Source organism: Vanessa tameamea, chromosome 26 (genome assembly GCF_037043105.1).
Source record: "Vanessa tameamea isolate UH-Manoa-2023 chromosome 26, ilVanTame1 primary haplotype, whole genome shotgun sequence".
Taxonomy (NCBI): Eukaryota; Metazoa; Arthropoda; class Insecta; order Lepidoptera; family Nymphalidae; genus Vanessa; species Vanessa tameamea.
Window position 1 is genome coordinate 7,310,692 of NC_087334.1, and position 144,179 is coordinate 7,454,870.

Here is a 144,179-nt window from a genome sequence, read left to right on the forward strand (position 1 = left end):
TTTTGTAAACGGCGCTGCAGAACATCAAATTCTTTACCCCCCAATCCCCAATATAGTAAATATATAGTAATTATATAATACGGAACAACCAATGCGGATTTTCTATATATATAATTTATATATTCAACTAATATAATAACTAGAAACGGTTAAGATCTAGAAAATAAAATCATAGGTAAGATTATGTTTTTCGTATTACTTTTTTTTTATGATATCGGTAGGTGGACGAACAAATAGGTCACCTGATCGTAAGTGGTCACTACCGCCCATAGACAATGGCGCTGTAAGAAATATTAACCATTCCTTACATCACCAATGCGCCACCAACCTCAGGAACTAAGATCTTATCTCCCTTGTGCCTGTAATTACACTGGCTCACTCACCCTTCAAACCGGAACACAACAACACTGCGTACTGCTGTTTGCCGGAAGAATATCTGATGAGTGGGTGGTACCTACCCAGACGGGCTTGCACAAAGCCCTACCACCAAGTAATGACACTAAATAATGAAAAAAAATTAAGAAACGGTTCGTTCTTCTTACGGATCAAAAGTACTATGATACTTCGTCATTGTTAATCAAATCAAATCAAAGGTATTTTATTCAACTAAACTTCACAATGAATCGTTTTTGTATACAAAATATTTAAACACTACCAAAGGATACATACTAAATAAAGTAAGGGACCGTTAGTAATATTATCAATTAGACAATTTTACTGGTCGTAACTAAAACGAGTAGTATTGAATATGGTAACCGGATATTAGTAATACATCATCTTTCGTTCAACGTGATTACTTAGACGGAAGCATCGCCATCGCGACACGCTGACGACAATGGCCTAGAAAATTAAAAGTTAACTAATAATAGTAGCAATATATTTAGGTAACCGACATCATTTTGATAATTTCATTAATCTGCGGTTATTTTGTTTACAATCCTTATTTAACAGATACATTGCATTATTACTGGACTAATAGTGATGTGTAATTTCGATGAGGATTTAGTTATTCGGTTGTTTCTGTATGTTATTGTACAATTTTGTAAACTATATAAGTAGATGTGTATTATCTTTGTATAGTAAGTGTTTCTGTGTGTCTATTTCTTTTTGATATTGAATATATGTAAATAATCAAAAATTGACAAAAAATACCAGCTGAGTTCCATTCGCCGGTTCTTCTCAGGTCAGGGTATTAGCTTTTCCGAACCGGTGGTAGTGTTAAATTTGACAATCAATAATTATGTGAAATGCTTCTGTATTGATTAGAGGGATTTGATTTGATTTAAATTGATTTGTAAGGACTGAAAGTCAATTTATTTATGTTATACTAAAGGCTGGTGTATTTTTATATTTCCTTAAAAAAATTATCGATGTTTTTTAACAAAGCAAAGTTCATCACTATCTTTGAACTTGACGTCAACGTATTCGCACGACGCGGCAACATAAATTTCAAACGTAAATATACAAAATCGTAAACTATTCAAACTCATTGTAAAGTAAAGCGTTTGCTTGGTATCGTGTCCGGTGTTTTGGTATTAATTAACGATATACATATACAAATATACATATAATATGTTATGTCCCTTGGGTCTGTAGTTACACTGATTCAGACACCCTTAAAATCGGTAAACTCGCATTGGTATGGCAAACAGCTTAGTATTGTTACTAAGTATTGTTGTTCGGCGGTAGAATATATTTTGTGTGGGTGGTACCAACCTAGACAAGCTTGCATAAAATATTGTAATTGTCCGTATTATATACTTTATATAAGGACTTGCACACAACCCTAACAAGCAGTAAGTAAGTCTGCCTTCGTGTGTGTAATATCTCTTTGTAAAAAAAAAAAAATAGGTATAATTTTGAAGTTCGTTCTCTTATTGCAATAAAAGAAATAGGACGGAGATAGATTGAGTGACAGTTAATGTCATTGTGTCGTTATGTTTGTATATACAAGCATCATAAATTAAATTGTTACATTTTATGTATATCGGCAGCTTCGTTTTATGTTTTAAAAAACGATATTTATCCTCAATTTGTAGACCAGGGTGGTCCAAAGCATAGGGCTTATCTGTCTGTGCGGCCCGCAAAAAAAGACATTATTTTATTTTCGCGGAAGACGGTCAAATGCACATGTTAATTTGAACCGGGGAGGATAGTGACTGGTGAGTCGCGCTGAGCGTCGTTTGCTTAAAGTGCAATATGTATATTTTTGCGTCATGCTATGTGTGTCTCCACAGAGTATTTATTTTAAATAACTTGCTGTATGAAACAATAGCATGGACTGCTGCTTAGACGTATAGGACATGTTAAAAAGTCAGACTGGTAGCATGAACCAGGATTATTCAAAGACTTAGTTTTCGGCTGGTACATATTATTTTTTTGAAAATGTATTATTTACGCTTATAACACTTCCTGAAGGGTTGTCGTTGAAAATGTTTCAATGTCAATAGGGCTATGATTACAAATTACAGTAATACAGGATAATTTGATTACGTTATGAGGGTTGAAAATTATGGGAGGCTTTGTTGACAAAATGTTATAAAAAACCGAAAGGTGTTATGAGACAACCGTTCGGAACGAAGTTGCTTTGGCATATATTATATATTGAAAAACTTACGTATAACATAATAAATCGACAACAATTTATGTATAATAATTTTAAATTAAATTACAATGATAAAATTGTTATTAAAAATACGGCATGAATTAAACAATAATGAAGATATAAGTTTAAATAATGTTTTGTATAACATACTCTGTAGTTTCTGAGTACAATAACATATATCCTACCCGGAAATCATTCGGTGGTAGGGCTTTGTGACTCATCAGATATTCTACCCCCAAGCAGCAATACTCGGTATTGTTATACAAGATTATTAATGATACGTATTAATATAAAATATTAAAAGAAGTACTGTGTATAGAAAGTTTACAATATTACGTTTATCAATCAGACGATAAAACCTTAACATTCGACCATCATTGTTAACGTCATTGCATTTTGGAACAGTAAAACAGACAGACACTGTTTACCGTTGAAGATTTATCTAACAGCGCCTAACTGACTCACTCAAACTCGGCTCCGGAAAAGGTACCACGGACCCGAAACTCATATTTTACACGTTGGTCAACTCGAAACGAGATTGTATTTAAAAATAACGTATTTACATTAAATTATACATTGATAGTTGATCAACTTCTTAGTGAGTCTTAATCGAATTGTATCAATTGCATGCTTAATTTGTGTTTATGAACATCTATTCTAATATCATAAAGAGATAAATTTGTTTGTATGTATGTAGAGGTTTTTTTTAACACAAGAAAAAAATAATCGATTAAAAATCTCGTATTGAAACAAAACAAAAAATAAGTTTTAATAATGTTATACAAAACCATATATATTAGAAAGAGTTAGATAGAAAAAGAAAGAGAGAGAATGAGCGTATGGAGGGGGCTTAATATATAATAACGCTTTCTTTCACCCCCATCACATCTACATCAACCCCACCGACTACGTTCTGAGCCGACCAGGAGATCTATCTCATAGGAGACACCCTCAGGACGAACGTCAATCCCGAGCCCGAAAGGGCTCAAACCTCAGGGCTGAGTCTAGTACTCGCCCGAACGCCCGGTGACGCTGTAAAGGCAAGTAGGGCCAAAACCACTACATCACTCAGTAAAAAAAAAAATTGCTCCATCGCTAAACTCTTCTGTAAGACGCTTATAAGAACTTCATTCCAAAAAAATACTGGTTGAAAACTACATTATTCTTGAGTGCTATAGGGTGTAAATTATACTTATAACTTTTTTTTTGTTTATTTATAAATAGAACCCGTCCGAAGGCGGGTAAATAAAACTGCTCGATTTAGGTTAATTTCTGTGGCAACTACAAATGCCTCAGGTATTTTACATGGAAATATGTTTATACTTATTTAAAAATTATCAGGACCAAATAAAAAAATAAAGGAATGCTAAGGTACTCACGATCATTGAGAGGTAAAAGTTACTAAGTTAAGTAGTTTAAGAACTTAGTATACAAAAAGATTATTTATCGAATATGCATGTTATTCCTTAAAAAATCTTCTCCATTTTTTTCTTCCGGAATATCCAGGCTAAGTAGTACAGTCATACAAAATCTATAGTTATTTTTCATTCTTACTAATTTCAAAAAATATTTAGAGGCTTTGCAATCGTCTGAGTAGGTATAACCTGGCTTGCATCTCATTAGGTATTCTACCTTCAAACAATAATACTTAGTATTGTTGTGTTTCGGTTTGAAGGGTGATGGAGCCAGTGTAACTTCAGGCACGAGGAACATAACATCAAAGTCCCAAGGTGTGTTTCGGTGTGATGTAAGGAATGGTTAACATTTCTTACAATGCCATGTCCGCCTACATTTTACATAAATATGTACATATATATCTATATTTTTATTTTTACTCTATATTTATATATATTGATAAAATTTCTCTATAAATTATTCTGGGAACCATCAACTGCGATATCAGGTGACGGGTTAATTTTTACTTTTTTTCCACAAATTTTTGATTATGGATTTCTGAATATGACTCTACTATTACAAATACTATACACGCGAAAGTATGATCATTAAAAATCATTCTTATTTTAGGAATTGTTATATTTTTGGATCAATTTGGAGCAAATGATCACCATCAAGTAAATAACATATAGTTTATTCCAATCAAAGAATAACTTCGATAGAATTAGATTTACGCACACCACGCTATTTTCTAATAGCTCTGATATGTTGTGCACTACTAACAGTTCTTAGCTAAGATATATTTATTCATAATAAAATACTATTCCTTACTTGTATCCACTTTAATTATACTTCCAAAGTTCCGAAAACAGTTTCGTCGACGATCAAAACGCCGTCCTTTCGCGAATCCATAATGATGATAGATTATTCAAGCTCTTGACTAATGGTGTCGCGTCAATTCGGTGATAAATGTTATTTATTTTATATGAATCTACACCACCTGATGGTAAGTGGTAGGAGAATCCAAACGCGAAGACGGCAAGTACAAATAGAGAACGAAATGCAATAGCCTGCTTGGTTATGCCGGCCCGCAAGATGCTTCTTCAAGCCTCGTTTGAAAGAACCCAGGTTATAATATAGGAGACGAACACGTGTGCTGGTAGAGAATTCCATTTCTGGCTTTTGTCCTCATGTGGCAGAAAAAGATTACAGAATATTATCTGACCCGGTTCTTTTAAATCACGTGTGATCGCGAGCCGCGCACGGATTTGCCTATATTTATAGTGTTTTGGTATAAACGAATCGAATCCAATGTCAAGTCTATTTGATGTGAAAACTATCTCGTAATTCTGTAACGTCTGTATATAATCGAGTTTTTATGGTAGCATTACTCGTGTGCGATACATCAGGGTGTATTTTCAGTGATATTGCAAGTACGCGCGATCTACGTAAACGCCGCTGAGTCTGCCAGTAGTGCGCGTGGCTTTGCATGTGTGGGCTGCCAATGAATCGTAAAAAAGAGATGTGGCAAATTATACAGTTGTACAATGTGTAGGTATAATTAATAGCAGAAAAATGTTGACCGGCAAATGTTTTTGTACGAAAGTCGAAGCGTCATGCAACGTTTTCACGTGTTATAATTGAGCTGGAACGATAATGACGATAATTTTTTTTTTCTTCATGGTAGAAGTTCACCCACCTGTTGATAAACGAACTTTTCTTTCGCGGAATGCCGAAAGGTTATTAATATTCTTTTAGAGATTTTTAATTTAATTGTTTTATGTTTTATAATTTAAATATTATTTTTAATATAAAAATAATATGATTAGAGAAATAAATTAATAAAGGAATTGAAGTGAAGGATTAATATCAAATTTGTATATTATGAAAAAAGTCGCCTCTTTTGTTTACTATAATTCACCACAGTGTGTATAAACATGCACAGGAAAATTCTACTTCTATATTGAGTATATTCTATGATTGTGCTCACGTTAGAGTTCTGCGCATGTGTGCGTGACGCCATAACCCGCGGATTCTAACCTAAATTCGAATTTCGAGCTTCGCTTTCCGCGGACGCGCGTGCCCGGCCAGCGCTTCTTAATTTAAAAATAAAACAATTTTTTTTCGGCAAGCGCTCCATTTTGAAGTTTCGCGTTATACAGCCTGTGTTTGTTACATATTTTTTAATATTTTGTATACAATTCAAATTTTGAAAATAACATGTTAAGGAATAATGTTTAAAAATAGTGTTTTCGGAGTAAGGAGAGGCAGTGCAGACGGAAAGCTCGTATTTCGGTGACATATCGTATCGACCTCGAGACGTCTTGACAATTGTTTTCGCGGTTTTTTTGATAGTGAATTATGTTATCATCTGTGTTAATCTGTGAACTGGATTGTGTGTTATAAGAGGTTTGTATTTATTTTTATATTGTGTTCTTTAGTTTGACACAGATAATATCTGTTATCGTTTGTTTTTTAATTCATTGACCATAGAATAAATACAATGTATTAAGTATGCTCCTGTCAATATATTAAAATGCCAATGATACCGTGTTATTATATTAAAAAAAAACACTTTAAAAAAACATTAAAAAATTTAAACCTATTTTTTATTTCATACATAAACATAAAACAATAAAAAAAATCTTAGAAGGCAATATATTGTTTTTTTTTTAAAAGTAATAATAAATGTCGAACCATTGCTAAGCGTTCGAATTTTAAAAAATAGTAGCTTTACATAATTATATATGAATCAGATCCAAATAGTAGAACACAAGGTGGTATGTTACGTGGGCGTTATTTGTATCTAAATGAGAATTATTTGTAACTGTTTAGTGTTTAATTATAAACGAAAGTATTTGTAATTCGTCTTAAAGAACAGCAAATTCTTTGTATCTGAGTATTTAATCTATACTAATATTATAAATTCGAAACTAATTCTGTATGTCTGTCTGTTAGAGGGACATATCACAGTTCCTAGGGTTAATGACGCATTGGTGGTGTAAGATATGTTTCTTACATTGCCAATGGTGGTTACCACCTACCATCAAGTGGTCCATTTGCCAATCTATCCACTTTAAATTATTCAATGAATGTAAAGCTTATTAAATTTATTTATTTTTATTTATTAAGGACCATCAGCAGACACTTATTAAATTTAAATGAAATAAGAAATAAAAATAGACTTATAATAACAAAGTGTGTGACTCCTTAAGACGACCACAACATGAATTTTAAGTAACAATATTTTTATTACTAAAATAATATTATATAATACTAAAACACTAGAGATTAACTACACTTCACCTCAAAAATAAAGCAATGACTATTATTGTTAACAAGGGCACGAATACAATCAATCGCATTAATAAAATAAAAAGTAAATAAATTAAAAAAATAAATTGACTAATAGTTTAGATTATAATATTCATTACGTATTTTTTGTTGTTTCGACAGTTAAACTAGCTTTAGAGACAGGTTTTGTTCACGTTAGTTAATTTATTTTCGTTCGAGTTAGTATAATGATTGTCTGAAGTGAACGTTTACTAGATATAAACGAACCATACAACATACAAACTATCACATTTATAATATTAGTAAAAGATAGCAAAAATTTATATAGGGTAGGTCGTGTCGGTATGTTCACTGTATATTAATAGGGGGTGGCTTTGGAGGGTGAGCCGTTATAACCTCGATCGCTAGTATCTGGATGATTTATTTGAAACACTACATTAATCTATGGAAAACTGTGTTTTATTTGATACGGATAATAAATGAACTATAAAAGGTTTTATTTATGACTAGCGACCCACCCTGGCTTCGCACGGTTTATATTTATTAATAAAGAAATTAGTATGGTATCAATATAGTTTATACTCTACTTTTTTCGCACGCTGCTTGGCCCTTTTGTTAGGGGAGGGGGATTTTAAGTTTAAAAAAATGTAGTCTATGCCCTTCCTTGGGGTTCAAGGTTACTTTATACCAAATTTGTATTGTAGGTACAGCTGTTTAGCCGTTAAAGCGTAACAGGCAGATATACTTTCGAATTTATAATACTAGTATGGAAGTATTCAAGAATAACATAGGTATCTATCAGTGAAAACAAATTTAGAATTGGATCATCAGTTAAGGAGATCATCCGCTACATGCAAACAAACAAATTTTATCTCTTTATAATATTGATGTAGATGACTTCATCAGGTTTTTTCTGCGATAAAATATGTACATTAGTATGTTGAGTCATAATCAAACTCTTCAAAAAGCAACCAAATGAAGCCATAGAGTAAATTAAAAACAGAGAACTGTATTCGGGAATGAAATTAATTAAACTAAAATAATACACAATTCTTCAAAGTAATAGACTTATATTTTTTGTTCAACTTATTTAACAATTCATTATAAGTACGTTACGGAACAAACTAGATACAGATAACGGAAAAAGAAAACTGAATATAAAAGACATGCTTATTGTTCGAAGAATCTTCTTTTAGAACAGTCCATGAAGGAAAATAATTTAGACAAATTTATAAGTGGATATTCAACTAGTGAGTTCATTGTTGAACGCACATCTTGAGAATGAAATGATCGCCTCCTGGCTATTCCTTTTTGATATTAAATATATGTAAATAATCAAAAATTGTCAAAAACAAAACCGCTGAGTTTCTTTCGCTGATTCTTCTCAGGTCAGGATATTTTCCTTTCCAAACCGGTGATAGTTTCATTTGACAATCAAAAAGTAAGTGTAATGCATTATTGAATAAAGGAATTTGATTTGACTTGCACGAAGTATTATAATACTTTGGAATTTAGTAGATCATATTCTAATAGATAAAAATAATACCTTGTCAAACTAACAAATCCTATATATCAAAACACGTCAACAGTTCTGTAACTTTTCTCTGTTTTCAAACGATAACCCTATTTATATAAAAAAAATGCGTAAATTTTCAATAACGAAAGAATTTCGAATACTAAGCTAACTCAAGAGCCGAGATGGCCCAGTGGTTAGAACGCGTGCATCTTAACCGATGATTTCGGGTTCAAACCCAGGCATGCACCACTGAATTTTTATGTGCTTAATTTGTGTTCATAATTCATCTCGTGCTCGGCGGTGAAGGAAAACATCGTGAGGAAACCTGCATGTGTCTAATTTCAACGAAATTCTGCCACCTGTGTATTCCGCCAACCCGCATTGGAGCAGCGTGGTGAAATATGCTTCAAACCTTCTACTCAAAGGGAGAGAAAATTTACACACTGCTAATGCTAAAAAAAAAAAGCTAACTCATGTAGTTGTATATGAACGGACGTTGCAACCATTTTTCTGCCAAATCAAGATTATATGTAAATAATTATTGTTTAAGTTCAGTCAATAAAACTAACCACAGGCGCAATGGACGTAACAACTTAGTTCCCAAGGTTGGTGGAGCAATGGACATCACCATAAGAAATGGTTAAAACTTATAACGGCGCCAATGTTTATTGGCAGAGGTGACCAGTACCATCAAATAGTACATTTGCAAGCTGATCTACTTATTTTATGAAAAAAAAAAATCTAGTTTATGGTTTTGTTTACGATTTGCTCTTGTAATATAATCATAACAAATACTGAAAATTTTATAAAATAAATGTTATTTTAGTGTTAGGCTAGAGTTCGTTGTTTTATTATAATATATTAAAATGAAAATATCTTGAAGTATAATATTGGACAGATCAGATGTTTACGTATCAGTAGTTAACAATTAGCTATTTTGAAAATATAGTGATACAAAATAATGTTTTTATAGGAGGTTCATTTGCGTACATTGGTGACAAGAATGTGTCATTAAATATGCCTCAATGTTCAAATGTCCATGCCCAGTAGTGGGCTGGGCTGTCTCCTTTCCTCTCGAAGAACAATGGAGCTTATTTTAGCACGCTCACTTTTTTCCCCTAACGTCGTTTTTGTTGTGGTGCCTTCACCAGATCAGGAACGCAAAGGCTAGAAACACATATGCCCCTCGGAGCTTCCTGCTCGTTGGATCCTTATGTCATAAAAAAGGAAATGAATTAGAGTAAGTCAAGTTCATGAAATCTGGATTTCAATGTCACGTTAATATTAGCATAATTGTCGTTGTTACCCAAGTAGCTTGACAAATCAAAATGACTTGATTTGTAAAGAGTCTACTTAAATAAAGTATCTATTTAATTTAAAAAGTATATATATATTTATTTATTTATTGTCGGGAAACATACAGCATAGTATAATACACAAACATTTGATATCAATATAAGTCTCACATAAGCCAAATGAGCAAAAAATACGCTGTAACTGAGAATTTTATATTTAGTTCGCAATGTTTTTCACTGAAAGTTTGTCTGATAGACATCTTTACGATAAGTCGGTCTTTTGAAACATTATTTTTTCAAATTTCATATTCCTATACTAGTCCAATAATATTTACGACATTTTTGTCTAAATCAATATAAAAAAAACAAAATACTCTTTTTTCAATGAAGCTCGTAAAATCTTCATGTTACGCTATACTGAATTAAAAATAAAAAACACCAGTTCGGAATGTCTATTCTGTTGAGAAGAACCGCCAAGTAATTCAGTTGTTACTCTTCTTCACCAATTTACATAGTTAATTAATTAATATTAAATTAAATTTATCCTGCATAAAAATCAACAAATACTAACTCTAAGGATTTTTATAAAATATATAATAAACTAGATGAAAACTCGGCTTCTTTTGCGTGAAATAAATAAAACTAAGCAAATACAGTTTTTCATTTAGTTTTCATATATTTTTTTATAGACGTAGTGATTATCAAACATCTATATTTTATATTTGGGTGGTAAAAACCAACAATAAAATTATCCTTTACACAGTTTTCTGAACGCATCCGTAAACGTCAAACATGGCCGCCCGTTAAACTGTCATGTCATTGAATCTCAGGGATTGTTGTCGACTAAAAATCGTTATTTTTTAACGATCTATAATTGTGGTACGTTTCAATTATTTCCATCATAGACCTGCTCGAAATTATTAATATAGATGTAATACCATTGGTCGCCCGCAACTTCGCTCGCGTTTTATCAGTTAGTCGTTAAGCTATAAGCATAAAAACTAGATTGCTTCTTACCAAATGTCATCAAATTCGATTCAGTGGTTTGGCCGTGAAAGAGCAACGGACTGACAGAAAATATATCTATTTTATTGATTAAAAATCTTTGTGTCAATGTTTTCGACATGAGATTTAAATTATTTTATTGGATTTGATTCACCAACTTTTCAAGGAGTATTTATCGCACGTGACGTTGACGAAATAATCTGTGCCTTTTTAGCATAAAAAATAAAACGTATATTTACGTGTCGATTTTAAACCTAATTTAAAAAAGAAAGAGGATATAAATTCGCTCGTATTTTTATGTTTATTACATCAGAACACTTTTGACTTTTCTGTAGGGTTTTGTGCAGGCCCGCCTTTTTTTTTCTCGCTGGAAAAACGCGTTACGCGCTTCCCCCATATGATGGAAGTGGGGGGTATGTGGGACTGGGGGTATTCTGCGACATTACGTTTTCGCAGAAGGAGCGCATCTCCGACCAGCACGTTTCGCTACCATGCTCGGCAGCGAGAGGTCTCTGCCCATAAATGCCGCCAGGGTGTGCCTCTGGGGCCCCCACGCAGCACGCTCACTCAGGGTGTGGTGCGCCGTGTCGAGTGGCTCACCACACTCGTGGCAGTAGGGTGACACCTCCCGCCGCGCTATCCCGTGCAGGTGCTTACCGAAGCATCCGTGCCCGGTAAGTACCTGCGTCATCCTAAAGGTGAGTGTGCCTTTTTTCTTTCGACCCAGCGACCTGCGATCCTGGACGGTCGCCGCGGTTCCTCGCCTCCACCCGGAACCGGTACACCTCCGCGAGCACCTCCGCCTAGAGCTTTCAGGCCCGCGAGAAGTGTCGCCGCTGTCCACGACACCGTACGGTACCCTCTGATGTCGCTCATCGCTATGACCCTCTGCGGCTTTCGCAGCAGGGCCTGATTGTCAGCAGTGAGGGCGTCTACCTAGATCGGGGCACCGTACAGCGCCATCGACCTCACTACATCGGAATAGAGACGCCGGCATAGCTACCCCGGCCCCCCCACATTCGGAAGAAGGCGACCGAGAACGGCGGCGGCGTTAATGAGGCTCTGCTTGCTGTTGCTGATGATGAATGAAAAAATGAAATGCTGCTGGAAGCTCCATCGTCCGTCCAGGATTAGGCCCAGATACTTCATCTGGGCCTGCACCTTGATCACGTTCACATATCACGGTGATACTCGTCCCTCATGGGGGTCCTTTCCATGGACCATGGAAGAGGAGGGCCTCCGTTTTGGATATGGAGACCTTCAAGCCCAGCATTTCCATGCGGTTCACGGTGAGAGCCGTTCTGACTTCGGCGAGGCGAGCCACCTCCCGAAAGTCCCGCTCAGTCGCCGTGACGAGGGTGTCGTCAGCGTAACACAACACCCCCATCCCGACGTTCCACAGAATTGGGCCGAGAACCGACCCCTGTGGAACGTGTGCAGGCACGCCTGGGCCTGGGCCAACCACCCACACATCAGATATCCGCCAAACACTATTACTTATTGCTGTGTTTCGGTTTGAAAGATGTTACTACAGGGACAGGGTACATAACATTTTAGTTTGCAAAGTTGGTGGCGCACTGGTGTTTTTGATTAATATTTCAAACGGTCTCAATGTCTATACCACAATGGTTTTATCGGGGTCTAGTGATGTAGAAAGTCACGAGATCGAATCTGACCCTTTGAGCTATTGTTGTCCCCAGTCCTAACGCTATATTTAAGTTTAATATTAATAATTCCTAAAAAAGAGTGTTGCTACTATTTAAAAACAAAAATCCTGGATATACTTCCTTTTTGATCCTATGCAAATTAGAAGTGAGTGTTTTATTTCTTGAATTTTTTTGAGCTCAGCTTTAATAGAGGCGCTATGAATACTATTTAATACAATGTTATGATAAAGTTTTATCTGGCAACATTACCCGGCGTTGCTTATCTTATCAGCTGAGCATTACCGTAATTGGACTCTGTATCGATCGTAGCTCAGTTTTCAAAGCAGAACCTGAACTTGGTATTTAATTGACACAAGAGTATACTGTTAAACCAAAAGATATATTGTTTTTTTATATACTACAAAAATATTTTTCTAAAAAAATATCTAAATCAAAATCATTATTTACTCTTTATTTACATTCAATTAAAAAATATTACTACTTACTACTCAGTATAAAAGGCATGTTTTTCTCATTAAACATATGTATATGTTACTGTAAAAGCTCGAACTAAGGTAAATCTTAAGATTTTCCAGTAAAACCTCTAAGATTTACCGACATGAGTTGGTAAATGTAAGTATTTATTATAAACGGACGACTTTTTCGGACGTTTACCATTCCAACCTAACCTAACCTAACATGTAAATCCTAAGATTTACCAAGTGAATGATGATAAAAGTTCGAATCCCAAAGTTTTATGGACATTTACCATTCATAATCGGTAAATCTTAGGTTTTAGTGGAAAATCTTAAGATTTACCGTAGTTCGAGCTTTTACAGTAACATATGTATATCTTCTAGCACACATAAAAAGAAAAATAGAAATATAATGATTATTTTCAATTGTAACGTGAACTAAATATAGGATTTATGAACACTAAGTCCTTAACTATATACAAATATGAATTAAAAATAGTTACTGTATATATCTTGATCGCGTGGAATGGTGGCAAGAATGCTAACAGCATTTATCTGGGCAAAAAACGAACCAGCCCTCCTGTCATCACGAAAACATTATGTTATAGTAATAATAATAATAATTATTTATTTATACGCAATGAATTTTTTCGATAGGTTTTATGGTATGTAAATAATGATCTTATAATTTTGTTCATTATAGGCAAGCATAGCATAAAAATTTATTTTAACATTAATTTTAATATTGCAGTTCACACATTAAAAAGTTACAGTATAAATAATGCTTAATTTAACTTTAATGAAGTACTTATTTATTGTTTACAAAGAAAATGAATTAATACTAAAATAACGATCAATATTACCAGCCTGTAAATTTCCCACTGCTGGGCTAAGGCCTCCTCTCCCTTTGAGGAGAAGGTTTGAGCATGTTCCACCACGCTGCTCAAATGCGGGTTGATTGGATATATACATAAAAGATTAATATTTACGTGTTTATAATTAAGAAAAGATAAAGTTCTTTGTAAAATGGAAACGCAGCATTAATACCTACTTGAATTCGCTCCATTGAATCCGATATCATGTTACGAAATCTTATCGGAGATTCAAAGTGATCCGAGGAAAGGATGTTGAGTTAATTAAAAGAAAACTCTTAAGTAACTGTTTTTATACTTTATCAATAAACTTGCTTATGACTCGACTTTTGCGCTAATTGCCTGTCTGACTTTTAAATTGCTTTTTCAATCAAAACTTTTCAGGTGGTATAGGTTTATATACAAGTAATAGGGTTATATTAGTTACCAGCGACCCGCCCCGGCTTCGCAAGGGTGCAATGCTGATACTAAATGTACTACAGAATATTTTTATATACAATGTTCACAGCTTTTTTGTCATTAGACAATATAAAACGCTATGTCCCTGCATTTTAAATCTGTAATATCTTCGAAAATATTCATTTGAATTATAAGATGTAAAGGGCCATAACCATCTATATTAAATGCACAATGTATTTAAGGTACTGAATTGGATAAGGATTATTGTATCGCTTAAAATCGCTTCGTAAATAAGTAATTATTTCACGTAAAAAGTACAGGATAAAACATGGTTATTGTGGGCTTTCCCTAAGAGAATAGAATATTTCGTATAAATATTTTTTTGATTTGATTTGATTTGATTCATTATAATCATGTTCAGTCGATAGGAATTCCTTCTGCCAACCGGATCCTCATTGGAGCAGCGTTGTCGAATAATCTCTCAACCTTCCACCCAAGAGAAAGGACGAATGTTCCCCTTTAGTCAGCAGAAGATCGTATGTAGCTATTACTTTTTGCTGGAAGCTTGGTATATACATTTTTAGAAAAAAATTAGACTTCTTGCCAAAAGTTTGCCAGATGTTGGACGATGTGTAGCAGTTCCGCTCAATAGGGTCGTAGCGTATTATATAGTCTATAAAAAAATCCAATAAACTGACTATTAAACGCACCTGTAGTGGCTAGCTTATCAGGTCACACATATAAACTTTATAATAGAAATTAAACGAGTTACACGAGGCAAATGTTTGTAAGTTTATCTTCCATTCATTGCTAAACCATTTGTCCGCTTATGATAAACCTTGTTTAGTTATTTTGCGTACATTGCAACAGTACCAGGTCCAAAATGACGAAAGCATTGTACTTTTAACAGTAATTATGTTGCCCTTCAATATAATCGTTCCATGAAGCCGCGCCTTCGCCGTTGCCTTATACCCGTGTGACGGGACGAGTAGTGTCAAATAAAATGTCAATGATTTGATATAACTTTATTAAATATACTCATGCAGAATAAAAATGTGGTTGTTACGTCATGTGCAATATCATACATCATTCGGAATTCGGTCATATTTTGTATTCTGATTAAGGATTGAGAGATTCTGGTCTTTTGGAAATATACCATGAAAATATTTTAATAGAGTATGCTTATAATTATTGGGATTTAATAAAATAAGTATTGTACCTTTTTAAAGAAACGATAACGGAGTTTTTACTAAATGTAACTTTGCATAATATAAAGCAGTCTCGATTTCAAATTCATTTCTTAAACCATTCATACTTTAAGTGGTGAGAGTTTATACCCCCTTGTCACTCCAAATGCGTGTTAGTGAGTACCCACGTGGCGGAACTCATAGTGTTTTCTTCTCTGCTGACGATGAGATTAACTAGAAGCACATAAACAAATAAATCACAAGAAAACCCAATCTTTTCCAGGATTGAAAAGATTGATATTGATGTGTTCTAGGCAAACTCTACTCTGGTCTACTCGGCTCTTCTTCTGTTAGAAAACCTATTCCAAAATATTAAATACACACATAATATTTATTTCGTGTAACCACTTACGGCAAAAATAAGGAATACAAAATAATTATAATATCAAATTTAAAAAAAGGTAATATTATGCCGTCTTTCCGACTCAACTTCGTACAGGTACAATTTGCACCCCTCCCATTTCCTTCACTAAAAGTTGGAATTTCCAAAAAATATTTCTTAGTAAGCGTCCACGTTGCGAAAGGAGTAAGCTATCAAGTCGATCGGACCGATAGTTCAGGAGATCTCGTGATAAGCAGTAGTATGCTTATATTATATATTGGCAATAGTGGTCTTGGAGGGTGATGGACCGTATATTTCTGGTAGTGCCGAAAAAACGTTACTCACAGAACGCTGGTTTTAGTAATACATCACTGTCTTTTCATGATGGACTGTCATGCAGCATAGAATAATAAGACGATAATAGACTCATATTATGTAAAAATATGAAAAAAAGGTCTAAATGAATCACCCCTTATAAAAAGATACTTGAACAATCAGAATGATATGTCATCGTCATGATCATCATTTGCAGCCAAATTTCACTCACTACTGGATATAGACCTCCTCTGTGGCACTTTTCACTGAACTAGTCTTAACCTGGTTCAGCCTGTGACTTTTGCAACGTCGATCTATATATTTTGCTGCTGGACGCTCCGAAAGAAACGACTTCAATATCCATTCAAATAAATATGATTATATTAAGATATTTATGTATGAGATTGTATATATGATAACAATGGATAATATTTTGAAGGTATTGACTAGTTATATAATTCATAGAATTTTGCATATTTTTTTAAGAGTAACATATTTTTTTCTGATCTATCCGAAATGTTTTGCCATTTCATTAGTGACAAAATCTGATCGTGTCACCAGTAAACTTACGTGCGACATAGCCTCTCCATAAAGTAGGTCATCGACCTTTGGAAATGTCAACAGGGAAAAACGTTTGCCTGTCTATAGTTTTTCTTGACAATTCCTATAGTGCACTATTGACCTGATTAACGAGTTTACGATTGTTTTCATTCGTATTCATTTTAGTTTTAATATGAACAAATTATAATTAGTAACAATGAGAAACTACTGAGTTCCTTAACGGTTATCCCAGACAAAATATGTGTATAACTCTTTAAATAGCTTGACGAAAAAGTTTTGTTACCTTATATCCAAAGCAAAGTATTATTTTTGTATAAATTCAAATATGCATTATGCGAATGCGAATGCATAAATCGTAGGACAAATATAGTGCACAAGTATGTGGGATCTCTTTCCTCTCTCACAATCCGATAAGACGGCAAATCTATCACGACCAGAAAACGCTTAGAGTGCATAACCAATGGCTTTACGCCGTTTCCCAGGCAAGAGAGTATACACCTCTATCTTTTTTTTTATGTTGTGGGTAGGTTGACCGGCAAATGGGCCACTTGATGTTAAGTGACCACCGCCCATAGACCTTGGGGCTGTTAGAAATATTAATAATTATGTCCCTTGTGCCTGTAGTTACACTGGCTCACTCACCTTTCAAACCGGAACACAACAACACCAAGTATTGCTGCTTGGCGGCAGAATATCTGATGAGTGGGTGGTACCTACTCGACGGGTAGACGGATTTGCACAAAGCCCTATCACCAAGTATCTAACTATAACTATCTGACTTCGGGCTGTTACTTAGAATTTGGACAGAAAACCTAATATTTTTTATCAGGCCGACCTTATATCTAGCCACTAAACCAACTAGGCCGTCGAGAAGTTAGAGGTTATTTATTATATTAGTACAGGAAATTCCAATAAGGAAACAGTTCATACATTAGGCCCAATCGAAGCAATGGTAACTTCAAAACGAACCAAAAATAACCAGGCCTGTTTTACTATAAGAGGAATGCAATAAATCTATAAATACAGCCCCCGTGACCCCGATTCTTCTGTTTATGACACTCCAATTCCATACCAAATTAGTTTTAACGATCGGCCGTATCATTATAAGACGTTTATTTTAATTTAAGCGTTACGAAGAAGAACATTATGTACTTAGGGTATGAAATAACTGTTTTGTTGTACATTCGTTCCATTTTTTTTATTTCTATAGACTTAATACAGTCTCAGATTGTAAAACAATTGGCAGATGGAGCACGCAGAACATAATATTGAAGCAACAAAAGCGAATACACAATCAAAAGCGATATCCCGGTGGTGTGAAGCGACGCGTCTTTTTGTGAATACGTCAAAAGTGCGATATCCGCTTTTGTTACTGTGGTATAATGTTTCGCGGCAATGGAGTGCCATTGGCTATTGTTTTTATAATCTGAGATGACAGTTTCTTTTAATATAGTGACGTCACTTAAGTCGCAGTCTGAAAAAATCTTACTCTTACTCAGAGCCGTCTCAAGCTAAGCTGGGGCCCTTGGGCACCCATGAATTTGGGGCCCTTTTGCTAGATATTTTTTGGTTTAATTTGGTAAATTGTTGATTCTTCGGGGCCCTCTCAGGATGGGGGCCCTGGGCACGTGCCCCATGTGCCCTATGATAAAGACGGTAATGCTCTTACTTGTGAATTTAAAAAACGATTTTTCTATTATACGTTTTTAAAGTTTTAACTATTTTTATTTATAACCGTAAACCTTTTACAGTACTTCAGATAAAATATTGTACATCGGCACACATTGTATATATATCACCGTAGAATTGTAATCTACCTCGCGAGATTGTAAACTGCCGAAATATTGTGAACGGTGATTTATCTCGAAATAAAACGTCAAAAATTTCGATAGTTTAATTAGCTATGGTAGATTATAATCCACCGAAAGATAATCCGTTAAATTGTAAGCAGTATGTCACGGTTCACAATCTTTCGACAGTTGACAATCACGCGAGATAGATTATAATCTAACGGAATTTACAATTTTACCTTGACATATTAGTACAAACAGGACTGACCGCATCGAGGCGGAATACAATATAGAGTTGTTCCTATCAAAATGTCATGATTCCTTTTTTTGAAATTCGATTGCAAAAAGAAACTAATAAAATTAAATATGAAAAAATACACGCGATGAGGTTATACCGCAGTATGATTTCCTAAAAACAAAATCCTATTCGTAAATGACTTATATATTTGCAGCCCAGTATGTATGTATGTGTGCGTCATGTATGCCCAAAACCAGTGACACTTTATTACCACTAAATTAAAAAGTTTTTTTTTTTTATTTATCTCAAATAAGTAGGCAGGCATATTTAGAATGGCTTATTTGCCATAGTGCAGGTGGTAGGTGGTCATCATTGTCCAACGACATTGTAATTAATTCAGCCATATGTATTGCGAACTAAGCTATGTCTATGTCTTTTTATAATATTCTACAATTTAGCAATTTAGTATAATTTTTATAATGTTAACTATTACAAAACTATTTTTTAATTATATAACTTAAAATTAAAAAAAAAAAAATAGGTTTAAATACGTATTTATTTTCTTCCAATAATTCTATTTCCTATTTTATTTACTTCAGTTTTATTGATAATACTGTTAAAGTGATAATCGTTTTCCATTAACCTAAGAGCTGAAGTTATCGCTAACCGCTTCGAGTTATGGCGCTAACATTTAAACCATAGATACAATACACCATTCATCCATAAATTCTCGTTAAACTTCAAATTTATATAACGTAATATGTAATTTTTTTATTTAATTGTAATTTTAATAGAAAGTTAAAATCCCAAAAAGGCAAAGACGCCATGTCTTATGAAATAGAAATCATAATACAATATATATATTTCCTAGACCTAAATATTTGACTAATAGTTTCTGGAAGCGTGACAAAAATAATGATACGGTTTAATGTTTATACCGCCCTAATGGTCATTTTGTCAGGTTATTGACTAATAAAGTACACTAACAGCGTGCCAACAAGCCCAACACTCCTGGCGCAGGCCTCAGCTTTGATAATAATCGAGATATTATTATTTGAGAAAAATCCATCAGTAGATCCTAAAGCTGACAGGTCAGTGGGAAGATTAACGCTCCTAAGTTATTTATAGTATGTTGAATAATAATTTAGATTCCAATTTTAAATTCTCTTGGTACACTAGTAATGAAACTTAAGGTCAATGTGTCAGACATTATAAAAGTACACTAACATTGTGTCAACAAGCCAACAACAATGGCTTGGCTTGGCTTGTGGCAGATGTCTTCTAACACGTGTATACTCTATTCCAATCATAAAAGGAGAAAAGCCAAATAAATAACATTTGACAGCAAATTGGCGCGTTATCATTGGTCGGGAGCTCTATTAATCTATGATATTCAGTATGGATTTGCAAAAAACCGGCGTTTTGAACGTCGACGAAACTGTTATCGGAATTTTGGAAGTAAAATTAAAGTGGAAATATGTAGTTAAGTGTAATAGTGTTTGTATTATAAATAAAGTTAGTAGTGCCCAATATAACAAAGTTATTAGCAAATCGCATGAAATATAATAATACTAAGGTTAATTTATCTTTTTTCCTACTTTAATTGGAATAGTCTATAAGCTTCCACATGACCCTAGTCCTCGCACGTGATGGATAAACACTTATTAAGCACGTGAAAATATTATCTTCTGTTAAAATTCCTTTATTAAGACACTGACATTTCAGCTCCTGTCTGATATGAGCCTTAAGGTAATTATAATTCGTTCTATCGGGAATCGAAGGTTGAAATCTTTAACCTTCAAATGTCAGTGACCGCTATCGACAAATATTAAGTAAGTTAGACATGGATAGAATGGAAGGAGCGTCCTTTGTCCAGGTCTGAACAAATTGCTGAAATATGTAAATTAGATAAAATGAAACAAGGCCAGTAAGAAAATAATGAGGAGAAAAAAGTTTTTACATATATTTAAACTAAAAAAAATATATGTACATAACATGATATCTGTTACCAATAGTTTATTATCAGAAGAAAAGCCCCTCAGCTTGTGAACTCGCGAGAATCGAAATGACAATGGTCATTGCTGAATTTCAGTGAACGCCTTAGAGGGTATCCTACGAACAATAGGGTCAGCTATAAATATAATAAGAATACATTATAAATATTACAAAGAAAATTACGGTATAAAACATGTTTCATGTAAAAAAAACACAACCAGTCAGACAACTTATTATTTTGGAAAGAATTAAAGAATTAATTTCTTTATTTCATTCCAATATTTTGGAATACTATAATAATTATTAATTAATTAAATTTTCAAGTCTGCTTAAACAGGTATATATTTCTTTTCCTAGTAGCACGCACCTCTAACTTATATGGCTGTATCTCAGCTGTAAACTAGTGATATTGCACAAGGGACACAATTATATCTCTCCAGAAGTCTTTAGGGTGCATTTTCATTTTAAGGTTTGGGCTTAATTTCCGAAGAACAAGATACACTTTTTCTTGTATAATTTAAGTAGGCGGACTGGCTAATAGGCCATCCTATGGTAACCACAGAGCATAGATTGTTCTGTAAGAAATTTTAATCATTCCTCATATCACAACGCGCCACCTTATGTCTTGCCTGTAATTCTATATTTTATTTTTATATTTTCTTGAGAACCTTCAAGAAAAGATCGTACTAATTCCTTAAAGGCCGGCAACGCACCTGCAAGCCCCCCAGTGTTGTAGATGTCCATGGGCGGTGGTAATCACTTTCCATCAGGTAAGCCTCCTACCTGTATAACATATATAAGATAAAAAAAATTATATATTCTGAATTAAGACCCTTCAGATTGGAACGCAATAATACTAGGTATTGCTTTTTGGTGACAGAAATTCTTTTTTTTTTTTTTTTTATGTTAGAGGTGGCAAACGAGCAGGAGGCTCACCTGATGGAAAGTGACTACCACCGCCCATTTCTTCATTATGATGTGTGGGTGGTACATACCCTAGAACACAGTCTCACAGTCATTCAGTTCCTTGTTCTTTGAATTAAGATGATTGTGTATTAATAAAAATTTGAGAATCTGACCGTTAGTTCAATAGCATTAGTGCAATACATGATGATACAGACATGCGATACGATTAACCGGGTAACGAAACCACTCCTGGGATATTAATTTGGTTTTGATTATATTGACAACTTGAAATCCTTGTTTTATATTCACTCGTTGAAATACTTAAATTATGATGATGGTGATGATGAATGTCCTATGTCCCCTAGATGGGGCATAGGGCGTCCACAAATGTCCTCCATCGCGATCGGTCTTGAGCTTCACGCTTCACCTCGCTCCACGTCATGTCGATGCTCACCGTCTCTGTCTCTTAAATCATATAAACATAAAATTGAAGAAAATTTTATTTTGAAAATTTTTATTTGAGGATACATTTTTGAGCTTATTTCACAACGATTTTCAAAAGTTATCAGTATATTTTTGTCATTTTTTTTCATCACCATGGGAGCAGGAGATAAATTACGAGTCGAAGTCATACACATGACTCTTAGTATTTGTTTGGATTTAATCGTACAATCTTTGGTTCAGATCCAAGCGCTATCCGCTTTTCCATCCTGGCCCTAAATTATGAATTTAAGATGACGATGACGACCTTCTGACTGATTTTGGCCAGCAGCGATTCTCGATGGAGACTAGCCAACTCGACAGAAGGTATTATAGTGCACAAGTCTGTGTGCAAGCACAAGTACACATTTCTTTTTCAGTTCATTTTTATAGGTGGACGTGCAAATGGGTCACTTGATTGTAAGTGGCTCACAGACTTTGGCACTGTAAGAAATATAAACCATTCCTTACATTGTCAATTCACCACAGACCTTTGGAGTTAAGCAAGTCAATGTCAATGTTTACAACTTTCAAACTCCGGGCTATTCGGAAATTTTTTACTGAATAATTCATAAACTATTAAATATTTCTTTATGTTTGTTTATAAGAACTCCATCATTTATGAATAGTTTGGTCCCATTTAAATTTGAAGAAAAAATCCCCATCATATAAGGGTGTAAAAATACGAGATGACGTTTTATATGGGCTCCAATTTTATTTATAATTAATTTTGTCGCAGTGTACTACTGGCATATTTTTGTTAAAATTTCATTTAGTATTGGTTCAAATCGAGACTCTACCCTAACCATTACACCAGAGAGCAGTACCCAGCAGTATCAAAAATCAAAAATATAACGCTCCCTTGAAATTAACATAGGAAAGAATTGAACCCGTGCAAGAAGTTATTATTAAGCCATTGAGTAATGTGATGAGTTATTATTTTAATATCAATAAAAGATACCGTCTGGGAATGCGTCTTCACATTGGTATTCCAAATATAATCGCTTATAACAGGTCAATGTCCGAATGGGTGTATCATATCAGTCATTATACCGCTACAGCACCATGTGTATCTCTGGTTAAAATGGTAATCGAGACTTTTTTTGACAAAAGGCTATCAGTAGATCCTAAAGCTGACAGCTCAGTAACGCTTCTAAGTAATTTAAAGTAAGCTGAAGCAAAAAAAAGATCTAAATATTCGTGTCTCATGTCAAATTACTTTTTTGTCCCATTTGCTGTCGAAACACTTGGCCCTTGGAGTAATGGTGCAAAAAGCTTCATCAAAAGTATAACACCTCGCCTTATTGCCTCCACTGGTGATAGGAGGGCTGGTTCGTTTTTAGCCCAGAGGATCGGAATTGCGCTTCAACGGGGAAATGCTGCTAGCATTCTTGCCACCATTCCACGCGGTCAAGATTTATACAGTAACTATTTTTAAATCATATTTGTATATATTTAAGCACTTAATGTTATCAATTCTTATGTTAATAAAAGTTTGTGGATTCAATATTAATTAATTATTAATATTAATTTGAATATTAATTTAGATTCCAATTTGCAATTCTCTTGATACTTTAGTAATGAAACTCAAGGTCAGTGTGTCAGGTATAACAAAAGTACACTAACAGCGTGCCAACAAGCCAACAACAATACTGCTGGAGTATGCCTCCTGTTCTGTTGAGGTAAAGGCTTGGCTTGTGGCAGATGTCATCAAACACGTGTATACTTTTTTCCAACCGTAAAAGGAGAAAAGCCAAATAAATAACATTTGACAGCAAATTGACGCGATATCTTTAGTCGAGAGCCTTAATTCAATAATATTAATTTTTTCTCATATTATTTACTCCAATCACTCCCAAAGGTTCTTCAACAAATTCTGATTTGATGACTTCTAACAGCGTCTTGTAATAATCTGTCTCTTAGTAATCTTCTTAGTTTCAAGAAATCGAACGACAGAACTCTTCCTCTAAATTAACAGCCTGTAATTATCCCACAGCTGGGATAAGGCTTCCTCTCCCTTTGAGGTTTGGAACTTATTTCAAGCTGTTCCAATGCGGAATTGTAAATACACGTGTGACAGAATTTCATTGAAAAAATACAAATGCAGGTTGTTTTCCTTCACCGTCGAGCATGAGATGAATTACTTGGTGCTTTCCTAGGTTTGAACCCGTGATAATCGGTTAAGATGCTTTGGCACACTCTAATCACTGGGCCATCTCATCTCTACTGTTATGCTCTCTACATGGATAATTTAATGTAATATGAGTTACTTATCTAAATGATGGGTCAATAAATACAGAACCATCTTAATTAAACATTTGAATCAATGCAAGTAGCTTTGAGCTTTCGATAGCTGAAGTGTTTACACTTCATATCTTCAGTGGCCGGCATCCATTAAAGCTCATAGATATAAAGATATATTAGATACACTATTAATACATAATTGGTACTACAATCATTCGAGCTTTCTTCTTTTTCGTCTTGCAAAAATCGTATATGTCAGTGCTTTTGAAATATTTATTTTTTGAAGTATATATTTCTTTTGGCACGTTATGAACAAGATATGAGAGTATGTTTTTATGGTGGTCGCGCAGAGGGTGATATTACAACTACGTGATGAAGTTCCTCGCTATGCCGCCAACTTCCCACCTTGTCTTATTGAAAATGTGATATTTGTGATTGACTGTTACATTAGTGGCGAACAGAGGAGAAATTACATTAATCATATTTTTTATTATTGTTTAAATGACGTAAGACGTAAAACTTACGCGCGTACATTAGTATACGCTTCTTTATTTGTTATTTATTTAACATGTTAAATGCTTTATATATTAAAGTGATATCTTCTAGCACACTCAAATAGAAAATAAAAACAATATACACTGATTATTAAAAGGTAGACGCGTAAAATCTTACTAAATTGAAATAATGATGTACCATTAAATTCAAATAGTATTCTCAGTACAAGGCCGGAAGCTCATGGGCAACAATGGGTCTTTTATTCAGCTCCAAATACATTAAAAAAAAAAACAATCGAGCGTTTGAATAATAAAATCTTTTAACACCTTTTAAATATATAATTTATTAAATAAAATATGTATACTTTTAATAGATATATGTAGAGAATGCTTGTATTTTAATATATCTTTATTAATACTACTTTAAATATGTTTACTCGGAGTTGGGTCACTTTCTGTATTAGAAATTTTTATTGTGTAGGACATATATACAATATATACATACATACATACCAACATCTTCGATGTTGACTGCCAATGTTGGTGGCGTATTGGTTATATAAGGAATGGTTAATGTTTCTTGCAACACCAACGTCTATGGGTCGTGTGTTGTAGGTGACCTGCATTATATAATATATATAGGTATTGTGTTGTGATTAGAAATATTTAGTAAAAAATACTAAGTACCTTGTATATATTATATATGTATATTAAAAGAGAGAAAAGCTATTCCTTTTTTTAACAGAAGGAGATAGACAGCTATATTGATTTCCATAGTTTTGTTGCATTTATATGAAAGCAGTAGAAATATAAGCCAGTGCATTTGTTCCCAAACGAATCAATTGTGGCTTTATTTGTGCCAAGACGGCTCAGATTATTTCGCCAATGTCACGTGCGATGGAGAAGACACGATGGAGATTGAACGGTACGGTCGAGAATGCAGGCTCTATTTAATTTTGATCGCGTAATGGTAGACTCTTTGTAAAACCGTAACCTAAAACAACACAATAATAAATAATTACATAAATATACGCATATAAGTATTATAATAATAAAATATCTATGCATTAAAATTAAAAAATAAAAACAAATAAATCACAATGTATTCCACGAGTCGGGAAAGTTTGCAATGACATTTAAATTAGGTTAGTTTAGTTGGATTACCGTAGAAGACTTAGTTTGTAAACTTTATACAGGGTGATTTTAAATTGAAAAAAAAAAAAGTATAGTATTAAAAAGTCTGTTATTTTATTCTAGCTATTAGCGTGATAATTTGTTAGCAATACGCAAAGCAATTAATCACCAAATAAACCATGTGATTATTGGTAAACATAATAAACATTTATCATCAGTTAATGAAAGGGGGGGCGGAAGCTGGATTTTGATATCGTATATAAAACGCGGAACCGTTATGATGTTCATTGTGGTTTTAACGAGGACAACGCTATTCTTTAGTCGGTTTGCAATAGCTCTGTCATATAAAACTATTCCTGATTAATATATATTATAGTACAACACTATTTCCAATAAAAACTTCGCCTTCCTCAAAAATTCCGTTTTTAATAATAAAAAAACGTTATTTCTGAACTAGCCCATATAGCGTTAGAAAGACAATGTTTTCTTAAAAATAGTATTAGTACAATTACAAAATGGATATTGAGAGGGAACGTAGAGCGCTGGCAGTTCGTTGTAATGTGTTGGCGCACAGGTTTGCACGTTGTAGCGTCGATGTTAAAACGACGCTTTTTAAAGCTTATTGACAAGTGTTCTACACATGCAGCCTTTGGATTAAAACACTCAGCGAGCTCTCGGCGCCCTGCGGATCCAATATAATAATGGATTTAGGATGTTGATGGGGCTGCCGCGGTTATGCGGTGCGTCAGGTATGTTCACGACGGCTAATGTTTCTGACTTCTATGCATATCAGACATAAATCTGCCTCGATGCTCTGCAGAGTACGGGCCAGCTCCAACTCCATCCTAAAGACAGCAGCTGAGAGATATGATTGTCCAATTGTGCGTCATATTGTTCGTTTATGTATAACCGGCAACGAACTTGTGACGAAATATTAATTAATAATAAATATTTCACTAACATAGACTGTAAGCTATTAATTATTATTTTTACTAACCCAGTACGGATGCTACTTATCTGAAATAAAGTGTATTATTATTATTATAATAATATCGTTTATTAAGTTTTGTTTGAGAACATTTTCAATTCGACTGCGACTTCACGGGCCAGCATTAGAGCACTTATCTATTAGAGTGAGACTACAATTTGATGAATTTGCAAATTTGTTTATTAACGTGACAGATTTTGGAAGTATAATTAAGATTAATTCTTTATTAAGAATAATCAGCCCGTCTTAAACATAAGGCTGGGCTGCAGGCAGTTTGCGGTCGATCTTCCACAAAATACACAATCGTTTTCAACTGTTACCCTTAACTGTCCTAATTAATAGTTAATAGCTTTGAAAGGGGCCATTTTATGGCGTCCCTTTATTAAGTGCTGACAACAAACACCATAAAGAGATTAACTCTATTGGTACGTGTATATTATTAAACACAGTATATTTATTATTACACAGTGAATGCCTGAGATGCACGACTTTGCCTGTATTTTTGGTTTTATTAAAAAAAATAAAACGTTTCTTCAAATATCTAAATTAATAAAAATATCATTGAACCTTCTTGCTAATATTATAAATGCGAAAGTATGTTTGATTATTATTTGTTTATTTCTTATGTTTCGCGATTTAACTACTCAACAGATCACTATGAAATTTTTCATAAACATTATTAAAGGTACAGAAGATATAAGTACTACCATTTTTTTTATGGCATTGGTTGGCGGACGAGCATATGGGCCACCTGATGGTAAGTGGTCACCACCGCCCATAGACAAAGGCGCTGTAAGAAATATTAACCATTCCTTACATCACCTATGCGCCACCAATGATGAGATGTTATGTCCCTTGGGCCTGTGATTACACTGGCTTACTCACCCTTCTAACCGGAACACAACAATACAGAGTACTGTTATTTGGCGGTAGAATATCTGATGAGTGGGTGGTACCTACCCAGACGGGCTTGCACAAAGCCCTACCACCAAGTAAAGCCATTGCAAACTCTCCCAATCAAATGCGGGTAGAAGTTGCATTTGAAAAACAAACATGATTTATTACACATAGTAAAAATAATACAGTGAAATAAATTTTACAGACGTATATAAAAATGCATCATTGGCCTTATAGACGACCTTCAGGGGGGAAATTAAATCAATGAAATATACAAGTGTCTACATAAATTATTAAAACTTTGAAGTTTTGTTACTTTTCTTCAGTAATAAATAGTCGAAGCAATTTTTTTTTATTTAAGATAACGCTCTTGTACCAAGTAAATACTGATGAAGCCCAGATAACTTTTGATTCTAATAACGGTTTTAATTAATTAAAAACATGGATACGCTATAAACATCCCACTCTTGATTTCCTGTTAAACAGGAAAAGGAAACGTGGAACTAATTACAAAACGCTGCTCGATTACGTGTTGATAGACATTAATGTACTGATTTTTTCCACACAGTCAATACATACTTAGCTTTTTTTTTTATATTTTCCATTAACATAAACTTCAAAACGATTTTTTGACACAAATTAAAATTATTTTTCTAAGTGAATACTTAATTTAAATCGTCTTATTACAGGATTAATGCTAATTTAATTTAATTCTCATAACAAAGAAACGTTGATAAATAAATAATAAATAAATATTGGACAACATCACATACATTACTCTGATCCCAATGTAAGTAGCTAAAGCACTTGTGTTATGGAAAATCAGAAGTAACGACGGTACCACATACACCCAGACCCAAGACAACATAGAAAACTAATGAACTTTTTCTACATCGACTCGGCCGGGAATCCAACTCGGGACCTCGGAGTGGCGTACCCATGAAAACCAGTGTACAACTACTCGATCACAGAGGTCGTCGAAGGCTAAATACAAGAATATACTAATGATAAAAGCGTGGATTATTCTTTGTTGATTTTTGAATGGTGGAAATGAGTAAATACTGAGTTTCGTGTCGGTTTTTCCCGGTAGAATTAGTTCCGAACCGATGGTAGAAGAAATTAAATTCAACATGATGATTCCAAATTGCTTTTATGAGCCTATTTGAATAAAGAATATTTTGACTTTGATTTAGATTTTTTTAGAACACCTGCAATAGTCAAATACGATGTATTTCTATCACACGTTCAGTTAAGAACTAAGTGGTATCAAAATTATAGGTAATATCAACATTCAAGTGAAACGAGCAACAATCAAATCAAAGCAAAACCTTAAGTTACGTTGTAGTTCTTACAACTAAATAAAGAAAGGAAAATATATAAACAAATTAAGTTACAGAATAAATAATTTACGTACTTACAACCGTTGATGAACGCTTCATTTCACCTTTGAATTAAAATCAACATCGCTTCGATATACAGATTATAGCGAGAAAAACAAAATGAAATGACCGATGGCATAAAAAAATGAGACCTATAATCCGTATCATTGTTTTCCCACCGGATATGATAATCTCTCGGATTTGAAACCCACCCGAACACGACAACCATCAAGGAAAAGCAAGACAGGACACACCACTGGGTCAACAAGACCCTGAGCCACTGGGTCAAAACTCAATGACACGGTAGCTAAGAGCTACCGTTGAGGACATGCCCGGGCAAGGAGGCATGCCTCGAGGCCCGTACCCCGATTGGCCTAGGCCAAGCGGAAAGAATCCTCTCTCTCTATCATTGTTTTCTTAACTTAATTTAATTTATTGATAGCACAAGTTAAACAATAAATATACGTAATAACTTCTTGATTCGAAATTCAAACCGCAACCGTTTAAAAACCTATCGCTGTGGGTCTTCTAATGTTATAGATATATTAAAATATGTAGCTATATTAAAGACGTTAAAAAGTATTCATTTTTATTATGAAAAAATAAAAAATCAGTAACCACGATAGGCTTTTAAACCTGACGCAATTTCATCCCCCGTTGGGTGAGCTACTTAAACAGCAGGACGCCGTGTGATATACTAGGCTAATTCAACATAACTATAAAACAAAAAATACAATATATTTTTCATAGTAAGTATACGAGGTATTATTTTATAATTTATTGTATGCTGGTCATCTAATGTAAAATTCAGGCTGCCTCGTTGGTCGAGTGTCTAGATAAAAAGAGAATTTCTAAAGCGGTTCATAAATGACGAAGTTATGAGGTAACATACAAAAGATATATTGAAAAAAATCTATGAAACTTCAAAGTCGTTGTACTTTTGTACATATAAATCTGTATATAAATAGAAATGAATGCTTGTGTTTGTTCTCTTTGCGTTCTTAAACCTTTCATCTTGCTTGCTTGTGATGAAACTTAATTGAGTTGTTTTGTTTACGTCCATGGTGGTCTAAAATAACCTAAAATTTTACTTTTTATACTTGTCTGTCAATACGTTTTAAGTACCTTTTTCTATCCATCCAAAGTTGAGACGGATTTGATTTGATTTGAATCCGGGAGATCCGTATCTGTAGCCTTTTACAGTAGTCACTAGACTATCGAAGTAGCACTTCTAAATTCGACATGCATATTTCCATATTTTTTTATATCCCACTGAACAAGGTATTAATCAAACAGTCACAAAATCTACCCGCGCGAAAAGGGGGCCCCGCATATTTAAACCCATTCATCTTTGCCTGAGCGTAATTCATTACATAATTTGTGTAGTATCATCAGTTTTCAATTGTTAGTTTTTTATCAATTCTTTTTTTATGATATCGGTAGGTGGACGAGCAAATGGGCCACCAGATGGTACTTACCATCGCCCCTAGGACAATGGCGCTGTAACAAATATTAACCATTCCTTACATCACCAATGCGCCAACAACCTCGGGAACTAAGATGTTATGTCCCTTGTGCCTGTAGTTACACTGGCTCACTTACCCTTCAAACCGGAACACAACAATAAACATACTACTAATACTGATTGATGGTAGAATATCTTATGAGATGCAAGTCCTATACCTACCCAGACGGGTTTGCACAAAGCCCACCAATTTTTCCAAATTTCCAGGCAATCTCATCTGACTTTTTGTACTTGTCAGAGCCTAGCAAGGCATATAATAATCAACTGGACTATTAACTACCCAAAACTATTAACCCACAAAAAATTACCCAATAGGTGGCAAATAATTTTAACATTGAATTTTTTTGGCCCCGTTTGCTTAATTCGGCCCTGCCCTCAGATACGATTAAGTTAAGGTTTATTTATGTAACATATCATAACCATAATAAGTTAGTACAGTTGATCCCAAAGTTCAACCACACCAAAGGAAGACGCTCCACGATAGTCAGTGTGTTTATATAGTTGTAGTAATCATTTCAATGTAAAGAGTTTCACTAAACACACGTCACGATTTATGAAAATCCTTGCCTTTTATATGTAGAATTAGAAAACTCAGTATATGTCGTTGTAAATAAGTCTTTGGATAATCGTACAAATCGGATTGTTGCGAATATCCCAGGATGATTGCGAAGGTCCGGCTAATTGGAATCTCAGGAAGGTTTTCACAGTCGTCCGAGCTATTTTTAGAATCATTCGCAATGATTTGATTCGGTCACATTCCTACGACGTTTATATTGGTACCAATTTTCCAAGCGTTTGATTGGATGTTAGTTCTACAGCGCTATTTAGTGGCGATTTATAAAAAAGGGATTAGTATAAAAAAACATTGCCATAAAATAAACATTATGATCCTAATTTACTCGCATTTTTTATGTCGTTAATAGAAATAAAATTTAAAATTAGTTACGAAATTAAACATCATTAACTTTTTGGTTTTTTTTTTTTTGAAACTCTGTAAATTAATTTAATATAATCTGTTATTGCATGATTTTTTTATTATTTACTATTTTTATTTTTTATTTGTTTTTAATTTATCATTTAAGTTGTTACTGTTGTAACAAGTTGTGTTTTACTTATTTTTATTTTATCTTAATTGCCTGTTTTATACTGTTTGTCTTTCTTTATTTAATAAAAAAATAATTTGTTAATAAACCCAGGCAGGCACCACTGAATTTTCATGTGCTTAATTTGTGTTTATAATTCATCTCGTGCTCGGCGGTGAAGAAAAACATCGTGAGGAAACCTGCATGTGTCTAATTTCAACGAAATTCTGCCACATGTGTATTCCACCAACCCGCATTGGAGCAGCGTGGTGGAATATGCTCCATACCTTCTCCTCAAACGGGAGAGGAGGCCTTAACCCAGCAGTGGGAAATTTACAGACTGATTATGTTATGTAAATAAATAAGCTTTTACGATGATCGATCATACGAAGCCTTTTAATTTCAAACAGATATATTTCCATTTTTATATATAATAAAGAATTTCATATGCAGATATTCAGTTTCATATAAATACATAGAACGTACAATATTATTTTTGTCATTTAAATTAATTTAACTCTTGATTTATGTTTGCCTTTAATTTAAAAAAAAATCTAGCTTTTATATGTGTGTAATATGCATGAAAATATACTTGTATTTATGTGTGCGTGGAACACATCCTCTGGACAAGAAAAATATTTTTTTTTATATTACTTAATTAAACAATATTTTTATAAAGTCGCTGCTTATAGGGGAATAATTCAAATTTCAAATGATAAGGTAATCACTTTTATCTTCTCTAATACATCCATCATGTCCATTGAAATAGTTCGTATGTAAATATTATTGTTAACGAAACACACCTACACATATTACAAAGGTTCATTGCGCTACACACACACACACATACAAGGTCATCAATCACTTCGTAAGATTTCGCGTGTCATTCAAAATATACTACGATATCTTACGTTTAAGATTTAACCGACTGCCAAGTTCAGAGAAGAGTATGTGTTTGATGTCCTGTGTCAATGTCAGTTGTACCACTGGCGGAATTTAGATTTTAAATACAATAGTTAATGTTCTCATCTAATTAAATTACAAATTTAGCGGTTGATTAAATACGATTGAATTTATATGTATATATAGAAGCCGAGATGGCCCAGTGGTTAGAACGCGTGCATCTTAATCGATGATTGCGGGTTCCAACTCAGGCAAGCACCACTGAATTTTCATGTGCTTAATTTGAGTTCATAATTCATCTCGTGCTCGGCGGTGAAGGAAAACATCGTGAGGAAACCTGCATGTGTATAATTTCAACGAAATTCTGCCACATGTGGATCCACCAACCCGCATTGTAGCAGCGTAGTGGAATATGCTCCTAACCTTCTCTTCAAAGGGAGAGGAGGCCTTAGCCCAGCAGTGGGAAATTTACAGGCTGTGAATGTATGTAATGTAATATACAGGGTTATTGGTAATTCGACGTATTCCCGGGAAGAATTTGTTTTTTTTGGACGTGGTATCATTTGAGCGTCCTTCCAAAGATGTGCTTGGCATCACACTAAAGAGCGTCGCCTATTATTTTGATATAATTACAACAGTATGTTTTAGTTAGTCCTACATAAAAATCGATAAAATTCATATAAAATGGCAAGTTTCGATCACAGGTATTAATAATAAAAACAGTATAAAACAAACTGCAAGACGTCGGAACAACATAAATTATTCAAATACATCATCACTGAAATGGAATAAAATCTTAAGCGCTAAAATGATACTTAAAGGAAATGAGGATTAAATGTGTTATTTTAAATATCATTTTCCATTAGTACCATTTTGGCGCTACAGCGTCTTTTCCTTTCAACTGCCGATATAAATATCGCTTATATCTGAATTCATAATAAGAATCTTTATCGTTTCGGAGATCGTAAACTTACAAATCTTATTATTTCTGAAACATTTACGTGTTGGTTTATAATTTAACGACATGTTTATGTCACTTACGTTTAAACGTGAAGGTTTTTCTATTATTATATATATCAAGGAATTTATACAAGACTTTAGTACTAGGGCTACGTGCATTTAATTATAGTACCCAGACAGGGTTACCACGAATCACTAATATATTAAAACACTTACCATTGTTGACACAGTAAAACTAATCATTAAAGCATTGTAGGAACTTCAATCAGAGCTCATGTTTATGGTCAAAGGTATAGCATTGGATGTATTTTTAGCCTGATTGTCTCTCAACTAAAAGCAAAATTACAGCCTGTAGATGTATTACGTAGCTAAAGCTTTCTCCCCCTTTAAGAAAGTTTCGAGCAAATTCCACCACGTGGCAACATTGCGGTTTGGTGGATACTTGTATAATCTGCCTCATTTCATCCGACACATAGTTTCCTTAGGATGAGGATAACTTTGTGCTGGTAGTGCAGGCCGGGCTGAGTAGGTACCACCCACTATTCTATTGTCAAGCAACAATATTTAGTATTGTTGTATTCCAGTTAGGGTTAGTTAACCAGTGTAACTAAGGGCACAGGGGACATAGCATCTCAGTTCCCAAGACTGGTGGTGCATTAGCCATAAAAGTTATGATAAATGAATCGCCAAGGACAACTTACCATCAGATAGTCAATTTTTCCGTCCGTCTACCTAAGCTACAACAATAAGTTTCAAAGATCAATTACAACACAAATTAAGCACAACACTAGTGACGCACGGCCGGGTTTCGAATAAATTTTTTTTTTGTTGAAGTCCATGTATACTAACTATTGAACCATTTTAACTTAGCTAAAACATTATAAATCATGATCACGTGGAACGATAGCAAGAATAGCAGCATTTAATTAATGCATTAGAAATTAATGTAGGAATTGGCTCATCAATTGCCAGAAATCTCAATCGAATTGGATAATATAATTAAATTATCGACATATTGAATTATAGGTAGGTATACGCATTCATAGGTTCAACAAAACCGGACCTCACGTCCGGTCTGTATATATGTCACCGTAAAAGTGTAAAAACCGTTAATTTATAATAAGTCTAGACTAAATTGTAAACGGAGCATTCGATCCTTAAAATTTTAAATTATTGTGAAGAAATATGTTCTGAGCAAAATTGGCAAAGTTGCCTCTGAAACCGGGAAATGGACGGGATTTTTGGATTACATGAATCATTTACAGTACAGTACAGTCTGTCGGATCAGCTTATAAACTAGCTAACCGTCTCGGCTTCATGCGGGTATTCTTGTTTTTTTTTTCCGGCTAGGATAGTTGAAATTCTCGGCTTTACCTTGATGAAAATCGCTTTTAAATCCTAATACAGACGGCAGGCAGCGACTTTGTTTTATTTTACTCTTATGTAGATATTTTAAAAGGATTTTGTATTATAAACCTACACTACACTACATTCCTATTTCACGAGTTTATTATTATTTTTTAGGTAAAAATGGCAGATCAAACACAAACAGCGGCGGCAACGACACCTGAAACCGAAGCGCCAGATACAGGACAACCAGCTGCTCAACCACAGCCTCGTAAGCAAGCGAGGCCAAGAGGAAAGCCTCAGCCTGAGAAACCAAAGCGGAGTTTATTGTGTCTGGGCCTGAAAAACCCTTTACGAAAGCTGTGTTACGATATTGTAGAATGGAAGTATCCTTTTAAAATTCAATGTATTTACCTAATAATGTCGTAAATATGAATAATTGTGTTGTTACTATTTTAATAGACCTGGATCTTTGGGCAAACCGGGTATGTGCGAGGTATCAATTTAAAATGGTACATTATAGTATTTTTAAAAGAAAAACTTATTATAACTTAACCTTTTTTAATTAAGGTTGTACATTTTGGTGAATTTATGAAACATTTCAATTGAATCTTTTGAATAAAGCTTGTCTCAACTAAGTACCTTAAAGTAAAATAAATAAAAAAAGTCAATTTATAAAAAAAAACAATAAAAAAGTTTAATCTATAAAAGAATAAATAACTTTTAATTAATATAAAAAAAAGATAATTGCATTACGGATGAACAATAATGATATCTTTCTAAATATTATTGAATATATTTTTTTAGTAGGTAATTCTATCGCAGACAGATCGTGATACCTTTTCATTTGAATAAAGAATCCTGGGAAAGCATACTTAATTTTTTAAATGAAACTCCACGAACGAAAAATTATTTAAATTTTATGTATCAAAGTTGTATGTTTAAATTATTTTCCTATATTGTACGATCAGACCGTTCGAGTATATGATATTGACGACGATCTTCGCAAACTGTATCGCGCTAGCCGTGTTCACCCCCTATCCCTCGGGGGATACAAACAATACTAATCAAATATTGGTAAGAAATATCTCGTATCGATGTAACACAATTCCCTTGTACCCTAAGTGCTTGGTACTAAGTAAGACTATTTAAAAAACAAATACTGTTATCAAATTACGAGTCTCTCAAGATATACTTCTTTTGGTACGTTATGAAAAAATATGAGATTTTTTTATGATGAACGCGCTCAAGGTGACGTGGAAACTACACGATGAAGTTACTCGCTAAGCCGCCAATTAAATAGACAACTTCACGCCTAATCTTATTTTACAATGTTTATTGTTTTATTGTAATTAATTATTTGGATGCGGTTAATAAATATTTTTAATGAGTGTAGTGTACTTTTCAAGCCCGAACGTAAGTACACACACCTGATCGATAGTGGTCACTCATAGCCATTGGTATTGTAAAAAAAAAACATTATCCAACCCTTACATCATCAATTTGAGAACTAATATGTTATGTCCTTTGTGTCTGTTATTATACTTATTACACTGGCTCACTCAATCTTCAAACAGGCTTCAAAACACAGCATTACTAAGTATCGCTCCTTGGTGGTAAGTAAATCTAACAGTAAATTATCAACTCAGACGAAACAATGAGGTTATTATATTTTTCTATATATATGTTCTATAAATGTTAAAAGATAATAAAATCGTCTGTAAGGCGTAATTCAAAAGCGTTCCAAAAAGGATTTAATCCGATAAATACATATTTGTTTATTATACACGATGTCTCCCTGCACCGACGGATACCTTAGAATTTAGGTAGGCTTTTGATAACTAACTTCATTTATATAATTTGTAACAAAATCAGAAGTTCAATCATATTATAAAAAAATCAAAATAATTCCACGTGTGCTTCAATACGGTAATAAAAAAATAATTAGGAAACCAGATGTCTCCTGTGAACTTTTCCTGTCTGATATTTATACATATAAAATTTCTGTACTGTGTGTTTGTTACTTCTCCTAAACGGTTGGATTTCGATGAATTTTTTTTTGTATTTCTTTGGGTCAGTGGAAATCTTAGATTGGAACAGTTAGGTGGCTCTGGGATCGGGAAGTAAATAAAAAACCTATTTCATCAAGGTCTAGACGAGCAGCTAGCTTTATTTTAAAATATCAACGATGTAAAAAGCAATCTAAAATCCTTCATTAAATGATACTCTAAGTTAAGACACACCAATAAGAAATAAAGACAGTATGGGCCAGTGATCAGGACACGAAGTTCTTAACCGAAGATCACGGGTTCAAATATAGCATCCTTCCTGTTTTTATAATACGTTTTGTGTTCCACTGTGAAAGAAAATATCACGAGGAAACCTGCGTGGGTCTGATTTATCTGGTACGCCCATATTCGCTATTCTTTAATGGCGTTTCCATTTGTGGAAGCAGCAGGGAGCTGTTCCTTTAAGAAGGCATTTAATTGAAAATTGGTAATTTATTTTTATTTTAGGAAAAAGTTGAATGGATTTTCATGGCTATATTTACGGGGGAGTGTGTTATGAAGATCATCGCTTACGGGTTCCTGTTTCATCCCGGCGCTTATTTGAGGAACACGTGGAACAGTCTCGATTTTACAATCGTTACTATTGGGTGAGTGTACATGTTTATATTCGATCTGAGAATTAAATATATACGGTTAGATCTTTTTGTTCAGAATATTTATCTTATTCAAAATAGGTATACAACGATATTTATATTGCTAGCTAAACGACACAGCTTGGTATGGGTAAATAAGTGTGGGCATAAAACGTTTATATTGATAGAGAATGAGAAATTCTAGTTTTTTTTTTAGTAGATTTACTCTCCCCAGGAATACACAGAATAATTCTCAAATTTTTGTCACAATCGAATCAATGGCTTAGAAACTTTTAGAGGAAAAACAAACATTAATTAATTTTTACTTACCTATATATATTTGTTTTATTGCTAAAAAGATTCATTCTTTTTCTTTAAATGGGTCGATTGGATTAATGGAGAGATTGAGAGCGCGGTATGTCCCACTTAAAAGGGCTATAAAAACTATTTATAATGTTTTTTATAATAATATTCATTTTTAAACTAACTAAACCCACTTTTGTATCTCTTTTCTTCCTTCCTCGCTTTCTCTCTTTCACCAAACACGCATTCAGTTTAGCTTCAGTATAGTAGTTCCTCTTCGCAACTTCGATAGTATCCTGATCTTGCGTAAGCAATGTCGTTCCACCGTCCGCACTGTGGCTGACTTCCTTACTCATTACTATCCGACTCGAAGGATCATGTAGAACATTAATACTATCTTCAATTTTTGATTGGTTTTATTTATTTAAATTTGTTGTTAAGATATTTCATAATACAAATGCCATCTATTATTTAACTAGGCAATTGTATTTTCTTCATTATTCGGCAAGCGAATGAAGGACTGGATGCACCACTCGTTCAATTAGACCCTGATCCACTGGGTCAAAACTCATTGACACGGTAGCTGAAAGCTACCGTTGAGGAAAAGCCCGTGCAAAAAGAAATACATACCTCGAGGCCTGTACCCAGCTTGACCAAAGGCTAAGCAGGATGAACCCACTCTCTCTATATTAAGTTTACCAAATGTGTCTAATTTAACCTACTCAGCACCTCCAACCAAAATATTTCTGTTAAAAATCGCGTCCAAAAATAACACACGATCACTTAATATATTTTAATATTTTTTAAATAATAAAACCCGTTCGTCTTTACAGAATAGCAAGTCAAATTCTTCAATATATATCAAAAGATCTCTTCGATGTGAAAGCTTTAAGAGCGTTCAGAGTTCTTCGACCTCTGCGATTGGTTTCCGGAGTACCAAGTTTGTATAATTTACAATTTCTGATACTAACCTAATTATCAAGAAGAGAATGACACAAGTAAAATATATGTATATCTCTCGGTAAAAGAACAAAATTCTCCTCCTCTGGAAGAATGTTTGCGGTTAAACAATGACTGTTAGTGAATACAATCGTAGTAAAATTTAACCATATGCAGGTTTCCTCAGGATGTTCTACTTCGAACACGAACGCATGCAACTAGTGATCGTTATTTAAAATTCACATCACATTCACATTTGACCATACAGGAGATTGCTCAGAATGGCATTATCAAAAATTAATTAGTGTCTTAAAACTTATTACGTTTGAATTGTTTTCAGGTCTTCAAATCGTATTGAACTCTATCCTCAAAGCTATGGTGCCTTTGTTCCACATTGCATTCCTTGTGTTATTTGTTATCATTATTTACGCCATCATTGGGTTGGAGCTCTTCTCTGGCGTCCTTCACGATACTTGTTTTTTTAAGGGTACCAGTAAGTATTTTAACGTATTTTTTAATTATAACCCAATTTAGAACCTTAAATAGAGCCTCTTTCAGAAATTTTACAAATAGTTGTGTTGGCCTGTACTTCGTGATGTATTTTGTGTACTTCGTGCGTTATTTTAACTGCAGATCGTTAATAAATGCTTACGTTATCTTGCATATTTGTTTAGATGAGTTAGTTGTTTGCTATTACCGAAATTTAGTCAAAATCTAATTAAATTATCAGTCAATTGTTATTTTATTGTTTTCTTTCTCTTTCACTCGTTCTTCGTCACTTCTAATATTTTGACGAAATGCTTAAATTACAAATCTCCTGTGGAGACGCTCTAGGGAAGCAGGCTAGATAAATAATGCTTTGTATTGTTTTATTTTATTAAAAGTAAAATAAATTATCCAAATGTTGATTTATTTAGATATAACGGTCGACAGCCCAACTGCTTGCTCACGTTATGAAGATATCGGCTATCAGTGTCCGGATGATCAGATTTGCCAGGGTTACTGGGAAGGACCGAACTCGGGGATTACAAACTTCGACAACATTGGTTACTCCATGCTGACTGTGTTCCAATGTATCACCTTAGAGGGTTGGACAGACATTATGTATGCTGTAAGTATTTCCTTTAATATTTATATTTCTTCACGAACAAATAGGACTTCGTTGAAATTACTGTTTGTAATAATTTCGCCTTTTATTCTCTAGTTCCATTAATATTAATAATCATCTAGATAAATAACTGCTATATATGGAGTAAGGGAAAAATTGCCATTAATACCTCTATCTAAATTTTATTTGTTTAAATGAATATACAAAATTTTGATTTTTATTGGCAATAGATAGCATTGTCGAGAGAGTTAACAGTCTATACAACCTCACTTTACGACTCACGTGCAAAGACTAGTGAAACCGCAAGGATCAGTTAGTATTTAGATATTTGTGAACAAATAGTACAACTTGGTTGGTCGGTTGTCAGATGTTAGGTATAAAAAAGTATAGACCTTTCTTGATGCTCACGCTTGTTTCATACGAAATTTCATCAAATTAGGTTCAGTCGTTTGGCTGTGAAAGAGCAACTGACACAGACAGAGTTACTTTCGCATTTATAATATCAGTACATATTAGTTTGGCTAAATATTTTTTGTTTTCAATTTTAGATAGCAAATGTAAAAGGCAACACTTGGGTGTGGATATATTTTGTGTCCTTGGTAATTTTTGGTAATTTCTTCGTTATGAACCTCATTCTCGGTGTGTTATCTGGGTAAGTAAATATCACAATACTTATCTATATTATTATCTTTAAGTTCAACAAATTGTTCTAGAGTATAAATTTAAATATTTCAGAGAATTTTCCAAAGAAAGAGAAAAGGCCAAAAATCGAGGTGACTTTCAGAAATCGAGGGAAAGACAACAGTTCGAAGAAGATTTAAAAGGTTATCTCAATTGGATAACTGTGGCCGAAGAGTTAGATCTAGAAAATGATCAAGGAAAGAAGGAAGATGATCATGATTCCCAAGGTAAAAATACTTTTAGTATCGGTTCCTAATTTCAAGGAATTAATTTTATTCTTATTTTCAACTTTAATCCCCTCTTTAGAGATACCAAAATTCTAAGTAGTCTAAAACCAAAAACGACCACGTACCGTTGATAAAAAAAATATTCTTTTTCTAAATATGGTTTAATAACATTTTAGGAAATAAAAAGGAACGCAGAAGCAACGACGGTTCCCAGAGCAATATTAATGCAAACGGTGATGCTATTCAAAGCACAACTTGTAAAGTATATTACAGAAGATTTGACAAAGTAAGTAAAATATTGTTTCAAAAGCGTTCCTTTATATTCTTACTATCAAAACTTAAATATAAACAGAGAATCATAAATGTATCTTTCTATGCTTAGCGTAGTGATTAATGATTTAAAATATCACTTAAACCAACTTAAGGGGATTTGGCTGTTATGATTGGTTTGAATAAATATAAAAATATCTATTATCGACACATATTCTAAATTTAAAATAGACTTTTTTGTAAGCAATGTTCAACGCAAATAATGTAATAAAATCGAAAAAGGAATTCAATCGTGATTGTTTTTCAAAATATTTTTTCAGGTAAACCGTCGCATGCGCAGAGCCTGTAGAAAAGCTGTCAAATCCCAAACATTTTATTGGGCCATTATCGTATTGGTTTTTCTGAACACTTTAGTTCTAGCAACAGAACATCACCGGTAAGTTTGAATGTGAACATTGGGATGTTAATATCAGATTTTTACATGAACTTTAATTACAACATATTTTTACAGGCAACCCATTTGGCTTGACTACTTTCAGAATTATGCAAATTATCTTTTCGTGGTCTTATTCACACTAGAAATGCTAGTGAAGATGTACGCATTAGGCTTTCAAGTAAGTTGAAATCTTATAAATTCATTTTCATATTTGCTCAATGCAGGAAAATAGACAATGTAATGTAAAGTCAAAAGCAACAGCCAGGGAATGTAGTAAGAATCTTTTTTTGATATCAGTGACAGAATTTTATTCAACGTTTGCACATTTCCTTACGACGTTTTTCCGGCAAAACTCAGTAGTGTTTGTTATATTGAGTAAATAGAAAAAAAGCCTCAAATGCCTATTAATAATGTGGTTATTATTTCGTTCGTCAGGGCTACTTCGTGTCTCTTTTCAATCGGTTCGATTGCTTTGTCATGGTATGTTCGATCGTGGAGCTGGCGCTCACCGCTCAGGGTGCCATCCCACAACTCGGCATATCTGTGTTGCGATGTGTTCGTCTTCTGCGAGTGTTCAAGGTCACTAAGTGAGTATTGTCAGTAATTATAAAATAGCGTTGCTATTATTATTAATCAAGCATCGGATTTATTACTTACTTGAGCTGTTCTAACAGTTGTTAACTTCACTTTTATCTTAACAGTTCATGTAGGATTCATGAAGGTATTCTGTAAAAAAAAAACTCGAAACCCATCGCAGAACACGAACGTGAAATATCGGCATGTGATATGCGACAATGACTATAATAATTATAAAAGTTATAGGATACACGTATCAAAATGGCGTATCACTATTATCAACAGTTTACAAGACAGTTACAGAATAAATTTATAAAGTATCTAAGAAATTTTTGGTTTGATGATTACTGAAAGAAGTTATAATTTTTTTAAGAAATATCGTACAAATATTTATAAATATTTTTGTTATTTTTTTCAGATATTGGCGCTCTCTCTCTAACCTAGTGGGGTCTCTTCTCAACTCCATACAGTCCATCTTCTCACTTCTGCTATTGCTGTTTCTTTTCATCATGATCTTCGCACTCCTGGGAATGCAAGTTTTTGGAGGACGCTTTGATTACGCCCCCGAGGCTGAAAAGGAGAGGCATAACTTTGATTCGTTCTGGCAGGCTGTTCTGACTATGTTTCAAGTAAGTATTCATGATAGCTGTACATTACTTGTTCACTCCGATCTGCTATTTATTTTATTTTATTTTGTTATCCAGATTCTAACCGGTGAGGATTGGAACGTCGTGATGTATCACGGAATTAATGCGTATGGTGGTGTTGGTACTCCTGGCATGCTTGCGTCTTTGTACTTCATCGTTATATTCATATGTGGTAACTGTATCCTTTGAAAGAAATTGAAAAGTCGTTGAGTTTTCAAAAAATAAACGACTTATTTATTTATGTATAATTAATTAATTTGGAATTAAATAAAACAATAAATATATATGTTTAGAAAATCACGATAATGTTATGGTGGACATTGGTATGGTATAAAGTATCTATGTGATGTATTTACGGATGTCCTTTGAGTCTTGTACATTGGCAAAAGAACTCTCAAACTTTTAAGCACAGCGATATGGAACATTTTTCGTTTATTTCATATTGGAATAAATTCAGAGTGTATAATTATTCCCTAATAATTGTGTCTACTGACTGTCACTCCTTATAAATCTATTCACTCACGAGGGCGCACCGATTCGTTAAATAACAAATATGATATAATTTGTGTATTTTTTGCGGTCTTCTCTTTTAGTCAGTTTCCGTATATTTTGATATCATAGATGTATGCGCGCCACTCACACAGACTAATGCATGCCGACAATAACGTGACGTGTAGGTCATCTTTATGTGTGAACAGGTCCATAGATCTCGTCATTAAACTTAGATTATTCCTTAATTTATACATTCAGACATTTTACTGAACGTGTTCTTGGCTATCGCTGTAGATAACTTAGGTGATGCTGAGGACATGGATGAAGAAATTGTAAAAGAAAAAGAGGTAACGGCTTTAATGAATTAACTTTTAGAAATGTGTATGTAAGGTACTTCTCCCTTATCAGACATTCTACCGCCAAACAGCAATACATACTTAGTATTTTTGTGTACAGTATAGTATATCGTAATATACGCCATATCAGGAATATTTAATATTTATTACAGTACTAATATTTATGGACTGATATAACCACCTACCATCCAGATCCATCCACTACAATTTTCCTATCTGTTTACCTATGTATATTACTGTATATACAGTTTTTAACTAATGATATATATTTCCAGGAAACTGAAAATCCTGAAGCTGGTAATCCTCAACTTGAAGAAGAAAGAGGAGAAACTGACGACGAATATGTTAATGATGAAGAAGGATATTCCAGCGAGGGGTATATATTAGTCATACTGTATCTGTAGTGTACTGGTCCACTACCAGTCTATTCTAAAAATAAGAACAAATAATATATCTGTAATTGGATAATTTTTAATTATAATTGTCGTTTTTGTTTAGAGATTTAATTTGATTTTAAAATGTCTTATATCTAGCTTTTCTATTATATCTTACTATTTTAATAATCACTGTTTCATGCAGCCGTAAATACAGATCTTACAAACGAGTAGCAAGGTAATTATTTGCATCATACCTGATTCTGTAATAAAACTATTTACAAATTATACGTAAAGAAAGTAATTCTGTACAATTTATCTAAAGATTTCTTAACAGTAACACGAAAAAACAGACATTAAATAATAAAACAATTACAATAACAGTTTTCATTACTTTGTATATTAGGTCAGAACGTGAATACGAGGAAACAGGATCTGAAGAAGAGGTGGAAGAACAAGCGCAAGATGAAGGAGATAACGCTAATAATGCACTAGTAGCTATCACGACTAAGCAAAATGGTACGTTTACGAAAAAACATAAATTTTCTAGGTGGTAGGGCTCTGTACTAGTCCGTCTGGTAAGGTACCATCAGCGCATCGTGTATTCTACTGCCAAGCAGCAATACTTAGTAATGTCGTGTTCTGGTTTAGGGGTAAGTTAATGTAACTACAGATAAAATCTCAGCTGCCTAGATTGTTGGCGCATCGGTGATGTAAGGAATAGTCAATTTTGTAGTAGTGACTGCATATCATGAGGTGTCCTAATTGACTGCATACATATGCCATAAAAAGGAATATACATATCTGACTATTAACCTCATTGCTTAAAAGATTTTTATTAGAACATACTATAAATTAAAAGTAAATTACTTACTTGACATTTTTTGTAACATAACACTTAAACATGTTTTTAGGTTTGATGATCTTACTTTATATTCGTTGACAAACTGTTAAATCTATTATATGTATATCAATAGACTTTTTTTCCTTGGTAGGTGATATCAAGAAGGAAGAAACGCCTCCTCCAAAGCGGCAGCCAACTATATCAGCCCGACCTAGACGATTGTCAGAAGTGGAGATTAAGACCCAAGAGAAACCTATACCAGAAGCTAGTAGCTTCTTTATATTCTCTAAAACAAATTGGTACGATTTTCACTATAAATTGATAAATGTTAGTCAGAAAAATTAATTAATTGATTATCGAATTGAATAAACAAATAAGCCGAGTAATAAATATTCAATACTAGCTGAACACGCGGCTTTACTGGTCTTTAAAACTTCATAGCACACAAACCTTCATCCTTCCGTTTATTTGTTACATTTTTGTTTTTGTATTTATGTCATAGTTTTCCTCGACAGGTTTAGAGTCTCCTGTTACAAGGTCCAGAATAACTCTTGGTTCAGAAATTTGATTCTGCTTTGTATATTGGCGTCGTCTCTCATGTTGGCCATGGAAGACCCCGTGGGAGGCAAAAACAACGAGGCTTGGAATGATGTTAGTGAATAAATATTTTACTCGAGAGTATCAAAATATACTTCACTCTAGTATGCTTTTACAAGCGCTTTTGAAATTGTCATGTTACAGAACTATATTAAAAGTAAACCTATCACCGGTCCAGAGTGTTGATTCTACCAAGAAGAGCCAACAATAAGCTCAGTAGTTACTATTTTCCGACATTTGAAATACATTATGTTATTTAAATCCAATTTTATCATATATATCCTACCTGACAGTCAACAAGTATAATATTGCTTAAGCTTTATAATCATCATTTAAGATGACATCGTTGAGATTTAATTAAAAATGGATTCTTTTCTTCAGGTTCTTCGCAAAATTGATTATTTCTTCACCACGGTCTTTACTATCGAGCTCTTTTTCAAGCTGATCACGTATGGTTTCATCTTGCACAAAGACGCCTTCTGTAGATCAGCTTTCAACTTGCTCGATCTGTTGGTCGTTATCGTCTCTCTGATATCATTAAGTGGGTAAGTAGACTGTGATCTATATGACTATATTTGAATTGTTATTTTTGTTCTTAGCTAGACCAATAGCTGCCTGTTAGTTGATCAGTTGGGTCCATAGACATTGGAACTGTATAAATCATTTCTTATGGTTACATTTACCTGTAAAACCAAGCAATCATATCATGTTATGCTCTAAGATAACAGCTGATGATTGTTATACATTCAACCGAAGTTTCAAAGTCGTAATAATCAGATATTCATTAATCGCTCAATACATTCAGCTTACGATTTGTAATTTTCATAAATTCACAAATATCTATTATTTACTATTAATAAAGTATTATCACAATTTTATAACGTATTGTATTTTTTTTTAACGCAGAATAAATAACGTGTCTTTCATTAAGATTTTGAGAGTATTCCGAGTTCTTAGACCTCTCAGAGCCATCAACAGAGCGAAAGGATTAAAGGTCAGTTAATAATTCTTCTTTGTATTTCTTAATTTAAATAGAAATATTGCTTAGAATAAGTAGTAGTAATAGATTTTTTTTATCGATTTCTAGCACGTAGTTCAGTGCGTGATCGTTGCTATAAAAACTATAGGCAACATTTTGTTGGTGACCAATCTTCTGCAATTCATGTTTGCGGTTATGGGGGTGCAAATGTTCAAGGTAGAGATAATTTCTACTGAAAATATTTTTTTTTATTTAATATAACGACACCTTTGGGTATCTCATTCATTTCTTAAAATCCTATCGGAAGTAAGTATCTTAGTATTTTGCACTGTAGATCTTTTCCTGCACTTTGAATTTCATAATTTCCAAATAAATCATCTGATTTCGTTTCTTTTTGTGTGTGAGGCTTTTAAGTGTATTTTAAGAAATAGTGTACTAACCAGTTTTTGCTTGCCCGTGGGTCCAAAAATTCGCTTTCTTTTAGGTTGCATGCTTTTTTGTTTTCATTCAAGCCTTAAATTTTAGCCCAAAGGTGTTGTGTGCTATTTCGACAAGAATTGTTTTAATTTGTGATTTTTTGGACTCAGTTAAGAGCTTTAGTGTGTTTCTTTTGCATCGATCCAACCCTACCTGGACATTTTCACTCGGAAACTAGGAGTGAGGTATATAAAATATTTGGTTCCTTTGGTTCATTTATGTGGTTTGATTTTGTCACATTGTCAGATCAGGACACTGGCAGTTTTTGATTTATTTTTGTTATAAATATAAGAACTAACGCCTTGTAAGTAGGCAGTTTTTTTGTTCCCGAGTTTAACGCATTCTTTATTTTTTTTTTACACAAAAATGTCCTACGCATCATGTACACAACTACACACTTTGGGATTAACGGTTGATCACTGTGATTCGGTAACGTAATGTTTGGTTTTCATTAACAAATGTTTTGTATTTTTGTTAACTGTGTTTTGTTTTAATAGTATGTTGTTAAATGTGTTTTTGCTTCCATCAAATCTATTGGAAACATTCTTATTATAAACCATATGTTGCAATTCATGTTTGCTGTTGTCGGCGTACAGTTGTTTAAGGTATTTTATAGCTTATATCGATGTTATAAGGTTCTAATTGCGATGTTGTAAATTGTGTATATAGTGCTAATGTATTTTATCGCTTAGTTTTTCGGCTGTAAAACTGAGGCGAAGTCAGGTGAATTCCAAAATTAAATTTCTATTTTATAATTTATATTTTAGTATTAATTCAAAACGAGTTTGATTTCAGGGGAAATTCTTTAGTTGTAACGATATCACAAAAGTGACTTCAGATGAATGCAAGTAAGTAATGATCCCTTTTTATTTTTATTACTCTTTCATTAGTAAAACGGCTACCTTATAATGCCACAAATCCCGAGTACCTTGGTTCAAGTCCCAAGTCGAGCTGTTAAAAAGTTATTGGGTTTTGTCGAGGAATTCTCAATAGCAGCCCACAGACTGGATGATGGCATTCTTTTCAATTCCGTAGCAAGTAAAATTGCTGGTTTTGCGCTTAGACTCCTTCCTCTCGTGTCTATCCTGTGGCCATCTAATTTATGTCTAGTATCCCAGGTCAGGACAGTTTATAACCTTTATCTCCACCAAATAAAAATAAAAAACATAGTAAATATCCCGTTTTAAATACTTGTAGTAATAAAAATAACCATGTTAATTTAAAATCTTATATAAGCTATAACATGTTTTTGTAACCTTCATTTGTATTTTTAGAGGTTCATATCTTATTTATGAAAACGGAAACGCCAGGGTGGAAAACAGAGTGTGGAAAAAAAACAAATTCAATTTTGATAACGTGCTTAATGGAATGCTGACATTGTTCACCGTGTCTACGTTTGAAGGATGGCCTGGGTAAGAAATCACGTGATTTTATTTATTCTAGCTTTGAATTTTTTGTTAAACGTCGCCTTTTGTCTTAATATGTAAATTATTCTAATATTTAAATTAATCTTAAATTGAAATAATAATTTTAGATTGCTGTCAACATCGATGGATTCAAATAAAGAAGACCACGGCCCGATAGAAAATTCTAGACCTCTAGTTGCATTTTTTTATATTAGTTATATTATTGTTATAGCTTTCTTCATGGTAAGTGGACTTTATTATTTCAAACCTAAGCCAAGTATTGATCAGTAGCATTGTTAACAAGATTGTTTATTTTCATCATCTAGAAACCTTTATTTTTGTTATGTGGTGGTAGAGCTTTGTGCAAGCCTGTCTGGGTAGGTACCACTCTCTCATCAGATATTACACCGCCAGACAGGAATACTTAGTGTCGTTGTGTTTCGGTTTGAAGGGTGAGTGAGCCAGTTGAACTACAGGCACAAGAGTCATAATATCTTAGCTCCCAAGGTTGGTGGCGTATTGGTGTGATGTAAGGAATGGTTATTATTTCTTACAGCACCAATATCTAGGGGTGGTGGTCACCACCACCCCTAGATATTATATATTATATATAGTGGTCACCCACTTACCATCAGGTGGTCCATTTTGCCTACCCATTGCATTAATAAAATAAAAGTATATGTGACATATTAGCAATATGTATTGGATATAATATTATGTTATTAAAATGTCATGTTAAAACTTCCAGGTCAACATTTTCGTAGGTTTTGTCATAGTCACCTTTCAAAAGGAAGGAGAACAGGAGTTTAAGGATTGTGAACTGGATAAGAACCAGAGAAATTGTATTGAATTCGCATTAAAGGCCAAACCCGTGAGAAGGTAATAATTATGCATCGTCTTCTGGAAACCTGTACGCTTTTATACCAACTCGTATCGCCCCCAAATACTTCAATAATATCTACCAATTTAGTACTGTATGTAGGATAAGTATATTAATTTATTTTTAATGGATATCTTAACAAAACTTTCCCTCTTAAGGTCTCTAGATTTCAATTCAGAATATTTTGTTAGGACATCGGTCTATGTGTTTGTGTTATTCAAAACATTAACAGCCTGTACATTCTCACTGATGGGCTAAGACCTCTTCTCCCTTTGAGGAGAAGGTTTTGGAGCATATTCCACCATGCTGCTCCAATGCGGGTTGGTGGAATACACATGTGGCAGAATTTCATTGAAATTAGACATAGTTTCCTCACGATGTTTTCCTTCACCGCCGAGCACGAGATGAATTATAAACACAAATTAAGCACATGAAAATTCAGTGGTGCCTGCCTGGGTTTGAACCCGAAATCACCGGTTAAGATGTACGCGTTCTGACCACTGGGCCATCTCGGCTCTAAATATTCAACAATAACATAAATTCCAAATAAATTTCACGCCGCACGTATTTGACTGTCAATCAGATCAATTTTGATTCATATTTATAAACAACTATACTTAGATGGGTAAAGAGAGACTTGTCTACAGATAATTTCATATTCATGAGTTTTTTCAGATACATTCCGAAACATAGAATTCAATACAAGACGTGGTGGTTCGTGACGTCACAACGCTTTGAATACGTCATATTTTTCTTCATAGTTCTAAACACCATCGCGCTTATGATGAAGTACCATGGTGCTAGAGCTGAATACAAACGAGTAAGGCTTATTTATTAAAGCTTATTTTAACGTACATAGACATGAGCAATTTTGTTGGAATCAATTTCAATAATTGTGAAGTTTCTGATAAATATGACAGATCATCTCCGTCAAATTTAATTTTCTCGGTGGAATGGTTTTGCGCAGCCGTCTGGGTTCCACCCACTCACGAGATATTCTAACACAAAACAGCAATGCTTAGTATTATTGTTTCGTTTTGGATGGTAAGAGCCAGTGTAACTACAGGGACATAGCATGTTAGGTTCGAAGGTTGGTGTCGCTTTGGTGATGTAAGGAATGATTAATATTAATTACATGGTTACCGAATACCATAAGTGGCCCATTTGTCCATCCGAGTACCTGTACCATAAAAAAAGAATAACTAGAATAGTAAAAAAATATTTTTTTTTAAGACATTGTTAATAAAAAATATTATAGTTATTATTTTTGGGTATCTGAACAATTATAATTATGATCTTCATTCATTATTAAAATTATTTTGATGTTACATTAATAATATTAGCTTAATAATATTATTTTTATTTCCAGGTTCTTGACTATCTTAATATGCTTTTAACAACGGTTTTCATGTTGGAGTTCGTGTTCAAGCTAGCAGCGTTTAGATTTAAGGTAATTAATTCGATAAAATTATAAATACGGGAAGATCTAGTCTCTTCTACCAAAATAGAGTTCAAGACATATATAAAATATATTTTGAATGATTAATTGGTACTAAAAAACCTTTTACCCAAAGTTAAGGACAAATAATCTTAGCATATCAAGTTCATTATTAAAACTAGTGACCAAAAAACGACAACGCTGTCCAAAAATAATCGTAGTCCTGTGTAATAATATTAGTGCAATACGAAATAATCTTTCAGAATTACTTTGGAGACTCTTGGAACACAACAGACTTCATTTTAGTTGTTGGCAGTATAATAGACATCGTCGTTACTCAAGTCAATGAAAATAAAGATTCGAATGAAGCTAGTCAGGAGGTTTGTATATGAATTATTATAATAACATAAACATAATCAGCCTGTAAATTTCCCACTGTTGGGCTAAGGCCTCCTCTCCCGTTGAGGAGAAGGTATGGAGCATATTCCACCACGCTGCTCCAATGCGGGTTGGTGGAATACACGTGTGGCAGAATTTCGTTGAAATTAGACACATGCAGGTTTCCTCACGATGTTTTCCTTCACCGCCGAGCACGAGATGAATTATAAACAAATTAAGCACATGTAAATTCAGTGGTGCCTGCCTGGGTTTGAACCCGAAATCATCGGTTAAGATGCACGCGTTCTAACCACTGGGCCATCGTGAGGAAACCTGCATGTGTCTAATTTCAACGAAATTCTGCCACATGTGTATTCCACCAACCCGCATTGGAGCAGCGTGGTGGAATATGCTCCATACCTTCTCCTCAATGGGAGAGGAGGCCTTAGCCCAGCAGTGGGAAATTTACAGGCTGATTATGTTATTATGTTATGTAAAATTGGTGTTGTGAGAAATTAAAATACTACTATTAAAACATGAACAAATTATAATCAAACGAATATTGTTGTACTTTTTTTGTAATAAAATAATTATTTTAATATTTATAATCTCTTTTCAGGGCACTCATCTTAAGTATATTGCCTTCTTCCGTCTCTTTCGAGCGATGCGACTCATCAAACTCCTTTCCCGAGGGGAGCGTATTCGAACCTTACTTTGGACTTTTATTAAGTCTTTTCAGGCTTTGCCTTATGTAGCGCTATTAATTGTTCTACTGTTCTTTATTTATGCCGTCGTCGGTATGCAGGTAATTACTTTTTTCACTTCTCTGATAGGCTATTCAAAATGTGATTTATTAATTTGACTAAATACTGAACGCTTATTGGTCGTCTGATAAATCATCCGCTAGTATCGACCAATGACAATTCTGATGTAAGTTGAATTAGTGAGATAAGAGACGCTTTAAATGATCATGACATGAATTTACAATTTTTAATGGCTGACATAGTTGATAAACAAAAAATTGTGTTTTAATGAAGATACAAATAGAGATTATTATACTGATTCATGAATTACTGTACTATTATAGATCAAATTTGACATGATGACTGTTTTTGCAGTTATTTGGTAAGGTGAAAGAAGACGACGAGGTCATCACGCAGAACAACAATTTCCAAACATTTGGCGGCGCATTGATGGTGTTGTTTAGATCAGCTACAGGTGAGTTAAGTTGACATGATTTTGGTACATCTCACAGATCTCTCTCAGATTACTATCAAGTAACTAACGGTTAAATTTGAGGGTATAGCTAAGACTTGATTAGTCAGACCGTACGTCAAAACAAAGCTAATCACTACTTCTAGGTCTCACACAAAGAGTTATTCAAAATATAAAGTGGTATCTACTATTTTCTGATGATTCCAGGGGAAGCCTGGCAGGAGATCATGATGGCCCTGTCCTTAAATGACGATGAGCACCCTGGAGTGCCAGTGGGCTGTATCACATCAGACTCCGATTCACCTGACGGGGATGAGGAGTGCGGAACGCGTCTCGCCTTCCCTTATTTTATATCATTTTCTCTCCTCTGTACTTTTCTGGTAAGCATTTTTGTTAAAAATGTAATATACTTTTAAACGTTTTTATTAATATGCGCTGAGGGGCATAGTCGTGAGCACGTGAATCTTAACTGCAGTATTGATTTTCTATTTGCTTAATATTATATCATATGTATTTGTATTTATAATTCATCTCGTGCTCGGTATAAGTTGGAATAAATTCTGCTACATATGTCCAAGCTACCTGCTCCAGTGTTAAGGAATATATACCAAACCTTCATAGTGTGACATTTACTGGCTTTTCCTTACTTATTTATTTACACACTTTTGTATTTCAGTCGGTCTCAGTTGTATTTTATAAACCAATAGCATAATAATATTAAGTGCATTTTTTTCACAATAAAATAATATGTTATTTTAGATCATCAATCTCTTCGTGGCGGTAATCATGGATAACTTTGATTATTTGACACGAGATTGGTCAATTCTTGGACCTCACCATCTTGACGAATTTGTCAGGTAAGTTGTCTTTTACAAATGAAATATCTAATTCAACTGTAGAGCTGTCCGTGTATTATGAATATTAAGGCTTTTATTGGTACTAATAGATACCTGTATCTTCAGATTATGGAGTGAATACGATCCAGACGCAAAAGGAAGAATAAAACATTTAGATGTTGTGACATTGTTACGAAAAATAAGTCCACCTCTTGGTAAGTGGAGTAATCTTTTTACTATACAAATGTATAAATATTGACGTAGACCCATTTAAGAATTATTACTATAATTACCTACCGATTACTAGTGTATTATGTCTTCGAGTGTTAAAGGTAATAGAGCCTTAGTAATCGTAATTGTATTAATTGTGCTTAACTTATCTTAAACAGGTTTTGGTAAGCTCTGCCCTCATCGGACTGCCTGTAAGAGACTCGTGTCTATGAACATGCCCCTGAACTCCGACGGGACGGTCAACTTTAACGCGACACTTTTTGCTGTAGTCAGGACGCAGTTGCAGATCAAAACGACAGGTCGGTAATAATAGTGATTGTATTATTGTTGATTAGATTTTTATCTCCTAACTATTAGAAAACTGGTAACTATGAAAAAATATGACCTTTAAAGCTTACTAACTGTGTGTTAGTTTTACACTATTGGCTATGCACTGACCGAAAAATCTCCTAATTGGTTTCTTTGGGGTAAAATGTACAGATGATGAAATAAAATTAGACACGAAGAGTTAAATTAGATAGAACACTCGAAAGCATTTCTCACGATATTTTAACCCATAAATCAGGAGTCATTGACGAATGCAACACGGAACTTCGAGCGATCATCAAGAAGGTTTGGAAAAGGACTTCACCCAAACTCCTCGACCAGGTGGTACCTCCCCCCGGGGATCCCAACGAGATTACCGTCGGCAAGTTCTACGCCACTTTCCTTATACAGGACTATTTTAGAAGGTAGATTTATTTTTAATTATTTATATATTATCTGTTGTTATTGATTTACCTATTTTTATTTACTTTTCTTTGTTATACTATAAATTTATATATTGAGTTTTTAATTTATATGCCGTTATAATAAATTGAGAAATTCAGTCGTAAAACAATATTAATGAAATTTGGTTTGTTTTCAGCTTAATAAGGACATAACTTTAGGATGGTTATTATTTATTGAACATTTTTAGATCTTAATTTAATGTTATTCTTAATTTAATGTTATTCTTAACAGACCATTACTTCCATTAAAACTATATGTTTCTACGATATAAGAGTTTTAAGATCCTTCTGAAGAACCGAATGATCATTTCAGTTATTTTTTTTTTATATCAGTTTTATTTTTAGCATATTTTATTAATTTCAGCCTTCAATATTTAAAGTATTTAGTAATGTTGTTATTCAATTTATTATTGTATTTTTATGTCGCTTCCACTATGCTCTTGATTGTTATCAGTCTTCTACCGTATGTTGCTGGTAGAGTAGTATATGTAGCTAAAGAGTCAGTATCTGTAGAATTAACTATTGTAGTGCTAATGAAAATTATTAACAAACTTATTTCTATTTTTATAGGAACCATGCGTAAGTCAACATTCAACTTTTAAGCAACCACTTCGAAGAACGCTGTATTATTTTTGCGCTTTCTAAATTTTTTGGCATTCAGTGACAAATTGCCAAGAATGTTGCTTGAAAGATATTTCCCTTTTTTTTTAAGAATTTTGGTAGAAATTTTAAAATCATACAATCATTCTGAATTGTTTATTTGAAAACAAAAACATTTATTTTTTTGACTGTTTGATTCTACTTGGTGGATTGTTTTCGTGAAAAATCATTTTGTTTCAGATTTTATAACCTTAAAAAAAATTTCGAGGAAAGACAGTCCTCGAAATACATTGAAATTTAAAGTTTAAATTTTCTAAATTAAAAATCGTTCAATTCTCCTAATGTTTGTATGATTTTGATGAATTTTTAAATTTAGCTTTCCTTGACTTTAGAAATAGCTCAAAGCATGTCTTTTATATTCCAAAGCATGTTTTCTCCGTGTTTAACTTTTTTGTTGTTCTCACAGTCGCTTTGAAAATGCACAGTTTAGCTGATCTAATGATGAATGTTATATTATGCGTGACGTCACCGTTTTATTTTTGCAATATCTGCATGGTTAGACCGACATGGCAATTCGCTTATCTAACATTAGTGAGTTTCTCAGTTACATTGAGAAGACATGTTTTCGGAATGGTATTTGATTTTCTACCTCTAAGCTTAACACGACTTTATCCCAATTATCAAAACAACTTCTCCAATAAAACTCATATATTTAAAGCGAAGATACAAAGGCACGAATTTAAAGCGAATTTAAAAGTTAATTAAGATATAAATTATTTTTGTCTTAATATAAAAAATGCTATGAACAGATTCCGTAAACGTAAAGAGCAAGCGGCTGCAGCATCAGTGCAGAACAACCAGATGACATTACAAGCTGGACTCCGAACTCTTCATGAAGCTGGACCAGAGCTGAAGAGAGCCATATCTGGTAACCTAGATGAAGTGGTTGCTGAAGTTGTGGAGCCGATGCACAGGGTAACTGTTATTAATATAATAGATAGGTAACAAAATGCAATGTAAGGCCAATGGCTACTTGTAAGAATACTTATACTGATATCATGGATTAAAATCCGGAGTCGAGTCAAAAAGCAGTGCGTTAATGGGGATTTTCTTTTTAATAAGATTCAGTTACAGTCTGAAGTTAAAAAATGACAGCGTTACATTCCCGGATGACGAAAATAATTCTAAGACTAACGTAACGCAGGACAATGAAACGAAGCATTTCGCGGTCTGTAGTTCTAGAATTTATTTTAGTCTTCTCTTGTTTCCGATCTGTTTTTATGAGTAAATAATGGATATTGCACATGTGTTCTGTAACATATTGTGCCAATAACTAGTATCTGATATTGGCCGCAGTTTCGTTGGTAAATTTAATTCAAGAGGTAATTTTAATCGGTAATTTGGTTTATCCCGGTTTATGACGATATGATAATAAAAAAATAATATTGTGATTAATTTTCATCGTTAAAAACTTAAATTCATTCCATGAGCCTCAACACAATATCATAATATACTAGAATAAATTCACTAGATTAACATTAAACTTGATTATAGAAGTTTGGAATATATCTGCCTTTTCTTCTTCTTTTTCTTCTTCCTGCCCTTAGCCCGATTTTAATTGCGGTCGGCGCAGTATGTCTTCTTCCTCCATACTTCTTTGTCTGACGTCATCTCACAATTAACGTTTCTTCTAGCCATCCATCGTTTCTTTGGTCATCCCCTTCCTCGATATCGACCCCCCTCTATGCTCAAGAAATTCCTCACAACATGGTCCTCATTCCTCCGCATACCATGCCCATACCATGAGAGCCGGCTTCCACATAACTTCTCGGTTATCGGTGCCACTTTTAAACTTTGCCTTTTATAAACAGTATTTTTGTTTGCTATGATTCACGTTTTTTTAAATGATAAGTTGTTCTTCTTTGTCATAGCGTAACCACACGTTATTCGGTGCGGTTTGGACAAGTATCAAGAAGGGTCGCGAGAGCTTTTACCGTCCTCCAGTTAATAAACCGAAGTCCGTTAATGGTAAGAACAGCTAATTTTATATCTTCAAAATTTGCAATAAGAGAATAACTTTAACGATATTCATTTGTCCTCAGACGCTTAGTTCTATTTCTGGATTTTGCACTTTCCAAAAAAATATTGCTATGGGACTAAATTAGTATCTATATAAACTTGTAATTTCAAGTGTGTTTTGTCATTTGTACAGTTTTTATATAACAGTAACTACTGAGTTTTCGGTAGAATCTACATACCAAACCGGTGATAGCCTTATATTTAATTTAATCCAGTAAAATGACAATTTAATCGTGCTCGCAAGAGCCTACTTGAATAAAGTATATTTTGATTTGATTTGATTGCTATGTTATTTATTCAGGCACCAAAGAAGGACAATCTTTGAGTTGGATGATGCAGAGAGAGCTTGGTATGGATGGAAAAATACCAGAAGACGAGAGGTAATCTTTATTTTTGTACTATATATATACTTATATATATAATGAGAACAAATTAATGTACTTAAATGATTTAAATGTAGAGTTCACTCATGGTTTGAGATTTTACAATGATATAAATCTATGAATGTTGTATATACATAACAATGAATGAAAAATGGCTTATATAGCGAGCCCTTCGTGCATGGATGTCTTTGTTCCTATAAAAAAGTTGTAAATTAAAAATAATGAAATTAATTATGCGTATATTTTATTGAAAAAGTATTGCATTATATTATTGTTATTACCGTTGTTTAAATGTGTTTAAAGTAAATACGAGGACGGTAACCAAAGTGAAGGAGAAGAAGAGATAGCCATGCAACCTCTACTCCACGGAAAGGACTCTGAGAAGATATTCAAAGCTATCGAGTGAGTATAATCACTAATCTCTTTTACTTTTATTGTGGTCGTTTAAAGTTTGGTCACTTTTTTATTAGAATAGTTTAATAATATATACATATATAACAAAAACCTACTTGAAATATTACTACGATATAAAATAAAAAAAATTATAAATAAAATTCGAGCCCAATTTGAATTTGACCAAGCGGCAACTATACCCTCCTAAAGATAAAAATAAACTGACACACACATGACACCTTACATAAGCAAAGTATAGTGATATGATATCCTAGAAGGTATATTATTGATGTAAGAATTAAGATACAATTGAGTCCTATCCACGAAGTCAATACCAATGAGACTAAGATACTTGCTATCCTTTTCAACTCCTCAATCTTAAAAGAGACAGCAAATTTTTAATTACTGACCAAAATTTCTTCAAAGATTGCGTAAATGATAATGATTTTAATTATTATGATAGTTTTTCATTTATGTCTTTGATTGTGGTCATTATTTCCAGTTTCTCTTTATGTGATCACGATTGTAAAATTGTATTATATAAATATTTATATCATTTTTCTTTCATTGATTTTATAATTTGATATTGTATTTGAGTATAACTTTTATGTTGTCGTTGTTTCGTGCTTATTTCGGTCACATCATGGCACATTAAAATTAATGAAGGTTAGGTTAGTCTTTATGTTGATGCCATTCGTTCCACGTCAAAATTCATGATTTCTATGCCAAATTCATTTCAATTAATCCTGTAGTCCAAACGCGATTGAAAGAGAAATAGCCAAAATAATTTGTTCTAGATTATACCTAGTATTATTACTAAAAAGTTTGTATAAATCTTTATTTATGATTTATTGACTATAAACTTATTATTAAAAAACAGAGCACTCCGGCGCAAATCCAACTTTTACATAGTCTTCTGAAGTACTAAACAATGCTAGAAAAATTTAAAAAAAAATTACAATTTGATATATTCTAAAACACATTGTTAAGATGTAGGTGTATTAGTATGAAGTAAGATTAAATGTTGTAACAGCGCCATCTCATAAAAATAATTGACAACTCGTAAACATGCGGTTTAAATATTTGAAGTTGGTCATATTAGTTTCTCAAATTTCCAATAGATGTCACTGTTAGTCATTTCGGTACAATTAATATACAATTGTTATTGCAGCAAACACTACCAAAAAAGTTTCATATTCAATTTATCAAAACATTATAATTTCATTTGTCATTGCTTTAAGTACTTAAATTTGACCTTGATCACTTTGCGAGCAGTGACTGGTGGTCACTATTTTGTTTTATTGGCATCAGTGTAAAGATAGTCAACGTTATTAACGTTTACAGAAAGACATCAAATGATTTAATGCAGAGTATGAGAAACAACTGTAAGTCCATTTTAGTGTGTTGTGACTGTGTTATAACTATTTTGATAATTTATTTATTACTTTACTTGTAAAAATGTCACTGTTTGTGTGTGTGAGTAACAGCATGATATTCTTTGTAAAACGGCTTTTCGCATTTAAGTTAATAAAAGTATATATTTTAGCAAATAAATATAATATGAAAACTTTTATAATATATATTTGTAACGCGGTAATGTCATCATCGAATCCCGACTTAACATAGCTTGGCAGCCTTTTGAGATTTGACAGATAAATTCATAACAACTGGCATGTCCAGAAACTTACTTCAGGCTATAACCTTCTAGCATGTGACATTGGCGAAATAATCTGTGCTCTCTTGGCACAAATAAAAGCCCGAATAAAAAATATATATATAACCTTCTACACATCGGGGACTATAATACCCTGAGATTTCCTGGGTAGTGAAGCCTCGTAGCCGGTAGCCGAATTGACTTCAGACAATTCGGACGAGTTGTTCTACAATTACTATAATCTCTTCTACATCTTATTATTAACACTATATTTATATTTATTACAGATATAAATTATTTTTTAATGCTTTAAATACTCATACTACCTATTGAATGATATTTTATCTAATGGTAACTAGGCTGCTGTTTAATTTACTATAATGTTAGAAGACTTATGTACATATATTTTAATAATGTAATCGTCGGACTTTTTTGAATAAAATCTTCCAATATTTGCCCTTTTTTATGTTATTCGTTTATATATCTCCTGAACATATCCCCTTGAGCCGTTAAGGATTCAATCGATGATTGGTTAAATAGTGTTTGCTGAAGAAACTCTGCATGATCAAAGTTTTGTTTGTATAAGATGTTAACATACTTCAGTAAAGTGTTACGGTCGAATAGTTCAGTATTTCATATTCGTATGTTTAGATCGTGACAGAGCGCCAAGACATACGAACAACGTGCCTTATTGTGTGGAGAATCCAGCGGAGAACCTAATTACCCGTGTAAGTTTAGAAAATTAGGCTATTTTTATTACTTATACGGATAGGTGGCTCATTTGACCGTCCGGCCAACCTATATCGTATAAAAAAATGGCACATGGGCAAAGTGATGGTATGTGATTACAACCACACATAGATTGTTGATTATGATGTCTGACTGATTTTAGCTAACGCGACCAAACTCAAGAGAGAACAGCCAGGAATCGTTCGTAAGAGCCTACTTGAAAAAAATATATTTTGATTTTATTTGAATTTATTAATTAATAATGACGTTTTCGGAATTCGTGTAATTATGATTTATAATTTAAGTTTCTTGAAAATGTAAGCCCTGTGCTTTCTCTATTTATGAAGATAGACAACGAAAACAAGTACAAAGATAGATATTTTTATAAACTGTGTCTTACATTAAGGTTCTAACGGAGCAAGGTCTGGGCAAGTATTGTGACAAGGAATTCATCCAGAGCACCTCACGCGAGATGCAGGAGGCGCTCGACCTCACTCAGGAGGAGATGGACACGTATGATACTCATAATTATATTTATGGCATAATTTTCTTTTATATGATTAAGAGCAAAACCGTCGACAGACGTTGTCCTGCTTGACAATGTATTTTTTACTTAAACGTCTGGTATTCGCTGTATATTCTGGTATAATTCTCAGATAAGTCAATTTTTGTTATTTTGTGTCGGGCTACAAAAGGGATGACTGAAAGACAATTGCATGTGGCGGAGATGAGAATGTTGAGAGGAAGGTGTGGTGTTACGCGAATGGATAGAGTAAGGAATGAGTACATAAAAGGAAGTTTGAAAGTGGCACTGGTAACCGAGAAGCTATGTGGAAACCGGCTTTTATGGTATGGGCATGTTATGCGGAGGAATGAGGACCATGTTGTGAGAAAGGACTTGAGAATGGATGTCGATGGATATAGAGGTAGGGGACGACCAAAGAAGCGATAGATGGATTGTTGTTAAAGACGTTATGGCTGGAAATTATGTTACATGTGAGATGACGTCAGACAGAGAAGTATGGAAGAAGGAGATATGCTGCGTTGACCCCAAATAAAATCAGGATAAGAGCAGGAGGATGATAATGATGAGTTTACTTGTGTACAATAAAAGTGTTGATAAAACAGCAACAATAATTCATCTTTCGCTAGATGACTATAATACGACTATTTTACATAATATATATTTCTGATATAGGTAGAACGTGCAAATTAGCCACCTGATGGTTAGTGGTCACCATAGTCCATAGACATTGGCGTTGTAAGCAATATTAACCGTTCTTTACATCGCCAATGCGCCACCAAAATTGGGTGTTATTGCTATGTAACTACGATGTTATATCCCTTATATGTCTTTAGTTACACTGGCTTACTCACCCCTCAAGCCGGAACTCAACAAAACTAAGTATTGCTGTTTGGCGGTAGAATATCTGATGAGTAGCTTGTACCTGATAGGCTTGCTCAAAGCCATTAAGTAGATTGACTGAGCATTTGGCTTAGTGACTAATGTACTATTGGATTAGTCAACCTTTTACAATTATTATAGTCCATTAGGACTGACATTAGTCCCATTTCACTTTAAAAGCGAAAGTTACATTATCAGAATTCTCACTTTGTCAATTATTTTAGAAAAATATTGAATTATAATGGTATATGACTTGTTGATTAGCATTAAGTATACTATACACGTGTTTGATTTACAGAGCCGCTAATCAAATCATTTTGCAAGAACGAAAAATGAACGGATCCCGAAGACCTGATGATGTGGTAAGTTCTCTTAACGAATGTTATCTTATAAAGCCTCAGATTTAATTTGATATATTTTTAATTTGATCTGTTATCTTTATCAATAAAGGGGCGAAATATAGGAGGATAATCTTCGCAACTAATGTACCAATTCGAAAAACTTTTACATTGATAGAAAGCTACATTGTTAATAAAGAATTATTATGTAAAATAAATAAGGATAATTCATACGTTACTTAGGGATAAAAAGTAAGTTAACATTGAATTTTTATTTTCCAGGAAAGCATACTGGCAAGACAGTATCACCCTTTCCACCAGCCGGCGATCCAGCCCCCTCCCAGAAAGAAATAAGCGGTTAATTTTATATTTATATTCGGTTTTCTGTTTACCTGTACGCTTGACAACCGTACAGGTTTGTAACCCTCAGGGTTTTTCGCTTCGGCTTCAGGCTAGAGGTGGAGAGATTTTTGTGGATTTGTTAAGTTTGCTCTAACGTCAGGTTTAATCGATCTGATGGATATAATATACATACGTATATATTATGTAGTTGATTTTATATAATGTTAATTGAATCTTAGTTTGAGTGTAATTTTGTTGTTGTAGTTTTGAATTTCGAATCTGTTTTCTACTTACAAGAGTCTCACGTTTGATAATTTTTCGTCATAAGTTACTCTATTCTATTCTGTATACGTCATTTATATAGCTATTTTAAATAGTTATTGTTTAGAGTTTTGAGTTATATACTTATATTTAATATATATACGGCATTTAAAAGAAATCAACAGTAAATTTTTCATTAGAAATATGCTATTAAAAGAAAACTATTAAATTTAATAGTAAATAAATTAAAGCATTTTTTATTATCTTGTTAAGTTAATGTAACTTTAAATAAAAAACTTCGTGCCTCTTGCTTATATACGATGTAATAGCATATGCTTAAGTATATAAGTACATTCTGATATTCAGTATGTTTATTACAGTTTGTTTATATATAATTGTAAAGCACTATTTATAACTTGAATGTGTCATTGAACATTATGTTAACTATGATACTTATGTTAGTATAAAATTAATTGCTTATAAATTTTAAATATATAATGTAATGTATAATGGAAACAGTGTGGCAACGTGCCTTAGTTATTCGAATACATTATAGAATTTTTATACTTGTTAAATTTTTTAAAATTTTATTGTGCCAAATATATAATATATTTTGTATATTGCTTATATTTTGCTACGCGAACTTGCTTCCTACGTGTTATTTAAAAGTGATTAGAATATAAATTTTGTGTATGTTTAATAATGTATAGACATATTTATTTCAATCTTTCGTTCGATTGTGGTCAAGGTCACATTTAGTGAATGTGACCAGAATAAAAGCAATTTATAAAATTTCTAGTCACTAATGATTGATTTCCAATATTAACTCGTTCTTTCAAGTGTCATTTGTTAATAAATATTTCGCTATACAATTTTAAATTGATATTTTTAACGTGTATGACGCGTTTATCTTAAATTAGATTTATATATGAACATGATAATCAATATTGAGTTCAATCTAGTCATCGCCTCTTGCTTATAAAACTTATATTTATGAATTTGAAGTATCAGAGTTAAATTTGAATGTTGTATTTTGTATGGACTATACGAATTTGTTATTGCCATTACAATTTGAAAGAAAATAAAACCTGTTTTATTTTGTCTTTGACTTTAATAAATAAATTAATAAAACGAAATATAATTTATTTTATGATGTAGTGTTTTTTCGATATTTATTTTAATGAATTTGCGTAGGATGTCGTGGAGATTTCAATTTTTATCTTTTTTATCTACAATTTCGTCTTTGTATACTTTTCCTTCGTCCCAGAGTAAAGAAAAGTTCCGCCGTATTGCTGTAAAAGTTTCGTAAAGCTGTGTTTTGCTTGAAGATGTAAATCCAAAGCTTTTCTGTGGGACATTTGTATCCTCGTCTGTTTTCTTAACATCTTTCACGGCTAAATGATAAATATGGCTATTATTGTTTCTTTTATTCTGATCTTCATCATTAGCTAACAATGGTTCTTCAGAATTATTATTTTCAAGTGATCCTCCGTTATCATTATACATATGAGTTATTTCATTCTGTAGTCGTTTTATCAAGTTTTCCAATTCTGTTAATTCTCGATCCATATTATGCGAAGAATCGGTACTATTAGTATTATACGGAGATTCAACAGTAAGCCGTCTCGTACTTCCGACGTTTTTATCAGGCTGTTTTTTGATTTCTGTACAAAATTTTTCAATCATAGAATCCATGTTTGAACCTTTTGGTACATTATTTTTAATTAGCTCATCCATTATCAAAGTCTGTAACGTTTCATTCTCTCCTTGCACTCCTCTACGCGTTTCTTCTTCTGTTGTTCTTCACAAAGATCAGGAGCGGGGAGAGGTGGTAGTGGTGGGGGCGGGAGGCAACCAGGCCAGGGAAGATCAGGGTGAGCAGCGGCACGGCTTTCTATTTCGTCACACCTAGCAGTACCTGTGGGTTCTCTCTCAACAACACAGACTACAGGATGATTAGTTATCGTGATCGGCGGGTTTTTTATTTTTTCAATGCATAAAGCGTGACACGTTGGTGGCGGCGGTGGAGGTACTATAGGAATTTCTGGGCATATTTTAATACCTGCTTTTTCTTTTTGCCTTCTTCGCTGTAATTTACAAGGGTCGGGAGGCGGCGGCTCAGGTAAAGGCGGAACATTGCATTTTTTGGTCTTCATTATAAGTTATATTTAAAAAATACATTTTATTCATTTCATTTATACAGTTATTTAAAATCATAAAGCAATTTACATGATAGGACTGAAGTGAAAAACGTAATACAGTTGACATCAATATTTTTTTTATTGAATTTATATTTGACATCGGTTTTCTTTTAAGAAAACTAAAGAGATTGTAATCTCAGTTCTTGTATCTTTTAAGTATCTTAATTTGATTTTTATTATACTTAAATCAAAATAGTTCACTTATAATTTAAAAAAATGTAAAGTAATATTCTACTGCTGGAAAGGTTTGGAGTTATTTTATCACTCTGCTCCTATGCATATTGCTCGTAGTTTTCATCCGACTCAGAAAGTAAAAACTGTTTTGCTTCATCACGAGCATTCCATGAATTATATATTAAGGAGAGATTAGTAAGATTTGACCCAGGTCACTTTGAGATGTTTTCCTTCGACGTATTTCGGTATCGGCACGACATGCCTGTGGAACATGCCTTGTCTATCGGATGCTCTTGTCTATGGGATTATGAGATTGAGGGAGATAGATAGTGCACTATAATATATCCCGTGCAGTTGACTAGTGTATTTTAAGCAATGATATTTTTGATGGAATCAGTAATATATTATTACTAATAATAATCAATATATGAACACAATTAGCATAAGCCTATAAACTCCAAATGTCCGATTCCGCAAAGTCAATATACACTCTTAGGACATGCTATACGTTTCTGTAATAAAATTCCACAGATTTGTAACTTTGCCGATTCATAGATTCAAAACGTTTATTAAAAACACAATGGATAAGGAATATTATTCAACGCAGGGTTAAATATATCATAAAAATTTGGAAAGAATGCTTGTTGATTTTCAGGCAGAATATATTATACATAATTTTATTTAACTAACATAATGCATTTCAAATGTTGAAAAGGAGTAAATACTGATTTTTTTATGGTTCTCCTCGATAGAATGTATATTCCGAACCGGTGATAGATTTATTTTAATATATTTCTGTAAAATTACTATTTAAAAGTGCTTGTTAAAATCTACTTGAATAAAGTATATTTTGATTTTGAATTTTAATTAAAATCGTCCAGGAGTCACCGCACACCGCTGAACATCAGCATTTAGTATTGTTATGTTCGGGTTAGCAGGGCGTGTGAGCGAATGGTACTACGGGCATAAGGAACATAACATTTGAGTATCCATGGTTGATGGTGCCCTGAAGATGTATGTATAGTTATTTCATACATAACGTAGCTGATACGCAAATGTCTAAAAGGTGTGGCCATCATGTGGTCGATTTGCCCGTACTATTTATTGATTAAATAAATAAATAAAATAAATATTAGATAACATCACATACATTACTCTGATCCCAATGTAAGCAGCTAAAGCACTTGAGTTATGGAAAATCAGAAGTAACGACGGTACAAACACCCAGACCCAAGACAACATAGAAAACTAATGAACTATTTATACATCGACTCGGCCGGGAATCGGACCCGCGACCTCAGAGTGGCGTACCCATGAAAACCGGTGTACACACATTGATTGAAGATATTTTTTTTATTTCATAAATAAAACAACTATATTTCTATATTTGCTTAGTGTTTGTTTACTTTGTGTAAATTGTAATTAGTATTGTAAAAGGTTAATATTTTGATAGGATATATTAATTGTAATTGATTATTGTTCACAGAATTTATCAAATAATTTTTCTGCACTCTCGTCATCATCTTCACTGCTGTGGGCATCATCTTGACATGTGTCTTGATGAATATCGAAAATAGACAGTATTTTTGCTTTGAGCATAGTGAATACGCTAGAGTGCGCTTCGGGTTCGTGATCTTGGGCAATTTTCCTAGGAGTAGTTTTACCATTATCTGGTTTATCATGAGTCGAGCTTCTATTTATTTTAGAATTTATTATATCATCAAAGCTGCTGTTTTTTAAAACAGAAACTGTAGAAGCGACAACTGAAATAACTTGTTCGACTGCGTCTTTAGCTGGTTCTAATAATTTTTCAAAACTATAACTTTGACTGATCTCTTCGGCTGTAATGGTTTGGTTTTCAATTTCTTCATTTAATGGTTGCGGGCTTATATCGGAAACTGTGCCGCTACAGTCTTTCGTTTTGTGATCACTCGGTGAGTTTTCTTTAGAAGTTGATCCAGGCTCATTCGATATACCTAAATGCCTACAGCTTTCTGTTTTAATCATATTTACCGCTTCTTTTGTTTTGTTATACACGGAACCCACGAAACCTTTGATTGCGCATGTAATCGTTGCAACGGTTTGACTCTGGGACTCTATGATGTTTTGAATGCTGTTTTTCTTTTCAATACCTGTAGTCGAGGAGTTTCTTGTACTTGGACTTTTACATTTATCCATGACATAGTACGTTGGTTTATCATCGCAATCCTTGGGTTGTTTTACACCAATCACTTGTTCAAATTTATCTAAACAAGCGGCGCTACTTTTTTTAGCTAGTTTTAAGCTTTCTCTTACGCAGGCAGAGATACATTTTTTCAAATTACATTCATCGATAGTCTTACAAATAGCTGGTGGTTTTGGTTTGCATGGTGTCTTTCTGACGCAACAACGTCGCTTTTCTTCTTTTATTTCACAACTGTCATCTGACTGATTGACTGAGACACTTGGATTATCAAAAGTTTTCTTAGAATTATCAGAGTCCATTGTGTAGATAATATCTGGCTTCGAACAATCCTCTTGATCTCTTTGGTCATTCACACCTTTACACCAGTCAGGTTTACATGTGGGATAAGATGGACAATCTTTTGGAAGTTTGGGAGTTTTTGAATATGGCTGTATGACTTCTTTACAATACTTAAATTTGTTTTTAGTCGGTAAATCACAAGGAGAGCCGGATTCAGTTAAGGCTTCTTCAGTAAACGTTTCTGTAATAATACTTACTAAACTAGGATCGTTCGGATCTTTTATTACTTCGGAAAACTCAAATATTTTAACATTGTCATCTTTAGCCTTCGCCGAGATATTCTCAGGGAGAGGTCTTGACAATATGTTTTTTGAAGATACCGTATCGATTACATATATTTTACTTGTCTGAGTTTCTTTATCACTTAAAAATACACTTGAAGCTATTGATAGGTTGCAATTATTGAGTAACCAATCTTTAGAATTCATAGTATCGAATATTAGTATTCCCTGTTGTAGTGTTGGATAATTGACATTTTGAAAGTGTTTTCAACTTTATTTCATGTTGGTATTTAGAATTATTTATTTATTGTAATTATGTTTGGGCTATTGATTTTATTTCTGATTTGCAATGTCTTTGTTTTAATTTTTATATATTTTGACATTAGAATTTAAATAGCTAAAGCGTCGTTAAAAGAGGTTACATATTATTTATCCACTGTAAAAATATTTTGCTCGTATTTCTGCTATTAAGTAAATTTAGAAAGGGACAACATGTTACATCATTTTTAAGAAATTATCATTTTTCTTTGTGTTGTTTGTTACCGATGCTCTCTACGCTTTGAATAAAACGCCCTTATTCAAATTGTCTGACTGTCTTGTTCTCTCAATATACATCGTAACCAAGGGTGGCTGATTCTAAAGCAAACAAGTACAACTTAGATTTCGACCGCTTAATTTATATTTATAATTTATTTCGTGCTCAGTGGTAAGTGGTAAAGCTCGTGAGGAAACCTGCATGGAATAGATGAAATACTTCCATGTGATTCATCAGCAGTACAGTGACGCAGTAGATTCAATTTAATATAAGGTATGTATATTCATAATATACATAAGAAGCCGTTACGAGTAGTTAGTTGTTGAATACATTGCGAGCATTAAAAAAAAAAACTAAATATATTTTTTAAAAAACTCATTTGCCTTTATTTCGTACTGGTGCGTTTGCCTTACAAATATACTTAGTAGAAATAAAATGAAACTATTACATATATTTCTTATTATTATGACGTGGAACGTATCACTTAAATCGATATGCTTTTGAGGATAAAAAGCAAAGAGAATACAATATTAAATAAATAGGAAACGTAAATGTTTAAACGTAATTTTATAAATGATAATTCATTTAAAGTGGACTTTTCAAGGTCATTTTTATAATATACTTTTCGATCGAGTTGAAAATAAATGTAAATGATATAAATTTATTTGTTCGTTTAAATACGTATTGGCATTTACATTTTAATGATGATTTTTTATACTAATATATATGTAAAGTTGGTCACGATATAAATGAAGCATGTCCAAGAAAAGTCCACGTTATCTTTGGCGATAATATTATTGCTTTAGTAAAATAATCTACATTAGAAGCAAAGATTGCATGTAAAGACGTCACTACAAGTCTTTGGCATACCTCTAAACTGTATGTTATTGAGATAGAAATCATACCATAAAATATGAAAACAGCAAAACCATACAAGGCGATATTTACAAACGTATAATAAACAAATAAAAAAATGGACGGAAATGATAAGATTTCGAACGTTATAATTACAACTAAAACAATTTCTACATTTGAACATATAATTCATACGATTTTACAATTCTATGATTTACCACAGACGATATAGATATGCTAGAAACTAATTATAAAAAGTAAAAAAAAAGAAACAAAAAAACAGAAATAATCTCATCGTAATTTCAAAACCTTTACAACATTAAGTACTTTGCATATATTAATTTACTTAAGCTTCACTGAACGCATTTAGATACATAATTATGTACTTAATTATAACAATATAAAAAATAAATTAACTTAAACGAACAGTAACAGTAATAGAGAGGCTCTAATAAAACGCCATTGTGCTTAAGACAGTTTCGAAACAGATAATTAAAATGAAACATTATAATTCTTACACAAAATATTCACTAAATGTAACCATTTTGAGGTAAGGGAAATAATAGATCTAATTCTAATTCTGACATTAAATGAAGTACATTATAATTGTTACAATATTATTTACATCTTACATTTAATGAAGAATTATCGATACTTTGGCTCTCTCGTTCATTTATTAAAAATAATGAGTATAAATGAATCGCTCGATTTGATTATAGTCTTGAGAAAGCTAAAGGAAAGCGATACTGACCTCGAAAATAAACAACATTAACGAGAATAAAAATTATCGAATTGTACATATTAATTTATTTATCTACATATAATGAGATTTTTCTAAAGGAATGGATAATGTTTTAACTAAAATTCTCACAATTCAATTTTACGTAGTGTCCTTAATCACTTATTTTCGTTGTGGCTTGCCGACAGCTATTGCTCGCACGGCGCCCGTTGATATCTGGAAATAAATGAAGTTTACATTTAATTCTATAATATAGAAAATATAATATGTATAATTACTTTTTTCGTATACAGGAACATTTTTTGTAATAATTGATTTCATTATTAGAACAGTTGCATGAGTAAGTATAACAGTTGATAATTATGATTTAAATATTATATTGATTTAATGTTTTATAAATATGTATGTGTAATTTGTGTGTAAATGAGTGTGTTAGCGTTCCAAATTTCAAAATCAAAACAAAATAGGTAAATAAACAACAGGGATGAAATGAAATATTTATACGTCATGATAGTACAAATTGGTGCGAATACATGATATCTCCCTTTTATCCGTATTGAATCCGTTCAAAGCCCCCAACTTTGGAAAACTTTAAAAGCAGAGGAATCACTTAAATTTAATGCCCTATAAGTTACATCGGGTCCCTAGGGCATGAGCCCTTTGTCTGCGTCCTGGAAAAGAGGGATGAGCTGGCAAGTACGCGAGAGAATTGCCTATCACTGATACAACTTGCATTGGTGATTGGATTTTTGTTCAATTAGCGTTACTTTAGTTATTAATGTATATTAGAACTAATGCTTATGGAATCAAACAAAAGTTTGTTGACAACAATGAATGTTCTAATTTTGTTACGCTTAAATAAAATCGAAAGTGCTGTTATTCAATATGAAAACAATTAAAATAAAAATCTCAAAATACATCACAAGATTAAAGCGATAGTATTTCACTGTGTTAAAAATTATTGATAGTATTACAGAAGCTGTAAATTAAATTTACATTATTTATACAACGCTATTGTATCACATCCGTTTGAGTCATTCATGAAATTTATATCGTGTCTGGTTTCAGGTAAAAAATACCAATTAGCAGGTAAATTTCGAATACGATCGAAGAGGAAAACCACAGGCGCTAACACATCACCCTGAGGTACACTAGGCTCGTACGTCGAAATCGTTCAAAGCTAATCTACAAAAATCATCCCTATTGCTATTACAAATAGAGATTAAAATGGTTTGACGATTATATTTATAGTCGTAACCTGTATAATGGTAGCCAGTGATAAAACGTACAGATTTATATCTTCCACACCGCCATTTGTATCGTGGCGGTTGTTAAACGTGAAAGCGATTTAAAGCTGGTAAAATTTGAGAAACGTAATGTGTGCGGTCGAGAACCTGGCCGGAGGGACTCAGACCCGGATCGAGGTACACGTGAATTAGATAATTGAATTAGTTTAGATCTAAATGTGGATTTATGTGAAGGTGAAATAGATAATTATGAAACAATCTATGTAATTTCGTTAACGATAGTTTTAAAATTTTAGTCACTATTATTGAATATGATAAATGTAACTTTAAGTATACGGAACACCAAAATCAAAATGTATCATATTATAGAGAATTTATACAAACTATTCCTAGTGTCTTCGCTTCAGTAGATTTTGTATTACTTGTTCGGTCTGGACAAAAATCCATCTCCGTATCTCAAACTATTCGACCGAATTTAGAATGGTCATTTGAGGCATGGAATCGGGGACAAACAAACACACTTGTACATATTAATATCAAAACAGGAGATTTTGCAATATTGCTCAAAATTTTATCACAATGTTTTAATGTGATTTAAATTCATATTTCTATGTTTAAGATTAAAGCATCACAATATTGAAAAGTTATATCTTCATAGACTTTTGTTTATATATTTATATAGATTGTAAAGCTTCGAAGGCATTAAAAAAATAGTGGTCAACAGTTGGCTACTAAGTCCACGTAAAGTAGTTTGACGTTTGGCGACTGTCAAGCGTAACTGTCAGGGGCATCATGATAATTTAAAGTAGGCGCGTTTGTTTTAGTTCTTTTGCAGAGCGAAACTCTATTTAGATATATAAGTCACCTCAGCTTTGTCCACGCCATCATCGGAGTTTTTACTGATTTTCTTGTGACATTTCGCTCCGTTAATTACGAATTTCTTATAAAGTAAAAACTAACGTCACTTTGAAAAACAAATCGCCTGAGCCGGTCGAATAGATTCAGCGATTTTGTTGTCAAATCTTTATCGGTTACAATTTTTACTATATTAAATAGCCTGTAGGCGAATCGTTTGAGTCCCTAGTGGTTGTGAATATTTACAATTTTTATCGAGTATCTTTTGTGATATTTGTGTATATATGTTACTAGCTGTGCCCGCGACCTCATGCGCGTTGTTTGAATTTAAGTTATTTGGATATTGTAGCGTGATTTTATTTTTATTCTATATATAATTCTGAAATAAAAGTGAAAGTCCCGTCGAAATCGGTTTTGCCGGTCCAGAGATTAGCCGGAACAAACAGACAGACAGACAGACAAAAAATTGTAAAAAATGTTATTTTGGTATATATACCGTGTGTACATATGCATTTAGTAAAAATGGGTTATTTTAATATTACAAACAGACACTCCAATTTTATTATATGTATAGATTATTAGAGTAATGATAATGTAGGGTCAAAGTGTATAGTTCAGATATTGTTAAATTTGTATAAATAGTTTCCGAAGAAATATGTTCCTTACCACTTGGACAGCAAGCCGGTGGCAGCGGAATGAGAATAGGGTCCTCCGTACGGGGAGTATTGAGAGTAGGACGTCGCATACGCATAGTCACTGGCAAGGGTCGCTGTACCTGAAAAAAATACATTACATTACAATTTAATCTTCATAATATTTCCAAAGACAATTTAATTTAGAACAAAAGTGAAAAGTAATCAGTGTTAAAGTGTCACTGCTGGGCAGAGGCTGTTTAAATTTGAACATTAATAAGTGGCTTCGCTATGACATAAGAAGGAAAACATCTTCATGTAAACTGCGTTTAAAAGCGTAGCAGTATTCGTCCGATTTCGTGAAACACTCGAAACTTTATCGATGATTTACTGAGTCCTCTCGCTTTTTATATGATAAAGAAAAAACATTAACGTGAATCAAATGAAACACTCTAATTTATCACAATTCAAAAACCAAGAAAATATAAAACGCAAAGAATGAAAAGAATCCGAGTACCGAACTTAAAGTCGAGAAGTGCTCTCCACTGAAAATCTAATTTAGCCACCCTCCATAAAGTACATATCGCCTTACAGAATTTTCGCACTTATTGCTTATAATTTCAAGTGTTAATATTGCGGGCCAGAGGTTTCGGGTCCTCAACGCTTTTGGTCTTTAATCTACCGCAATCTGTTTTGGTGGGAGGGGTGTTTAATAGCTCATTCGGGGCTCTATGCAAATAATTTTAAGGGGGGATACAGGAATATCATACGGCCTTTGTCTGAAGCGGGTAACGAACCAAAACATGATTTTGATGCAAGCTTCTTCGATGAATTCTGTGTCGCTTGTGAATTTTAGTGGGCGTGGTTAGTTAATAATTAATTTTGTGTGTTGTGGTATCATTGGGCTTTGATGTTTTGAAGTATTATTTTTAATATAAGGTATGTTGTAAGTGTTTCAGATGAAGGTAAATCGAATATGGTAAGAATATTTATAATTAATTATTATATAACAAACGCAATAGTTTTGTTTCTTTTTGTTTTACGTATAAGTAAGTTAAGTATTCTTAATTATTTCTTTGATTTTTAATCTTTACAAAGTGATCGAAGGTTTGATATTAATTGAATTTGAGCTAATTTAATGTGAGTTCTTTTAAAAATAAAATGGTATAAAAAAAATTCTCCGAAAACCTGAGTTGAAAATTTGAGATTTTTTTTTTTACTAACATTCAGATTAATTAATTGTTAAGATTACAACTCACACCGTAGTAACTCTAAGAGATATAAATGCTCAAGTCGTTAACTTACCATCATAATGAGCATACGGCGGGTAGGGTGGTGCTGGTGGTTGTAGAACCACCAACGCTGCGGCGTCTGGACTTCCAGCTGCTGAGGGCGGCTCACCAGCTGCTGTTGATCCTGTGGAGTCGTTCGTCGCTGAAAATACGTCTTTACGTTAACAAGGTGCGTAGAAAACACCTAATAGATAGATATTTATTTTAAAAGCAATTTAAATATTAAATGTGCTATAAAATAATGAAGCCAGAAAGTGTAAAAGATGGTCTTTTATTGCTTTGAGTAATCTGAGGTCTTTGGTATAACGTTATAATACAATATATTTAACGCAAATTATAAAATTAATGTATAAAATATGATCTAGTCCTTAGGAAACATTTTTCGATAGTCTTTAATAATTTTGAAAGTGGGTATATACAAAAATATTGGTGAAGTTAACAAACACCGAAAGCATCGATCTTCTGTATTAGAAATCTCAAGTATTAATAAAAAAGGTAGAGGGGTTCCTTTCGTTTAACGATAACTGATTTAATATAATAAATGATGTCTAAGCTTATGACGCCATAAATCCGATTCTTCAACTCACTATCAATTTTGACCTTCAGGAATATCTACAGTAAAAAATCAAGAGAAATATTGATATTCCAGTAGTAAAAAAAACGTACTTCAAAATTGGCTCGAATGTTGAATGAATAAGGAATCAAGAATATCACATATCAATATTTTTCTTTATATCATTTTGATTTTGAAGAAGTTCTTCGCAAAAAATAATTAGTATACAGATAAATTGAGAAACTTAATTTTTTGGAATCATTTAAAAACAAACTAAACTTCAGTCACAAAATCCCGTCGTATCGACGATATCCTATTTTAGGCACGGATAGATTTAGAACATCTAAAACAATTTATTTTTAAAGTTGAAAAAAGCTGGAATGACAAAACAAATTGCTTGCGTGGATATTCGAATGGAATCAGTGCAACACGTAATTTGTGTAAAACATCGGTGACGCGTAAAACCTGCGATGTCTGAACTCTGATTGACTTTCATTCATTAAACGTATTTCATTTGAAATACATTGAACGAGATCATTTATTAGTTCATTTAAAAGTAAGTATTGTAAAGAAGGAAATAAAAATGGGCATAGCCCATAAATTATCCAACTAAGCTGCTCCTTTACGTTTGCATGAGCAAAAATCTTTATCGAAAAATACAGATTAGCACATAGCACGATATAACCCTGTGATGCTTTCCCTTCTTAACCTGAACACCTATCCCAAAAAATTATAATTAAATAAGACAAAAGCTAAATAACTTATAAGTATACGCGAAGAAAATGCTATTTTACTTTATACTAATTTCAATGCAAGTCCGAAGTATAAGCGTACTCAGCAAGTTCCTATGCAGCCAACAGCCCAGCTCATTACAAATAATATGAAAAACCATCTGAATGAATGGAAGTCGGAACTTATTCCCATGTGATTGATAAATCGAACAAAACGCATAGCGGATACGGCGTGATAGTTGACGTGACCGCAAGACGCTGCGGTCGATCAGAGCCACGTTGTGATGAGAAATAGTGGCCTTCGATTGTAGAGTGTTTGTTTTTTGTATCATCTTTATCGAACTTAATAATAAAAAACGTGCAACACTAAGAAGGTTATATGGGTAAAAAAAATATGGGAAACACCTCGTGAATTGCTTGATTGCTTGGAAATAAACTTTTGTAGCCATTAATCGAAATAAAGATTTTCAATGAAATTTTATCAAAATTTTTAACAGAAGGTATTTAATGTAATTAAAAACGAAGTATAAAGTATCAATCCATTTATATACAACTGCGGGACGAAGGACGTTACTCTTAAAGAAAACTGTTGTAACTCAATTTACACTGCTCCTGTGCGGTATATACTGACAAACTTTTTTTTCTTAATGAAGCGCGAGTTGTATTATAAACACGAATACAGTACATAAACAAGAGCCGCTTGAACTACTTGTCATAGAAAAGTATATTTGAAACCGATTTGTAACTTTTAACTACTGAGATTCTTGCCGGTTCTTGTCAGTAAAATTTACATTCCGAATCGGTGGTAGCTTTAGGTTTAATACAGTTCTGTAAAATGCCGATCCAAAAGTGCCTGTAAAAGCCTACTTGAATAAAGTACATTTTGATTTTGTCAAACGCGAAGTATTCTTCCACGTTTTATTTGATAGGACTTAATGCAATTAGGTGACGTTAATGTGACAGACATTTTGGAGATTGATGCTTTAAAATTAGGTCCATTCGATTGAGAATAATAATTATATAAACCACTATTGGTTGCATATGAGCATGCATTGGTGCGCATGGAATATGCTCCAAACCTTCTCTTCAAAGGGACAGGAGGCTTTAGCCCAGCAGTGGGAAATTTACAAGCTGTTAATGTAAAAAAAACACTATTTCACTATAGTATATCTGTTGGTATTTAGAGTATTTTTATCCTTATTTCCTTTAAAACATGTAAAAGCACATATGACAAATTCACTTGTAGTTTCCCAACAAGTACCCTTTAGATCCAAGTGTTCTATACATTTGAGAAGGCTTTGTTTCATAGTAAATGATAATAGTGAATGAGAGTAAAGTCGTTGACCCACTACAAGCTAGACAGGTGCTCACGTTACCTGCGCACGCGTCTTGTATTACTGGGAACACAAGGATGTGGTCGAGATGACATTATATACCATTGTGATGATATCCGCCCTATACTTTCTGTATCTTCCAGTTTAATGTATCAGCGTAACTTAGATTTGGATGATTCGAATAATTATTATAATCGAATAGATTTAATTCGAATATTTATTAATTTATTCTATGTAATATCTAGGTAAGAAATCTTGTTACAATTTCACGCAGACAGTTAGATTTGTAGAGTTATTCTGATTTGTTATATGTAAAATCCATTTATCACATCTCGTACTGTTTATTGTGTAGTAAACAATTTAATTATATCACGAAAATAATAAAGAAATATGTGATGTACAAATCGCTTACTAATATTTTTTCGAGACAAATTTTAGGTATTGGCTGCATGCATTGGTATGTTGACAAATATATTTCCATAATCATTTTCATTGATATCTTTTTTCATATTTTAGAAATATTTTTTAAGCAGCTATGAAATATCAATGAAATACCCCTTCTTTGAATATCTTATGTTATTACTGGATGAACATCACTTTATATGGATAACGATAATTTAAAGTAACCACAAATATTGCTTAAATGAAAGTAATTCCATTGGCATTTTTATATCCAAGCCGTTGAATACAATAAAACGAAGCGACAAAAACAATGCCAAACAATTCCAACGATATCTCTATCACTAAACAATCAAGGTCATGACACGAGACTCCATTTCACCATTAATGATTAGTCACGCCCTGAAAGACTGCGGTGACAAGCTGTGAAGTTATAACTGTTCCTAGATGCCTACGTGAATTTGTGGCTAACCAACGTTTGAAGGTCAATGTTTAGTATGAACGTCTTATTCCGGGATCTCTTACTTTGTTTTAATATCTGGATAAAATAATCAAAAATCCATACTAATATGAGAAGACGCTTGTTTTGTAATGTATTACCGATAAAACTACTAAACCCATAATCATAACATAATCAGCCTGTAAATTTCCCACTGCTGGGCTAAGGCCTCCTCTCCCGTTGAGGAGAAGGTATGGAGCATATTCCACCACGCTGCTCCAATGCGGGTTGGTGGAATACACATGTGGCAGAATTTCGTTGAAATTAGACACATGCAGGTTTCCTCACGACGTTTTCCTTCACCGCCGAGCACGAGATGAATTATAAACAAATTAAGCACATGTAAATTCAGTGGTGCCTGCCTGGGTTTGAACCCGAAATCATCGGTTAAGATGCACGCGTTCTAACCACTGGGCCATCTCGGCTCAACTACTAAACCCAATATACATGAACTAGTACCAGAAGATTCATCGTTACGGAAGAGACGATCGACGCCTTGCATTAAACACTAACTCGCATTTTTTAATCACAATTTTAAAAGATATTTGTAATTGTAAAGCTATCACTGTCGGTAAATCTAAATTGTATCGAGAAGTACCTACGCTAAGAACTCAGTAGTTACTTTTCCACTAATGAAATTACATCGGTATGTTAATTGAACAAATTGTTCGTAAAGCCAATTTGAAGGGTTTAGATTCGTGAATGCTATTTACGTTACACAACCTTTAAAATACAAGACGCAAGGCTTTGCTTTGCTGTACAATATATGGTAGGTAGGTAGGTAGTCATTTGTTAGTCGTAAGAAGAACAATGACTGATCAAATGAAAAAAAAATCTCATCCAAAAGTAATAGAACCAAACACCAAACTTTTTTATGTTTACAATTCCATCTCCATTCGATATTAAAGGAGTCGTGTACAGTTTTCTTAAAGATGATCAGGTTTCGGAAAAAAATGATTTATTTAATCGGGCCAATCATTTAAAAAAAGATGAAATAATCCTCAACCAGATTATCAGACTATTAAAATAGTTTACCTAGCCATATGACATTTCAATAAATCCTACCTAATTTCGAGTATGTCAAATAGCATTTATATCACTTACCAGAATGAGGGGTGTAATGATGCGCAGGGTGTTCGTACGGAGCGTCGAACAGTTCCCCGTAATATCCGGTACCACCTCCTAGCTCTGATAGCAGCTTGTATTCGTCTTTTAGACTCCATTTTGATGACGACCAGAGCTGAAATAAAACTCAATATAAAACATTCGAAATATGATGTTAAAGCTGGAAATATTGAACAGAAAACATAAAGACTAGATTTGAGAAGAAATGTTCCAATATTAAAATTATAATTTTTTATAGGTTTTTAGGTATTCGGCCCGATTGGCCAATATGGCCACTGCTGACCATATAAATTGACCCGGTTAGAAGTTTTAACCATTCCTTACATCGCCAAACTTTAGTTAAGTTGTTATGACTGTAGTTCCACTAGCTCACTCGCCATTCAAATTGGATACTAAGTACTTCTCTTTGGCGGTTGAATAAGGGATGAGTGGGCGATACCTACACAGGCAGGCTTTCACAAACCAAGTAATTTAACACTAACAGCTTTGTCTATAACTGTTGGGGTTGATCAATTAAATGCTGTGTCCTCTTCTTTCGAATGTAAAATCAATAAGGTCAGAAAGAGAGAGATACACAAACTGTTACATACATAAAAAACATAACATAATCAGCCTGTAAATTTCCCACGGCTGGGCTAAGGCCTCCTCTCCCGTTGAGGAGAAGGTATGGAGCATATTCCACCACGCTGCTCCAATGCGGGTTTATGGAATACACATGTGGCAGAATTTCGTTGAAATTAGACACATGCAGGTTTCCTCACGATGTTTTCCTTCACCGCCGAGCACGAGATGAATTATAAACAAATTAAGCACATGTAAATTCAGTGGTGCCTGCCTGGGTTTGAATCCGAAATCATCGGTTAAGATGCACGCGTTCTAACCACTGGGCCATCTCGGCATTTTTACATGTTACTAAACTAAACTGTTACATGTTAATAATATTATGACAATTTATACGAACAAAGAATTTTTGTACGATTTGTTTTAAAGCTTAAGTTCTTTTAGCATTTCCTAGACTGGTATAAGCATGTTTTTTTTTTTTAATCACTTTAATATATTTTGACTTACATTGGAATATATCTGGTCGCCATTGTAATGACTTCTTTGTCTCTTAACGTCGTCTTCTGAATGGCTGTTGAAGTCTCTGTTTTCATCTGTTGATAAAAATATTGTATAAGATTTAACAATGTTACAAATATATTTTGAAGGCGTCAGCCTATTTGGTTATTTTAATTTATATAAGTTCAGAAATTAATCCAAAACAAGAAAAAACTTATTTCGGAATAAAAATATATTTTATAGTAAATTCGTTGAGACTACTGAGTTTCTGACTGGTTCTTCTCTTGAGAATCTATATCTCGAACCAGTAGCATTACTTTTAATATAATTCTTTAAAATAGCGATTAAAAAAAACTTGTAAACTCGAATAAATTATACTTAGATTCATTTTTGTTAGCTGATTATTGAAAACTGTCTATTTACCTACAAATAAATTTCTTTAAAATCTGAACATTAGCATTTAGGTATTCATGTTCAGGTACTTTTTAATAAAATGTACATACATAATATACCAAGCCATTGTTATAGCAAAATTTCTGAAATAACGCAGCGAATTTAAGAGAACTTATAACTTAATATAATATGGTCACAATTTGTGCACCGCGCTTAATAGCACACTAAATCTTGCCGTTCTGCTGAGCGCACACCGTGGCGGGTAGTGATGTGAATTTTCAATGACATGTTATCGATAAAATAATTACAATAACTAAAAAAGTATAAAACCATTCCTATCATACTTGAATATCATTTCGTTAATGAGAAATTGGTTACTGTAGAAAGTATTTGATTTAAATTATTACTACTACTAGATATATTAAGACGAGGTGAAATTGAGATTTTAATGCAATATCGAATATTTATAGAAGATTTATATCGATACAATATTCTTTAGACTTTGTTATAATATATATATATACACATTGAGACAAAAATGCCAATCACTTCAAAATATTTCAAAATTAAATCAAATTATTTTAAAATAAATAAATATTTTTTGATATAATTTATCGACATTATGTTAAACATCTCTATTTCGGAGACAGTACGTGGAGCGCGGGAAAACCAGTAATATTTTAATCCCTATGTCCCTGTGTCATTACTTACAAGTTTTCGGGACAAAAAGAGATTTACAGCGGAACCCTTCAGTTTAAGTGGAAAACTTGCTTGAAGAAATACACAATTGAATCTTATTTTACCTAGATTTGAAAAACTTTTGACTTAAAATTGAAATTGAAGTTTATTACAAATGTAAAGTTGCCACTGCTGTTTAAACGCCACTTGAATAGAAGGTTGGGAGCTTGGAGATCACATTACGGAAATCTAGATAAGTTTTAATTGGCCTGCGTGCGGATTGATCCTTTGATTTTGGGATCTGCAACCCTATAATCTAGCCACTTAACCAAGAAGACCATCATAATATAATTAGTACAATTGATCCATAGTTATCAATTTCCGATCCTTACCTTGATCCTCGTGTCTCTTTCTCTTCAAACCATTTCCATTGTGGAGTCCGTCCACTTGTTCGATGCCCAGGATACCATTGATGCTGTAGCTTCCGGTGTTGTTGACGTGCTCGGTGGTTGGGGACAGCACGGCTGTGGTACCAGGAGCGTTACCAGCGTGGGTTATCACCTGCAACAAAGTGTAATGATGATAAAACTGATACAGAGTAACAAATAACAATTAACTACGGCATAAAAACTGACGTCCATCCTTGTGTGACTTTTTTGTGTGTTTGTTCGTCTGTTACGGTCTACATTCTGTAAATCTATTGGACGGCACATAATCAAAAAACAATGAAGAGTTTTTAAGCTATTCAAATTATAATAATCACGACGATCTGATGCTACATAATATATAGTATAAAAAAAAATATTGTTTTCATCAGTATACGTACAGAAACAACACTGCCTTGCGCAGAACTGATCTCCTGCTCCTGTTGCTGTTGTTGTTGTTGATTGTGCGCGTGCTTCGCCTTTTCTGCTGCCTTGTTGCGGACGATCCTGCGAAACACAATAATTTTTAACCAAATGTGAGGATACCATTTATATACTTGCACCATATATGAAAAAATAATCTATACTAGTAAATCTGTCTTTCTGTATGTTGCTTTTTCACGGTTAAATCACTGAAACGAAATCAATGTAGTTTAGTATGAAGCAAGCTTGAAGGACATAGGCTACTTTACGACTAAGGCTAACCTAACCCCTGACGAAAAACACCTAAGGCGCGAGCGAAGCTACAGGCGACACCTAGCTTATTAAATATGTAAGAAAATTAAACAAGGGCACGGAATAATACCTTTAATGATACCGAATATTTTAAATGCGCAAGCGACTTTGTTTGTTTGTTAAGTTTTATTCATGAAATTTGTGTAAAACTAAAATACTTTCTAAAATGACCGTCGTACCGATTTTTCACTTCGCTGTCTTTATAAAAATTTTACAAATCCTATGATTATAATCGATGCCGTTATTTAAGCTATTTTAATTTAGCCCTGTCAAACATCCCATTAGAAATTATTTATGTTAAAACTGTGATGATGATGACGTGCTGGCCGATTTCGGTCGCGGCGGCAAATCTCAAGGAAGACCAGCCAACTACGCAGGATACATTATAGTACAAAAATGTGTGTGCAAACACATGTACATTCTCATAATCCATAGGACGGTAAATCCGACACAACCGGAGACTTCAAGCGCAGGAGCAACGGCTTTACGGGCTGTCCGAGGCATGGTGACACTTCCAACTTCGAGACTTCAGACTGTTACTAGAAATTTTTCGACACAAGAACCCAGCCTTTTATCCAAAGGTTTGAATCCAGAACCTCGATATTTGTGGCCTTAGACCAACGAGGCAGTTAAAGCTATAATTATAATATGAATAATATAGGCAATAAGTAATCATCATCCAAAATAATTATATCAACGACATGGAAGTTCCATTAGCAAAAAAGTGCTTCTGCGTCTAGCGACGCCACGTGGCTACATCAATACGTAATTTGGTCGCGGCGTTTGCGATTTGCAACGCTTCCGTTGCATTGTGTCGCTCGACTGTCGCGCGGCTGATTTATTGGAAATGTGGTGGGATTCTTAGGGTTTTTATTAATATTATGTTTTTATATGAAATAGGTGGACGAGAAAATGTATCATCGGATGGTATCACCTCCACACATTGTCGCCGTAATTTTTAACCATTCTTAACAACTCCAATGCGTCACCAACGGCGGGAACTAAGTTGTTATAACCTCTGTCCCTGTACTTAACTGGCTCACTCAAACCGTAGCACAGCAATAAAAAATGTATTGATTGATTTAATTAAATATATCTATAAAACTAAATAAATACGAAATGTTAAATTTTTTCAAGGCATCTTCAAGTCAAGTAACTTAGTTTCTGCCGGTTCTTCTCGGTAGAATCTACATTCCGAACTGGTGGATGCTTTACGTTTAATAAAATTCTGTGATATTACGATTTAAAAATTCTTATAAAATATATTTTGACTTTCCGAAAACAATTAAAATTAATTTGTCATGTCTGATCGTTTATAATTTCATAATCCATTCCCATTCAAATATATTATTGATAATATTACATATTTATACGATGGTTTCCCGGAGCAGTCATTTCTGTTTAACAAAATGCAATTTGTCAAGTAGTAAGCAAATTTAAGGATCCACATTGCAATGTCATTATTTCGTATCGCGGCCATTTTGCCGCCGTCGCGGGGTTGACAGTTCATTTCCCGCCATGATGGATAGCGCGCGCGGTGAATTATTGCTAGCATCTCAGAAGTTGACATATGCAAAAATTGTTTTGCAAACTTATTATAATAGAAAGGTCACACTGAAATTAGGGCTGTAATAGACTCATCACTTTTTTTTGATAGAGTATCAGGTTGATTTACGTCCCTTTTATTTTGCAGATTATGTAGTTCTACCTTTGTTATTTAAATGATAAATTGTTATTCGTTTTTGTGTTCATATTCAGCTTTGTTGTGGGTGGGGTGTAATAATTTGGATATAAAAATAAATAGTTAAAGTTTATTTTTAACCTATGCATAATTCAATACATATACAAATATATATTCAAAATAATACATAAAAACTAATTTTATTCAGTTTTAATTGCAAATAATAAAACATTTATTTACGAATATTAATATTTTCTACCGGTACACAATGAGAATATTTGTTGAATATAATATATTTAAAACACGGATGCATTCTATAAAGGGTAGATTTTTATAATGGTATCATTGCAAAAACCAGGAACTATAAGCTTCCGGTAGGAAGGGTTATTTGTGTACCCTTACATTTTAATATCTTCCTTTGCGAAATAATTCATTCTAATATTGGCGAATATTTGTAATTTATTACTTTTAACATTATACGGTAGGAGATATAGGTACACTTCTGGGTAGTCGATACCATAAAAAGGTAGGTATTCATTGCTAACCATATCATAAATAAATATTTTATTTATCACTAGTTCAAAACGTAAATTATTTCGAAAAAAAAGATAATCAATATTTTCTCATTTGCTCAAATAAATAATAGCTACATGTTATTTACATAAGCAACCATTGAATACACATATCGCGTATAGAAATCAATCAACTAATACTCTTTTTTTTAAATTTCATATTAATAGGTGACCCAGCACACAGTCATTATTGCTGATAGAAATTGGCATTATAAATATTAACCAATCCATACGCACCGCCAACTATAGGAACTATGCATATTTTACACTGGCTCACTCACACTTCAAACAGAAACACAGGAGTACAACATCATATCAGCAATGCTTTAATTGCTGTCGACTGTGAAATAAATGATGAATGTTGGTAACCCAGCTACATATGCACAAAGCCCGGACTGTATATATTATATATCAAACCATTAATGTAGACAAATTCACATAAAATTAGAACATTTAATATTATATAATGATTACCAATAGCTTCAGCTATAGTTAAATCTTAATATTTTTTTACTTATTTTTCCAGAATTTAAATTATCTACAAAAATTGGTTATAGTATTAAAGAGTAATAACGTAACCGACTAAATATAATCGCATGTATTAGTATAGATTAAATAAAACTATGGAACATATGCACGATTAAACGATGAAACTAATAAAAAAAACTTATCGAAATCGTTGATAAGCACAACACGACATGATAAAGTACCCAGTGTCGACGCTCTCGACCCCATAAACAACCTAACCCAAAGTATCCTATCTGACAAATTATTCAGTTTTCGCGCGGCAAAAAACCAAATGTCAAAATGGGGTTGCCAGAATTATAGCTTCAATTACCCGCCGTCGGTCCACCTCGATTAAAAATGTCTTCACGTCTCGCAACTTGGCGTTTTTTTTAATGTTTTTTATTTTATTATTATTGTTTCGGAAGGGCGATTTTATGGTTATGATTTTACTTGTTAAATTTTTTCAGGCGTATTTTATTTTTATTTGAATTTTTATTAAGTGATGTATGAGCCACTCGATTTTATTGCATTTGGACCTCGTATAATACTGGTACGTTTTGATTTATGTTAAATTTTGACCAATAAAGGTAAATTTTATCCCGTTTATTTTTGACATAATAAATTATTGATTCTTAAATCAAATTTTTATTAAGCACAGATTCATTCATATTAGAAATATTTTAATTTAATCCACAGATAAAAAAAGATTAAACTTTTAAAGTAACGAAAAACAAAAAACAGATAATCCAATTGCAAAATTGCACAAATTCAAAATTCGAGGGTCGGACGATTTACCCCGAATCCGATGCCAAATACTTTCGTATTTATACATCATGAGACCGCAGCCGTCGACGGGACATTACGGGCACGTGACCGTCACGTGTCCGACACGTTTCAGGCACGTGATCGGGGGTGAGACGCGCTTGTATGGAGAATTACTTTAAAATTGACTTCGAATCGACCTTTTAAATTTTGAGATCTAATCTAGGCTCAATAAGTGTTTATAATCTGAATTCATTTGGTAATCGTGGTCATATTAAATGTTGCTAATAAATAATATTAAATAAAAAAACATTTGAATATTGTAATGCCTATATATTGGATCTAACACGATAAGATACATTCTAATTAAAAACTAGCTCAATCTGCGGCTACACCTACGCGAAATTTGTAAAACTTTACCTACATCAAACCAATTATAATAACTATAGTCCTTAAAGTGTCGATATACCAAATTTCATCTAAATCAGTTCATCGATTTAAGCGAGAAGAGGTTTAAGATAACAGACAGAGTTGTTTTTGTATTTATAATATTAGTATAGATTACAGAACAACCCCGTTATATATTTAACACAAAATTTATTTTACGATCTTATTTTTGCAGCAATATTATAAATATTATTACATTACTGTATAAATTCGTATCTATTAATAGTGATCTCAATACCTACTGAAGCATTTGGTTATAAATACGTAAAACGTTTGATATGGATACAATACAGCATATATTTATACGAATATTATAAATGCGAAAGTAACTCGGTCTGTCGGTCTGTTGTTCTTTCACTTCCAAACTTGGTACAAGCAAGGTTGAAATCCAGGGAAGAACATCCTTTTTTATGCCTGACACTCTAAAACAAGAGCGAAGACTTAAAAATAATAGATAGATATTTAATAAATGAGTTTATAATTTTTTTTTTTTATCTATCATTAAAATGAGTTTGTAAAAGGCGTTAAAAAGATTTTTTTTCTCATGATTCTGTTTCTGAGTTTACACACTTATTATTGTATGTATATTTTAACTTTTTCTACGTAGCACTTAACGTAGCGAAGGCATAATGGGCGTGGCTTTAAGTGAAGGTACGAAAAAGATGTTGAAATGTTTTCACCGAAAAACTAAGCGATTTCTCCCCTTTATGGAAAGTTTGTATTACTCTCCAGCCTTTGTTTTAAATAGGACTCTATTGTAATGTGTTAGCGTTTATTTTTGTTTGTTTATTAAATACGTATGGAAAGAGTTAGGTGGGGTTGTGAAAACAGCGAACAATTTCTTTTGAAAATACTGTGACAAAGATTTATCGGTATACTGCTATATTTGTGCTTATGAATAAGGAAAAATAAAATTTTTTTAAATCTCTTTTTTGCATCTCATACATGCAAAATCAGGCCCAAGTGCTGCCAGTTAAACTGACTATATTATATAGTTATTTATATGGAAATGTTTTGAAAAAAAAAAAATATATATATACATATATGTAATTTAATTAGACGCGGAGAAGTTGAATTTTAAGCTTCGACATTGAGTGCGACTAATCTGAGTTAAGTTTGAGTGAATCATTTCGGACGCGAAATAGGGAAATTTGTTTTTGAATAAATGTGTTTATGGAGAAAGGTTTATTATTAATTTTTTAAAGTTAACCATCATGTTTCATAGCCTGAAGCAAGGGGTTGTCTCCGGAAGGAGGGAGCAACAAAGATGGCGGCACGGAAGTGGACACGTGCTCGCATCGTGAAGGATATCCTGCCTCACATCCATTGAATTATTGCTTCACTTATAATAATCGTATAAAACCATAGTTTTTCCCATTTCGAGTTTCGGTTATGGGAAAATGATTTTTTTTTGTTACAGATTCTACTATGGTATGCGTACGACTAATTGTTACTGGCGTTTCATAAAAACAAATACATACTGTATTCAAGTTGGCTCTTGCTAGTACTATTGACTTGTTTTTCTACAAGATTAATTATTGACGGTAAAACCACTTGGTGGTAGGGCTCTGTGCAAGTCCGTCTGAGTAGGTACCACCCACTCATCAGATATTCTACCGACAAACAGCAGTACTCAGTATTGTTGTGTTCCGGTTTGAAGGGTGAGTGAGCCAGTGTAACTACAGGCACAAGGGACGAAACATCTTGGTTCCCAAGGTTGGTGGCGCGTTGTAGATGTAAGGAATGGTTAATATTTCTTACATCGCCATTGTCTATGGGCGGTGGTGATCACTTACTATCAGGTGGCCCATTTGCTCGTTCGCCTACCGATATATTAAAAAAAAAAGTTACTACCGTTATGTATTAGATAACAATTGAAATCGACAAGAAATTCAGGACATACATACATTAACATAATCAAATTATAGCGCTATCTAATATTATAATACCTTCATCTTTACATAGTATAAAACAAAGTCGCTTACCGCTGTCTGTCCCTATGTATGCTTAGATCTTTAAAATTACACAACGGATTTTGATACGGTTTTTTTCAATAGATAGATTGATTCAAGAGGAAGGTTTATATGTATAATACATGCACAAGTAGAGAAATAATGATAATTTTAGAGGTTCATAAAGTGATGTCGTAAATACATTTTTGCGCAAACATTGCAAACGCTAGCTGAACTCTACGAGATCGATCAAAATAATATACTACAGTATTGTACGCCTTAAAAAGGTCTTCAAAAAAGTCCGAGATGCTATATGTCTATCTCTTAGGGATAACCCGCAATAGCCATTTTTTAGCCTTTACTTTTTACGAAAAATAATGGCTTATTTCGAAGCAATTTTAAGCAATACAGAATTAATCCTTACCCAATTAAGTACCTTAAATACGTTGTGCATTTAATATATATCAATATGGCCCTTTACAGCATGTAATTTAAATTAATATTTTCGAAGATATTACAGATTTAAAACGCAGGGACACAGTTGTTTGTATTGTCTAATGACTAAAAAACTGTGAACGTTGTAAGATATTCTGTAATATACTTTGTATCAGCATTACACCCGTGCGAAGCCGGGGAGGGTCGCTAGTAACTTAATAAACCAATGCCAAAAAGTCTTAGATGAGTAATGTTGTTATCCTAGATTATCTAGTTGTGTCACAAAAGAACTAAAACAAATGAACCAACTTTATTAACTTTGTGCGCGTGACAGCTAGTCTTGATACTCGTCAAATGTCATACTACTTTACTAGTGTGCGTGTAATTAGTAGTCAGTAGTCGACCGCTATATTTTTTATGCATTCTCAGTTTTTGCAGTATATCTAGACATATAAATATAATCAAAGGTCATCGTAGCCACACTTGAACCTCTTATATAATTTAGAATCACTGACTTTAAAAAAAAATACTTATTAGTTGCGAAGTTATTTTTTTTTTTTGCTGATTTTTCTTAGCAAATGTAAGTATTGCGACAGCCTAAGACGTTATTTTAATTTTTTAATCTATAATTTAGTATTATATTTTTTATGATGATTAGTAAAGCAACAAAGTTTTATAAAAAATTATGAATAAAACTAAACAACGATATCAGACGGTATTGATAATATGCACTCAAAGTCAAGTGTTACCCGCATTAAAAATCCTCGCGTCTAATTACGCGTAGTGTTGCCAGATAAGATAATAAAAATGTTATTACGTTCGTGGGATATCTTTTTAATCTATGCTACCGTTTATTAATTTATTCTTATCTGTAAATAGATATTTGCTTTCTGGTTTATCTGTTCAATTTTAACTTGTTAAGTATTGTATTCGTTTTGTTGTTGATAAATTTAAAAATAATGGCGAATTTTATGCTTCTTAACTATTCAACATTTTCGAATATGGTGACAATTGTTAACGGAGATATGATACATCACAAGTTATGCATACTCCACACTTTCATGTTACAATGGACCAAAGTCTAAGTTGAATCATAGACCAACGACCGACATAAAGTCTGTAGAGATTTTTTAATTAAACAAAAAAAAAAAATACAAGCAATACAAAAAGATAAATATTATTCCTAATCGATGCCATTAATGATAGCCAATCTCAAGGAAGCTAGCCAACTATACAAAGTACATATAGTGCACAAGTGTGTGCACAAACACAGACGCATTCTCAATCACCACACTCTCGTGATCCAATGGGACGGCACTTTCACACGACTAGAAATAGTTTTACATGCTAACGGGAGTGTCAACACTTCCAAGCGTGGGCGTTGAATTTACTGCAACACTATATTGTAAGAAGAAACTTGAATCTCAAGAATATCGTGAAATCTCAGTATGTGATATGCGACATCGACTATAAGGGATATAACCGTAAGGCGGTTGTCAAAAATTTACGAGTGAGATGCGAAATCAGTTCTTACTGCTGAACTCGATTCAAGTCTAGCAACGTGGGTCTGCCTAGCATCCGTTATTTTGGTGATAGACATAATATAATGTTATCATTGTTTACATTTCATGTGGTTTTTTTTTTTTTAAATATTTGTATTTAATTTTTATACCTACTTATGTCGGTCTACAATAAACGTCGGTGACATACGATCGTACAGTTTATTTGTATATATTTCTAATGAAAAATAAAATTAGATAATTTCAACTTTCTTAATACATATTCAATACAATGTCATATTAAGTCCAAACCTTTCTCTGCGTCCCCTACGCTCGATTTCAACAGCCCTAGGGCTCCATTACCGAACAATAATCCGTTATTGGTATCAATAAACAATTGGGGTGAGTTAAAACACATTACTCGATAGAGTTGTTTTTGAAGTGAGTTACTTAGAGTTAGAGTGGGTTTAAGTCGTTGTTAAGTAAATTTTAGTACATTGTAATTTAGGTAGTTCGATTCAGTTAGAAGCATTTCTTCTTTGAATTGTTTTATTTATATTTATAGGATTGCTACTTTTTTTGAGTGCGATAATGTAACTAGAAGGTCTACTATGTAACATTAAACTTTACATTAACATTAACACGAGTATATACGAATGATTATAATTTTTTAAATGATTTTTTATAAATGTTGTAAAATTGGGCTTCAATGGTTTGATTCTCGTCCAATCCAACGAACATTCCGCCCTCCATTTCCGCGGGCATATCTATTTATATACCAATTTGCGCAGGTAAGCGCGTGCGTAAAAACGCGCGCAAGATTAAAAGCGCACCTTCTGTAATCGTCGACTAGTCAGAAAAGACTGCACAGTTTTTCTGTTGCGCGGTTTCATTTGAGCGAATGATTAGTCACTTAAAGCGCGCTTTAGTCCCTCAAAATTATTACACATTTGAAAATTTGGCATAGAAGTCAATTATATCGTGAGCGTAGGATATTTTTCCTAAAAAAAAAACATTATAATTAAATTAATTACCTGTTAATACTTGAAACGGAGGGAACGTTGTCCTGGCTACAGATGCCTTCGCTGAGGAGCCGATCTCGTATTTCCCACGCAAACATCGTCGGGTTTTCTCGCTTGTATGCGGCGATAGCGTCAACAACTGGTGGAGTCGCGACTTTAGGCTTGGAGCCGCCGATCACGCCCGCTTTAAAACTACCCGTTTCATAATACCTGTGCAAAGAAGGACATTTTAATACAATATTTAAATCCGTTAAACTTATTCTAATAACAAAAAAATAAGAGGAAAGGCGTCCTTTCCTTTTGAGGGGAACGTTTGAAGGATACTCCATGTCTTCAAACACAGGTATCAGATTTTCACCTCATGACATTTTCCTTTACCGAGCACGACATTCACTGCAAACACAAACTGTGCACGTCAAAACTCTGTGATACTAAGCTTGATTATTTAGATCTAGTCACTGGGCTATCTGGAACAATCTTTATGCTCAAGAGGGGGGGCTTTTACCAAGCAACTACAATTACAAATTGTATCTTTTGTGGGTTCATCTTAACTAATATTATAAATACGAAAATAAGTTTATCTATTTGTTTGTTTGTTACGCTTAACTTACTCAATCGATCATGATATTTCACGTACACGTTGTAAGGGTTATTGAAAGGTTACCTAATACCTGAAACCAATCACCTAACACGAGCTGCTGAAAACTAGTCGCTTACATTTCATATCAAATTTAGTATTTTCTTTATGTTATATCAACAACATCAGTTTGAAACGGCCTCGGTTCTTATCCATTGAACATATTTTCAATTACGAATGTCGAATTTAAAAACAGATTAAAAAGAACAATTCATTACAAATGACAAAGGCAAGAAATCACACCATACACGTATTCCCAAATCAGCTATAAAGCGGGGCCTGCACGGACAGCACGCCCTTGCCCCTGGGGGCCTTGCATTAGGACTGTCGAAAATTAAATTTCGACTGCTCAATAAAATAATGAGAAGTATAATGGCAATTCGATTATGTGCCCCTACCCTTTATTTTAAAGGGCGCTTTTTTGCTTCTGCAGCGAATCTACTTTGGAAATGTCGAAATGAGTCGTAACTAATGTTGATTTTTTTTTATTTTGTTATTTTAAAGAAGGTATATAATTAGTGGTTCTTTGTTATACATATGTAAATAAAAGGAAGAAGTAAATCCACCACTCTGTTCCAGTGAGGGATTGGATACGTGTCATATTATCATCCGCCAAAGCATTTTTTTTATGGCATTGATTGGCGGACGACCATATGGGTCACCTGACGGTAAGTGGTCACCACCGCCCATAGACAAAGGCGCTGGAAGAAATATTAACCATTCCTTACATCACCTATGCGCCACCAACCTTGGGAACTAAGATGTTATGTCCCTTGTGCTTGTAATTACACTGGCTCACTCACCCTTCTCACCGGAACACAACAATACAGAGTATTGTTATTTGGCGGTAGAATATCTGATGAGTGGGTGGTACCTACCCAGACGGGCTTGCACAAAGCCCTACCACCAAGTAAATCCTCACAATATTTTCACCGCCGAGCACGATTTAATACATAATTATTAAATTAATAGAGGAAAGAATATGTAAGACTAGTTCCCGCTAGCGGCTCCGCCCGTGTGAGGTGGAAGTTAATTTTGTTTATTTTTTCTTACGAATTATCATTTCTTCTTTCTCTTTTCCTTTTAACTCATACGATTTTGAAAATGTATTGTACAGGTAAAAAAAGGACATGGGATACGTACCCCTATCAAAGGATGCCGCGGCTGAAGTTTTGCAACAGACACTAGTATTATAGCAAATAATGACACCTTTCAAAAATATTAAAGAACAAGTAATTTATTATGGTGCTGTGCCCGCGCTGAGGGTCTCGTCCCGCGGGATTTCAACTATTTATCTGATATTAGATTGTTTCTCATTAACACCACCCAATGGATTTAATACAATAGTATGTATGTATATATATATTAAAGGTCAAAATTGTATAAATGATTATTATTATTTAAGTTAAAAAAACTTAGTGAATTTACCTGAATAACGACTTTACTTAGGTATAACATTATTGTACACAGATAACAAAATTAAAAATTATTTTTTGTTTGATTGATATGGTCACCACTGCTTCGGTCCTGTATGAAATGTTAATCATTCCTTACATCGCCTTGCCTAACCGACTGAGATGTTTTGTGGCTTGTGTTACACTGGCACACCCTTCAAACTGGAACTAAATAAATATATGCTGAGTGGGTGGTACCTACCCAGGCGGGCTTTCACAAAATCCTACCACCAAGTAAATTCACTCACTCACCACCAAGTAAGTCCCTTGAACTTCACGATAAATATAATATAATGCAGTTTCATTATAAGTATTAGAAAGATGAATCCATTACTGATTCTAAGCCAATACATGTGTCTGTGATCACTTTACCTCGCCCCCTCCTCCACTTCCCTTCTTATCTCTGTCCAATATGTCAGATATTCAATACCCGCAAATTGATGTGTTATTTGTCATCGACGAATTATATACTTGTCAGTTATTGTGACTTTGCTTGTCATTTGTTGTCATTGACGCAGTTCTTATACAGGTGTTATATTATAATACTAAATCTACATTTGTGGAGTATATTTGTGATTAAATTACCCTTAAAGGACTATTAAGGCTAACGTGCAAATATGCCATCATAAGTCACCAGCGCCCACAGACATGCATTGTAAAAAATTATTATCCATTCCTGTGTAGTCTGTGCCTTGTGTCAGTAGTTTGACTAGCTTACTAAATTTTCAAACTGAAACACAAAATACTATATATTACTGTTTGGGGATTGAAAGTAGTAAGTTACTACCTACCCAGACGGGATTGTAGAAACCTTACCACGAAGTAAAACGACTTATAATTTTTATACAAAAAAAAAATAACAGCAATCGACATGACCCAATCGAACGAACTGGTCCTAAGATTAGCGTATTCAAACAAAAACCAAACTCTTCGTCCTTTTAATATTAGAAAGCATTTGTATAATTCGAAAATCAAATCCACACCTGTACACTACCGACAACAAAATAATGAAATGTTTTATTAAATAGTAATACCAAATTCAAATTGATCTAACCATAAACAAGAGTGAAAACGTGTAATCCAATAGTTTAGCACTTAAGTAATAACGTGTAAGGGCTTCGACGTAAGCCAATTACAAGTGTGATCACACCCCGAGCAAAGTACCGACAGCAGCAACGTTACAATGCAATGTTTCTAATATAAGCTTTATGTGTTCACAGGAACTTTAATTGATTGAAGTAACATGATTTTCAATTAAATGGAATCACTGTTTTGGAATATTACTTAATTTGTTGTTCAGTTCAGAAACTTATGAAAAGGTTTAAATTTTACAGATAAAAAATACTGTGTTACTAGATTTTACTCTCTCTCACACAAACACACACACACTCACACAAACACACATGGGCATATTACTCTTTGGTTTGGTCTAACTTGTTTTTATTGTTTTAAAATATTGTACATACATTTAATTTTTTTTTGTAATGGAAGAGCGGGCCATCCTAACACGAGTACTAGTCCTTACTAGTAACTTACTAGGTTTTGGTTCCTAACCTGTTATAGGTTAAGTGTTGTATGTAACACAATTAACATTTTTGTTTTTTTATTCTTTTTTTTTAATTTGAGAATGACTCCGGTTTCGTACTAATACAATAGAGGTTTTATGTTAATTCATTTTCTATATACATATAAATATATAGTTTATAATCTATCTTCTTTAGTGCGAGTATTGTTGGCGGAATTCATGGTTATATTAAAAGTAAAAGTAAATTGTGTATTAGTTATTAAGATAACTTTATTTTTAAATTCAGCCAAAAAGCTCGTAAAAATGTCAGTGTCGATTTAATTAATTTAAGTATATTTTTTAAATGGATTAAAAAAATACTAACCCTTTATTTACATTTTATGCTATATATATATATATATAGCATAAAATATATATATATACATAGTTTTCATAAACAAACTCATCAGTCCTTAATAGTATACTTGAAATAATAATAATAATGTAATAAAGCTTTACATAGCTCTATGAATTGTACATAAGTATTACAAAACGGTACAGACACAAAACGTAAAGTGGGAAATAAAAAAAAATTGTAATATTTTTTTGGCAACGGTACCATATTTTACAACAAGCTTAGGTGCGATTGTTCGAGGGAGATTTGCTATTTTAAGGGTGGCTAATGCAGAATTTCGAATATGCTCTTTTTTGTCACAGAGAATATAACATTAACAGCCTATTCCTTGGCATTTGAATAAATTCAACCGTTATTTTTTTGGCGGCAATTCGCTTTGATTTGCGTATTTGATTAATTCGTAAATATAAAACACTATCTAAAAACGGAATAAGTCCGCTAACATAATAAATTAGACTTTAAGTAAATTAATGTAGCTATTTTATTTGTTTTTCCATGGTTCATAAGACGTTTTGATATATAGAAACAAATAACATTTTTGTTTGAATTATTACGTACACCATTTTATGTCGCACACACAAACTGTCCCATCCATTTTACTACAGGTATCCACAATCCGCATAGTTACATTTAGAGTACGTCATTTCTACATTTTGAAGCATAAGTCTTTTGTATAATGCTACGATAGTATATCAGTTTTAATTGTCATATTAATTAGCATAATTACAACGTTAGATATACAAATCAGTAAAAACAGTTAAGTAATATTTAACAATGTCACTGAAGAAAAAATTAAAGCCGATTCAATTTAAAAAAATATATTTTCCGGAATTAAAATTGAAACCAACTAACATACAAACGAAAGTAGCACGGTCCTGTCCGTATATAATAATTATACAGTTTTTCTGTCCGTACGTCTGGACGCAGAAAGCGTAACGGCCGGCTCACTTCCGCTTCGAAAAATATATCAAACGATTTTAGACTCAATCTCTATAAAGATAGAGCTCAAAATGTACAAAATAAACAATATAAATGTATACCCAACGATATTGTAATTAAAGTTTAATATATCACACGAAAATAGTTGCTATACTAATACGACAAAGACGAGATTTCTTCAAATACTTAGATACGTATAAAGAACTTTAAGTTGTACATTGTTTGTGTACTCAAGTAATGATTTTGAAGAAATAATTACGATTAAAAGTCGGCTTAGTTCTTATCGCCTCGTTCGTTAGTCTAGATCTAGAAAAATATAGGCAGGTTACGTTATCAGTGATGGGTGTATGATATGCTAATAACTATGTACCCGTTGAGTTACAAATTCAAACGATCGTGTTAAAATTTTACGCCTATTACAACTGAAAGATAAAAAAAAATACCTATGACTTATATAGTCTCATGATTTGTTAGTCACGCTATATTTTTGCAATTTAAACAGTTCTTGATTATTTATCTTTATTTTTAAAAATCATTATTTCTCTCATATAGTTTTATTCACTTTGATTTTACTTAATAAGTTTCAATAGAAATTTTGTCCATTCAATTAAAAAAAAAATATATATAAAAATACATTGTTATGTAACAAGTGTTATAATAATATTTGCACTTGATATGGAACAGGATAGTAATTTTAATTGTTAAATAATTTTAATTTGAGAAGAACCAGCGTCAGTTTTAATTTTTTTTTTAATACGAACAAACATTTCCTGAGAAACTTTGAAAGAGAAAACTAAATTATTCAGCCTTATATCATATATAATACCACAGATTATTCAAGATCTCGACCAATGATTTGGCGTCATTTCAAGGTCAAAGTTTTTTATTTGTATGAACTCTGTGATTGGTTAACGGGCTAAATAATACGTGGCTAAAGAGTTAATGTAGTTTACATACAATTTAGATAAGTACGGACTAAATTAATTATAGTTCATAATTATATAAATTAATTATGGTAATTTTATTTTTATGTTTATTAGTACAGATATCATAATTGCCTGAAATAATTTCGACGATCAAAAATTTAAATATACGTCATTAAAGTAAATTATTACAAGAGGTACTTAATTTAATTGGACCTTATTCTGCTGACATGTACCAACGCAGAGAGGCGCTGATGGGGTTGATAATATTTTTTGAAACAGTATTATTTAAATTAAAAAAAAATGTTTTATAATAAAATGCAAAACATTATGGTTACATACATATATAAATTTACCATTTAAATTTAACAAGGTTGCTGTCACTAAAAGTGGTTTTCTCTTTTAAATCTTAAAAATTAATTTATGCTTTTGTGTGTATATTTTGTGCGTTGAGCAAACGCATGTTGCACATGCACATGTTGATAACGATTCTTAATAAATAATTGTAATCCATAAAACACTAATATATACTAATAATTAACATACTAAAGGAAATACAGAACGAAAAAAAAAAAAAACAAAAAAATCTAATTCACGAACTTGACAAAGCATACGAATAACGCAAAAAGTTATCTGTGAACAATATAAATAATTTTTATACTATGACATTGTCTGAAAATGAAAATCGTTTTGTTTCCTCCGCCGGTTAGTTTCATTGGTATTTGTCTAGATTTGAATTTCGAACTCTAATTTCGGTTACGGTTTAGATAATAATTATCATTGAATTTTAAATTTTCAAATATAGAATTGTACATTCGATTCAATATTTTGAAATATTTCGAACGCATTCCACCAATTGCTAAGAATGCAGCGAATAATAGAATTTGGAGTGTATGTGAGAGGGAGAGGGACTGCCAAGTTAAAAAAGGAAAGATGTTGTCGTGTGCTCAAGTTATTATATGTAAGTCATTATATAGATGACTACCGACTCGCCCCGGCTTCGCACGGATGCAATGCTGACACTAAATATACTACAGAATGTCTTACAACAAACCGCTATATCCCTGCATTTTAAATCTGTAATATCTTCGAAAATATTCATTTAAATTACGTGCTGTAAAGGGCCATATTGATCAATATCAAATGCACAATATGTTAATACTTAATACACTTAATTGGATAAAGAATGTTGTATTGCTTAAAGTTCGAAAATAAGCCATCTACCGCGTAGGATTCAGCAAGCGTTTGCAATGTAAGCGCAAAAAAATATGTCTATTTACGACATCACTTTAGAAACCTCTAAAATAATCAGTGTTTCTCTACTATATTGTGCATGTATTTATACATATAAACTTTCCTCTTGAATGAACCTATCTATTGAAAAAAACCACACCAAAATCCGTTGTGTAATTTTAAACACACAATGACAGACAGCGGTAAGCGACTCTGTTTAATACTATGTTATGAAGAAATATAATTAGAACTCTTTTGTTATTGACTCACTTCTACCGACTATGTTACTACAGACATATTCGCATGTTACTTAGGCCTAGTTCAGGCGCTTGTACTCGTAAAATAAGTACGTGCTAATTGTAATATTATTCATAAATTATGATATATGCATGAACATTATTTGGATCTAACTAACAATTATCATTATTAAAACTCTTTGTCATGATTCACCTCAAAACTTCTAAATATATATATAAAAATAATGGCGTTGTCAGTTATGAACAAAAATATAACACGACAACGATATTGCAGTGGATAAAAAAAAAACAGACCGAGTTCAAAACAGGGATAGAGGTCGCACGAGACAAATAAATTGAAAAGCAATAGAGCTTCCATTCAGCTCTCCCGCGGGACTAGTGATGTGAAACGGGATTGGGTGTATCCCGGTGAAATTGTTGTATTTTAACGTGTCGATAAGTATTGATCTTTCGTCGTTATTTTATTTAGAAATTCAATTGATACATTATTTTACGTAGTTTAATAATTGTTCGTAATTATTTTATTTAGACGAACCTGTTTAAAATAATGTTGCAATTGGTACATTCAATTCAATAACATAATTTTGATTTTTTTATGTCATATGTCGGTGTTACGTTAGTTAAAGTCAAAAGTGCTTGTAAAAGCCTACTTGAATAAAGTATATTTTGATTTGATTTGGTGGACGAGCAAATACGTCACCTTATGGTGACGTCACATCATTGCCCATAGATATTGGCACCGTAAAAAAAAATCATTCCCGACATCGTCAATGCGCCACTGATCTTGGGAACTAAGATGTTACCTCTAAAGAATACCTACTAAGCGTTGCTTCTTGTCGGTGAAATATGATGAGAGATGGTACTTACTCCGATAGACTCGCACAAAGCCCTACAGATAAGTATTTGGACGCAACCAATTTTACTTTAAATTAAATAACGCACGTGTCTTGTATATTACGCAAGATATTTTGTCATCAAGCGAAAACATTTCGTCACATAATATTAGACTTTTTAAAACACAATTGATATATATTTAGGTATAACGTATGTTGCTTCTAATTAAGAACCAAATTATATTAAACGATAATAATTCCCAAGAAAATTATCATGTCGCACTATACATAAAATACGGGATTTTAATGACGTTTTAACATAATCCCGCGTCCGGGGATTCGCATCACTAGGGTCAGTTTCAATTTAAAACGAACAATAGCCAGTCGGAGTGGTCATTCATATAGCGTTGTGTCTATTGTTTAATACACTCGTGTTTGTAAATATTAATTTCGTTTTGTTATTTAACATCGTATATTAACAGTATATATCAAAATGTATTTAATATGAGACAAAATTAACTTGTGTAATTTTTGAGATTTGTTTAAACCATATATCTACCGAAAGACAAAATAAATATTTTAAAATTAGGCAGATAATTGGTAGTAGGTAGATAATAATCATATGTACAACGTATTAATCAGATATTCTATCACCAAAGAACAATACTAAGTAATGTTATGGAAGAGTAAGTGAGCCAGTGTAACTACAGGCACAAGGGAAATGACATGTTATGAACGTTTAATATTACAAGTTCATTAGCTCGTCCGCCCAACTATATAAAAAAAGGTTTAACCCCCCAATGTTATGTTGAAGCTAACTCTTCCACGCTTTAATACGGTTTGGATTCAAATGTGGCTGAACTGAATCGGATGTAAGTATACGCGTTACCTAATGACAGTTTTCTTCTTACAAAATAAATAAACACCGATTAGTAGGCAGGATACCTGCACGTGTTAAATTCCAATGAAATTCTGCTACATGTTTATCTACCCCCCCGCATTGATGGACGGTGGAATAAGCTCCAAACCTCCTCCCTAAGGGGAGAGGAGGTCTTAGCCAAGCAGTTTGAGATTTAAAGGCTGTTACTTTAAGTATATTAAAAATCAACTGTGCGTATTAGAGTTTGAACCCTCGAACTCCGGCTAATATTCAAATATGGTTTACTAGATTGTATTTTCATAAATATAAAATTAAGTTACAAGATATAACACAAACATACTTAGACGTGAAATTAAACATAAGTTTGAATAAATATTTTTAAACGAAAACTACTGCGTCTCTTATTATTTCATCATGATTAAATCCTTTAAGGGATGCATTGTGCTAATTGTCTAATTATAATTCTAAGATTTTATTATTGATACTATAAATAGAACTCAGATGGCTCAGTGGATAAAACATGTAGATCGTTACCGGAGATCGCGTGTTCAATGATCGTGTGCTAGAAATAAGTCTTCATGTGTTTATACTGTGTTATAATTCATCTCGTACTCCGTGGTAGAGTTGCATCGAAATATAGCGTTTGAGATAAAATACCGTCATATAGGTATCCAAACCTTCTTAACTGGAGAGAAGGTATTGCCCAGCAGTGGACCACTTACCAATAATTAACGATGGTTAAGAGATTCTAACAAAACACTATGACCAGTTAAAAACTGGAGCAATAACATGGCGCATTAAACAGCGGTTTAGTTAATCGTCTTGATTACGGTTGTTAAGCGATAGCTGACCGCTAATGAGGCGCGCGGTTTTGATAAATTAATTACTTTCTCAAAACGACGAATAAATATTAAAAATTCAATTTGTTTGTGGATCAATTTTTTAAACGCAAGTTAAATTCTAATTGATGGTAGTTTGACAATTTGAAATTTTTCGAAAAAAGAATCTGTCAAAGTGACATATTAATTATTCCAATTAATTAATATTATTAAAATTAAATAACAGTCTATAAAAATGTTCCAATTAAAAAATTTGTTTTTTGATTCCATAATCGAATCTTACTTTATTTTAATCAATATATATAAAACTCATCCGTTACTGAGTGATTGAGTGACTGAGTGACTGACAGACAACGCACAGCCTAAACCACTGGTCTTAGAGACTTGAAATTTGGCACACGTGGTATACGTTGAGTATCCTACAGGTGCACTGAGGGATTTTTCAAAATTCCCACGGGATAGGGAATAAATGGGATTTATATTTTCGAACCAAAGTAGCTCTATCTCCGTAACTATTATTATTAGAGCTTTCAAATTAAGCATGCAAGTAGGTTATATCAACAACTAAAAACTATTTTTAGGATATTTCGGAATTCCCAAGGGATAGGGAATAAACGGGAATTGTATTTTTTTCTTGAAAGTACGTAGTCCTAGAAACTTGAAAATTGGCACGAAGACAGTTATTATAGCACAATAAACTAAAAAAAAACTGAAAATCATGATTTTTTTATTTTTATTTGTTTATAAAAATAACCAATATAAATTGATCCCACATTGAGTACATTTTGCTTAGGAGTAGTAGAGTACTATAGACAATTGTTCCAATTTATTTGTTTCAAACTTTATTTCCATCATATGAATGTGATTGAAAGGCTTATAGCTCAACGGTGTACGGGTTAGTGATATAAAAATTTAGAGTCGATTCTCGTCTTAGTACAAGCTTCACCTTTTATTAAAAGGGATTAAATTTTTTCAAACTAAAAGTTGTAATGAATCGGATAATAGATTATATATATTTTCCTGTTTAATATAAACTAATGTTTTCATAAAAGGAAAACTCTTAGTATTGTTGCTAACAAAATTGGCGCTACTAAAATATGTTTGATATTCGTAAACAAACATCTATACAGCGGTATCTAATTCTTCAGAAGAACAGCAACCAATCAGAATCAACAACGAGCTAACTCATTCGGAACCCAACATGAGCCTCGCAAGAACCTTCAACTGAAAATAATTTCGACACTAACAATTACACAAAGTACGGTTCTTATATGTTGCGACAATGCCATGAATCATATACATTATGTATGTATGTCTGTATGTTCCGTTCGCTGAGCAGAGCGGCGCGTGCGCTCACTATCATCAGACATTACACCCATGTAAAACCATTGTTTTCGCCTTTTGTGTATTCAAACAGACGAATATCACCTTTGATTCTAATGTGATAAAGATTATTATCGCGTGGATATAGTTTCGCTCGTGCCACTGTAATTGGATCTAAGATTTTTCTAACACACAGCTTTATAATAGCTCAATTTAATGGTGACATAGTTTTTGGTTTTTTCTTTCTTGTTTAAACAATGGTGTTATTGTCGTCGCTTAGGATGTTTAATGTTTGGCATGTGCCCAAAATATAATGTATTAAAAAGTTAAATAATTTATAAAAGAACGTATAATATTTTTTGATTATTAATAATATTCAGTAATTTGTAATCTTACAATAAAAAAGCGAAGTGTTAAATAGTACCTTCTTAGTAGCTGAACGATGGTCTACCCTATAAGCCTACTAAATAGAAGAGGTGTATCAGAATGTTACGAATGCAAATTAAAAAGTAATGTCACGCTCACCGAGACAGTATCTTCGACACACATCCGTGTGACACTCGTAGCTGCCGACTGATATCGCACGGCCGCACGCCGCTGTGAGCCAGCTCCACTATCCGCTGCCGTACGACGTCCGGCAAAGGTCGTCCGTTCACGAAAACACCACCTAATTGATTGACACCTCCGTGACCTGGAAATAAAATAGACATTTAAAAACTAGATTTCATACTTATATTTACTTATAATAGGGTGAGAACGCGTGTATCTTAACCTATGATTGCGGGTTCAAAACCATGCGACACTGAATTTTCATGTGCTTAATTTGTGTTTATGAGTCGTGCTTGTCGCTGAAGGAAAACATCACGTAGGATGTTATGTCCCTTGTGCTTGTGGTTACACTGGCTTACTAAATCATCAAACCGGAAGACAATGAATCTAAGTATTACTGCTAGGCGGTACAATAAATGGCGAGCCGGTGGATTACACAAAGGCCTGCCACCAAGCATGTTTCATTCGTGGTATACGTGGTAGCTTTGTCGGGTTATCCAACAGTAGGTATTAAGACAGAGAAATAAATTGAATACAACATAAATAAATATAAAAAAACCCCAAAAGAGAGAGCCTATAGTTTAAAATAAATGTATTGAAAATATAATTTATTTATACATACTTATATAAACTAAGTTCAGACGAATTATAAAAAAAATCTCATAATGTAGACAGTATAAGTAAAACAGATATTCAAATGTTGGTAAAATACATAACCCCTCATCACGTCACCGTCGGAGAACATTAAAATCCCCATACACTCTAATGTCTTGCCATCCCTTTAGAAGCAACCTTTAAGAACCGGGTGAGCACGAGGCGTGACGATCGATCGGTCACGCCCCGTGCCTCGGTCGATAGTGCCACCGGTTTTATTTTCATCTCAACAGATCGCTACAATGCTGAATATTCGTAAGTTTATTTTGATACAAATATATATCTATATAATAACAGCCTTATGTATTTACAAATTATGCTTTAAGGACTGTTTAAATAATTGACATTTGAATGAAGAATACAATTACTTGGTGGCAGGGCTCTGTGCAATCTTTGTGCCCATCTGAGTAGGTACCACTCTCTCATCAGATATTCTACCGCCAAATCAGCAATACTCAATATCGTTGTCCGGTTTGAAGGGTAAGTGAGCCAGCGTAACAGGCACAAGGGACATAACATCTTAGTTCCCAAGGGTGGTGGCTCATTGGCGATTTAAGGAATGGTTAATATTTCTTACAGCACTATAGTATATGGGTGGAGGTGACCACAAAATAAAAGTAGACAGTTGTTAAACTGATGAGGATGTTCTAATCGATTTCAGCTACGACGACTTACAAGGGATACTAGCTAACTGCCCATGAAATATGACACGAATCAAGACTTTACATTCTTACGAGCACATGTACCACTTCCAGACTTAAGGCTGTTACCGAGAATGTTTCGAAGGATAAACCACAATAACTATTTATCGGCTCGACATGGGATTTGAATTTAGAACCTCGGGATCTGTTATATTTAGCCACTGACCAACCAGACTGACAAAATCGATGAACCTTCTAAATATTTTTTTGACTTATCGGTACGAAGATCACTTTGAACTTAAAGCGATATAGCGTATTTGACTTCCCGCGTAACATTTTCAAAACAGTCATTCAATTTTCATGCTTAAGATATTTGTATGAGAAAGCATTTCTCTATCCTTGGCCTTGTACATAAGTCGTTTTTCTAATATTCCATTAGAAAAATATTATATGCAAAAAGATCTTAGTCTACATAAATTAAAATTAATTTTACCATTGCTCTGCGTCTCTAAATTAGTCATCCAATTGTGATGAAAATTTCTAAAGTTAATCCTTGTATATCCGGAAGGTTCCTGACCTAAAAACAAAACTAGAATTCGTCCTTCAATTTAAACGTTTTATGTAACATCCGAAGCTGATACCGGACGGGTAGACGATACAATTGTACAACTACCGATTTAAAAAAAGTAAACCTCATACAAAAATACATTAATAAATAAAGTACGAGTATATTACTCAATACAAGATTATATTAAAGATAAAAAAGCGAGGGCTTAGTATATATTCACTTCTAGGCAGGATATATAAAAAAATAATTATTGTTTACTAACATAGTATATAATTAAAATAGGTAGAATAGAGTAACTACTGAGTTTCTTGCCGGTTCTTCTCGGTACAACTTACTTTTCGAACCGGTGGAAGTTTTAAATATAATTCAACAAGGTAACACGATGATTCAAAAGTGCTTTTATGAGTCTACTTGAATAAATAATATTTTTATTTTCTATTTTCATACAGGATAGATATTACTTAGTAGACCGAGAGAATAACATTAACATAGCTATGTAATTTAATTGTAAGCATATAGTATCTTATGAGTGATGACCAAAAGAGTGATGAGCATGAACGAAGAGGAATGGAAGAGGACGACCTAAGAAGACACGGATGGAGTGAGTGACGATAGAGATGGATGTAAACGATCGGATGACAGAGAGACAGCCGAGATGGCCCAGTTAGAACGCGTGCATCTTAACCGATGATTGCGGATTCAAACCCAAGCAAGCACCATTGAATTTTCATGTGCTTAATTTCTGTTTATAATTCATCTCGTGCTCGGCGGGGAAGAAAAACATCGTGACGAAACCTGCATGTGTCTAATTTTAATAAAATTCTGCCACATGTATATCCATCAATCTACATTGGTGCTTGGTTGAATATGCTCCAAACCTCCTCCTCAAAAAGGAGAGGAGGAGGTGAACCTTTTTTTAAATAAATATATTGTTTTTTTGTTTTTAATGTAACTGTTATATATTGCTTGTTTATATGCAACCAAAGCACTGATCTAATATTAATGGAATTAGACTTAGAGATACTCTGATACCTAAGGGCTACGGGATTTATGAGAAACTTAATTATAGCAGATATTTATTTTATATACAAAAAAACAATAATTCATAATTTACATTACTGTATAAAAACACTTTAGTAAATAAGTCAAAAACGTAAAAAAAAACACACACTTATCTTAATTACAAATCAACAGAGTCAATGACGTAATCGAATAGCGACTTCCGACATAAATAACGTTAATATTTATTAAATGGCTATATTTTTATTCAAAGTATTATAAATAAGTAGTGCGAATTTCGTCTCCAGGACACCCGGGTGGGAGGACGCGAGGCGTGACGGCGCATCGACCGGTCACGCCCAGTGCCTCGGTCGATACCGTGCTCGGTTTGTTTTCATCTCAACAGATCAGTGATTTGCTAAATTAGGACACTTTATATATAGAACTATAAAATTCCAACGGTAGGATCTACATTCCGAAACGGAAGCTCCCTAATTATAAAACAAAAGGCGGAGCATTACCTATTCCCAAAAATATTCAAATATTCAGTGCAAGTTCTCGTTTAGTACGTGGTGTTATTTTAATTGTTATTTAATTATTAACGTATTAACAAAAATACGTGCCGTTTCGCACTGCAGGGAAATTGTATTCGAGTTTGTGGCTACACTGTAACGTGCCGCGTGTGTTTCAACTTTTGTTTTATGATTATTTACGTTTTATTTATCATTGACAATGACGATTCTAAGCTTGTAGGAGTATATTTAGATCTTGGTTGCGATTTTATTGCTGGTATTGTTTGGTATGACTATATATATTCAAATGTCATAAAAAAATGAGACTCGACATCAAATCGGTGCAAAATACATTATCTATTTAAATTACTTAAATTTTTGATTAGATCCGAATTCGCCAAAATTTTTAAAGATTATCTGCCAAAAAGTTTATATGGCTTTATTTCTATGTAATCGTTTTCGTGTTATGTAATATATATGAAATATATAAATATATTATGTTGTTGCCTGCGGCTTTACTCCTGTTTTAGTGGTTGGTTGTCCTTCCTAGGAGTTCAGGATTTCTTCATACTAATTTTCAAATTCTATTCAGAGCAATAAACAGACAGAGTTACTTTCGCATTTATAATATACATATAATGTATTTTTAACATAAATAATGTATAAAATTTCCTATCCTCTATGTAAAAGTTCAACTATACCAAATCTCACACTCTTGAGTGAACGCTTCACAAGTATTTATAAATCTATACGATATATTAAAACTGACTTCGTATTAGTGTTAGCATACACACAAACATATATACCTACACTGTTTTATAGTTACATATTAGAGACGCTGAGTACGAAAACATTTCTAAAATATAACAGCCCCTATAAAAACAAAAACAAAAAACAACTCTACTACATGTGAATCCAATTCGCATTGAACCAGCGTGGAATGAACTCCAAAGTCCCTCAAAATAAAATTAGTCCACTCGCGGGACAATCACCTACAGGTACCTTACGTTTAGTGGGTACCAACTGATTAAACTGACCAACATATCAAATGTCTTATTTAAGGGATGTACTTAAGATACGATTTAAGTAATTCTATTCAATATAAATTGTAGCAATATAGGTAGTATAAAAGAGCCCGCGCAGCTGTCATTAACCACCCTCAGGGTAAAAAGAATCTCCAAATTCATTAGGGATGAGCATATTTCAAAGCCAAGAGCGTCACCTGGCGAGAGTTTCCTGCGCGTCCCTGTTTCCGTAGCGCCATCTTGTCCGCCATTTCAGTTAATTACAAGGGCTCCGCTATGATTATATTTTGCTTAATAAAATTTCTCATTATGTAGATATAAGAGAAACTGTTAAATATATAAACAGTTTTTTTTTTTTAATTTGGCATAATATTTGTACAGGTAGAAACATAACAGATTCGAATTAAACTTTGTTCGAATAAAGTTTTGGATTGTCAGCTTAGAAGAGTAGATATATTAAAATTTTGTAAAATTTAAAAACAGATGCCAATCGTGATAACGTGATATCCAAAGTACCTAAAAGGGAATATGACTATTTTTAAAACATTATAAAGATTCAAGAATTGTATAAACTATAGTTGCAAACATGTCTCCAAATTTATTTTAAATACAATTCAACAAGCTCACCTGGCGAGAGTTTCCCGCGCATCCCTGCTTCCGGCGCGCCATCTTGTCATTATAGTTAATTACCCCGGTACATGGGTGCTTAGTTGATACTACTTTCGTCCTATTAACAGGGGTTCGAGTATTTTGTGAGAGAGATTTCCTAAATAACATTTAGAAGCAAATCAACTTAATTAGGTATAATTAAGTTTTTATGAATAGCAACTTAACTTTGAGGCCTAAAAAGTATATAACTATATTGATTCAAAAGCCTGGTGTTTATATTGGTTTGGAATGTAATATCGCACCAGTGATAGATTTAACATAAAATAAAATTTTGAAAAGTGAAAAAAAAAATTAAAATCTTTTTTGGACTTGATGTAAATACCTACTTATTTGAGAATTTGAATAATTAAATATGACATCAAGTAAGATTGTGTCTATTTCACTTTACAATTTTCGAATTATTCTGTAACAACAAACTCGCAACTCACCGTAGAACACGATGGTATAATATCAAAAAATGATATGCGACATTTTTTATAATAATTGTATCGTTTAAGGATACACGTTCCAATATAGCGTATCAACAGTTTTCATAATCTCACGAATAAAATACGAATTGAGTTCTGAACTCATTTAGCTGAACGTCCATGACACGATCGAATCGGAGTGCAAAAGCTTGTAAATATTATTATTACTGTCGGCCAGTCACGCAAAGTCTTATTTGGAGGGACAGCAGCTTCCGTTTCCTGCGGGATTCTATTTAATTCGAGTGATCCCTCTGTTTTTGAGGACGTTTTGTTTCGAACGTCAAATAATACGATTTAATTTGGCTTGAGGATGATTTGAACAAAAATACGTTCTGGCAAAGTTCAGTGGAGCTATTCTTTAAGAAGGAACTCGTAACGCAACGCAGAAGACAACGTGACGTGTGAGATATTGATATGCAACTTTGGCTCAAATTATTATAGCATTTAAAGAACACGCGTATCAACATAAGGCATATTCATGAATGATATAAGGAGTCCTTAGTATCACTGAAGATTGTATTGTTTTATTATTAAAACATATCATGAAAAATCTAAGACGTATTTTTTGTCAGTGTTTTTCTATACTAATATTGAAAAGAGGTATGTTTGTTTGTACACAGATGTAACCTCAGGAACTTATAATATAATTCCAAAAAACAATTCACCGGTAGATATTATTCTGAGTGTTACTGGGTATAAATGATATGTAGGTACTTCTTTTTCCTTATTAATAAATTGTACAATTCAAAATTCATAAAATAATAGAAAAATTCACAAAATACTTATTGTATCTATTACCTAAACAGCTGGGCTAAGGTCTCTTTTTTTTTAAATATACTTTGGAGGTTATTAATACTCAGCTCTGATACGTTTGAGATACACGAGGCAGATTTTCATCCGAGACATGCAACCTGCTTGATCACTCACGCATCATGATTTCCGTCACTTCTAAGCACGACATGAATTACACGTGTTTTATTAAATTATCTAGACGAGGCATTTAAAATAAAAAAAAATCCTAGGAGGTTAGATAAGAGTTCAATGACCTCGTCTGATAGACACAGTCGTATCAATAATAATTTTAGGTTTCATATCCCATTGTACTGCAGTCATATACGACAGAGCGTTTTGAAACAGTTTTTGTCCTAAAACAAACACTCTGTATAATGTATCGTTATGCGCCAGCGCACACCCCAGCGCGCCTTCACATACACTAACGCGCTAATGCGACCTGTTGTACCTGCCGTGTCGGTATCATAATTACATTCCTTCATATACAAATACAATTTATGTATTAAACCTGAATGTAGATATTTCGATATACTGAAACTTTTGCGAGCCGAAATGACCCAGTGGTTAGAACGCGTGCATCTTAACCGATGATTTCGGATTCAAACCCAGGCACCACTGAATTTTCATGTGCTTAATTTGTGTTTATAATTCATCTCGTGCTCGGCGGTGAAGGAAAACATCGTTAGGAAACCTGCATGTGTCTAATTTCAACGAAATTCTGCAACATGTGTATTCCACCAAACCGCATTGGAGCCGCGTGGTGGAATATGCTCCAAACCTTCTCCTCAAAGGGAGAGGAGGCCTTAGCCCAGCAGTGGGAAATTTACAGGCTGTTAATGCAATGTATGTAATGAAACTTTTGCAAGATCGAAATATATTTGTTTATTTTTTTATTGCAGGTGATTACAATATTTGTGCAATGCTCAAACGTACAGCCATTGGTTCGGCCATGAATACATCTGTCTTTCTCCTTATCAAAGCTATCTCTACGATATCTGATATTCACGATACAGCTTCGCCGTAATGATTTACCAATAGACGGATAATTATAACCAAAAAAATTTATACTTTTATTTTATACACGAAAACACTTGGTTTGGTAGGGTCCTATGTAGCCCTTCTGGGTAAAATCCACTCATTGGATATATATTCGATCTCCAAGCATCAGTACTTAATATTGTTGTGTTCCGGTTTAAAGGGCGATTGGACCAGTGTCACTACAAGCACAAGGGACATAATATCTTGGTTCTAAAGGTTGGCGCTTTGGCGATGTAAGGAATGGTTAATATATATATATTTTTTTTTTTTTTTATGGCATTGGTTGACGTACGAGCGTATGGGTCACCTGATGGTAAGTGGTCACCACCGTCCATAGAGAAAGGCGCTGTAAGAAATATTAACCATTCCTTACACCTATGCGCCACCAACCTTGGGAACTAAGATGTTATGTCCCTTGTGCCTGTGATTACACTGGCTCACTCATCCTTCTAACCGGAACACAACAATACAGAGTAATGTTATTTGGCGGTACAATATCTGATGAGTGGGTGGTACCTACCCAGACGGGCTTGCACAAAGCCCTACCACCAAGTAAATTCTTACAGCGCCAATATTTATGGACGATGGTGACCAATCGCAATCAAGTGGACCATTGGTCAATCGGCCAACCAATCATTAACATAATATAAAATACACAAATTTTAACATATTATTTAATAACGACATACATTACGCAGAAAAGTATACTTATATTGCATATAATCTTCCCGTGGAATTGTATATAAAACTGAAGCAACAAAATGATAAACAAACAAATAATATAAAATATGCAGAATCAATGCAGTGATAACTGATCTATCTGCAGAGAGATCAAGACTTACCTATGATCATAATATTTTTATATAATTTGACAAAGTGGCGGAGAAAATACACATATATAATACTGGGTAGTATATATATATATATAAGCATGTAATAGTACTTTGTATGATTACATTTTAATATAAAATCCGTTTACATTTAAGCGCAGGATCAAGGTCGTATCAGAGCCCTCCGTCATGCGCCTGCGCACTCCCACACGTTGGCTTTACGATGTTTTTTTTATGGGGTCATATGAGATTGTACTACGACCTTGGAATATAAGTTTTCATACGGAATTATAAATTAAATTATTGTTATTAAACGTATACGTTTAACTTTGTTTTTTGTCGAATTAAGCTCGGGTATTATCGGAAAGTGTTCAGTTGCGGTTCATGGGAAATTAGGAAACCGAATTTGTAAGAAAAACTTGGTTTATGCCAATTATTTTGAAGAGATGGTTTTTGAGATCATTCCACAACCCTACTCCAATGCGTGTTGGTAGAAAAATATGTCACAGACTTCCTCGCAACGTTTGCGCAGATCTTATTTTTTTTTCAGAAAACTTAAGAACGCTTTTAATTTATCTGCAGTACATTGTGTAACAACATAGGTACCTACATTACAATATATACTTTTTTTTTAAATAATTTATTCCATTTCTTATACAATATTCATAGCAAACACCGTACGTAGTTACAACGTCTTTATAAAATAATTTACGTTTTTAAAAGTTAAATTATATACCTATATCAAGATCAACTATCAAGAGCCAATGCGGTATAGGTATGTACAATATTTTCATATTTAAAATACAATAAAATTTAAATATCTCGCATGAAATTAACGAATAAGTAGGTAGGTACTAACATCAAGACTTTTTCAAAATGATTGATTAGTTAAAACGATATCCTTAATATATAATATTAAGTATATATAATATAATTAATTTATACTATATTTTTTTATAATTCCATATCTACGTTTTCTTTGTTTTTTTTTTTTTGGAAAAGAATATTTAGTTGTACACTAACTGACCGATCCGACTTTGTCCGGGAGATATGAGAATAAGATTTACTTCCAGATCGCACCTACCGGGTGCAATCTAACAGTGCAGGGTATTTTAGTGTGTCAAAAATTCGTCGAAAACGCTCAAATCGTTAAGGAGGAGTTCAGTTAGATACACATAGAGATACAAGTATGATACACAATCATAATTATGAAATTCAAAAAGAGTTTATTTTTTAATTATACTAAAAAAAACATAATTAAAGTTTTTTATTTACGCCAAGCTTAGCGGGTGGCTCTCTAATTACATTTGCTTTACTTAATAAATAATAAAGTATAATAAAAAGTACACAAAATTTCGAATGAAAAACTCGTGTAGTTTATCAACAAGATGGCGGCTACAATGGCGTCGGGCGCGCATCCGGTCACTATGGTAATGTCGTTTCCTCTGCGGTGCGTTATTTATATAAAGCTTTAGAAATTATAAACATACGAACGTATCTACGTTGGTGATATTGTTTTAAAAAATATTCAGGATAATATCATGCAAATATAATCGTTGTGTAACATTCCTAATTTAAATAGAGCAAGATAGACTGACGTGCTTGACCATTTAAGTCGAAGTTGGAATGTGTTTGCTTAAATTACTCGACTGCATAGAGATAACTTTTTTGTGGGGCAATGTATACGGTTCTACAACAGGATCCCAGAAAGTATTCAAAATGCTTCTGTTGCCAAATTAAAAAAAAAATATTTAAGGAACGTTTGTGTGCGAAAGGTTACTATACAATTAGTGAGTTTATGTTTGATAGCACACCTTGGGAATGAAACGATCGCCTCCTGGCTGTTTCTATTCATATTCAATATATGTATTTAATTTGATTGTCAAAAAAAGACCCGCTGAGTTTCTTTCGCCGGTTCTTCTCAGGTCAGGGTGTTTCCTTTTCCGAACCGGTGGTAGTGTTTAATTTGACTATCAATAAGTAAGTGTAATGCTTCTATATTGAATAAAGGAATTTGCGTTGAGTTGAGTTGAGGACTACTTAATACATGCCTTGAAGCTGTTATGCTCTTCCTGAGTCAGGTAATAAATTCAGATACGCCGAACGAACATTCCACACATTGGTTGTACGTGTAAAAAGACCTCGCTTCATTATGAAGTTCTGTTCAATATTTATTATTTAATAAATAAAGTTCAGTGAATATAACATGGATTAATATTCTTTTAAATTGTTTATGATATCTCGTTAACATACATACCTGCCTAATTATAGAGACACATTTAATCTAATAATCAGTTGTCAGTTAGTCTGTTTTTTTTTTTAAATAGCTACGCAGCTTGGAAAAAGGCACATCACCTACATCCAAATATTGGTGCCATTAAAGTTATCGTTTTGCTGTTTGGAGATAAGTTTTGTCTAATTGAAGAGAAACAATCTGTCAATCAGTTGTCAGGACTGTTACCCTTCTAAAAGGGAAACATAATTGACATTAAAATTGCATAGATTATATAAATAAGTAATATCTCGTTATGATTTAATATATGCATATATTTTTCTTTTTTTTTTTAACTTTTGAAATATACTAAATGAAGATAACATTAATGACTTTAAGGATATCTTTTAAGAATTCTAAATTCAAATTAAACTCTTTCCACGTAATGTGGTACCTCATTACTTAGGTAGTTAAAATTTTATTACCGCGTAGATTAGTTATGTAGATAATATTACTATTAACGAACTTTTTACATAACTTTAATAAGAATCAAACGCAACAAACCAGTTATATTTCAACACCGGACCGACCACCTTTCTAAAATCTCCTTACAAAACGAAGATCGACGTGATATATGCGCCCGCGCAGCGCCCCGTCCAATCACGGGTTACCTATTCAGGTGTGCGTGAGTTACGTCTACACTATATGCGTACAGTACATGTGTGCGTCACATATGAAACCTCGTAATTTGTCTCGAGTTACAACAAGTTTAATCAAACGGTTATGTTTCAAAGTGACATTGGATTTTCGACTCTATACCTTTATGTTAAGTTGCAGTTCGTAGTTTTAGAATTGTTTGTTCGTTCGTTGAGCGTATGTCATTCACTCTAAGGCGCGGCGTCTTGCCATACATTATATACTATGTAAAATGCTATTGTTCGTTGTAGTACCAGCGTGATATATGATTCAGATTATTTCCAGGAAGTCATTTTTTAATGCCGCTTCTATTGTGACGGCTTGTTAAATTTTGATTTAAAAAAAACTAGTTATTTGACATTGAGTTGTTCCGTCATAATAATTTGTTTTACCGCCAGTCCTTACATGATGAGCAATCCTATCAATATGACGAACACTGTAAGCTCATTGGTCGTTCATTGCGTCATCAGAGCTATTGACCAATGGCCGTTTAGATTAAAGTTGAATTAGCTAATCGGATGATTCAGGTTTACGTTCAAGCTTTAGTTACGGAGTCGTTTTTATTTGTAAGTAGTATTTTAATTAACATTGCTAATGTTTTAGCAACGATAGAGGGAATTAATGGTATGTTTTATTTGTAATGAATTGTGACCATGATCGCAGGAGAACCCTAACTGATTCTGAACGTTCAGTTACTACAAATCGTTGATTTTCTTAAGGGAGACGATTCTAATTCACACGACATATTATAGTAGATACTCAAGTATGTATGAAGTCACATTTGTAACGAGTTCGGAATAACGTCAGTAAGTTTCACGTGTTTTTCGGGCAATGAGCACCGGCCATCTTTTTTAATTCGGACTCAAACGTAGGACATCTGAATCTGTAGTTTTGTATGCTCGCTCGTGGCTCGGTAATGTAACCTTGTGCCTAAACTTTTTGCGGTCAGATTGAAATGTCAAAGGCCTGAAATCTAATCCCTAAGTAGGTAAGTAGGTACCTATGTAGGTATACCTAATGTAAAAGTAAAGTAGAGCTGGTAAGTCATCACTGCACAGAAGAATTCTATTATAGTTTGGATTGGATTGTTTCTTAACACTTCTCGACTGCAATTCGATGGATTGATATGATCACGTGCAATAGGTACCTACACATCAGATCGTATCTTCGTTTCCTTTAGAAAACTGCGTACCTATTATTATCAAAAATCACGTATCACCTACATACCTAATTTGTTATACCTAGATACTAAAATAGATAGATACTTGATATAACTTTGGGAGCTATGATGTCATGGGCCATTACCTGTAGTTACAATGGCTCACTCAGCCTTTAAAATGGAACACAACAATGTTAATTAATTATGTTTGGCTTTAAAATATCTGATTAGTGGGTAATATCTACCCAGACGGGCTTACACAAAGCCCTACCACCTACCAAGTTTTTTTTAAAGATATATAACACAATACCTATATAATTATGAATGAGTACCTAAGTATCTCCCAATACCTAATATGTATCCCAATGATTCGAGACTATTCCACGTCGCGGCAATGCGGGTTGATGCCAAACATATAGCAGGATCAGAATTGCATCCAATTTATGCAACAATCTGCACCACAAAAAATCCTTTTAGGCGACCATCTAGGACGGCTCAGCAATTGTCCAAAGTTTGGCCATCATCGTTTAGGTAATGCTCGGCTACTTGGTTTTCTGTCTACTCCCTGGATTAAATCTGACCTATGTCCCGATTCTGAGTAGCACAAATGGACGTGAAAACTGAGCAGTGCTTGGATTTGGACCCGTCATCTTTGTTAAGATTCATGTTATCGAGCTACCGAGAGCATCTTGAATCAGTCTCGAATCAGTCTGTTTATACCTAACCTACATTTGCGGTAGGTATATTTAATTAATCATTTTAAAAAAAGCGTTCTTTTTTTAAATACCGACATTATAATTTTATTGAGTTAGAAAAAAAATCTTATTCTAAGTAAATAAATTTTAAACGTATGAATATTTTAATAAAAAAACTATTAAATGTAATAGGTATAATTGTTAATTACGACGATGAACGTGGTCTTTATAGCCCGTGACTCAGTGGATGAAAGGTGTGGTTTTGGCTTGACGTTCGCGGGTTAATTTCAATATTTTTATGTCAGACTTAGAAAATCAACATATTCTGAAAAAGCGATACATTTATAATTATTATTGCTCCCTAATAACTTAGATTGTCAGGTAAAACAGATTAAGGCAATAAATTAGAAAAAATATATCAATATCTAGCTTTAATTGAACACTAATGACAGCCATGATAAAACAAATTTTCAGTTGAAATAAATAAAGACAAACATCCAATAATGAATACTTATTGCTAAGCTTAAATCCGCTTATAAATACTTATAATTTATAATATTATGATAGAAGACGTTATATTAAAAACCGTAACATCATATGCGTAAAATAACCGGCCTCAATTTCGTGCGGCCATATCGCTCCATCCCAATTTGTTTCTACGCATACACATCACGCTTGCTTCGCAAAATTGACACACACAGGCTAAACAGGCCACGCCCCATCGCGGACGGCCAATCACGGCGCGCCGGTCGCCCTCCCGCGTCAACGCAGCTCTCCTATTCGCCAGCGACGTAACGATCTCGAATTTGGAGGGAATTTTTGGGTGTTTTATGAAATCACGGCGTCGCAGATGTGCGGTGATGTTACGAGGTATTTTATAGAGGCATGATTGTATGCGGTTTTTATGTTTGTCGTTCGGTGTTATGATAATCTCGTTATGGATGGAGCGCTCGTTGTTTTTGCATAATGGCGAGGGTCCTTTTTTTATTTGCTTAAAGGAAGATTGCTAGGGCCTTATTTTAAAGATAATTGCATCAATTTTTGGCAAGGATGTTCATGAATTGATGTTATGCGAAATTTTACGCAATGCTCGTATATGTACGGTTATTTTGACTCGGATGAGATTTTAAGGGAATTTTCTAGAAAAAGAGTCTTGAAATATTGCAGCTACTTCGAAAACGTTACTAAAGCGTATAAATAATATACTTAAGTGACCCTTATCTTGAATATGATACTTAAAACGTCAATTAAAATTGTAATTAATTATGAATTATGATCTAAATATTTGGTTTTTAAATTGACTTTCGTAGAAAATATATTTTTGTACCTCAAGAAATAATCAAAATTAAAAAAAATATTTATAACAACAGATAGAAATTAGTAGATAGAAGTACCTAATAGGTAACATTATATCTAATGTAGGTAGATATGGAGGAAGTTAACTATTCTGATTATACCTACCTAGTTAAGATTTTTACTTAATATAGTAAAATAATAATTTTCATAATCTTTTCCCTTTTTAAATCAGCCTTTATATGATTGAAGTAATATACTCACATGTATAATATTCCATCATATTTTGATTGTATCTATAAGCGGCGGACAAGTCCACACCGCCGCCGGCCCTTAGCCCGAATAGGGCCGCGAAAGTGGCCTTACTTTGCCCCTCCAGCTTGACCACTATTCACTTAACAGTCACTTATCTCCACATAGAACACCTTAATATTATATCACATAAGTCCTTTACATTATAAAGAACCTACGCATCGTTACGGTTCGAAATTTAAATCTTTGAAATGCGTCATAACGATAATTTATTTTGTATTATATTAATACACTTAATAAAACACCTTATTTATTTAACGTTTGAATAAATCTGTACACTATAAAGAACCTACAAATGTCATTGCACAGAATTTTAAGCGTCTGAGTTAATTTTCAATTTTATTTAAACGTCACTCAATGATTTTTATACAGGCAATTTCCATTAGGTACCTACAGGGACAATATAATTAGGTTCTTTTTCGTCACTTTAAACACAAACTTGCACACTATTATAAACTTTCAAAAAACACTTTCTTTTTTTAAAAGTAAATGTCACTTAATGTCACCGCTCTCGTTTTTGTTACTAAAATATCATAAAGTTTTAAGTATTATTTGGGCCCATATTTTTTCATTTTTATTCATATCTTGAAAATGCATTCGGTATTCAATTTTAAACTGAAAATAGAATGCAATAAGGTATTTATTACATTTAATATTTTAAGAGAACTATGACGTTTTGTAAAAAGTATTTTTTAAGAAATTAAGTAATTCGTTTTTTAAACACTTTAATTTTTTATATTTTTATATATCTATTTATTTATATTTATCATACTAAGTACTACAGTATATATTTCTAGTTGTAATAGACTATGACTTGTAAATAATAGCTACCATTTTAGGCAGAATATTTCAGCCCTTTTTCGCTTTTAGAATAAAAACTCTTTGGACGCTCTTAAATTATTTTACTTCTAAGTAGGTAAGCCAATAATTATGTCTTCACCCAAATGACTTTTAATTACAACTAAATAGTTAACCGATTAACTTTCATCTCTTAAATCTTACAAAAAAAAGCTGATCTCCGTGAAAGTGTCAGATAGAGACGTCCGATTGGTCGTAAAGTTGATTCGTTAAGTTTAATTTTCGGTTTTTGGACGATTTTCCGCCGTTTTAAGCGGTTTTCCGCTTGAATTGTGACAGGTGTATATTATTCTCACGAGAAATTGGTCTTAATGAGGAAGTCTTGGTAGGATAAAAACCAGTTTAAGCCGCGACTTTCTTTGGTATATCTTAGATGTGAATTGTATTTAAAGTATTTTATTGACTATCGTTACGTACGTATAAATATTAAAGAAAACATACAATTACATACAAAACTCTACGAGGTGTGACTATTAATATAATAAAATGGTTAAATTTGTTTGTTTGTATGTAGTGAGTAATCCTCCGAAACTAAAGAATAGATTCTAATAATTTGTTCCTACTATAGGATATAAATATTATTTACCTACATCATATGATTTTCTTTATTAATAAATTAAACTCGCTAGTGATGTATAATTAAGTTATTATAAAAACAATTTAAAATTATATTAAATGTTTAAATCTGATAATTTTATCAGATTATTATTGCATATTATTTGTTGCTGTTGTTTTATTCTAAGTATTTTTGTTTTATTGTAAGACTATTAATATAGGCATATTATGTGCGCAAATAAAATATTCTCAATTTTATAGTTTTATATAACATCACTATCGTGATTTTTTTTGTATTTAACTATTATAAAGTATGAATATATTTTTGTTTATTAAACGCTTTTCAATCTTTAAAAAAATAATGGGGAAAACCACATCACTAAGTAACACGACTATTTTGGGAAATAAAGATTTTTAAAAATGAACTTTAAATTTGGGAATCTTACTGTCATACGTTTGACTGATATTAATAATTGGCGTTTAATAAACTGTTGCAAAAAATGCTTTTGAAATTCATTCAATTATTTTTATAGAACATTGACCCTCACGTACCGATATTTTGATTCCAATCTTAAATTAATTAATTTAAACGAAAAAATAACACAATTTGTTTTTTTTTAAATTCACAACACAAAGGCACAACAGTATAACGCTTAAAACTTTTTTAATTTGTTAATCACTCCACTCTGTTACAAGACTGAACTGATTTTGAGTAAGATTTCACGGTGCCAGTCGATAGCTTGTGACAATTGACAGGTGTATATTTCGGTTATCCAAGAACGCCGTGGGATCGTATTGTTTTAATTATAGATCATTTTTATTTTTAACACACGCCATTATGGTCTTTAAGACAAATGCCTTGAGGGTTATATTTGTATATTGAATAGATTGTAATGTTATATCAAGTAAAAATTAATAATTTTTTGTTTTGATAACTCAGAAGTCTTGCTATACGTACATATATATAATAAGCAAATTTATATTTGAAACAAAAAAACTCCAATCTTTATTTATGTTAGAGTTAAAACTATTTTGTAGGCAAAAGTACTTTCGACCTTTTGTCTTTAACGAGTTTTATGTTATATTAATTTGTATAAACGATTAGTCTGCGAAAAGTGATCGGAAAAGCCGTATGTATCATTGCAATACACTACATAAAAAAACAATCTTATCTCAGAACTCGGTTACCCAGGAGAATCACAAAATATTATTATCAACTTAAATATGTTTTGCGAAATCCCGGAACAAGTAAATATATAGAGTAACAAACGACATAGCTACGTTAACCTGAATACAAGTATATACTTATGTTATGTAAAATATAATGTAAACTAATACTGCGTGTAATAGGAATACATGTCTTAATGTATACCTAGTATTGAGTTTCGAGAAACTTCGTGTGTGCATATCACATATCTGTGTAGTTGAAAGATATAATCAGTAAGTAGGTATATTTATTTTGTTTACTTAAAACTTTGTATTTTTTTTTTTATAATAAATTACCCTGGATAACCAATATGATAGATGAAGTGAGCCGAGATTTTGATAATATATTTAATGTTGTAAATTTGTTTGTGTTATTCTTTGATTATTATTTTTTTTGTTTTGTTTTTAAACTTTAACTTAATAGATATATTTTTTTAAGTTTTTTGACTAGAAATAGTTATTGGCGAATGGATTATTTAATATAATTTAAAAGACGACGTTTCTACAAACATTAAAAATTAAATTACGTCACAAAATACGTTTTAATTTTAAGTATTTATTACCATATTTTATAGGTAAGGTAAAATGTTATTAAATGTTTTTTAATGTGTTATTATAAATATTTATCTAAGTATTAATCATTTATCAGTAGGTTTCAGATTGGGTAACTCGTATTATGAACGTGAAAAACATTTTTTAGAGTGCCCTTAAATAAATAGATGATCTCAATTTTTTAATAAAACAAATTCGAAACGGTTATTGATTTATATAATTTTGTTAATTCACTATTCAAAAACATTTTAATAAAGTACCTATATTTTGATTTTGACATATAACCAATATAAGAACAAGATTTTTTTTTAATAAGAAGTTTATTCGTTTTTTGTTAATTCCAATTAAACATTTTTCTAAAAAAAACCTTATTTTTATTATTTATTTATTTATTTATACGTAAACACTAAACGAACGTGACAAGTAATATAGGTCGCTATGTGTAAACAGTATAAATAATAAATTTAAAATTCGTCACTAAATAATGTTAATTTGAAAATATAATTTCGAACATTACAATAAAAAAAATGCTAAACATATTGATTCGAATATTATATATTTTGTTAATTTAAAATAATATTAAATGTGCACAATACGTTTTTATGTTTATTTTTCTCTTAATTTATCAAATCACGCTTTAATCTGATTTAATTTACAAATATTTTATATTTATAAATGATTTATTTCGAATTCGAATTTCAAATATTATTTCACTTTCTACACAAATATTTTAATTACGTTTTTTTTTTACGATTTCATTTCACTGATTGATTAATCACATTTTATTGTTAACACTTTTAACACTTTTTTTTTTAAATCGAGCACAATTTAATTTGAAATTATTATTATTTTTTAAGAACATACGCGAAATTGCAAAACAAAATTCGATCGTAGTAGGAGTAAATTCCGCACACGGTTTCGGTCGACCGCGCGCGACGCCACCGAAGCACCCTCTAACGCCACGTGACGGATGCGAGCTAGGGGTGGATCGGGGTGAAGATGCTCCATGATTTTTTGATAACATATTCATTAGATAATTTTTATAGTTATACATTAATTATTTTTTTTGATATAATTTTTATATTGGCATAAATTTAGCTGTGATATTAAAAAAATGGTGACTTATGCCATTTTTGTACCTTATGACAAATATAGGTACGTATAGATCAAAAAACCTATACATATAGATTCATGGTTTTCTCCCAATGCTGGACTAGTAGCATATTGAGGATATACACAATTTATCATTGCATGTTAGCGGATATAGGTACCTACATGTTTCAGAATAATTTAATTATAGAGGCAGGTTTTCTCACGATGGTATCTTTAATCGCAGAGCGAGAAACGGATTTAAAATACATCATGGTAAAGGTTGATTTTATGAATATATAATATAGTATTATATATATAATATATTTACATTTTTATTGATGTATAGACCCTTATGATATATCCAATGAATTATGTCTGTATATACTCTAGCGTAAAGTAAACCATAGTTTTAATTAGGAACTATGTAGGTAAAATTTCTACTTAACAATATGTTATTTATTGTATTAAAGAAGTTGAATTTAAATTTATTAGCCCTCTCTAATAGGTAAAATTGAAAATTAATAAAAAATAACTAAAATAAATTTAATAGGTAATTATTTTAATAAATTATATTATTACCTATAAATTTAAAAGTGATAAATTTGAGAATTCCAAATTTATATAATATCTTGCTTTATTTTAACATTTAGATTTTATTATTAGTGTAAACAATTATTATAAATTATTTATTAATAAATTACTAATCATTTAAATTAACGTATAAAATAAATAATTAAAAAATTGTAATACTAAGTCGATAACGTGATAAATAAAATCAATTTTAACAAACATGTAATCACATTGATAGCGAATGATAAGAAATGTTTTATTAATAAAATTATGATGAGCGTGTGAAAGAGATAGCTGATCCTATATTCGGTAAACAGACAAGGAAGACTAGTTATTTTTAACATTCGAATATAGAATACAAATAAGTAATTATTTTTTTTACAGTATTACTTACTGACTGAACTTTAATAATTTTTAATTTATTTTATAATGATTTTATTAAAGTCGTAAAATAAATTAATACTTTATTACACTTTGGTAACCATTTATATTTATACGTGAGTATTCATTTCTTTATTGTTAGTACATATACACTTTATATATAAGTTTATGTGTTTATAGCATAGTAGGAACTTTATTATAAATAGTCTTTATTTTTTTCAATAATAATTTTTATCGAAAGTTGTCAAAACATTTTCGAAATCAAAAAAATCGTCTTGGAAACTTTGTATCATCACTTTAAGTTACATTACGTAAACTGTAATATACTGGGCTGTTGGGCTAAATCCCACTGTTAGGCTAACACCTCTTCTTTTTGAGGAGATTATTTGGAGACTACTTCACCACGCTTTTCCAAAACGGATTGGTGGCTTATTTCCACCACCATAACAGTATCTTAATGATGTTTCCTTCACCTGAATAATAAATGCAAATTAAGCACATGAACCACTGGTTCTAACACGGGTTTGATCTTGGAATTTGATTAAGATTCACGTCGACATTTTTAACTTTGCCTTTTTATAAATTCAAATCATTTGTAAAAAATACATTGCTAAAGAAGACATATTATTCGATACAAGATATACATGACAAAAAAGGATTAATGTTAGTTGACTTCCAGGCAGGATATATACACATACATATATAATTGTATTTAACTAACATGACTGTATTTTTAGATGTTGAAAAAGAGTAACTACTAAGTTTCTTGCCGGTAAAATCTACATCCCGAACCGGGGGTAGCTTCACTTAACATAGTTTGTTAAATGACGATTCAAAAGTGCTTGTAAAAGCCTATTTGAATAGAGTATGGTTTGCCTCTTCTAACCAACCAACTAGATTGTCCTGATATACGAAGTTCATAAAAAATAATTCATTCTTATATACATATACAGTTATTAAAACTTATGTAATATACATTTCTAATCATATATCACAATCATATAACGGGTTCTATTCTCGGTTATTAGCATACGAGTTGCGTCGGTAATTTAACTGTGAAACGAGTAATTGTTATGTAAATGTAATTAACTTTTTTTATAACTTAATCGAATACTATTTTGATTTTAATTTTGTTTATTAAATTATGACTCGATCGCGATTTCTTATAACGATGATGCAATATATATATTTAAAGTATACCAGTTGTTGCTTGTGACTTTGCTTGTATTACACGTTTCGTCAGGTATTACCTAAATCAAATCAAATCAATTTTATTCAAGTAAACTTCATAATGAAGCGTTTTTGAATCGTCAATATGTAAACACTACCACCGTTTCGGAAAGCAGCCTCCAGCGAAAAGAAACGACAATAAGCTCGCATAGTTGCTCTATTCAAATAAACAGACTTACAAATCTGTTTTTTATAATAATTAGTGATGGAACCCCAGTCTAAATCATGGCGTTTTTTTCGAAAAAGTTTTCTTTTAATGAATAATAAGATTTGTTCATAATAAAAAGTGGTCATGTCCGTCCGTGTTGGGGTTTAAGCTTCATTCTTCATCATTTCAGCCAAATTTCTTCTGATTTGGTTTGTCAGTGATTTGGCCGTGAAAGCGCAACAAAAAGGCAGAATTACTTTCGCGTTTATAATATTAGTATAGATCATTCCGCACGCTGATTTGCTTGCAAGGAGTTGGGGGGGGGGGGGGCGATGTTATGTTTGTCTTTTTCTAAACTAGTAATAGCATCTATGCATCTATGTAATCCCTTCTAGGTAGGCCACTTATTACATATTCTACCCCCTTTGTTTTAGTATGAGTGAGCCAGCGTAACTACAGTCACAACGGCATCATATATCAATACCCAAGGTTGGTGGTGTTTAGCGTATAAGGAACTGTTTAAATTTCTTTCGGCGCCAACGTCTCCTGGTGACTTACATGGTCTCCCAATTAGAAGACAAATCTACTAACTACACAACTATGACATATTTTTTTAAATGGGTTTCGAAATGGCCTAATTGCATTCAATGTACAAGCGAATATGGACGTTATGAACATATTTATCGTTATAAAACAAGTTAACACTAATTAGGTATATTCAGTTAATTGATAACAGACCTCTGCTAATGCACGTATTGACAAATTATCCATTGTATATAGATACTAGTGTGACCGCGAGAACATTGGACTTGAGAGTTTTGTTTTGTTCTCAATATTAATCATTAGTTGTCGCCTGCGGCTTTTCTGGTGTTTTTACCTTGCCTTATCTGACAGGAGTCTTTCAGTTTCAGTTTGGCCAGAGATACATTCGCCTGTATAATATTAGTATAGACATATATATTAATATTAAAAGTAATGCAACAGCTAGCCCACTCCTGGGCAAAGACTTCTTCTCTATTTTGAGAAGGAGCTTACTCCGCCATACTGCTTCAATGAAAATCAGTAGCTACACGGCAGATTCTCATCCGCCATGTTATGAAGGTTTCCTAACATTTTCCTTTTCGAGAACGAGAGGATGATGAAAACTCTAATTATATCTTATTCTATTCTACTATTCCTTTCCAAACTTCTAGATCTTTCAACATGTAATGTAAACTGTAATATACTGGGCTGTTGGGCTAAATCCCACTGTTAGGCTAACACCTCTCCTTTTTGAGGAGAATATTTGGAGACTACTTCCCCACGCTTTACCAAAACGGATTGGCGGCTTATTTCTACCACCATAACAGTATCTTTATTATGTTTCCTTCACCTGAATAATAAACGCAAATTAAGCACACGAACCACTGGTTCTAACACGGGTGTGATCTTGGAATTTGATTAAGATCACAATAAAAAATATAAATTTACAAAGAAAATCCGATAACAACTGTATTATGTAACCAATACGAATGTACTTTATCAGATGTAGGAAGTCCGTGGTTATCGCGTTACAATAAACATACATACAGACGTATATGACAGTAACATATTTGATGCCTTTGATGTGCGGATCGCTTCATTAGCTAACACTGCACGCTTATAGCTCATAGCAATTGTATAACTCCAAAGGGTCGTATGTGACATTAATTCGCTTATGAAAAAACATTTTTATTTTTTAATTTATTTATTATAGCAATACTGTGAGTCCAAAGGGTCGTATGTGACAAACTCAAACTCAAACTCAAATTCCTTTATTCGACATAGAAGCATTACACTTTCTTATTGATGGTCAAATTAAACACTACCACCGGTTCAGAAAAAGGAACACCCTGACCTGAGAAGAACCGGCGAAAGAAACTCAGCGGGTCTTTTTTTTTGTCAAATTAATTACATACATAATTGTATATGAATAGAAACGGCCAGGAGGCGATCGTTTCATTCCCAAGGTGTGCTATCAAACATAAACTCACTAATTGTATAGTAACCTTTCGCACACAAGCGTTCCTTAACATTTTTTTTTAATTTGGCAAAAGAAGCATTTTGAACGCTTTCTGGGATCCTGTTGTAGAAGCGTATACATTGCCCCACAAAAGACTTACTGACCCTATGCAGTCGAGTAACAGGAGTAACAAGATTGTGTTTGTTCCTTGTACCAATGTTATAAAATCACATTTTCTCATAAAAACATTAATATTATTCCGTACATACAAAACATTACAGAATATATATTGAGAAGCAACAGTTAATATCTTAATTTCTTTAAATGTATACCTTAATGATTCCTTGGCTCCCAGGTAAGCGTACCTACATACCTTAGTAAGCGTACGAAAAATAATTATTATTATTTAATTAATTTATTATTTTAGTGTCAGAGTCGTACCACGTCAATATATGTGTCAATTATAGCACGCTAATGAAAAACATTGTTTTATATTTATTTATATTGTATGATTTTCATCCTATTATATAACTATTTTTTTTATGATATCGGTAAGCGGACGAGCAAATGGGCCACATGATGGTAAGCGGTACCACCGCCAATAGACAAGGGCGTTGTAAGAAATATTAACCATTCCTTACATCACCAATGCGCCACCGACCTTGGGAACTAAGATGTTACGTCCTTTGTGCTTCTAGTTACACTGTCTCGCTCACCCTTCAAACTGGAAGACAACAATACTGAGTACCTACTGCTGTTTTGCGGTAGAATATCTGATGAGAGCGTGGTAACTACCCAGAAGGGCTTCCATAAAGCCCTACCACCAAGTAACTATATAAGTAGCTGAGGTTCTACGAGCTGACCGTTAATAAAGATAACGCAAGAAATAATAATTCTCTTCTATTAACACAGTAAAGTAAGGCAAATGTTTGAAGTCCACCACGATAATCCCATGCGGGTTTACACGTGGCGGATGAGAATAGCTTCCTCACGATGTTTTTCTTCACGACCAAGCACGAGATTGATTTTAAGCACGAATAGAGAACATGCATTCAGTGGATTAACACAGTTGTATCTACATTTTGACAACAGTATTTATAAGGGGTGGACTTTACAGTAAAAGGTTATTGTTTTGCGCTTCTATGTTTAAATCAATTTAAGTCTCATCTAAAACTAGATCTAGATAATACTTATGAAACAGATACGAGTTTTATTATGTTCATACATAGCATTAGCATCCTGTAAATTTCCCACTGCTGGGCTAAGGCCTCCTCTCCCTCTGAGGTTTTGAGAATTTTCCACCACGCTGTTCCAATGCGGGTTGGTGGAATACACATGTGGCAGAATTTCGTTGAAATTAGACACATGCAGGTTTCCTCACGATGTTTTCCTTCACCGCCGAGCACGAGATGAATTATAAACACAAATTAAGCACATGAAAATTCAGTGGTGCCTGCCTGGGTTTGAACCCGAAATCATCGGTTAAGATGCACGCGTTCTAACCACTGGGCCATCTCGGCTCGATATGATATGTTCATACATAAGATACTTTAAAATATAAATTGGTAACTAACTTATTTTCAATTTGATAACTTAGTTATTTACTTAAGTCTAAAGTAAGGTTTAAACATAACTTTACATCCTCGAGGATTACGAATGGCCATAAAATATAATAGAATCACGAGGTTCGAATCAACGACACTCACGTATCTAACCTAACCTAACCTAAACCGCTGAGCTATAGAACCTTATGTAAGTAATTATTTTAAAAAAATAAAGTTATGCCTACATAAATAATAATTTTATTAAAGCTTTAATTCTCTGTCAGCTTAAATTTCCACGTAAAGCAAAAATATATGACTACTTAGCAACAAAGTCTGACCTCTGCCGAAAAGTCTTAAACGCCAGAAACGTGCAAATGATTTCGAACTCTACGGACTTATTTTTCTATTGATTTCTTATTCAAATGCCAAACATAAATAAAATATATATTATTTATTTAAAATACGAGTAAATGATGCAAATAATAATTTTGTTTCGTTATATCAAATGTTATATTACAAAGACACTACAACCGATTATAAGTTTTAAGGGCTAACAAATAAGGCTTAAATTGTTTGAATGGTATTAATGACAGTTTAATAGGAAATAATAAATTTAGAGAAAAAAAATTACCTTGATAAGGTTTTTCTCTTCATTTTAGATAGAACAGCATTTTTTATAAATTAATTTAAAATGACTAAACTTGATAAATACTATCCAAGTAAATATAAATATCAACTCTACAGTAAAAGAATAAAGTTTAAATTACAATGCACTCAATAGTATTTATTATCTTTCATAGAAGAATAAATATTCAAATATAGAATAATATTTTATTTAAAATTTATTTACAGCGTATTGTGATTCCTAATGAAACACAATACTGTTTAGTATTTTAAAATGTATATTGTCTTTTATGACCTTTTGATACAAAAAGTCAATTCGAATATCAATTATCTCAACCACACATTTAAAATACTTGAATATAAGTACATTTTATTTCGTTATATTAAAGCATAATTTACTTTAACCTAAAAATCGAGTTCATTCATTTCAGAACTATTAATGCATTAATGTCCGCGGGCAGATCGTGATTGGCGAATGAGCTGTCAAAATTTAACACAGAAGGTTCCAATCACGCGGAACTGAACGCGTATATCTGTCTCTTTTACTCTCAGGTGAAGTTTTCATAATCATTAGTTTTTTCTTGTATTTTAATTAAACTACTAAAATCTAAATATTTTTTTATTTAAAATGTAAATTAGTAAAGATATATGACTCTAATAATATTGATACAAACCTATATTTATTATTGTAACTTACATTTAAACTTTATAACACATAATATACAATTGATTCATATAGTATTACAACATTTAGACAGTCAGTACGTAGGTAGTCAATGAATCTCTCCAAAACTTCCCACATCATACAAAACCCGAAAATCGCTAGTCATCGAATTAGTTCCGCACCAGGAATCGAACCAGTGACCTTATCCATTAAAAATGTTAATTTATCGTTCGCGCCTCTTTTTTTGGACAGGAAGGACGATAAATGGTTTTATGATTTCGATAAAGCTTTCTCTTCAACATAGTTTAACATCATGAAAAAAGCATTAAACGTCATATTATAAGGGGGGGGGGGGGGGGTGGCGGTACCTGTGTTACCGTGGGGAACATACTTCAAATTAATATTGATTAAGTTTTAAGTGTATATATTATTTGAAATGTATACGGTAAGGCTGTAGTGACATTTTTTTCGAATCGAATCATTCCGATGATAACCCCCTGAATAAAAAACAAACAAATTTTATAATACTAATATGAATACTATAAAATGTATAATTTTGAACTCAATACAAGGAGCAAAGGCGATTGAAGAAAAAAAAAAGAAGCGTGTGTAATGAGGAATCGAACTGGTTCCCAAGGAAGTCTGCGGTGCGGTGTCGATTACCTTCACTAAACTATTGGGATTTTTTTAAATTATTTTTATTACCCTCAACACAAATATATTCAGGTTAAAGTAATATAACTGCTCATTCTTTTGTAAGCGAACTTTAAAGTAATTTAACAAAATTATATTGCTATCTCCTTCTAACGTAAAGGGTAGAAAAGGATAGAATTAACTTTCAACAATTATAAAATATTTTTTATAATTGTTGAAAGAGGTTTACAGGTTTGATTTGTATATTGTATTTCTATAACATATGGAATCAAATAATTATATTTAAAAACGTTTATTACAATTTGAACAAATTTTATTTGAAAGTTAAATATTTTTATGTACGTTGTGACGTCACAAAGGCAAACGGCGACCCTTTGCAGCGCATGCGCCGGTCACGTAGCGTTTTTTCAAGCATTTCGCTTTCGATGCGCGTGAGCACTGCGCATTCGGAGCGAGAGAGAACGGATGACAAAAACAAGATCGAAACTATATTACAAAACGTATACTCAACGTTAACTAAACGAAGTATCATTATTAATAAGTCATCTTGGTTAGATATTTTATTAAGAAACATAAATATTTAATCTATACTAATATTATGTATGCGAAATTAACTGTGTCTGTCTAACTGCTGAACCGATTTCGATGAAATTTGGTGAGGAGATAGCAAAATGGGGTGATAGTTTGTGTTCTATATGTAAAGTTTTATAAATTTCGCGCGAGTTAAGCCGCAGGATCGGCTAGTAAATAATATTTAAAAAATATATTACAATAAATATATTAAACGTTGGTTAAGAAATGCATGTAATTTATTTATAAAACGGAATTTTGTAAGTAGTTAAGCGATAACATTATAAAATATTACTGACGTAATTGAATTCAAATTTGTAATTCATTTATTGAACATAGAATCAAGTGTTGTATCTCCACAGACATATTGTCCTGCCTTTGGTGTATCTTTGATTTGATTTTTGTGTGTCTGTATGTTTTTATTAACAGACAGCATAATAATTTAAATTTTGAAGAATTTGTCTTCTAGGGTTTCTGGATTCCATGGCCAGTCTGGATGGTATTCAACCAGTCTGTTTATTATTATTATCGGTTTCAGAAGAATTTAAATTTAAAAAATATTCTAAATCGGCACACATAAAAAACTCATCTAAAATATTTCTGTTAAATAAAATACTTACCTATATACGTATTATACTTAGATATATATATAAAAAAATATATTAAAATAACTGTCCTTTTAATTTAATATACTAATATTAAACAAACTGAAACTTTATTTTATTTAAAGTTTTGCTTTTTATTATGTTCGTAGGAATGATAGCTTTTGTGCGATATGTTTTTTATATTTAAATATCAAACTCTTCTGTAAAATATACGTGCGTACTAAATTACCTATAATGTAGTAATCTCACGGACTTAAAGACTTAAATACGTCATGGAACTTAAATTTATTTAACACAATTAACGCTATACTTTAATTAATTTTGAATTGTGCACAGATAAATAATAATTTATTTTCTATTTTTTTATTGACCAGGATTAATTCATCGAACAAAAAAAAACATTATTTTATTTGACCGTGGAAAAGAATATCATTGCTTTCATAAAATATGCATAATTTGAAATACATTATTGTGGGCAATTATTAATTTATTATTACTAAATTAAATCCTTTTTCTGTTTAGATTATATTTATATACAGATAAAATATATGCTGCCAATCGTTACAAACATTTAAACCAAAAAGGCTATTGTAATCTATTTTAAGTTATATAACGATTTGTTTTGTTACGAAATCTCAATAAATAATTTCGACAAAAACATCAGTATTTTTGTATAACATAGCAATTGAACCATCTGATGGTAAGTGGTCAACAAAGGCCATAGACCTCTTTAAAAAATGTAACAATTCCTTACATCACCAATGCGCCACCAACATTGGGAACTAAAATGTTACGTCCCTTGTGCCTGTAGTTACACTGGCTCAATTTTGTTTTTCATTTCATTTTTTTTTATTACATAATAATACACAACCATTTCTTTCAAGCACTATTTCCTATATATATTTGTGAACAGTTATAAAACATAATGTAAATTTGTACTGATATTATAAAGAGGTAAAATTTGTATGTGTGTATGGGGTATATGTATGTATGAAATTGTAATTACCTGTATATATATTTATATTGTTTAGCTTTCGTGCAAAGCCGGGACGGGTCGCTAGTCTAAAATAATAGTCACTTTGTATGTGAAATTGAAGATACTGATTAATTATTTTGTATAAATATATTTGAGGAGTGGGTATGTTTGTCTGTTCACTAATCTCAGGATTAAATATAGATTTGAATTAAAAATCCTTTTTTTGCGTTATTTAAACCATTTTTCGAGAAAACCTGACTCTGTGATATCATATGTAATAAGTACAAATAGCTTAAACAGTTAGGTATATAATTAATAATAAAATTGGAATTAATTTTTAATCCAAATCATAATATAATTTTCAAAATGTTCGAGCACGTGTTTTTGACTAAGTAATCAAACGATCATATCTCAACAGAAATATTAAAAATCTCACCGTACACTAATTTCATTCATTCAAGTCGATAAAGTCGTGGTGGTGAGTGAATGAGAGGTTTTTTTGCTACCGTACACTTGTCTAAATCACTGTGAAATTACTTGCCTTGGCTGCTGTTTTGTTGTATGGTACGTCTACAATAACAGCGGCGATTAAAATTTTTTTTTGTATAAATTTATACTAAAGTTTTATTATTTTATTCGTGTAGTTTTTTGAAATAAATTAATACCTGTGTATGTTTAAAGTTTATATATCATGATTATGGTTATTTTTAATCCTGTCTGATAGTCGTCTGCTGAGTACCAGATGCATAAACCTATTTTATGAAAAATAAGGATTCCTATAGAAATAAATATTGTAATTTTTAATATTTTTCAGTATTAATTTGGTATAGAGTAAAAAAAAATCTATATTTGGCAATAATAGTCGATAACATCACGCTTTGGATATTTCACTTTTAATGGTATCTACGGCTTAAAGGCTACATTACCTAAATAATAAATAAAAATATAAGATAAAGATAATATATACATCCATCCTACTGCCCTTATCCCAATTTTACTCGGGGTCGGCGCAGCATGTCTTCTTCTTCCATACTTCTCTGTCGGACGTCATCTCACTAGTAACAATACAAAAGATAATATACACATGCAAATAATTACGATGTCCCTCGTTACGCGATCACAAACATAATAACTGTCTCTTCGTATAGATATAACGAATCTCTTAACATTCGTAATAAAATTGTAGCGTGTGTAAGGTATATTAATTATATAAATAAATAAAACAATTTCAACATAAATAATATAAATGAAGTGAAACTGATTATTAAATCAACACACGAGTAAAATTGCATAACTTAATCACGGCGGCATTAAATCGCTACCGCTCATAAGCCCGCTCGCACTCCTACCAGCCCCCATATCTTCGACAGTAGTCTGAGTCACCACGCTTATATAATCAACTTATTGTATGTAGGTATAGATATATTTCGACTTACGAATACGAATTGTGTGAAAGTTGATATCTTGAGAAAGAAAATAAAAACATCAAAAATATATGCACGGAGTATCGGCGAAGAGACTACTCACAATCACTGTTTAGCGTTTAAGTCAAACGGTGTTTTCTCTCTTTCTTTCATCGTTGAATTCACGTTTGAGAGAAGAAGACGGCATTATGTAACGAATCACCCCTTTAACAACATTTATGGCTAAAGTCGTAAGTTTTTTGACGATCTTTAGAATCTACACTCCGATCCAGTTCACGTACAACATGACTTGCAAAGTGTTGATTTAATTGTGTTTCAAGTCCAAGTACTCGTTTGTATAGTTAAAGTTTCAGTTGATTAGTATTGAGACAGCAATGGATGTGAAATAGAGACTATACCACTAAATATTCATGTGCTTGATCTGTGTTTCTTCGCCTCGTGGTAGGCGGTGAAGAAAAATCATGAGGAAGCCTACTCTTAGATGCAGCAAAATAATAAATAAATATTGGACAACATCACATACATTACTCTGATCCCAATGTAGCTAAAGCACTTGTGTTATATATAAAAATAAACTCCAAATCCCCACAAAACAGGAGGCTTTAGTTGAACAAGCAACTACTTTTATTTACTAATCACAATTCAACGTAATTATTGGATCAAATAGAATGAAGCTTGGGATACCTTGAGATTATTCATTGTTATTATGTTTTGACAGCAACATGAAATCCCCCCCCCCCCCTCTGCCCTGATTAACGAGCGTAATTTATGACTTTAATATAATTCATACTCTATAGAGCGTTTTTTTTCGATCTGGATGAAAAAAGAATCCCACTACAATATTAATATACATTATGTCTGTATTCCGAATGTTATTTTTCTACCGAGGCGAAGCAAATACATAAAATATCTAGTTTATAAAAATAACAATACGTTTTTAAATCCACAACAAACACCAGTGAATGCTGTGAAAGTATTTATAATTGAATTCGCTAATTAAAATAACAATATCACAGTTACGTAACGCTCAGACCGAACTCCATCGGTTTTGTAGAGCTGCGAATTTAATAGACAGGTTTTGTATAAATTGTTTTGTTACTGTAACTTCTAATTAAAAACTCGTTTGTATATCTATGTAATACAGTTTTAGGTAATAATGCAAATGTTATAACATATAGTTTTGTTACTATATGGTCTGGGGATAAATTCTACTAACATTTTTTTTTATCGCAATTGACATCGAAATCTATCGATAATGGCTTAGCAGTTTTTCTATTCAACTAATAATACGACAAAGTTGCGGTTCGAAGTTGGATCGTAATAGATTCGGGAGCGTATCGTAACTGTTATAAATTAGTAGGATTACACCTCGGTTCATCTTTCACTCAAATAATTGGAATAAGGAAACGCTTCTAGCATTCTTGCCACCATACCACGCGATTATAAGTAATCAACTAATTATTTTTAATTGAATGCAGTTTTATTATATTTTAATTTTTTAATTAAATATTTTTAAAATTAGAAACATTTGTGCAACTTGCTCATAAATTATATACTGTCTCTGTCATACAGGAATAAATCTTATTTGAAAGACAGAGATAATGACTGATCACTAATAATTGTTTATCAATGGTAGGTATTATATTGACAATTAAATAGTTCCGTTCAAAATAGCGAACAGAATTATTAATAATTTTATATATTTTCGTTAATTTTAATTGTATCATAAGAATTTAAAGTAGAACAACTTTTTAATTTGAATACCCAAATTAAACTATTTTCTAGATAATGGTCCTTAGATTCTAAGTTCATTGATACACGTGCATAATAACTAAATACGTTAATATATATAAACTTAAATACTCCTTCCACTACATTATTGTTATTTTTAATTCCAAATGTATATAGTAAGACTCACCATCTCCGCTCTGGTTGCTGCTGTGCGCGTGGTACTGCTCATCTGCGAATTCATACTCTATATCAAATGACACATCTGCTCTAGCCAAAATTATTTCATACATAACAAATCAACTATATCCAGGAATACAATACAATATCAATGAAAATATCTTTACATCCTTAAAAAACAATACCTCGTGCCACAATATAATATTAAAAAAAAAAACAATTGACAGTTAAATGTAAGTACTATATTACTGATAACCATGGACTCAGGCATAACTTTACCAAACTTTAGGCGATACTAAAATATGAATATTTAAGTTGATATTTTTTAATTCTGGCAACACCTTCTTATGTCAATGTCATCGCTAGCTATGACATTGTCAGTGCTATCTAAAGACAGTTGTGAGCAAAATCTTACAAATAAAATTTAAAAAAAAACACGACGAATAATATTTTTAATTTTAATGTTTCAGAAAATATGTTGTGACATCATCAATATTATTAGAACAATTATTGATGGGAAAAAATATGTTATATTAATTAAGTTATAAATATTATTATTTAGTTGTTAATTAACTTTGGACTGTATTTGTTTTATCGGGACAGACTGCTTAATGTTTTTTTTTTACCTTTAAGCTAAAGTACCTTTTGAATAAAATAATAAAAATTAATAATGTACAACTCTACAATTATGTATTAAATTAAAAGTAATTTGAAATCGTATTAATGAGAATAACATAAAATTATCTCACCTCCATTCCGGTGATCTGTGCTGATGAGTTCCTGGCTCTGGATCGGAGCATGGATGAGGACCTTCTGCTGTGGACTGTGGGGGTCCAGACCCTCAACCTCTAGCAGAGGCGCGTGAGGTTCATACCCGTGAACAACTAACGGTGGAGCGTGCAAATCCATTTTTCAATCCTTTTGCATCACACTTATAAAACTAAAATATTTTTTGTTTTGCTGACGCACTAAATCTTAGAAAATAGTTCCTTTAAACACCACTTATATTTTTTTATAATCCTGTCTATTAATATAATAACTCTGTCGTCACTAGTGTTGGCACATTTGAATTAAACTACGAGGATTTTTCGAGTATTATTAGTTTTGAGTTAGTTATGAGTTTTACTTAGTTTATTGTTTCACTGAACTGTCACATTTTAAGTGGTACTGTCACCGCAGCTTCTTGCGAAATTTCGAGCGCATTTTCAACATTTTACCTAAAATAAAACAAGAAAATTATAATACAGTACATAAAAAAATTGCAAATGTCTTAATCTCACGACACTAAGAATAAAATTACAGTAGATTTTTTAATAGAGTTTGAAGCAAATAACTTAAGGGGAAGATCTATAAGACCATGGTCAGACCTGCTGTTCTATATGGATCAGAGTGTTGGGCTACAAAAGGGATGACTGAAAGACAATTGCACGTGGCGGAGATGAGAATGCTCCGAGGAATGTGTGGTGTTACGCGAATGGATAGAGTAAGGAATGAGTACATAAGAAGAAGTTTGAAAGTGGGACCGGTAACCGAGAAGCTATCTGGAAACCGGCTGTGAGAAAGGTTTTGAGAATGGATGTGGATGGACATAGAGGTAGGGGACGACCCAAGAAACGATGGATGGATTGTGTGAAAGACGATATGGTTGGAAAGAATGTTACTTGTGAGATGACGTCCGACAGAGAAGTATGGAAGAAGAAGACATGCTGCGCCGACCCCGAGTAAAATTGGGATGAGGGCAGGAGGATGATGAGGTTGAAACAAATACGTAACGTATGTATGTTCCTATATCTTTTTATGTGAAATGAGTTATTGTAAATAAATAAAAAAAAAAACTAAGTCAGTAGACTTAAAAGAATTAATATTGTGCTACTGGCCACCATATGATATTAGTATAAAGATGTACACTTTGTGTATTTCTTATGACGAAAACTTAACCTAACGTAATCATTTCAAGAGTCATTTCGGGCGTTATTATCGCAAACATATCAAACATATATATGACAAGATATATCACAATAATCTAATTATAATCAGAGGAACCACTTTTGTATTTAAGGAAATAGGAAAACCTGATAAATCTGTAAAAATAAGGAGCAGAACTCTAAAATGCGTATGCAAAACAAGTAATGATTTTGTAAATCATCTTTCCCAGCGTGATCAGTTAAAATTTTGATAAAATCAACGTAACGTAAAAGAAAAGTTCATTTATACATTAAATTTAAACGAATATAAATCAAGTGTTCCGCTTTGCAAATAAAATGTTGCTATTTGTTTAAACAAATACAACATCGTGCCCCGGCGAGGCATTGTTTTCTATCTTGCTACAGCGATCTTAGATACCGTAGAGGTGGCATGTTTTAACTAATATATTATTTAGTGTAATATTTAATTTTATATGTTTTAAATATTGGGCCTTATATTCATAGAATCTTGTAGTCCAAGAAGCTAATGATGTTATAAAAAAACAGTTTATTTTACTTCTCAAGTCTAATTTAATAAAAGAAAATAGAAAGAAATTGTTGTCTGTCGTCTGTCATTCTGTCATTCTAGCGAGTAAAACTCAAGAAACACTGTTCATCGCAATTCGCATCTGCAATGCGGGTTGGTGGATTGGAATACCTTACTGCATCAGGCGTGTTTTATATGTTTATTTTCAATTGGCATATTATAAAGAACAAAAATTATAATAACAATAATTTGTTTTGTACTTATGAACGTATGTATAAAATTAAATATATTTTAAATTAAATGAAATCAAATTCATAATCATAACATAATCAGCCTGTAAATTTCCCACTGCTGGGCTAAGGCCTCCTCTCCCGTTGAGGAGAAGGTATGGAGCATATTCCACCACGCTGCTCCAATGCGGGTTGGTGGAATACACATGTGGCAGAATTTCGTTGAAATTAGACACATGCAGGTTTCCTCACGATGTTTTTCCTTCACCGCCGAGCACGAGATGAATTATAAACACAAATTAAGCACATGAAAATTCAGTGGTGCCTGCCTGGGTTTGAACCCGAAATCATCGGTTAAGATGCACGCGTTCTAACCACTGGGCCATCTCGGCTCTATTCATTCATTCACTATTACACTTTGATTGTCAAATTGAATACTACCGGTTCCAAAAAGATACCCTAGCCAGAGAAAAACCGAAGAAAAAATATGTTTATAGATTAAAAATACCGCATCAAAAACTTCGCTGCTTTGTAACTCTCGACAAAGGAACGCTCGCCGCATCTATTGGACGAGCTTTGTTCATATTCAAATGTGAAAACATTTGCTACTAGATACGGAAATATTGCAAAGCTTCAAAAATTAAGTACTTCTTATTAATGGCACTATATTTTTTTAAATTTAATAATGTAATTATCATTTAGTGATTATTATTATGAGATTTCAATTCTTCGCTTATTAGATAATCTACCGCCAAAAATCAATACTTACAATAGTTGTTATGGTTTCAAGGGCGTGTAATAACTTATAATAGTAACAGCCTGTTAATTTCCAACTGCTGGGCTAAGGTATCTTCTCCCTGAGAGGAGAAGTCTATTAGCATATTCCACCACGCTGCTCTAATGCGGGTAGTGGATTCACATGTGGCAGAATTTCGTTGAAATTAAACACATGCAAGCTTAAGTTGTAAATTCAGTACTTGCGTGGGTTTGAACCGGCAATCATCGTTGTACGCGTTCTAGCCACTGGGCTATCTCGGCTACAATGGCGTGTGATACAGTGTAACTACGTCACAAGGGATATAAAATAATAGGGTTAATATTTCTTACAGCGTCCATGTCTAGGCGTCGGTGAGTACTTACCATCAGGTGGCCCATTAGCCCGTCCTATCTACATGCCATAAAAAATGCTATTAGCACATCTGATAAACCATAGACCGAGTCACCGTCAGAAATGTGTACCACTCCTTACACGAACGACTGTGAGCTACCATTGAAAACTAGAATTCTATGTCGCCTGAAATTACAGCGAATTACTCAGAGCCGCAACACAATACAAATCACTTATGTTTGTCGGTAGAATGAAAATGTGTGGGTAGTACCACATGAGGGCTTGCGTAATCCCAATAAATTGGGACCGAAAAGATTCTGATATTTCGAGCATTTAACGATGTAAACGTAATTGACGTCGAAATAGTTAATAATATATTTTTACATGTAACTGATCGCAATTGCAATTGCAATTGCAATTTTTTTTCTGTGTGATATCTTGCAAGCTAAAAAGCAAATATGTATTTTTTTTTGTACTGTAAATCTATAATTAAAGGATACACGAATCAAACCAGCGTATCACCGTGAATCGGTTGTCAAAATTCCACGAATAACGGAGCGAGTTTCGTTCGGAATAAAATAATTTTCGCATTGAGCCTATACTTTAAAAATATTTAAATTTTATTAACTCCGGGATTCAAACCTACGTAAAATTGTATGATAAAGGTTAAACCCACAAGGTTGTGGGAAAAGCAATACAATGGTGTGTAACACACGAGGCGACGTGTAGCAGATAGATCTTGAGATATGGTGACAACATAATAATTATGATTAATTACAGTCACATTGCTAATTTCATATTGTTTTATTTTACGATTGTTCGTTTAAACTATTAATAATATTTTTATATTTTGGTTCCGTTTTCTATAATATTTTTTATCTGTTATTACGTTTGACTCGAACTCTTCACAGGCACACGTCAACATTTTTTATTTTTGAAATCATAGATTTTTAATTTTGTGTATATTATTTAGTAATAAATGCAGTTTTAAATAAAATTTCTTTAAATATAATATTTAGTACCATTATATGGTATGGTGGGAGAAACCATTTTTCTTAGTATAATCTAACTAAAAACTAATAAACTCTACATAATACTTATATCAAACGATGCACTGTGTCTGTATGACTGTTCGACATACACAACTCGACTTAAATTATATATTTCTTTATGAAATTAAATTATGAAAACAACCAAATTATTAATTGATATAGGTGTATATATTTAATTCGACATATTATTATATGGTTTTTCACTGGACAATAGAACATATAATATGCTTAGAATGTAACTTGGGACGTAATATTAAAATGTCATAGGCCTGAATTGGTATGTTTAAGTAGATAGGCATATTACTCTACGGATACGATGAGGATGGTTTCGCTAGAACAGTTAGTGGTCAATATAAAATAATTCGCAAAGAGTATCATTTTAAATATAATTACATTGAAAAATTAGTTTGATTTTCGGAATATTTCAAAGTATGTACGTAGTACTTCGTCGTTGTAAACCTTCTGTGTTGCTCTCATGATTGTGACGTTTTATGGGAATTATTTTATTGTATATACAAATATATATATATATAATTGTAATAATAAAAATCATTGGTCAAAAATTTTATGAAGTTGGACGTGGTCAGATCAGATTGAACATCGGGCGTAAAAAAGGCTTTGTTCGATTTTTGAAATAAAAGAGCTAACCATTGAATTAATACGTTGAACTAATCTGCTAAGCTAGTCCAGTTTTTTTTTTAGAAAAATAATAAAAAAAAATTATTTGCAAATTAACTTAAGCTATTTAATTGCATTACCTAAGTATAATTAGGTAAGTAAAGTTAGTTTATTAAATGTAACATTTAATAAATATACATTAATATAAATCCCAAAATCCTTCGCTACTAAACAGATGTTTGTCGCTTTTGAGGTGAAGAAAAAAATATCTCTAACGATATAATGTCGTGGGAACAACAATACAGTTTGACACCCAGACAATGAGTGCGTTTTAATAATATATCATTAAAAGATTTACATTCGAAAATGTGAACAAAAATATATCAGTTCTTGGTTAAAATAAAATGTAGTTTCAAGCAAGTCATTTGACGTATTTGCTACAAACGTCTTCGAATAATCGAGAAATTTCCGACGGACAAATGCAAATAATTTGACGCCAAGCCATACATTTGAGAGTGACTATTGCAAACGTAATATTTATTGGATTGTTTCATTTAATGCGCCACAACTGTATATAATATACATACATGTATATAAATACACATACCGTTGGTACATGTTCGAAGGCGAGATAAGTTTTTGTTGTATAAAATTATATTCACACTGTATTGACATGAATAATGTAAGCTATTTGTATAATTCGAAATTCAAATTGAAAATTAAATTATAAAAAAAACTGTAAAAAGTTTTAATTTACATTTACGAAAATAAATATAAAATTTAATTTACCAGGATAACATAAATCCTAAGAGTTCTAGTCCTAAAGATTAAATAAATTGCAATCCTACTAATAACTACAATTCATACTGATAAAGTAGATTATGTTATTTACATTATTTATTAACTCACATAATGTTTCTTATTTATGTTACACGAATAAATTAAAAAAAATAATTGAATTTCAATCGTCTTCAATTTTGTATTACTTTAATTTTCTATTTAAAAATGGATTATATTTTCAACCAGATGAGGCTCAAACATAGAGCCGAGATGGCCCAGTGGTTAGAACGCGTGCATCTTAACCGATGATTTCGGGTTCAAACCCAGGCAGGCACCACTGAATTTACATGTGCTTAATTTGTTTATAATTCATCTCGTGCTCGGCGGTGAAGGAAAACATCGTGAGGAAACCTGCATGTGTCTAATTTCAACGAAATTCTGCCACATGTGTATTCCACCAACCCGCATTGGAGCAGCGTGGTGGAATATGCTCCATACCTTCTCCTCAACGGGAGAGGAGGCCTTAGCCCAGCAGTGGGAAATTTACAGGCTGATTATATAGGCTCAAACATTATCGGTACAGATAAAATATTTCATTCATTATTTAAAGAAGATAAATTACAGTTGCAAACTCGAAAATTGAAATGATTCATCGCAATATGAATTAAAAATGGCTGTAAATTTCCTTTGTTAATATCATATTATTCACTAACAATTTAAAATAAAAGAACTCGCGTATTGGTTCAGTGACTACCTTATAAGTGTACAGGTCTGTGTTTCAAATCTTGAGCCGTAAAATTGAAACGCTTTAAGGGTTGACAAGTTAACTTTGTTGTCAGATACGCATTTGTGTAATAGAATTTATAGTCACCATCATGATGGCAACATTAATAATAATATAAGTTATATACTTAAAAAAACATATTCCATATGATGGTAACACTACATACAGATTAAACGGAATAATTAATTTATATAATACAGAATATTTATAAAAAAATAAATTCATATATAAACATTAATGCAGTCTCAGTTCATTCAAATTAAAAAGCAGATTAAAAACATTTCGGAAAATACAAACTCATGAATCATATTGAAGTTTAATATCCTTTAATCATTTTATTCATCATCCTGATAAAATCAAGATGGCTGCGTTAAAATGGCGGGATTCTCACATGGACAAAAACAACGACATTGAACTGCGAGCAATTGTTTCAAACCGAAATGTTAGACAAAGGTACATTTAATTATGCTCAGGGTGACCATAAATTGATGTACTTTGTTACATATTTTTTAATACATTTTTTTAACTTATTTTTAATGACATATTGCTGAAATATCTTTCGTTTTTTAAATGTAAATATTGTTTAATTGCAAATAATCACATATTATAATTTTATGAGAAGAATCACATATTAAGTCTAAAATTTTGATTACATTTTGTAACTTTATGTCTAGTTATTTAACCCACTGACTTTTAAATAAACATACATATATCTATCAAGAATAAAATAAAGGCTTTACCCCAGCAGTTGGTTAGTTAATGCTTAAAAATTGTTTATTTTTCAATAATTTAATATAAGGTTTAAACAGCGAGTGCTCTGTGCAAGTTTTAGGTTGCCTTTTTTTACCTTCAAAACCTCAAACCCTGTAGTTCGAATAATAAACATAATTGAGGAATAATAATAATAATTAATACTGTCATATGACTGAAGCACACTAATTTATCCCAGAACCAAATATTTTAAAGTATCAATATAAAAAGCTAAACTTTAGCACATATATTGGTAAGCTGAACAAGATTAAAGAGTAATGAATACAATACGAGAGCCGAGATGGCCCAGTGGTTAGAACGCGTGCATCTTAACCGATGATTTCGGGTTCAAACCTAGGCAGGCACCACTGAATTTTCATGTGCTTAATTTGTGTTTATAATTCATCTCGTGCTCGGCGGTGAAAGAAAACATCGTGAGAAAAGCTGCATGTGTCTAATTTCAACGAAATTCTGCCACATGTGTATTCCACCAACCCGCATTGGAGCAGCGTGGTGGAATATGCTCCATACCTTCTCCTCAACGGGAGAAGAGGCCTTAGCCCAGCAGTGGGAAATTTACAGGCTGATTATTATTTATGTTTATGATTATGAATACAATACGTATAATAACTTAAAGCAACTCTTTATAATGTAGCCTAATAATAATGGTGCGATAGTTCCAGTCGATGTGCACAATATGCGCGAGTGAGTGAACGAAATGAATGAGAGAAACTATTGATATCAATGCACCTTAACTATAACCACAGCTACACATTCAAGTGAACGAATCAACGAACGATTACGATGAATGAGACACGTAATTTATTATAGTCCCACAAACTATAGCAAACATGTACACCCTACCGGTAACTCGTTTCAGTGGAAACCTGTCCTTATTAATGACGTAAGTATCCCAAGGACAGGCTAAATGGATTTTTTAAATGAATACGATTTGTATATAATTACTTCAGACCGAAATAAAAATTACTTTAACATACATCAGACACACTTAATTCATGGTATTATATTTATAAAGTATTTATAAAGAAATATGACTTCCATTGTAGGTAGGTAGTAAACAGCAATAGTTATTAATGTTAGGTTCCGGTTTAATGCGTGATTGAACCATTGTCATTACACAGGGGAAATAAGTTTTTTGTTAGCAAGGCTAGTGGGGTATTGACAACGTGAAAGATCTCTATGTCTATGAGCAATAGTGACTGATTGTCAGGTAAATTCAGATGCTTCTGCGAATTTGAACGAATCTTTGATTAGAATGACGTCATCGAGTCAATTCGGCCCATAATTACTTTTCATTGCAATAGAACTCTATATAGTATAGTAACAGCCTGTAAATTTCCCACTACTCCTCCTCTCTCTTTGAGGTGAAGGTTAGGATCATATTCCACCACGCTGCTCCAATGCGGGTTGGTGGATACACATGTGGCAGAATTTCGTTGAAATTAGCCACATGCAGATTTCCTCACGATGTTTTCCTTCACTGCCGAGCACGAGATGAATTATAAACACAAATTAAGCACATGAAAATTCAGTGGTGCTTTGAACCCGCAATCTTCGGTTAAAATGTACGCGTTCTCACCACTGGGCCATCTCGGCTAAATAGACTCAATAGAACTTTAACAACCAAAATTTCTAAAATAGCTTAAAACGTTTCAACATTCACATTAACCCTTCAATTACCACTGGGGCGTGACGATAATCCGACAAAAGTAAAAAATAAAAAATAAAAGCTACATGAAAAATGAGTTATTTCGTAAACAATAGCAATTTTCCGGTACATTTGACTCGACCCCTGCGCAAGCGCACGTCAAAAAATG

At 32.8% G+C, this 144,179-nt stretch overlaps 2 protein-coding genes across 9 annotated transcripts; one reads left to right on the forward strand and one right to left on the reverse strand.

Moving 5' to 3' along the window:
- Positions 1-6,060: 6,060 nt before the first annotated feature.
- Positions 6,061-62,740, forward strand: LOC113398868 (muscle calcium channel subunit alpha-1-like). 5 transcript variants are annotated; one of them, XM_064219217.1, is made up of 47 exons: positions 6,061-6,409; positions 35,488-35,696; positions 36,282-36,387; positions 37,827-37,966; positions 39,088-39,194; positions 39,534-39,686; positions 40,111-40,304; positions 40,850-40,953; positions 41,037-41,209; positions 41,386-41,495; positions 41,800-41,915; positions 41,991-42,093; positions 42,351-42,502; positions 42,910-43,120; positions 43,196-43,316; positions 43,889-43,977; positions 44,262-44,362; positions 44,767-44,879; positions 45,356-45,503; positions 45,720-45,855; positions 46,183-46,346; positions 46,708-46,795; positions 46,889-46,996; positions 48,053-48,105; positions 48,532-48,669; positions 48,792-48,906; positions 49,412-49,542; positions 50,219-50,363; positions 50,913-50,993; positions 51,245-51,361; positions 51,979-52,164; positions 52,478-52,577; positions 52,782-52,954; positions 53,334-53,431; positions 53,537-53,625; positions 53,800-53,940; positions 54,207-54,372; positions 54,982-54,990; positions 55,821-55,986; positions 56,943-57,039; positions 57,392-57,470; positions 57,777-57,875; positions 59,211-59,251; positions 60,172-60,248; positions 60,656-60,762; positions 61,953-62,016; positions 62,275-62,739. In XM_064219217.1, exons 2-47 carry the CDS (start codon positions 35,494-35,496, stop codon positions 62,344-62,346), a joined length of 5,484 nt encoding a protein of 1,827 aa, XP_064075287.1. In that variant the 5' UTR covers positions 6,061-6,409; positions 35,488-35,493; the 3' UTR covers positions 62,347-62,739. The 5 variants fall into 5 exon arrangements, 4 of the variants coding, with proteins under 4 accessions (XP_064075287.1, XP_064075289.1, XP_064075288.1 ...); XM_064219219.1 differs by lacking the exons at positions 46,889-46,996; positions 54,982-54,990 and adding an exon at positions 47,755-47,862 and having other exon boundaries at positions 62,275-62,740; XM_064219218.1 differs by lacking the exon at positions 54,982-54,990.
- A 5,872-nt stretch (positions 62,741-68,612) lies between these two features.
- On the reverse strand, positions 68,613-135,790 carry LOC113398873 (paired box protein Pax-5). 4 transcript variants are annotated; one of them, XM_026637811.2, is made up of 11 exons: positions 135,318-135,790; positions 134,579-134,620; positions 102,441-102,606; positions 90,691-90,888; positions 81,468-81,573; positions 81,034-81,202; positions 79,580-79,665; positions 78,491-78,626; positions 73,884-74,012; positions 72,613-72,721; positions 68,613-70,060 (listed from the first exon to the last, which is right to left on the reverse strand). In XM_026637811.2, coding segments are annotated over exons 1-11 (1,302 nt in total). In that variant the 5' UTR covers positions 135,478-135,790; the 3' UTR covers positions 68,613-70,059. The 4 variants fall into 4 exon arrangements, with proteins under 4 accessions (XP_026493596.1, XP_026493597.1, XP_026493594.1 ...); XM_026637812.2 differs by having other exon boundaries at positions 73,884-73,994; positions 134,579-134,635; XM_026637809.2 differs by having other exon boundaries at positions 134,579-134,635.
- Positions 135,791-144,179: the final 8,389 nt, after the last annotated feature.

Coding starts and splice junctions, on each gene's coding strand:
- LOC113398868 (XM_064219217.1), top strand. CDS start 35,494: ATGGCAGATCAAACACAAACAGCGGCGGCAACGACACCTGAAACCGAA. Junction 46,997..48,052: donor TGGGGGTGCAAATGTTCAAG/GTAGAGATAATT, acceptor GTTTGATTTCAG/GGGAAATTCTTTAGTTGTAA. Junction 59,252..60,171: donor GCAGAGTATGAGAAACAACT/GTAAGTCCATTT, acceptor TCGTATGTTTAG/ATCGTGACAGAGCGCCAAGA.
- LOC113398873 (XM_026637808.2), bottom strand. CDS start 135,477: ATGGATTTGCACGCTCCACCGTTAGTTGTTCACGGGTATGAACCTCAC. Junction 81,574..90,690: donor TCCGTTTCAAGTATTAACAG/GTAATTAATTTA, acceptor TGTGTTTCGCAG/GATCGTCCGCAACAAGGCAG. Junction 81,203..81,467: donor CGCAAGGCAGTGTTGTTTCT/GTACGTATACTG, acceptor ACTTTGTTGCAG/GTGATAACCCACGCTGGTAA.